The sequence below is a fragment of the Dermacentor silvarum genome, chromosome 1 (genome assembly GCF_013339745.2).
Source record: "Dermacentor silvarum isolate Dsil-2018 chromosome 1, BIME_Dsil_1.4, whole genome shotgun sequence".
Taxonomy (NCBI): domain Eukaryota; kingdom Metazoa; phylum Arthropoda; class Arachnida; order Ixodida; family Ixodidae; genus Dermacentor; species Dermacentor silvarum.
Genome location: NC_051154.1, coordinates 60,461,763 through 60,605,941, shown reverse-complemented (window position 1 = coordinate 60,605,941; position 144,179 = coordinate 60,461,763). Strand labels below are relative to the sequence as shown.

The window sequence follows — 144,179 nt, the reverse complement described above, 5'->3', positions numbered from 1 at the left end:
CAACATTGGTTTTTTTTTCTCGTTTCTTATGACCACGATAGGCACGTACTGGTTCGTGAGAACTTCAGATCGGTGTGATCGACATCTGTCAGCTAACTTCTTTAGCAGCTTCTTTGTCTTGTCATTTGCGTTGATGCAACTCTACGCTAATCACATCTGAAGCCACTCATTACTGCTTAGCTTTCAAAATGATATCGAGATGTGCCTTTGCACTTTAACGGCGTGTAAATGCTGAACACTGTGTAGCCAGCGAGGATGACTCCATGCGGTGGCAAGACTCGGTGGAAAAAAAATCTAAGCTGCAATCTAAGCGCTGTCGATCGGTAAATTTCTTTAATTGCTGAGAAGCTCGCTATAGAAAAACGGTTCGTGACCAACACTTTTTGTCGAAGCAGCAATTTGCTTATTTTCGAAAGCACCGAGCAGGCTATCATTCATGCGAATCCGAATGTCGACGCATCTCCACTGAGGCACAGCCCGCGTGGAGACGCGGGCGATAAGTGCCCCAGTGAGCCTGTTAAGGGAGACGACGCCTAGTCAAGTCCATGCGAATCTGCCTGAAGATAAGCTATAGGCATGGGTGATGTAAAAAGATGTACACAGCGAAGGCGATGGGAATCCTAAACGTAAAGCTTTCGTGATGCACCCGTCGCACACGGGCAAGTGTGATTACAAAGAGGTCATTTCATGCTAAACGTCCCAGATATTGCGCTCTACCATCTTAGTTTCTTTCTAAAACATCGTAGACAGTCACTTTACTACATTGTTTGACGTAGTAAATTGATTTTGCTGGGGGGGGGGGGGGGGGGGGGGGTTCGTTTTTTTTTTTCTGTTCTTTTTTTTCTGTCACTTCGATTTGGCTATTGCGGTGGTGGCTAAAGCGCGTTGCGGAGAAGTATAATAAAAAACAGTTTCTTCCCGAGCTGAGATGATGACAGGAAGGTAGTCGGAGTGCTCTCGCAATGAAATCGAATCTTTTTAGCATATTGAAGCAAGGTGTCAGACCGGGCTATTTGGTAATCCATGATGATGTGCACAACGCAACAGGGAGGAAAGGACGGAATGAAACATATTTGGAGCGAAATTTTGATCACTGGCGGGAGATCAGTGATAAAAAACGCGTGAGAGGACAGAACTAGGGACGTGTATCACTGCAGGAGACAAAGACGAAAATGTGTTTTGGCCAGGTCTGGGACCGCTGCTTCCCCACAGCAGTGTCTGTGGGGAAGCCGCGGTGCCGGTTTATATATATATATATATATATATATATATATATATATATATATATATATATATATATATATATATATAGTAAGTGGATTTTTTAATGGGCCAAACGTATTTAGGAAGATGAGAAGGCCCAACTTCGCGGACCTTAGATAAAGGTCGGTCCGCCGACCGGACAACTGGTGGAAACCTAACATAACCACGAGTTGTGCTTCTCATCTTTATATATATATATATATATATTATATAATATTATATATATAAAAGGTCGGTCCACCGACCGAAACTGTTGGGAAATATTAAACCCTAATATAACCGCGAAGTTGTGCTTCTGACTTTCTAAATACGCTTGGCCCATTGAAAAATCCAGTTACTATATATATATATATATATATATATATATATATTATATATATATCTATATATATATACAAGAAGAAGGGACCCGAGGGGCCGATTTTAGTAAACATATCATAAGCTTACCCCGCACCTCCACCACTTGCGAGATAGCTGTTCAACCTCGACGGTTTATTATGCAGACGCGCGCAGACCGAGAATGACGCTGGCCATGATGATGAGTATATACAGATGAAGAAGATGAAGGGGTAATAGAATGCTCCACCTCGTATGAGGTTATGGGATCGTGTTTCGGGTTTTTCTAATGGCGATTTCCCCCGGCCTGGGGCTCAGTCGCTTGTGGGGGTTCTCATCTCGAAATTATATCGTGCAGAGATTTCTCGCAGTGATCTCTGGTGCCAATTTTTAAGTCACAGGCGGCCTTGTGGTAGAGGATCCGCCACAGCTGTGGGACGCAGACCAGAGCTGCCTCCCGGAACAACATTTGGTAAGGGGGGTGTCAGCGTTTGTCAGACGTTGTAGGGACGTCACATGAAAAAAATGCCGTGATTGTCTCGAATAACGGTCTGCATTTTTCACATTTGTGTGTCGAATTCAGCTTTATATTATGCACTCATTTCTACGCACTATGATCTTGCTTAGAACAAACACACTACACAGTTTTGCTCACAGGAGACAAGTACAAAGGGCTCAGAAAACGGAACATTGCGGCAGGCGTGGAGGGCTTTCGGCGTATTTTAGGCCTCTCACAGACACCACGTTACAGCTCTATGTACTTGCGGCAGCTTCCCTGGTATTCGTTTTTCGGTTCTAGAAAAAAGAAAAAAAAGCTCGATTTATTTTTTTCTGTTATTTTACGCATCCATCTTCGTTATTCTGAGGCGAACTTGGGGATTTCGGTTCTCTTGCTGTAAAAATATACTTTCTTTTTCTCATTCACCAGTTTTAATCCCGCTTTCTTAAGCCAGTCCATCTTTCAAGCACGCAAACAGACGCATAAGCGTGCGCGCACACACACACACACACACACACACCAACACACGACGAAGAATAAATAAATGAATAAACAGCACACCGAGCAGCGAAAAGCCATCGCTGTAGTGCGGCCGCGGCGCGGGAGGCTTCCAAACAGGCGAGGATTGAAGATCTACGCGACGGGCAACGGAGTCGTACCTCTCGTCTCGTCCCCTCACTGAGTAAGGGGCTTATACGAGCCGCGGCGGCGATCCCTCCGGGCTTGACATTCCCGTACAAGAGCCTTGTCGTCTCCGGAAGCTCAAGCCTGCCTACCGCCCCTCCATTCCACCACCACTCTCTCCCGCGTGGAGCTTTACTCCCGTTTCCGCCAAATGTGCCACAGCGTCCACTCGAGGGGCCGGTGCGAGCACGCGGCTGCGAACCCGGCTGCGAGCGGAAGGTCAGGCACCGGCGGTTGCCAGAAACCCTAGACGCCGCTGAAAAACGGCGACCCGAGGAAGGGAGGGGCGGCCGCGCGACGTGTCCGGGCTGTCTCTCGTGCACGGGCCCATTCTTTCTCGCCTCTCTGCCCCCGCGTGTGCGCGCCTGTTTGTCGTCCACGCCTTGTTGCCCCCCGCTTGCCTCCCGCCGCGAAGGTGTCAGCCCGGGTGCGCGGCCTGCGGTACGTCCCCCGTCACGAGGGTGCAGCTTTGGCTCGCCGCTGCCGCCGCTGCATGGGCCACCGAGTTGACCAGCAGGTGCACGTGCGCCGCCGGCAGCCGCGCTCCGGGTGAAGACAGCCGGAGAGGAAACAAATGAGAAATTAACTTTCTCCCGTGGGCCGTTTCAAAGCCCGTGCCGATTGAGGTAAAAAGTAAAGCACAAAACTACTCCGTTGGAAATGGCCTGGCTATCGCAACACGTGACAGTCACGTCGGACGCACGGGGTAAACACCCTAGTCCTCTTGATACGAGGCTCCTAGATATGTAGTTGCCCTCGTGAGAGGTCGTATTAGTACTCCGCGCGTGTACTAATTTGTCAACGGTCAAATGTATAGCCTGCTGAAGTATGTAAAAGAATGAATTTGCCTCGTTCCAGCTCCTCACATGGCTACTCTGACTAGATATCGGATAGTGTCTAAAATACATCGCGCACGCAATGGAACAATAAATTATTGCAAGCCTGAAAATTAAGGTTCGCACGTTCAGTAATAGCGCACACAAAACAGTTGTAAACAAACACAGGCGCACACAGGGGCATTGTGTGCTTGTCAGTGTTTATGTCACTCTTCTGTGTCACTCTTCTGTATAGAGGACGAATATGAGACTTGGGCGATCTTGCGGCCACCGAGCACACATGTTTAAGGTGAAGGTGCTCACACTATGACAGTTAGGATGTGATTAGCCTTGCATCAAATTAGGTTAAATTCCCTGGGTACCTACAGTCATCAAGCGATTCTGGTATAATCACCTTGTTTGACTCTCTTGGTAGCATCATGGACGCGGGACCTGCTCACGCTGCCTTTAACGTAGTAGCATGTTTAGGCCGCACTTTAAAAGGAGACGCTCAGGCGCAGCAACTGCCGGCATGTGTTTGCAAGGCTAAATCCGCCTGTAGCTAACATCACCCTCCTCCTCTTCAACAGAAGTGGGTTACCTTGTATACCAGTACTGATTGAGAAAGTGTGTCTCTGTTGACAGCTGCCTCCCAACTGTTCTCACCATACGGCACACGAAAGAAAAAGAAGAAAAGCCCGCCGAAGAACGATGCCGATGACCGGGCTCCGTTATATCTACTTGCGACGACGCGCGCCTTCCAGACGCGAGCGCCTGGAAGAGAATGCCGCTGGAACGGCAGCAGCAGCCTCCGAGACGAGGCGCGGCCGGCGCGCGCACGCGCTCCTCGGGCGGCCCAGCTGCAGCGCTCTTCCCCACCTCCACCCGAGCCCAGTGCCGGCCCCGCCGCGCGAATGCTTTCCGTTTTGAGCGCCGTCAAACCGTCCTTCGCAGTGTGAAGCGCGCCTCGTTAGGAGCCGTCCGACAATGCGTCGAACAAGCGGCAGCTTTGTCCTCACGTCTGCGCAGATACGTCATCATTGGGCCGCGGGCGAAGGCGCGCTGCCGGCCGTCAGGCGGCCCTTCCGCGGCTGTAAAGCGACACCCCTGGCGGAATGGCCGGCTCCCCGCTCACCCATGATGGGTTTATTGGGACACTCGCCCGGGCCGCAGTACTACCAGGCCGGCCAAGGTTGTCGGCCTCTCTCTTGACGGGCGACCGCCCCTCGTCTCTGTCGGCGCTTCGAGCGCGTGGCTGCCTCCCGTTTAATGCCGCCCCTTGTGCCTGCTCGCACGCGCAGGCATCTGTGTTAGCGCCTCCGATATCAAAATTTCTTTGCGAGAAAAAGAAATTTATGACTGGCGTGGCGTACGTAAATCTTCCGGGCGCCTGCGTCCTTGTCGTGGAAGTTCTCCCTTTTTCTTAAAAACACTGTATTTGTTTGGAGTTTTCTTTGAGTGTCTGACTTAGAAACATGCGTTCCTTATTAGCTGTTTCAGTTTAAGGGCCTGACTCGGAAACATTCGCTCGAACTCCCCTGCCCAGAAAAGCAACACGCGTCAGAAGTAATGCCAGAGCGTGCTCTCTACTGGCGCTGTGCAGTCTTGGAAGCCTGACTGACGTTCCTTTTGCGAGCCAGGCGTTGAACTCTCATGCACGCGTGTACGCAATAATTTGTGCAGTTCCGCGTGCTTGGCAGAAACTGACTGCATTGGTTAACGAACATGTATCTCAATTGCAGCTCATAAGATAATGAAATTCTGTAATCCAGGTTAAAGACATTCTGTAAGAGAGCTGCTTTGCGTGAATACTTTCTTTGTTGCTTGCGTAAAGCACCCGCGGGGTCCTCGTCTGCACGCAAAGTCACGGCCACGCTTATGAGAGAGAGAGAATAAACTTTAATCCAAAGAGCACGCGAGCGTGCTCTTTGGCCACGCTTATGACGCATTACTCATTATTCATGCTTGGTAGAAATTGATAAGGTGTGCACTTGCCACCTGATTTTCTTAATGCAATAGCATTGTAGGCAGAGTGCACCCACTTGTATGGATCCGTCTGACAAAAATATGGGCCAATTCCAAAGGCAGTGCACTCTAACATAGCGTATCAAAGTGGTAGCTTTCAATAGGGAAGAATGCGACAAACTGACGAGTGACGCATATGCCACACGTTTCAGAGAGCGACTTTGGCAAAGGAGAAGTATGCGTGGGGTCGTCACATAACAAACAAAACAAAACAAAACAAAAACGGGATCGCGGCATACAGGTTGAGCATTGGACTGCTGTGCTGGAATACAGAGGCTTGGTCCCACTATCGGCCATGCAATTCTTCATAGCATTATAAGCGTACTTTTCCCACTTCGCAGGTATATTAAAGAAAACTAGAGGTGCGTTGAGCGTACGCGAATGCGCCGCAGTGTGCACGAAATCGTAAGTTTGTAAGGGATGCGAGGTGTAGAAACGCCATTTTGATAAAAGAGAGTGTGCAAGCTCGCCCGTGACGCAAGCGCGCGCAGCTGTCGAGACATCTATCTAAGTGTACTGTTGTATACTACGTAGCGCATATGCTTACAGACTTAGCGGTGCTAAGTTCTGGCCTAACTGTTAATGTGATTAGCATTGTTAGGGCACTTCACGCACTTTCTGTGGGCTTACTGTCTGTCTATCAACCTATCCATCTATGCGTCTAATCGTTTTCCCGCAAACCTGGCTCTCTGGGTAGTCCATGGTCTGAATGGGTGAAGCGTGGGGCTGTTGTGCTGAGGGAACAGGGTTCGAAATCGACCGTCGGACAAACTCGGGTCACCAAGTATGATGCACTGTGTGCATATATGCGCCGCACCTCCGCGTATGCCTCTTTGACGCTGACACGGGTCACTGGGGTTTCGAGACTGTGTATGTGGCACTGAGTATGTATACCACTCTTCAATAAATGTCTGACGCTGACTTGGTGCATTATGTATGCACCACTCGGTCTCTTTGATACCAACTGGGGTGACTAAGTGATTTTCACTGGGAATGTGCCGCTCTATCGAATGACAAAAAAGATCCTTTTAATTTCTCCCGTGCTCTGCTGAACCGAATCCACGCCGCACGGTGACTTACGGTGGCGGTCCCACTCCGGCGGCACAAGCCCCCCGTTTTCCGTATTTTTTGAGCAGCCACGGTTGCTCTTCTACTTAGGATATGAAGTTGTCGTATAAACCATAAAAAACTTAATTCTTGTAGATTCCAACTATAAATAATATAAAGAAATCGATTGGTGTGATTTAGAAATAAATGTTCAAGAACAAGCATGAGATACATGGTTTTTGCGAAGTGCATCTCAGTTGTGACCATATTTAGAAGAAACTACCGCACTTACTGCATTGCGGCTTGCTCTGTAGCTTTAGAACATATTTATCTAGTTCCTAGACGTAGCAAAATAATTTTGAATTTTTACTTTTTGGATAATTTGCTTTTGAAAATTGCCAAATATCGCGATCTTCTGTTGTAAACAGCCCGGCAACTACATGCTCAAGGAAGCTAAATTTTGTATAAAGTAGAGTTCAAGGAATTTCCATTTAGGACACAAAATTTCATTCATGTAACTTAATTATTTCTCCTAATATTGCGGCCGAAATTAAGCAAGATTTAGAATTCTGGTTTTATTTTTGCTCATTTTTGCGGGAAGGTACTAAAGCTACGAAGCTGCGGTTTAAAACTAATAAAGGTACATGAATGAAATTTTGCGTCCTAAATGGAAATTCTTTGAACTCTATTTTTTCCAAAATTTAGCTTCCTTGAGCATGTAGTTGCCGGGCTGTTCACAAGAGAAGATCGCGATATTTGGCAATATTCAAAAGCAAATTATCTAAAAAGTAAAAATTCAAAATGATTTTGCTACGTCTAGGAACTAGATAAAATATGTCCTAAAGCTACAGAGCAAGCCGCAATGCAGTAAGTGCGGTAGTTTCTTCTAAATATGGTCACAACTGAGACACAGTTCGCAAAAACCATGTATCTCATGCTTGTTCTTGAACATTTATTTTTAAATCACATTAATCAATTTCCTTATATTATATATAGTTGGAAATCTACACGAATTACGCTTTTTTATGGTATATACCACAACTTTATATCCTAAGTAGAAGAGCCGCCACGGTTACTCCAAAAGTACTGAAAACGGGGGGGCTCGTGCCGCCGGAGTGGGACCACCACCTTGATGGCGTAGCGAGAGCAGTCGGATGCGCCGGAGAGGAGCCCGGCTATCGCATGATGCTTTTCTCAGCGTTCGCACGCACCGGCGCAACACGCATTTTGGAGGCCACACGCAGGTTTCACGGCGACGGCGCTAGAGGATGCAGATTGTTTCATAAGAAAGTGCGAGAGAGGAGTCCCGCTGTAATACAAGCCCCATACATAAGGCATTTCGATGGTTTTAGAAATCGTTTCTGATAGCGCTATTCCGTCATTTCAGGTGGATTTCTGCGAAAGGTGGAAATCACTTGCATGAGAAATCGCAATGCTCAGGTAGGTAATTAATAAAAAAATTACTAATTGACTTTTAGTTATTCGCTTTAGTTTTTCACGTTGCCATTGCGAAAGTGAAGCCGAGCAGTAGTGAATTCACATCTGCTATAGATGAAATCCTGACTTGTACAACTTTCAAGACATATTCTCATAAATTTTGCTACCAAATACATTGACGTTCCAGTCAACAGTTTCGCAGAAGCCTCCCTTTAGCCGTTTGGGATGATCTTAATTGGAACACTAGAGCACTTTTTACTAGATTTGGGGGACGTACTTCCGAAAGTTGGGCCTTAGTCTTAAGATTTCTCCTAAGCAGACATGACTCAACTACTTCTCGCTTCAATAAAGCACTTGCAGCATGTGCCCTAAAGCGGAATAATTAAACAAATGTTATTTCCTGAATTTTGTTTTATTAGTATTCTGGGACATTGTTATTTGTTGTGCAAGTAATACCTGCCTCTTCAGGTGTACCACCTGAGGGCCGCATTGCGCTATATCCTAAAGCCTGTGAGGTAATATAAATGATAAATGAATAATTATGTCTTCTCCCATCTTCAAAAAAATGTTTAAACAAGAACAAAAAAAAAAGACACCAGGTAGAGATTTACATAGCGTGTATGTTTTCTGTCAGAGGTTCTGTGCAAGATAACTTTTTTTTTCGTGACCCATGAAAAAGTGTCACTTTAAAATGGAGGCGCTTTATATTGAGCGTGAATTTCAATAAAGCAAATGTTCATACTTCGCTGGTTCATGCAGCGAGAGTTATGTGGTTATTATGATGGTGGCACAAATATCAAGGGCCGTATTTTATAATAATGTAATTAATTTGTTACTCTTTCTGGTCTTAGTCATCGGCTTGGATGAAGCCCCGCCGCCGTTATCGCCAGGATCGGCAACATTGGCAGGTGGATGATAACAAAATAAAGTAAAACAGCCGCCTTTTCTACTTTGTCTCAGTAGTTCTGTGCAGCAGGTCCAAGGCTGAGAGGCCTGCCAACGCAGATGCTTGCACAGGCAACTAATCACGAGGCGATAGCAGCGCGGAACGAGAAAAAATAAATAATAGAACACGGGATGACAAAGCTTGGATGGTCTTTGTTTTGCGCTCATGATTGATCGAGGCGCGAATAGCATCTACAGTGCTGCACGGAACTACAGAGTAGAGGTTCTGGGCCGCTCCATTATTCCGGTTTTCCTATCGTAGTTACGCAGAACCATTGTTTCGCTCTGCAAAATGTACTCAGAAACGCAGACTCTGCGATAGGCGATATACGGCCATTGGATATGTTCAAGCCCATTTTGCGCCAGTGTACAAACACTGGCTCTACCTTACCTCGAAGCGTCACTGAGACAAAGACGCTTCGAGGTAAGCTAGAGAGGTGAACCTGACCTTAGGCCTGACATTATTCCAGATAAAAATATGCGCGCGCGAATGGGCTTTGAGCATGTTTGCATGTCTTCCTCTGTCTCTTTGTTTAATCTGTCTCTTCGTTTACATTTGTCTCTTTGTTTACAAATTCAGCCTGAGCAGGTCGGGCAGAGGGAACGTCCAAGACGGGTTGGGTAAACCCGCCTGCAGGTGGGTTCGTTTACTCGCTCGAAGCACTTGCCAAAATGCATCTAAACGCGACCCACACTCGTCGAGCTCGTATAAACAAAAGTAGTTGTGAGTGCGCGTTCATCCAATACGTTTCATTGCGGAGAAGCACATCTGAGCTAATTCCCATTTGCTGCTAGCTGATTTTCGACACCGTCACCAGGAAGCGTTGCGCCTGCTTCAGTTCACCTTATTTGCTTGTTAAGTGGCCGAATGTATAAAGCTTTTTGTTCATAATGACCTTTTCTGACTGGTCGGTCACCTTCGCTAATAAAATGTTAGCTGTCACTGTTGACTGGTTTTTGTTCTTGCAAACTTAACCTTATAGGGCAAGAATTTACGGACCTGTGTGCTTGTAAAGATTAGCTGGTGCAACCCAAAAGCAGCAGCTACACCTCCACTTGGACAATACAGCCTTCGGCCCTGTTATAACAATGTCCCGTCGAAGAAGAGCAGTTCATTCAACGAGTGCAGACGCCGCAAGAGAATTCATTTACTTGCGCCCACAACAACATAAGTTCCTGGGATATCTTCCCTGCCTCCACCAATTCCACCAGCTCTACCGGAGCAGTGGTTGTTCCATCGGACGCCGTCTCTTTGCAATTTAAATGCTCTCACAACACCACATTAACGGCAGCAGAACTTGCGGCTCTTCAAGGTACAATCCATTACGTGCTCCAGCAACCACCAAATCGTTGGGGCATTTTCTGCGATTCGAAAGCAGCCCTACAAATTCTGCAGTTTGCCCTACGTCACGGGTTACACGAACAGCTAGTGTACGAAATAAGGCAAGCTCATCACCACGCGATCGAGAAAGGACACGACATTGTATTTCAGTGGTTGCCGAGCCACTGCGGAATTGTTGGCAACAACAGCGCCGACGAAGCTGCTCGCTCGGCTCATCAAAAACATCAGCAAGTGCCTATACCACTCTCAAGAACGGACGCTGCGCGGCAACTTCAATCATTTGCTCGCCACATCACACTTCTAAGATGGAATTCACCAGGTTTCAGCAACTCACGCTTGCATTCTCTCGACCCTAAATTGCGACTTCGCCTGCCACCTGGACTCTCCCGTAGCGAAGCAACTTTACTGTGTCGCATGTGGTTGGGCGTCGCATTTACAAATTCCTATTCATTCCTAATAGGAATGGCTAACAGTGCGGCATGCAATTCATGCGGGTGCGATGAGACGCTAGAGCACCTTCTGTGTCATTGCCCAGCTTTTGACGCTCAACGACGGATTCTTCAAGCTCAACTCAGCATATTAGATAGCAGAGTGCTGTCAGTGGAAAAGATTCTGGGACCATGGCCTACGCATTCTTGCATGCGGAAGGCCACAAAAGCTCTTCTTCACTTCTTGAAGGACACTGGACTGTATGAACGCTTGTGACAGTATGTATGAACGCCTGCGACTGAATGTGTGAATGACTGACTCTTTATGATTTTTTTTTTGTATTCTCGCTCCTTATCTATTCTTCCCCTTTCCCTCTCCCCAAGCGTGGGGTAGCCAACCGGGGCACGTCCTTGGTTAACCTCCCTACTTTTCCCTTCTCGTTTCTCTCTCTCTCTCTTCCCTGCCTCGAATTACGGGCAGTGACGCCGCCATTGACCCTTTGCTGTATCCAAACGTGTCAGCTAACGTCTAGATCAATACGACGTCGAGCGCTTCTCTCCCCAGACCGCGTTAAACCGGCTAACTACCAGAAAATTGTCTGAGCCGAAGATCGTGAGGCCGTGGTCACATCCTTCGCTGGCAAAAAAAAAAAAAAAAAAAAAAGGAATTCACGCGCCACAACAGTTCTTGAAGTGGACCGGTTAGTCACCGTCAATAGCCGTGCTCTGCACCCTCTTGTGTGCGCGCATGTTCACGCTCTGCCTCTTTCTCTCCTTCTATCCAATTTTTCAAAAGAGGCCCCGTGAAGCGCGTAAGCCATGGATTGACGCAGAATGCTTGAAGATGAGAGACAAACAGAATTTCCTTTATCATAGTTATTGTAGTACCAAGTGCCTAAACGACATTTAAAAGCTGTCAAAATAAACTAAAGTCATTCATGCGTCAGAAGAATAATAAACATATGGAGAGTATATTTAATCACAATACTATGAAGCGTAGCAATCTCGTTTGAAAAAAAACATTAATCAAATTTAAAATCGGAAACCAAGCGTAAGAGAGGAAATTGAAATCATAATTAATCACAAGAAAACTTCAGGAAAAGCGTTAGCAATCTGCTTTGATAACCACATTGTTTAGTTAGTCCACAGTGTATGCATTATCCCATGTCTACTATAGGTATATCTCATACCGCGTTCTCCCGAAAGTTCATTTCTTCTGCCCACAGATGCTTCAGAAATTTGCAGCAGTTTCTTGGCGCATCGAAATAACAAATCTAGGGACATAAATGGCTTCAAAATTTACCCGATAAATTACGTCATTAACGAATTCAGCTCTATACTATAGAGCTGGTTGTTAATTTATGGATCGGTGAAAGGGGTATTCTCCAAGCATATGCGAATTCCAAAGGTGACTGTTCTTTGAGGGAGGCGACAGAAACAGCTCGTCCATTTATCGTCCAATCTCACTTTTACCTATCTTTGCTTATGAGTGTTTTGAAAAAAGTTATTTACAAGCATATTTTGCGACAAGCATAGAATAATCACACCGAGTCAACAATGATTTAAGACGCGCCGTTTCAACCGAGACAGCTCACTTATATCAAAAGGCACTAATACTTAGCGCCTCTAAACGCAATGAACTTACTTGTAAATTGTAAATTTTTCATAAACCACCAGGCATGCATTACTATCTAAACATGTATTTTATGGATTCCGTGGTGTGTTTCTTTTAGAAAATTATGGCATATCTACTCTCGCCATCAACAGATGGTAGTAATTAAAAATTCCGGTGGGAGCCATCTCACAAAGAATGTCTATGTTAATGCGATTAGCATTGAAGCAATCTATCCACTCACCGCATTGCCACCACAGAGACGGTTATGTATCAGGCGTGTATGCAGCTGAACTCTCTCGCGATCCCCGCTGAACACACTGCGTCACTCAGCGGCGACGCCGCGAAGTCGACGCGCGTGGCTCTTGGTTGAATAAACATTCAGACAAGTTTGAATATATATGACGCGCGTTCGAATCCGCCCGAGCAGCGCAGAAATTTTTAATTAATTTTTTGCCGTTGAAGAGCCACACGTACTAAGTGGCAAATAGTTAGCCTAGCTGGCGTTAAAAAGGTTAATTGAAGACTGGCACACACCCAGTGGTACATGCCCAATGACCCAAGTATGCGCCAAAGACGTTCAGCAAAGAGCGGCACACAAATACTGCACATACCAAGTGGTCCGAGTTGGCACCAAAAAGGTCCATTGAAAAGCGACGCAGACCCAAGGGCATGTACCGAAATAATGCTCAAAGTCGGCGTCAATGAGATTCATATACATACCCAATGCCTCATACCCAATTCCGTACGTATCCCCAGAGACCCATGCCGGCGTGAAAGAGGTTCGTTGAAGAGTGGCACACAGATACACATTCCACATACCGACTGACCCAAGTTCGAAAATGTGTTCGAAATTCCTTGAAAGTGGGGAAGGTGCGACAATCAAGCGATTTCCTCGGTGTTGCTGAGGCATACATATTAAAGTTACTCGAGGTAGTAGTTGACCGAAATTATAGAGAAACGCCACTTCTTGTGCGACGCGAAAGAGCCCCACAGCATCTTGTCCAACATGTTTATATTTGACGCTGTTGCCCAACTGTTGCTCGTCAAGTCGCCGGCGCTTGTTGAGAATACCTTTGCCACGATATGTAGGTCGTGTAGTGTGACAGGGCCGCAGAAATCTAGGTTCTCGAGTGGTTTCGGACAGTGCCGGCTAACCTGGTCCGAGTGTGAGTAGGCCCTTAGGTTTGCTCAATGGCTGTGACAAGCAGTATTGCCCAAGTAGAATCTCAGAAGCTGCTGGGGCCAGCCAAACTGTACAAATTCCTAACAGGAAGTTTTGATGTGAGCTGTGCCGGTAGCACTTGCGGCATGCAGGTGGCGACGGAAGTGGCATTACTACGCAAATACAGCGGATGGGAAAGGCACAACTTTATGGAAGCTGCGCGGGTACAAACGTCGAGATCAATCAAAAGCTGTCGTTCATGAACACCTGCGCCGGAAATAAACGGTCAATGTCAAACACAATAAGCGGGTGCAGTGATCTCAGTACATTTTGCAACCACCGTCTGGGAAACAGGGAGAACAAAACAGAGCACAAATCGCAAGAGGAGGGACAGTTGAGTATTCCGGCGCACCTTGTGAGACATGCGACACGGGCCCTTAGGCCAAAATTCATAAGCAGTCTCTCCCTACCTGCAGCCTCCAAAGCACAATCACTCGATTCATTGAGGGACTGGTGCAACTAAGAAGAGATTGGCATGAAACACTGACAATCTCAGCCACGATTGGCGTGATGGAAAGTGCGCCGCAGCTGCACTCGCCGCAGCTCAACTGCGTACAAAATTCGTATGCTATTTGTCAGTGGCTTCAGGCATTCCTTGTCATTCTCATATGCGCTGGTAGCGATTGGATCACAAAAATTACCCGGGGTAGCATTTTGTAACGATCCATTTCATTTTCTATTCTTTTCGCTCTGCATCCCGGCTCGAACGCCGCCGCGCCGCCGATATTGCCGTGATCAGCCACAAGGCAAGAGTGGGAAATGAAGGAATCATTACAAAGTGCGACGCCTGGTTTGTTTCAGCGTTCGTTCTATGCGCTGTGTTGACTCTGGAGGACCAGCATCAACATGCTCGCAGGAAAGGCAGCAAACATGAAAACCTTACGACGTTGTGGAGGTTTTCGCAAAATGCCTTCCTTTCCCCTTAAGCAGTTTTGCGGGGGTTGTGCCAATTGCGGGCGGATTTATGGATCAATCCTAAGTTTAGGGGGGGGGGGGGGGGGGCATTGTTTTTTTTCGTTTGTTCACTATCATTGCCTTACCTCTGGGATTTTGGTTCTAAGATTAAGAGAATCAGTTTCTGTTTTGTGTGATACATATAAAATTTACGCGTCCTATCGTAAATGCACAGATTCTTGAGTATACCGGTAGCCAATTTATGATACCGGTAACCCATTCATGAAATGGTGTGATTATTCGCGTTATGCAAACTTGAAACTTTTTTCCACAACTTTTAGAAACATTAAAGCCAAGGATATCCTCCAACAAATTGTATATCACTCGCTTCATGCGTTCCTTACAACACGATTTGCCAGGTGCGAAAATATGCAGCAATATATATATATATATATATATATATATATATATATATATATATACACGAAACTGGCGATTGCTCATACGACAAAGGACGGCTACGATGAACGCGGTTTGACAAAATCCATACATGTAAGTGACTGAAGACAACGAACGGTTCATGCTCGAAAAGCCACCACAAATAATACTGAGGAAAGCGCTGTTAATTGTCGCACATAACAGATTAGTGCCGTGCCTAAGTGGATAGCCCGTTAGCAAGAACCCTCCCTTTATGTTCGCCATGATTGCAAGCGCCATCAATGTTTTCGCTCACAATTCTAGCGGTGGTGCGTACCGTGCGCAAGATGCACAATCACTCTTGGAGGCTGCGCGAAAATCTGCGGCCAACGCATTCTTCTGGCAGAACGAAGGATATTGTCCCGCTGACCGCCGAAAGATTTTCTCCGCAGCCACGCATGCGGCAGTAAAGTTAGTGCGCAGAGAGTTAAATAAAATAAATTAGACGAAAGGTTGAGGGGTCAACCAGAAAATTGTCCGGTTTGCTACCTTACACGCGAGGTAAGGGAAACGGGGTAGAAGGATGAACAGATGGACATAGGGTGTGAAAGCATGCACAGGAGCACTATAAAGGGTCACTAAAACCATGCAGTGTACATTAAAAAATTTTTAAAAATGCAGTAGAGCACGCATAGCTCTCTGCGCTAGGGCAACGGATGGAGCCACAGTCCGGAAAACGTTCGTCTCAGAAACTGTTCTGGTGCCCGTACGACCGGGAATGCCGGTAAAAAAACGTAATACCAACTTTGAAGAAAATGAAGCAATTACAAAGAATAGTTGCGCTCTCTCTCTCCTTTTTGTGTGTTTTTTGTCGAAAGGAATATGTACAAAAAAAAAGCTTCGCTTTGTACATATCGGAATATGTACAAAAAAAGTAGAACGCGATAGCGTTATCGGGACCCGTTCGTATCCTACGCGTGGCTGTAGGTCTGGTAGAAATTCTGGAAAAGGGGTATGTGCTCGAGTTTTCTCGTAGCAGAATTAGATTTTCTCGTACATTCAAATTACAATCCGAAGCCGATTGGTAAACAGTCCGACGGCCAATCCAACGCCGAATGGTAAAGTCGTACTTTACCATTTCCCTGACGGATTTCACTGTAAGAAATTCAATCTTTGTTCACCAAGACATTGCACCACGTGGAGGGCCTGCGCGGTCGAGGTGGTTGGGGATTTTCTCCGGCACCCGGATCGCACGCCGGTTGCCGGATTTTCTGCGACACGGGGCCCTTAACGCTATCGCGTTAAAATAAAGTAGAAAAGTAAGGAAGCTCCCAATGAGCGAATGTCCTAAGAAAGTTGTCTTACGCCGTAGTAGCCCGTAGCTGGTGCACGCTATAGTTCAATTATTAAGTGTACAGCGCTTTCATTATCTGAAATTGACGCTATTAACTACTTCTTCTTTCTGGGGTTTTACGTTCCAAAAACAGTTCTGATTATGAGGCACGTCGTAGTGGAGGGTTCTGGGTTCATTTTGACCACCTGGGGTGCTTAACGTGCACTAAAATGCAAGCACACGGGCGTTTTTGCATTTCGCCTCCATCGAAATGCGGCCGCCGCGGCCGGGATTCGATGCCACGATCTCGTTCTCAGCAGCGCAATGCCTTAGCTGACTGAGCCACGGCGCTGGGTAACGCTATTAACTGTACGTAAGACCTAGTGAAATGGTGTATTTAGGGACCACCATTGTTCTCGCTAAGACTACGACTTCGATAAAGTCGTTTTTGTGCGTAAAAGTATATTGCATCTTTTAATAATGTTATTTTGTGGGAAAGCGGAAGAATCTGTATGATTTATTATGGGTTGAACATAAATGCTTGGAAAAAGAAAAGAAAAAAAGAACTAAGCTATACGGATCCGCCAGCTTTAATTTTTGTGGACTTCAACACTTTTTTTTTCTTCCAGCAAATTATTCTTGTTTGCACTGGCCGGATATCTAATGTCTCACGCGAACAATACAATATGAATGCAACCAGTTAAGTGAAGAGACCCATTATCTCGTTTTTAAAGCTCTTCTGAGACCTTTGAAAGACTCAATCTCGTTCCTTCACCTCGACGAGCACTTTATACTCCCCTACATTTTTTTTTTTCTTTCTTGGGCAAAAAATGTTCTTCGAGCTTCGATTGACTTAGGCTGTGGTTTCTACTTCATGTCATTAAACACCATCTGCGATAACTTAAACCAGTTTCGTCATGCATCCACTACTGCCCGCCCACCTTCATTAGCAGATAACGCGACAACTGCACAGTCTGCTGCGGACAGATAAAGGCAAGCCATATGCGGTTGACGCCCGCGCGCTGAGAAGACAAAGCAAGCAAAAAAAAGTATAGTTACAGATAAGCGGGCTCGTGCAAATTACGAAATTCCCATTTTAAAATGCCGAGAGAAAAAAATCCACTTCTTAATCCAAACTCTAACCTTGGCATATCCGCATCCAGACATGGTGTAAAGTAAACAAAACCAAAAACAGTGGCGTCAAAGAATACGTCCAACATTAATTTTTTTAAAAAGAAGAAGAAGGCAAAACTGAATGACTCCGCGAGGGATTTCAATTAAGCCCGTCAGAAGTTATTGCTTCACAAAAGCGAAAGTAATTACTCTTGGCCCCACCTTTTTAATCCGCTTATACCCCCCCCCCCTCCCCCCCCCCCAAAAAAAAAATAGAGCGGATGAGCTGCTTTTGAGACGACGGCCGTGCACTTTTTTTTAAGATCTCATTTTTTAACGCCAGCACCAGTGAATGCTCAATTATTTCTCTCTGAAATGCAATCTTTCAAGAAGTTCAAGCTTCTGACACTGGCAAAACATTGTGTTAGTTCCCATCTATGCGCGATCTTTAGCGTCTTAGTATTTGCAGGCATTTCTTATGTGACCTGGAAATGTAACTGAAAAAGCACTGTCCACCCGCTAGTCACGTAGAATGCCCAGCTCTCGTTTCGAAAGTTGAAAATTTTAAGGAGTAACGCGCTGCTTTCCCAGTTGAGACACCTGATGCCGCAATCAACAGTATACTACACGGATGTCGGCAGTTATCTCAAGCTTAATTCTTGCTTCTATACTGTATATATCTGATCGACTGGTGGTATTGAAACGTCCAAAGCGACAAAGGAGTCATGACCGAGGCTGCAGCGGAGTGCTTTGGATTAATACTCACCACCCGATGTTCTTTTACGTCCACCTAAGTATACATACACAAGCGTTTTAATGCTTTAGCATTCTCAGGCTACTTCACGCACGTTCCGGGGTCTATGTATCTATGCATCTATGTATGTTTGTATCTAACCGTTTTCCCACCCACTTGGCCACCGGGTAGTCCCTGGTCGAATGGGTAGCGCAGCGGGCTGCTGCGCTGAGGTAGCAGGGCTCGAAGCCAACACATCGGACCAACTTGGGTCACTGAGTATGCTGCAATGTGTGCACATGCGTGCCGCTCTTCAACGAACCTCTTTCACGCCGACATGGGTCCCTGTAGATGCGGCACTGGGTACAGTACCACTGTTCGACGAAACTCTCTGACGCCGACTTGGAGTACTATGTATGTGCCACTCGGTCTGTGCCGCTTTTCCAATGAACAACTTTGATGCCAACTTGGGTCACTCAGTATGTGCCACTGGGTGTGCGGAAAGTGAGAGAACAATTCTCAGCGTTCGGCCCCACGCTTCTCGTCTCGGAGGCCACGCGCGGACTTCTCGGCAGTGCTACAAGATGGCGCAGCGAGTCCAGAAAGAAGCGCGAGAGAGAGGAGGCCATGCGCAAGCTTCGCGGCGCGCCGAGCGTTCTTGGGGAAGCGCGAAAGAGGCGTCCCGCTGCAGTACACACACCATACTTAACTCGTTTCGACGGTGGCAATACGTTGTGTCGCTGTACTGATGTCAGGCTAACGCATTAACAGCCATCGTGAGATGGGTCCTGCCGCATTTATTTTACAGAGATGGCTATTATGCATGGACTCACTCCGCTAGTCGTTTTGATGTCCGCCGCTGGTAGTGCCGCTGTCCATCGCAGAAATCTCAAAGTGCTTTGCTAGTTTACAGAGATATGAAGAAATAAATGCGCAGTGCACCGAGTGGAGTCGAATCAAAGTCCCGCATAGTGGCAGTCAGAGGCAGTCAGAGCCACTCTGCCAATGCCAGAAAAGAGAAAAATACTGCGCCTGTAAATACTGCGCCGCTATAGCTGATATATGACGAACTGACGCCACGTTGGGCAGCATACCTATAAACCAGCACCAATGTGTAAGTACCTAAAGTGAAGCCAGCGATAAAATTCGAAAAGCAGGATAGAAAATAGAACAGAAAAGAGGAAGCACAAAAAGCCGTGTCTCTATTTCACCACAGACAAACGTGTGTGTGTGTGTGTGAGTGTCATAATTATGACCCAGCACCTGGAGTAGCGTGTCAGGCAATTAGCCAGGGTAACATCTCTGGCGTATTATTAAAGCTTATATATCTCCTTCCCCAATTAATGATTTTAGAGCGCAGCTCTTAGGCGCCCATTCCTGTGGCGAGCATCGGCGTCGTCCCTCGGCGACCCTTGTAGCCGAATTAACGAGCACAATGAAAGAGCGAACGCGGAGCGTGGATGAAAGAAGGCGATAGCGAAGAGATTGCGAGGCGGAAAGCGGAGGAGGAGGGTATAGCAAAAGCGTGAGAAGAAAAGGGCAGTGCCGCGCAAGATGGGCTCTGCGGCGACCAAGGCTACGAGAGGGCGCCAGAGTAGCGCGCGTCGTCTGTTCATCGTGGCGCCACCGATACCATATATCGAAACAAAGCGCTGCATGAGCGGAGGTCTGTCTGTGGCGGCTGCTGTGAATCACGCCCAGGCGTCACCCTCGCGCTGCCTCTCGCGATCTCCTGATTAGCGAGGCAGTCGCACCACACTTGGCTCCGTTTGCAACGTGCCACACGAGACGGATTGTCCGCGCAAGCCAATATATCGCGAAATAAAAATAGCTACACAGCTGCGCTCCAATTTCGCATTAGGGAATTTTTTCTTATTCTCGATAAGCGACAGCTCTGCGTACACCTGCGAATGTTTATTCAAGCCGATACAACCTGGATTTTTGGCTTTTGGTGTCAGCCAATGAATGGCTGACACCACGCTCTGAAGCTGATCTATAAGCCAGCACCGAATTGAAAGAATTCAAATGAAGGCATAGATAAGAGGCGGAAGGCAGGATAGGAAAGAGAAGGAAGAAACCGTGCCTCTCCACCGGGGAGCGCCACCCCGCATAAGGAAAGACGACGGGAACTAGTGGTGACATTGAAAAAGTTTTATTCTTCTCAAAAGCAGGTTGCACACTCACGTCTTTGAATGTTTACTTAAACCAGTACCAGACGAAACAGTGCAAGACTTACTGCAGATAGTATTGCGGGACTGCTTCACGTAGTGAGCTAAACTGTATTTTTAATGCGGTTAGCATTCTTTGGGAACTAACCGCGATTTCTTGTAACTATCTAACCGTTTTCGCGGGCTAGTCCCGAAGATAGTGCAGTCTAACACAGCGGTAAAAATCGCACGGTGGTACCGGTGGTGCCGCACGGCGGCACGGTGGCATGGGGAGCGTTCTCGCATTCTTCCCTCGTGAAAGCTAGCGTACTGAGGCGCTGTCGCTGAGACGCTGGGCCTTTGCTGGGTCAAAGACGCAGACGCTATCGTCTGAGACGCTGCGACTCTTGTGACAGTGGTCGCAGACGCTGCACAGGGTTCCGAACCATTCCTTGAAGGAGTGGCGCTCGAAGTAATGGTTGGCTTCCGCTTACGGGTAAGGCACGGTGGTAAGGGGAGCGCCACCCATAACCATAGTGCCTGCCAACATAGGGCCACAAATAGCGACCTCCCAAAGCATGCTAAACGCATCCTTTGATAGCAACCGGAGTTGGTTCTTCATCAGTTTAATTCACCCCCATCAGAACGCTGCCACTGCAGTTGAGAATCCAAGCCACAACTTCGTGTGCAGCAGTACAAAGCCATATCCATTGAGCCACCGCAATATTTATAGCACGTATAACTGCTGAAAATCGATGCCTCACCGATGCAGTGGAAATACACTTGCTATGGATTTTTGAAGGGTCAGAATATACTCAGACAATCAGAAAGGCTGGCAAGGCTCGACAGAAGATCTGGTCATTTGCTCTCATCAGCTGCCGGCAGTGCTCTGACTATTGTTTCACACCCACCGTCGTCGTCTTCTCTTGTAACCATGGCTGGCGAGGACGTCGCCAGATTAATCTTATAGGAAGGCGCATAAACTGCGAGTACAGCCAGTAGCTCTACTCTTTTTCGTGAAAGCCATGCAGCGTTGAACAAGACCGTATGTTATTCGGGAGTTAGGTTCACGGGGTTGCTTCATGATTGACTGGTGGCCCTGCGTTGACCGATTAGAATGGATAGAAATAGGAGAGTCAAGGTACATGATAATTAAGAATTGTTCTTACGGATAATCAAATTTGTGAATTTGGCATTTGGGTATCTGACCCCAGATGCAGCTTTCACAACTTTGCATAGTCTTAAAATGTTGCTGTGCGGAATTTTTTTAAAGTGTATGATAGACCCAATAATAAAGTAAAACAACCAGTGGTGGAAAAGTGGGAGTGAGAGAAGCCTGTCGAAGAGAAAAACGAACGTCATAGTTACGCGCAAAGTGCTGGTTGATACAAAGTGGATCTGGTGCTGCTGATGGGGCGCACTCCATCACTATACGCCTGTGTGTTTCGTGTTGTTAGATCAGTGTCACAGGTACTACAGGTCCACCTGACCATGTTTCAAGGATGTCACTAACAGACGCGACGATGCCGCTGGTAGCCGCACCATACATTGTGATTCAAGTCACGATAAACTGAACGCTGTACTGTGCGGTTGGTTTAGTTTGTCGAGCAGAAAGCCTGCAAGCAAAAGACACATGTCCTTTGCTTGCAGTTAATATCTCTGGAACTCAATCAGTGATATCGACAGGGCCATCTTTATTTTTTTTTTTACGTCAAAGCTGTTAGTGCGGCCATAGATGCAGTCAAAGGTGTCCCGAAAAACGTGACACGAAAAGTCTGACTGCTAAGCACCAGCATCGACTGTTGGAGAACAAAATGGTTGACTAAAATTTAATGTGGTTGAAAGTGTAAGGGTGTGAGGCTGCGGGGAATATGGAGCCCGTTGTGGATGACATGCTGGTAAAGGTACAATACGTGGGTGAATTACTTGAGTTGTGGAAAATTATCAGATTTTTTTTTAATTGCTTGGAGCCATTTGTAATTAAGTTTCAAAAAAGTGACGCGAAAGAACTGCAAAGCGGATCAAATTGAGATTTTGCAAGCATAGAGTATATACGAAGCTTGAAAAATGCGCTGATAAACTTAAAAGTCGTACAATATGAGTAACAACAAATTATCAAATTCGCGTTAAAGTGTGACGCAGAGGTTTGCGGGAGTCTAAAACCGTTTCTTGAAGAACAGTGCCCATAATTTTGTACAGTGGAAAACATGCTGGGGCAGTTTCACATTTGTTGTGAAATTAGTGGCGTTATAAAAATCAATGCCACGGGTGTATACCTAAAGTCATTCTCGGATATCAACATACATTTTGAAATTGTCACTGAAAACCTGCGGGGTATCTGAAGGCCGGCGTCACTGAGAATGACATAGACTGTTGTGCATCGTGTGCCATCCAGAGATAAGAGTAGGCCGTACGTGGTCGTAAAGTTTCGTTTGAGAGCTGCCCGGGACGCGTAGAACGCTTTCAGCAGCAAGGAAACGAAAACTGAATGCAAGGGATTTAGGTTATGACACAGATGGTTCGATCTATGTAAATGAGCATCTCTGTCGCGAAAACAAAATTTTGCTAGCAAAGGTGAGACAAGCAAGGAGAGAGAATAAATGGAAGTTTATCTGGGTATCTCAAGGCAAAGTTCTCATGCGGAAATTGGAAAAGAAACCAGTTTTGCGCATAACGTGCGAAGAGCTAGGACTTGGCGCAAGTTGTTTAACAGGTCGTCACGGTGGAAAAATGGTTTTCTTAGCTGTGATCCTGCATGTCATTTATTTTTTTAGCGCTTTGTTAGACAGGAAAACATAACCCTGTCCTTCTGTAGAGTGTTATATGTGTCTAAACCTATTTTTTCATATTACACAGCACTTTGTGTAACCAATGCCCCTACTCTTCATCAATATTATCCAACTGAACTTTTGTACAATGCTTTCAATATTTCTGTGTGCTGGATTAGTGCCATATATCACTTCTCTGTTGTCTATGCTAGTTATTTTAACGTTGTACAACGAACGTATGACTTCCTAATGATTCAGCCTCATTTTTTTGTGAATAAGTTTACCCTATTCAAGGGCTGCTGCTTTGTTATACTTGCTATAATTAATTTCTGTATACATATGATATCACCACTGTCTACTAATGGACTCTTATACGATAGGTTCTAGTCCATCGGAACTAAATTCACGCATTGTAGGCCAACGCATATCACCCCTTGCTGTGCTTCACATTAATATGCAGTCTAAAGAGGACAACCTCTTTGTTCTTCTTGATGAGTTTAAATTTGATTTTTCCATAATTATGCTAACAGAAACATGGTACCGTGATGACTCAGACGTTATTAATATCGCAAGTTATAACTCAGTTTATTTAAATAGGAAAACAAGGACAGGAGGTGGCGTATGTATGTATGTTAAACATGAGATAAGATATGAATTTCTTAACGAATGCTATCAATGCACGGGTGATATTGAAATTGTATGTCTTAAAGTAGGAAACTGTGTGTTTGTTGCAGTATACAGACCACCCGATGGCAGCATAAACAATTTTATACAGTTGTTAGATAACATATTTTCCTTTGTTAATGACAATGGATATAGACTCGTTTTGGGAGGTGACCTGAATATTGATAAGTTAGGTAGCACAAATAAGCAAAAGGATCTTTCGGCACTTCTTGATTCCCACTTTTTATCGAATGTTATTGTCACTCCTATACGCGTATTACTGACTCGAGTGCAACATTAATAGACCTGTTCATAACAAACTTTCTTTCCGATTCCGTACTTTCTGCCACTATTTGTACTGCTATCAGTGATCACCTACCTATTTATTTTATTTTACACCAATCCCGCTGCACAACCAGACAGGCTGCTTCTGCTATATATTATAGAGCTGTAAATTTAACCTCTCTTTCACGCTTTCGTGATGAAATTGAGCAAACGCAGTGGGATGACTTATTTTCTATCTCCTGTGCTGACTTAGCTTACGACTATTTTATCCGAACGATCAGTTCAGTTTATAATAAACATTTCCCACTTCAGGTTTATAAAAACCCAAAGCGTGCCCGCAAACCTTGGATGACTACAGAGATTCTAAAAATGATGAAGGAGAAGGATAGGCTATATCACGCATTCTTAGTTAACCGAAATCCAGATGCTTTGAGAATGTTTTACAAATGTAGAAATTTGATCATTAAGTTACAACGGCAAGCAAAACGAAATTATTTATTATACCATGTTTGAGGGTGTCACAGATATCAAACAAATGTGGAATAAATTACACTCCATCATATCTCCAGGTAGAGTAAGAAATAGTTTAGAAGAACTTGTAGTTGACAATGAAGTTATCAAAGGCAAGGAGTTAGCCGATAAATTCAATGAATACTTTACCTCTGTAACTGAGAGCTCACATCAAGATAGCGCTTTTGATTACTTACCCGTGCCGCTCAAGGAATCAATATTTCTTTGCCCAACTGATGAAAACGAAGTATTAAGAGTATTTAAAAACTTTAAGATGAGTAAGAGCGAGGATATAAACGGTCTAAAAGTGGAGCCGATTAAATATATTATTGATCTTATTAGCCCGTGTGTGACACATATTTACAATATTTCCCTACGAACGGGCATTTACCCACAGAATATGAAGAATGCTAAGGTGACGGTAATATAGAAAAGTTGAGATAAAAACATTCTCGGTAATTATAGACATATTTCAATCCTTCCCCTATTCTCCAAGGGACTTGAAAAATTATTCATTTTAGACTGTCAAACTTTCTTGACAAACATTCCGTCATAACAAAATTGCAATATGGATTTAGATCAGGCTTTTCAACAGAAAGTGCTCTACTGTTTCAAAAAGAATTGATTCTTAAAAATATTGAAGCTAAAAAATTCACACTCGGCATATTTTTAGATATGTCCAAGGCCTTTGATAAAATTATTCATGAAACATTAATAGGAAAGCTGCAGTGTTATGGAGTTCGTGGTGTTGCCCTCAATCTAATTCAAAACTACTTAGCTAACAGACATCAATGTGTATCGATAAGCAGAATTCTGTCTTCTATGCAACCTGTTAAATACGGAGTTCCCCAAGGCAGCATATTGGGGCCGCTTTTGTTTGATATATTTATTAATGATATTGTAAATGTTGACCCTTCAGCCCAATACATAATCTATGCTGATGATACTAGTCTTTTCTTTTCAGTAACAAATATTCATGATCTCGTGAATCTAGCTAACTTGACATTAGATAAAATATGTGGCTGGACACTTAACAATTCTTTACAAATTAACTGCTCAAAAACTAAAGCTGTTCTTTTTCGCTCTAAATCCCCGCTTTATGAGCCCACTCATTCTTATAATCTCATGTTGAATAATAATAAAATTGAATTTTCTTCTACAGCAAAATCTCTAGGTGTCATGTTTCACGAACATATGAAATGGCATCCCCATACGGAACTTTTACAAAACAAGCTTTGCAAGGTCTTGGGCGTACTGAGAAAATGTCAGCCTATATTGCCAGTTCCTAAAGAGCGTTCGATATTTAAGGCACTCTTCTCATCACATCTACGTTATTGTAACTTAATTTGGGGTAACTGAGCACAGCAATTCATAAATAATCTTGTTATCCGACAAAAAAAAGGCCCTACGTTCTGTTGCAAGCCTACCATATAATGCACACACTTCAGAACTATTCGTTAAATATAATGTAATTAAATTGAACGTGCTATATGAATACACTTTATTACTTTCCTTTAGATCTGATATTGTGAAAAATGGCGATTATATACACAGTGTAGCTAACTTGCAACTAAATCCTTCTTCGCGCCAAAACAGACACTCGGAACAATGGTATGTGCCACGGCCGCGCACAAACTATGGCTTTCAAACATTAGGTTATTGCTTGCCGAAGACATTAAATAAATTCAAGATTTCTTATGAAAATGTTCGCACACTCTCTAACACTTCTGTTTTAAGCATGCTGTGTTAAATATGTTGATAGTTAAATTTCACTTTGTGTAAATGTTTTCTGTGGATATCATGTGTTTTCTCATTTGACACCGATGTTGAAATGTACTTTTCTTTTACTGCCATGCTGCCATAGTGAACCGGGGACTGTGGGGCTAGTCAAGCTGTTTTTAATGCAGCTTTTTTTCCCTCGTCCCAACCACTTATGTGAAATTCCATGTATGTGGTAAATAAATGAACTTGATTGAACTTGAAAGGACCGTATTGGAGATGTTGGGCTGAAACTATGAACACGTGTAGGTGTTGATACCTGCTATAAAACTGTCTCTTAGAGTTCATCAATATTAATTTGAACGCCTTAACTAGAGGCACATGCGCTCATCTTAACCGCCAGCGTCGGGAAGTCGGCAGCGCCGTGCTGATGAGACTTCACATAATCCGCCTGCAACCGACGGTATAACAAGGGTGACGGAAGGGGCCACATGAGCGATTGAACGTGATGTGTAAAAAAAGAAAAAGAAAAAGCAACAGAGCAACAGTGACAGAGGGACTGACGTCAGCGGGGGAGGAATACGACAGCTGTAGGAGAATTGTGGAGAAGAAACAAGTATACGCACTGGAAACTTGGCTATGATTCTGCAAGTTTTGACAAGACCGGGTTTTTTTTTTTCTTCTTTATTTTTGAAAGAGACTACAGGGTCATTGTCTTCAGATGTGGTGATCTCTGACGTCCACTCAAGAATTGTGTGATTCGCCGATGTCACAAAATACATTTCCGTTTCAGATCTTGTGCTGAGCACGGTGAGAAGAAATTGAGCACGGTGAGAAGAAATAAGCGCTCGTCCTTGTGTCTCCTTTTCTTCGTCCCTGTTCGTTTGCGCACAAAAATTTAAGAAAATGAATTTGTTCCAACTAAGCCGACTCGCAGTTATGCTTCAAGAAATTGATGAACGTTTTCTGGACGGGGGCATTGCAGTTTCCAAGACGTTGATGCGCCTCTATCCCAGTTGGAGCCGGAGAGGGAGGCTCTAGCCTCGTGAGACTCGTTACCTTCTACCCACTTTGTACACGTCTTTAAATATGATCAAACCACGTACCCTATTAACAGATGGTTCAAAATCAGTACATGGTGCACGAGTGGGTCAATCACTACCGTGACCCACGAGGAAATGATCTTCTGTCCAATCGGGCAGCTTTGTGAATACGGGCCCTCATGTTACGTATTCATGCGTGCACGCATGTTCACGCTGCGTGTCACGTCTGGTGTGCTTCTTTTCCTGCAGTCACGGACACGGCGGTCCTGCAGTCACGGACGCGGACACATTACCTGAGACACACTGAGGGTTCTCCTGCCAATAACTTGTGGAGTTCGTACATTGCACGCGTTCATTCGCGGTGCAAATAGCTGCCCAATAGCAGAAGTAAAATATTCAAGCGCGTCGGGTGGAAGGCGTGCACGCGTGCGCGCCTTTCTGTCGCGCTGTTAACTCTGAAAGGACACAGAAAAGAAGGCAGTACGTACAGCCTCGTGAAACACCACCTCGTTCGAGGCACGTAGACCTCCGAGCTCTTTTTTGGGGGGCTCTCGGAGTTGTCGCCGACTGGATGTTTTGCTAGAGCGCGGTATACAGTGACAAGTATAAAAGAGCCGTAATGGCAATGTCGCATGCGGCCGCGCTCTGGCGTCGACGTCTCGTGGTCCCGCAAACACGGTGTGCATCCCCAGGGGACGGGCCATCCGTTGCGGCGAGCGCTATTTGGGGTCCTCGGGCTAGCATTCCAGAGGAACGGCCTCCTAGAGCAAGCGCCGTGGACGCGCGCAACCATAAATCAACGAATCCAAATATTGATAGCGGGGATTTGTAGCTCCCTTTGCATCGCCAATAAAAACACCCTGTTGCAACGACACCCCCGCGGCTGTTTAACTTGCCGGCATCCGGAGGACGGCCTTTCAGCGTGGTCACATGTCAGCTTACAGCAGCGACAGACTACCTTTTTTTATATATATACATAAAAAAATATAACAAAAGGGAAAAAAAAGGAAGGAAGAGTAGGAAAAGAAAAAAAAATAATCTCGACGAAAACCTAAAGGCGTAAAAGTATATTTCTGACCGTAACTCTCCTTTATCTTATATCATTGGACGAAAAACGCTGCATTTACTAAAATAGAACCATTTTGTCAGATTTATCTGCCAACCCCGCGAATAACGAAACGGCTGAAAGGCACGCCAACGCTTACGTCTATATAAAGAAAAAAAAAAATACTGCATCGAAACGGCTGCGTAGACGCTATATGGACTCGTTCAGTCATATGAGATTATGGGATGCACTTTTCTCACTTGCATCACTCTCTGAAAAAACACGGAATCATTTTCATTGATAAAAATGAAGTATGTATAAGTATGTGAAATGAAGTATAATGAAGTATGTGAAATGAAGTATAAAAGTATGTGAAACAGAGTAGAAAAGACGATATGAACATTCCTGCTCTGACTGTGCAGAGTAATACTCTATGCTCCGATGAAGAAAAAGCTGAAGCTTTCAATAAATATTTCCAGTCAGTTTTTACTCAAAGTACACCTGGTGATGTGATGGCGTTTCCAGTCACGCAGCCTTACATGGAAGATGTAGAGATTAACATTAATGGTGTTGATTGCATCTTACAGCAGATAGATACATCGAAAGCAGTTGGGCCGGACGGCCTATCGCCATTTATTCTTAAAAATTGTCACAGCATCATCGCACAGTACTTATGCGTTATATATGAAACTACACTTAATACTAGAGTTGTTCCCCATGACTGGAAAATTGCTAACGTAGTCCCGGTTCATAAATCAGGTGACAAAACCCTCGTCGAAAATTACAGGCCCATCTCGCTAACAGCTATTTGTTGGAAGTTATTTGAACACATAATATACAGTGAAACAGTTAAATACTTGGTGTCAATCAACTTCTTCACGCCGTCTCAGCATGGTTTCAGAAATGGGCGCTCATGTATAACCCAGCTAGTCGAATTTCAACATTACATCGCACAATCCTTAGACAGTAACGCTCAAGTAGATGCAGTGTTCCTTGATTTCCGTAAAGCTTTCGACACCGTCCCACACAACCTGTTAGAATTTGCAATGCTTTCTGCAAACATAAACCCTAAAGTTATTATTTGGATAAACGGCTACTTAAACAGGTCGTCAGCAAAGCGTAGTAATTAACGGCTCAAAATCATCTGCAGTAAACGTTACGTCCGGTGTACCACAAGGGAGCGTACTAGGACCTTTGCTGTTCCTGATTTACATTAATAGCATAGTTGATGGTGTTACCTCTCCCATTAAGTTATTCGCAGATGATTGTGTAGTGTTTAGGGAAATTAAATCGTGTAAGGATGCCGAAATTTTGCAAAATGATTTGTGCAGAATATCAACGTGGTGTCAAAATTAGAAAATGAGTCTAAACGTCCGGAAATGTTGCTGCGTATCGTTCACCAACAGGATTCGTAAAGTATATATAACGTACGAAATCAATAAATCAATTATTAGCAATGAATCTCATTATAAATATTTGGGCGTCTATTTTTCCGACAATTTTAAGTGGATTAAACACATAGATATGACCGTGACAAAGGCAGGTAGAATGCTATACTTTATACGCAGAAATTTTAGGCAAGCCTCACAGACCGTGAAACAAACCCTCTATCTCATGTATGTAAGATCTATTCTTGATTATGCCTGTGTAATCTGGGACCCCGATCAGCAATACTTAATCGACAGACTGGAAAAAATTCAAAATCAAGCAGCCAGATTTGTTAGCAACAACTATAATTCTTTTGCAAGTATTACAGAAATAAAACAAACCCTGGGATGGGAGCCACTAATGGTGAGGAGGCAGAAACTGCGGCTTAAATTTCTTCATAGCATTTATTACAATAGAAATGCCATTAACCCTCTTGATTATCTCTTCGCACCAACGTACGTCTCAAATCGACGAGATAATTCACAGAAAATATTAGAATACTCCTACAAAACCCACTCTTCTGGCAGTACCTTCTTTGTAAAAACAATACAGGAATGGAACCGACTCCCGGATGATATCGTTAATGAAACTGATAATGAAATCTTTTTTTCTTCCCTGTAACAACGCCCACAATACCACTGCCAAAGGGAGTGGTTTGTTGTCCCGAAGCGTTTGGGTGTTTAATGTATGGTTGTGTCACTGTTTATAAATTGTGTAATTCACTGTTATTCGAGTGTTTTTTTTAATATCTTGTGTATCGTTGTATTTGTCGTAATTATCATATCGATTGCTATTTGCGTTATGTCACTATCCATATGTACCTCCCCTACGCAATGCCGTATGGCGATGTAGGTGAAGTGTAAATAAAAAAATAAATAAAAGTGACTTCCTAACGATTTTTTTTCCTCTTTAAGTTTCGTTAAAGTATGTTGCCGATGTCTGGTGGCCGTTTCAGAGTGCATTCTCCCTAGCTCGTTGTGACTGCGTGATCCATATATACGCAGTAAAAAGAGTGAAATATGCTCCGCACGCCACGTCCAGAGCTCAATCCCTGCTAAGTGCATATTTATTTATGCACTCAAATTATTTATTACTTCAAATTTATTTTATGGGTTGATATAAAAAAATTACAGTCACTTAAGTATGGTTACGTGATTTGAATGCGAAAACATTATGACTTCTCTAATTAATTGGTAATGCCCATGATACGTGACACCATACATTGTCACGTGTCCTTCACAACTGTACCTTAATGTACCTTGCTCTAATTTGTACCAATTTTAATCCACCTTAATCCACCTTGCTATAATTTGTACCAACCTGAATCCATCTTAATCCACTTTAATTCAGCTGTATTAACTTTATTTCGCCTTAATTCACTGTACTCCACGTTAAGTCACCTTAAGCTAAATTGTTCTAACTTGTCAACACTCATGACGTGGCGCCACCTCCTCCCCATTGACTGCGACGTCATGTGGCCAATGACGCACGCTCTAGAGCACACCTTTAGTGAGCCAGATGGTTGCGCCGTGACGTGTGCAATGACGCACGCACTAGGCACACCTTTAGTCAGCCAGAACCATGGAGCCGCTATGTCGGCAGCCTTATCTACCCCACTGACCACAATGACCAATGAGGAAAGCCGCTTGCAATATCTTTATTTTTATTTATTGATAGTGTAATATGTCTTCTCTACTAACATTTTTGAAAGATCATTGTGCGATATGGACGAATGGAATCGAGACTTTTGCGGAACCGAGTGCGTTTTGCGGAAGTCTGCAAGGTGAAGGAAGGTTCATAGAATAGAAGGTTGGAATCCACCTGAAAGGTGGGTTGCAAATTTATTGTCGCTGGAATGGTGTGTCATGTAGCCTTAAAAGGACCTCTAGCGGCATAAGGCTCTGCGGAACAGCCTGGTTAGGTGTAGGGGTGTTCGGCCAGTGAAACTTACAAAATGAATCGAACACTAATCTTCAAAAAGAAAAAAAAGCTGGCCTTCGAATGTCCAATCAAGTAGAAAATATGTCGTATTATTATTATTATTATTATTATTATTATTATTATTATTATTATTATTATTATTATTATTATTATTATTATTATTATTATTATTATTATTATTATTATTAGCTGCCTAATGAGTACAGAGAAGAATTCCGCTTTTTTCGGGCTCTCTGTAAACGTCTCTATAAGCGGGATCAAGATTCCTATATGGCATTCTTGGAAAAAAGCGCCTCCGACCGGCCGGCAGAATTTTGGAAGTATATCCGTAAGCGCTCCAATAAACATGGAGAGGTTTTTCGCTTACTTGACTCTAGAGGAGCAGAAGTCCAAGCAGTCGCGGATTGTTTTGCAGCCCATTTATCTTCCTTATATAAAGATGCAGGTTTCAACGCTGGTGTCAGTCAGCAGCACACGACGGTTCCTACATCTAGTGCGATGTTGTTTGATGAAGAGCTTGTCCACGAATGCCTTAAGCGCTTGAAGCCTTCCCTATCCTGCGGCCCTGACGGCATCCCCTCCGCAATTCTAAAAGCTTACGGCAGTATATTTGCTCCAGTATTGACATCTATATTTAATAACTCTTTGACTACTTCCACTTTCCCTCACATGTGGAAAACTGCTCGTGTTTTTCCTGTATTTAAGTCTGGTTGTAAATCAGATGCCTCGAATTATCGCCCAATTTCTCTTCTCTGTGCTACGTCCAAGATTTTTGAGTTGCTCTTCACAACATATTGTCTTTTACTGTGAAGAACTCGCTCATTCCGAATCAGCATGGATTTCTCACCGGCCGCTCCACTATCACAAATCTCGCAAGTTTCATGACACAGATCTCCACGCCGGTACTGCAAAGGGGGCAAGTTGACACCATTTACAGATGACATTGTCCTATTGAGCAACAAGGGAGAGGAATTACAACAAATGATTGAGGACCTTCATCGAGAAAGTGCAAGAATTGGGTTGAAGATGAATATGCAGAAGACAAAGATAATGTTCAATAGCCTGGCAAGGGAACAAGAATTCAGGATCGCCAGTCAGCCTCTAGAATCTGTAAAGGAATATGTTTATCTAGGTCAATTACTCACAGGGGACCCTGATCATGAGAAAGAAATTTACAGAAGAATAAAATTAGGTTGGAGTGCATACGGCAGGCATTGCCAAATCCTGACTGGGAGCTTACCACTGTCGTTGAAAAGAAAAGTGTACAATCATTGCATTCTACCGGTGCTAACATATGGGGCAGAAACTTGGAGGTTAACAAAGAAGCTCGAGAACAAGTTAAGGACCGCACAAAGAGCAATGGAACGAAAAATCTTAGGAGTAACGTTAAGAGACAGGAAGAGAGCGGTGTGGATCAGAGAACAAACGGGGGTAGATGATATTCTAGTTGACATTAAGCGGAAGAAATGGAGCTGGGCAGGCCATCTAATGCGTAGGATGGATAATCGGTGGACCATTAGGGTTACAGAATGGATACCAAGAGAAGGGAAGCGCAGTCGAAGACGGCAGAAAGTCAGGTGGGATGATGAGGTTAGGAAATTCGCAGGCGCAAGTTGGAATACGCTAGCGCAAGACAGGGGTAATTGGAGATCGCAGGGAGAGGCCTTCGTCCTGCAGTGGACATAAATATAGGCTGATGATGATGATGATGACTGTGATCTCAGCAAGGCTTTTGATGTAGTCAGCCACTCGCTGCTTCTGATCAAGCTTACGCATTTTGATGTTGACTCGTCAGTTGTGAATCTCTTGCCCAGTTATCTTCTTGGTAGATCCTGTTATGTTAACGTCAATGGTCAAACGTCTTCTTCTTACATGGCAACTAGCGGCGTCCCTCAAGGGTCAGTATTAGGACCACTCCTTTTTTTAATTTTTATTAATCATTTGGAAAGGAATTACAACAAATGATTGAGGACCTTCATCGAGAAAGTGCAAGAATTGGGTTGAAGATGAATATGCAGAAGACAAAGATAATGTTCAATAGCCTGGAAAGGGAACAAGAATTCAGGATCGCCAGTCAGCCTCTAGAATCTGTAAAGGAATATGTTTATCTAGGTCAATTACTCACAGGGGACCCTGATCATGAGAAAGAAATTTACAGAAGAATAAAATTAGGTTGGAGTGCATACGGCAGGCATTGCCAAATTTTGACTGGGAGCTTACCACTGTCGTTGAAAAGAAAAGTGTACAATCATTGCATTCTACCGGTGCTAACATACGGGGCAGAAACTTGGAGGTTAACAAAGAAGCTCGAGAACAAGTTAAGGACCGCACAAAGAGCAATGGAACGAAAAATCTTAGGAGTAACGTTAAGAGACAGGAAGAGAGCGGTGTGGATCAGAGAACAAACGGGGGTAGACGATATTCTAGTTGACATTAAGCGGAAGAAATGGAGCTGGGCAGGCCATGTAATGCGTAGGATGGATAACCGGTGGACCATTAGGGTTACAGAATGAATACCAAGAGAAGGGAAGCGCAGTCGAGGACGGCAGAAAGTCAGGTGGGATGATGAGGTTAGGAAATTCGCAGGCGCAAGATGGAATACGCTAGCGCAAGACAGGGGTAATTGGAGATCGCAGGGAGAGGCCTTCGTCCTGCAGTGGACATAAATATAGGCTGATGATGAATGACGTTCTTTGTGTTATTCGGAACTCTTCTTTCCTTCTATATGCCGATGACATCAAGATTTTTAAGAAAATTCACACTGTTGATGACTGTCGCGCCCTGCAGTCGGACTTGTTTTCCTTTTCTAAATGGTGCAAGGATAATAACCTTACCTTGAATGCTGCTAAGACCAAAGTCATTGACTTTCACACGCAAAACAGCAAGTATTTCGTTTTCTTATTCTATAGATTCTGTGCCTTTGTGTAAGGTCTGCGAGATCAATGATCTTGGTGTACTTTTTGATGCAACCTTACACTTTTCGGCTCATACTAAACGTGTTGCAATGCGGGGTATGCGCTCTCTTGGTTCTGTATGCAGACTATCGAGGGAATTCAAGTCTCCTACACCGTTTCGCAAATTATACACAACCATCTGTCTTCCTCAACTCGAATATGCGTCGGTCGTCTGGAATGGCTCTTCTAGATCCAACAGTGACATTATAGATCGTGTCCAGAAAAAGTTTCTAAGCATATATAATCACCGCTTTGCAAACCTGGACATTGCACCCTGTACTAGCACTGTTGGATTGTTGTCATTGCCTTCACTTCGCGACCGACGTAATCGCGCTGACCTTCTGTTTCTCTTCGAACTCCTTCACGGTAACCTCACGTGTCCCGAACTTCTCGGCTGTGTCATGTTTCGTATCCCACGCAAGATCCCCAGAGAACATAGACCTTTCCATGTCCCTGCCTGTCATCACGAACACTCAACTGTCCACAGGATATAGAGTCTTTATAACGCTTACTTTCGTGATCTTGATATCTTTCATAACTCCTTGTCATCGTTCTTTTCCGAGCTTTGCCTTGTGTTATAATTTCATGCATTGTTCAAGTGCCCTTCTCCTCCTTTTTCTTTTGTATTTACTTTGCGCTTTGTTGTCCATACTCTCTTCTTTTCACAATTTCTATTTTTATTCATTTATTTTTTTAAGGGTTCTCCCCTGCAGTGTTTTGTTTTTTGGTTTGTAATGTATGCGTGCGCCAGCAATCAGACCTTAGTGTTGTTCCTGGGCACGTTAAATAAACATGATGATTGATTGATTGATTGATTGATTGATTGATTGATACTAGCTGTTTTATTTTGGGGGGAGGGGGAGGTGGGGAGGGCAGATACCTTTAGTGCAAGCATAGTGAAGGTAACTAAGGAAACAAAGGAACATTTAGCATAAAATGATGTATTTCCGATAGAGATGCATGAACAACAGACATTTAAGGCAACTTTGCAGGGTTATATCTACCTTGAGGCACTAATAACCATTCTTATCCCGTACTATTTGGACATCGGCAAATATTCGAACATTCGAATATAAAATTCTCGAACAAAAAAGAATGGAATAACATGTTGTTGGACTCATATTTGAAATGCCTGTTATTTTGGCAACGTCCTTGACCTTTATCATGTAATCATTTCAACTAAACCAGCCCACTATCAACTTCCCTTTAACTCTATAGTATTCCTGGTGTCATGTTCAGGTGTGTGGTATGTTCTCAGTTTGGAATCAATATGTAGTCATACTTTCATGCCACCTAGCCAGGAAGCAACGACAAACAATGAAGCGGAAAGCCTTAACACCTTCAAAACTTCACCAGCGTTGATTCCTAAGCGTGTTTCTGGCTGGGAATGTGGTGCGGCACTTAAAGGGCTATGGATATTACAAGGTTAAAACCATGGTACATTCGACACTTGAAACGCACATACGAGCATTATTCTTCATTATGTTAATGTGAAAGTAAAATACATTCAATAAATAGCACCTTTTGCAGTGTTCGAACCTAATTGTCGCTATAGGAAAATGAACCACGTGCTCGATCGGTCACTTTCTGCGGTACTTTCGCGTGACGTAGTATATGTTCACCGCTCGAAATGGAATTTCATCACGTCACGACAGTGCACTCAGCAGCTTTGCGACGTGAAAAAAAACGCTGGCGAGAACTTACCACATGTTCCAAATGTCCCTGGATGCCTCGATGCCAGCGCACAGTGAAGCATGGTGGCAACCTTTCACCCTGCCTGCGCTGCCTTGCAGCCCTGTTGAGTCACAGAACTACTCAGATCGCGTCATCTGGCTCAAAATGAGGGATAAAATGCCAACGTGCGTATGTGTGTATAAGGTCCACAACACAAAAGAGGAAATGTTGAATCATCAACGTCTGTCATTTGTGGTAGTGCTGGTTTCTCGCAGCTGAGGCGCCACATGTATTCCCTCCCCTTTTGGGTCTCATTGGCAGTAAAGTGACCTGCTTCTTTATTATAACAAATTTGGAAGGAGCGCTTGCCATTGATTTGTTCTCGCTCAACTTTTGCAACGAGACTAGTTTTTTCTTCTTTTTTGTCCGCGTCCGACAAAGAATTTGTTTGCTTGCTTTGTCCGGAAAAAAAAGAAGGAAACGCATCATCGTATGCGCACCACGCCATCAGAGAACCAAGCTGCTACAGAGACGGGGACCGGTTTTGCCGCCTGTCAGCAACAAAATGTCAAGCCGAAACAGGCAAGCGAAGATGCAGTGTTTCCTTGAACAATGCAGACTAAAAGACGCAATGCTGTTACGAAATTGGTGCGTTCAATCTCCTCACCATCTGTCCTTTATAATGACTACGTCGCAGATTTACGTCGCAGGTCTCAAGGCGTCACAGTGCTCTGTACGTGGACGCTTTGGAAAACTCTGAAGTCCGCTTCTATGCACAAAAAAGAATTCTATAGGTTCGGGTATAGTACAGAGGCAAATGTTAAGTGCTGGTGTGGTTCCTTTTAGCGTGATGCCGTGTGTGCCGTGTGAGCCTCTATGCCGCTGCCGCAGCAATCCCCACCGTACTGCGATACTTCCTTTCTCTCGTCATCGTCACTTGAATGCTGACGGAACAGCGTGATCTGCCATGGTATATAGCCATCTTTATGTAGGACACCAGAAGACCCACGCTGAACCTAATTTCTACGTTGTGGACAGGCCGCGCCGCCATGCATAACTTAGCTCTGTTGGATAGGGAAAGGGAGGAATGTCGGCGGCAGACTGCAAGGTGGTGGAAGATCATTCTTGTTGGGGGGGACATATACGTATAACTCGATCTCCTTGTAAAATTGCGTCGCAACATTTCCTTTTCCTGCATGTCCTTATTACTCAGCCGTTTCAGAAAATTTTATTAGAGTATGCTCCTGTATGACGTACGGAGCCTTCTACTAGTTTAGAACAACCTGCCGCGAGGCCGTATGACTGTGGCATTGTACTTCTGAGCACGAAGTCAGAGGTTTGGCCTTTGGATGCGATTACCGCATTTCCGTGGAGTTATATTAAAAACTTCGTATGATTAAAATGTGGAGCCTGCCACAACGGTACGTGTCTCTGATAAAGCTCCCTTAATGAGTTTATCAGCAATATAGGGTGTCTCAGCTAATGTTAGCCAAGCTGTTAAAAAAATACATTAAAAAAACACGGCGCAAGACACGATTTTTTTTTTCTTTTTAAACAAGCTTTGCTAACGTTAGCTGGGACACACGGTATATGATTCGAACAGAGCACGGTGAAGATGAAAGTCCTAACTTAGCGATACTGCGCGGAACAGTAACAAAATATTACATTAAGAGAATTTAGCGCAGTGTGGTGCGTGAACCGCAACCGCCATGCGCGTATGGCTCTGCGAGACAGCACATGGCACAGCTCGCTGGATCCACAGCGCTGCTGTAAAACTAGCAGACGTTTTCAAAACCTTGCTTTTCTAATACGGCGTGTGCAACGAACGATGGCAACCTCGTCGTAAAAAATCTTGTTACATTGGAAGGCATATGCATTTACGCGTTACAACAATTCACAGCATTGGTATGCGATACCGCAATATTGGCGGTTTTATACGCTGGCGCCATCTATCGGAAGCACCGCGTAGCATTGCTATGAAGGATACACGGTGCGCCGGCGCTAGATTGACGCATCGCGCAGGCGCCCTCCCGGTTCGTGCTTTGAAAGGGAGGGAAAGTTGTTCGCTACCTAATTAATGGTCCTGGACAAACTGAAAGCACGGAGTGCTTTCGCTTCAGAAAATACATTAAAGGGTCACTTTGTGCGTATATGTCACAATGTGGTCCGCTGAACCGGCTTCTTGTTCAAGAGAAACAATTGTTGAGAGGATAAGATGTGAAATAAGCTTGTGCTGTATGCTGTCTGTACAACGGAAGCCAATGATGACTCAATACAGTGATCGCACGGACTCGCAACGAGCAACTGCGCGTGTGTGTTTGTATAACGCAGTGCGCGATGTTCTTATTTCGCTGTTGTCGGCACTGGCTATATTGGTTTGCTTCTTTCTTTTTTCTTTCTTTTTGTTGTTTTGAAAATTTTTTTAAGGTCACGCGTGAAATATAACGCAATTATGACTACAATTTATATATTGTAAATATTATAAATTTTTAAACCGAGTACAGTTGCAGTCATATGTGGTTAGCAGAAAGCCTGAGGCTAGCATCATTTTTGAGGCAATAGTTCCCGAAATGTGTTAAAATATACATTTGCGCTGCAGTAATATTTCAGACTTCTAGAGGGAGGTGCTTAGGAAACTCCAGTGTATTTCACACCAAAATTTGGAGATAGATATGACATAAGTCTGCTAGTATTGAGATCTGCTAAGCAGGCATGACTTCACTGCTACGCGGAATATAATTTGAATAATTAAAAGTTAATTAGCCAATATTTTAATCAGCTGCCTATACACTGCCATTTATCGTGGAAGTAATGTCCGCATCGTTAGATAATCAATCTGAAGAGGTTGAATGGCGCTTTCACAGGCAATACCAAAAAGAAAAAAAAATTCTCTAAAAGAAAGTACATAAGACACGTTATATTTCTAAAGAGCTTCAATTTGATGTCGCTGGCACAACTTCTTACCGGAAAGTTAGTGACAAAAAGCGGCAAAATAAAGAGCTGGCAGAACAAAGCGCAATTGTTTCCGCTCGTGTTCCTTATTTTGAGCAGTTTTTTTTTTTTTTTTCGTAATGAACGCGCGGTAATATGCGCATTTACACCACGCTGCGTGCTTTAGGTGACAGCATATAAGCATTTGACATCACATATGGGCAACTATCGTTTAGCAAAAGCGTCCGGGAGCTGTTCGAAAATACTTTCGTTATGCAGCCATATGATCGAACTTCGTCGCGCACGGGGACATGTGATTTATTCGGCTTTCGCAACGACCCAATACTTGTGTGAATCCTTCAATGTCTCATTACTTAGCATAGGTGCGCTGCAAACCACATCACGGCTAAGGTTCACGCATGGCGTGGGTAGGAAACCTTCCCATTCTCAGTTCCCCTCCTTCACTCGATCGCGACGCCGCCTATATACGGCTAGCGCTACAGCTATGCCCACGTGATTCGTTTTACAACATCACGCCGACGGGTATATGAATGGTCACATGATGGTATATCTACCTGAATAGACAAGCAGCTCAAGAGGAAAGAAGTGAAGTCGGCTACAGAAGCAGCCGAGTGTGGAGAAATCATTGAGAGAGAGAGAAAAAAAAAGTTTATTATTGATTAAATAATAAAGGGCCACCCCTGTGGTACTTCCGGTGAGGTGCCTGCATTAAGCGGATAATTGAAGTGAACAAGCTGGGGCCTGAGCTTGCACTGAGCGAGGAGCGTTGAGCTATACACACAAATGAAGAAGTCGGGTATACAGTGAAGTGCGTATATAAGTGCATTCCACTTGCGCCATTGAAGTGCTGAGTGCAAGCATTTTTCCGTCGTTAGCGTTTGTTTTGCGTAACATTTACACTTATTATTTGCACCAGCATCAAATAAATTTTCGCTTAACACCTATTCGCACATAGGCGCGACATCCATGCAATTGGCGACGAATCATAAGCAATGGAAATCTCAGAATTACCACTACAGATCGCAGATAAAGATGTCTTCAGCAATCGGCGTGTCGCTGCATTGCTAGAATGCTAACCGCATTGACGTCGACAGTCATCGTGAGATGGGTTCTGCGAAATTTTTCGGTATTTTATTTTTTTTTAAGTTAGAGAAGTATAAATAACAGTGAGGTATCGTTACAATTCGAGTTTAGTTTCTATAGGTAAGGAGTATATTGCGCAGATATGTGCGTATAATTAACGTCGTTACGTTAATGAACGTTTTAATAAGTGATTATAAGTGGCTACAGCAAATGAGCAGTTGAGCGATTAAATTTTCAATCAAGAAGTTCTGAGACCAACACAAACAAGTATTTCAAGCTGGAAGGTTCGCTGAAAGCGAAACTGAGTCGGAAAAAGAGCGCCTGTGATGTCGACCTCACCCCCCCCCCCCCTCCTTCCTAATGCTATTTAGAGGCTGACAAACTTGCATGGCAAATCACAATGTTCAAGTAGATATAATTAAAAATATTGACTAATTAATTAAATGTTTCAGTGTTTACTTGTGTTACTTGCTAAATTGTGAAATTGAGCAGTTATGACGTCATGCCTGGTTAGCGGAAATGCTATGACTAGCAGCAATTTTGACACCTGCTTCTTCAAAATGTGGTACGAAATATATTGGCGTTCCTGTTTACAGTTTCACAAGAGCCTCCCTCTTAGAGTTCGGAACGAGAACTGCAATGACAATGCAGTACTTTAATTAGCACGTTTTGGGGGCGAACATACGAAAGTGATCCTATAGGCCCAGGATTTCAGCCAGGCAGATATGACTTCACTACTTCTCGGTTTCAATCTCGCTGTCATGAAAAATTCGTTCCAATTGAAGAAATTGGAGGACACTTAAGCTTCGCCTTTAAGAGTGGAACGCGATAGCGTTACCGGGCCCCGTTCGCATCACATTTTTCTTTGAGTAGGCTTCACTGCAACATAGAGCGCGGGAAAGCCAGCTTACAAAGATCAAGCTTACACCGATCCCCTAAAGTCGGCTTCACTTTTAAACAGAAATACATTGCTGGGAAGACGTTTTTCCAGTATAAGTCACCTTATATCAATATGTGAAGGCCCTAGCACCCTTTTTTATTCTTTTATTAATTGTTTGCTATTGCCCCGACGCGCGTGCGTGTCCAAAACGCATTAGGCAGGCGAAGTCCCAATTTGACCTGCCGAGGATGCGAGCGCCATCTGGATATGAATTTCGCAACTAACCTATCCGAGCGCGCCGCTATCGGTATGGTAGAAATGCTGGAAAAGGGATTTGTGTTTGAGTTTCCTCGCAACAGAATTATGTTTTCTCGTTTATTCAAATTACAATCCGACGCCACCATGTCTGTAGGTTGTGGTTAAGTTGTACTTTACCATTTTTCTGACGGATTTCACTGTGAGAAATTCAATTTTTATTCACTAACACCTTGCGCCTCGCGGAGGGCCTGCGTGGTCGGGGTGGTTCGGGAGGATTTTCTTCATCACTAACACCTTGCGCCACGCGAAAGCCATGCGCGGTCGGGGGTCGGGTCAGGGTGGGTGGGAATTATTTTTTTCGCCCCGGACGGCGACATCCACGCCGACGCCGGATTTTCTGCGACACGGGGCCCTTAACGCTATCGCGTTAAAAAGAAACAAAACGCACAGGCGGGGCCACTCGCAGCGAGATGGAAATATCAGGCGTTAACATACATGCGCACGTAGAACCATGCCCGCATTGAGAATCTGCGATCGCTACATTGAGACGACTTTGGCTGCCGTTTTACAGCCAATGTTTTACAACGAGAATATATTTGAAGACTTCTTTCACGCAACCAACCGGCTGCGCGGACTGCAATGCGACGACCGCACATAGTGACCATCCATTGCCTTTTGTGAAGATACGGCGTGTATAAAGCGTTTTGTGTCCGCATTCAGCTCCGGACCAGTCACATGGCAGTTACCAACTTGGCTTGTTTTGAAGGCACTTACAGAGATGTTCAGGAGGGCGTCCGCACGGTGCTTCATTTGAGTGTCGGCAGCCCAACTAAATAATGATGAGCGCGCCGTGTTATCCCTCATACCACGTCAGCGGCGCGCTCCAGGAAGATGGCAGTATTATATGCCCTGTATGCTTGAATTGTAAGAGACGATGAATTTTGTAAGCGGGCAAGTTGCCAGCATGCTTCGGAAAATCTTAGGGGATAGTTACGTTCATAGGGCATATGAAACCTCTTGTAGCGTAATCAGCACCTTTATGTGCTCCCCCAATGGAGTGCGCAGAAACCGATTCTCCATAGATTTCCTCTGCACATTTTGTTGTGCGCACGTCCGCCGGTTCAAATCTGGCGCCACTTTGATGGCATGCTGCGACTTGCAGCACGAAAAGGGGACACGCAATTTAAAATTTTAAGTTTAATTGTTTAAAAATTTAAATGTTTAAAATATGTAAGCATGAGAAAATATTACTATGGGTAGCATTATTCAAGCGCAGCGCCGGTAGGGCAGGTGGCGCCACTTCCAACGATGCCTCCTAGAGAGAGACATCAAAGTTGGTTCTTTATTCTATGGAGACATGAGGACAATAATGGGTGCCTGAGGCTCTACGTGCGTTCCTTTTGCCGATTTTGAAACTTATAGACAGCTGTGGCGGCGGTTTGTTCGTGCTGTTCGCCTGCTTAAAGGTATATGAGATTTCGAGTGGAGAACTTCGGATCGTGTTTGCAAAAACGGCAGCAACACCCGCCTCATTTCGGGTCGCTAGGTGATTTTATTTTAAACAGCGATGTTCCGTGCAGGGAATTTTCTGCCACAATTCTGGACGAAAGGGAAAAGGGGAATCTTCGCACCTTCGAAGTTCTTCACAAATTCTGTGTCAGGAGAAGTACGGTCTCAATATCAAGCTTTCAAGTGTTTGTATATTTGCCTATTTCGCGGCTACTATTCTGGATTAAGACAGTACGAAGTATTTCAACCCCTACCGCGTCGTGCACCATCTCCTTCATATTGTCTGCATCTGCTATATGTAATATTTTAGGATTGTTCCTGATTGATTACGTTTTAGCGGAAACGACATCAAAAGGAGAAAAGGATAGAAATGTAGAAGAGAAAGGTTTGCAACCACGGGCATCATAACTGCCTCACTGCTTTGCGGGCACCTGAACTCAGGCGCGGATCCAGGGGGGATGTCCGGATGTCCTGACCCCCCCCCCCCCCCCCCCTCAGATTTCTGCATCAGCCCCTCGCTGACAGGGGGATGGCCCTGTCGCAAAAAATATGGCCCCCAGCATTCTTCAAAAGTATTTTGCGCGAGTACCAGTGATATCAGCCATGTAGAAGTAAAGCTAGCTCGCTCACAAGCTTAGTTATATTCCGTAGGGGTGTGGTGTCGCGAAGCTGCCGTGGTTATTTTTTCTCATGAACACCTTGGACCTCCTGGCGCCGGCCGTGCCTTACTCGTCTCGTCGGTGGCGTCGAATGAACGAGGGGACGTCCCTTTTGCCAAGCACGCCGATGTCCGCGCGAGCGCCTTCGCGCCTGATCAACTTAGTTCCCCCTTGGGGTGTCATCGGTTGCCTCATTGGCTGTCATCGGTTCTGCCACCAACCTGCTTAATGAAAGAGATCTCTTGGTGAAGTGTTCATATATAAATAATAACAACTAACAGCTAAACTAGAAACTACGCATAGGCAACTATTTTTTAACTGTAGCACTCATTTTGATCACAGTTACACGTTGACAATATCCGGTACGAGCACAGTACCGTTCGTACGCTACAAGTTTTTCATTGTAACTTCGCAGTTTTATTGTCGTACATTAAGCATAGGAGGCTCAAAGCCGCCGGATCCGTATATCTGAGTGGGCGTTCTCGCGGAGCGGGGCGAAGCCTCGAGCAGCGGCTGCGAAGTGGGGGAGCGTGACGTCAGCGGCCAACGCCAACGCGCGGGCCTAGGATGGCGTCGTGTGGTTAGAGAAACGGGAGCAGATGCGCGCCTTGAGTAAAAGGATGACGTCGCGTGGGAAACAAAACATGAAGACGCTGACTCGCGCTCTCGGCTACTACGTCACATCGTTCTTCTTGTAGGTGGCGTCGTGAGTCTTCATACGTGGTGATTCGCATATCGTAAACAACCAGCGTAGTGGTTGCCGCGTTGGAGCTCCAAAGCAAACGAATGTGTCTCAGCCGAACACAAAGAGGCACTGGGAGGCACGTGAAGACCACCTGCGCTAATAAGCTATGTGGCCAGGAGGACAGAAAGTGAGATTATAATTATCGCTGTCAGCAGCCGAATTAACTAAAATTGAATAGTTAACTGTTTATTGACTGCAGTAAGTGTGTATACTTGTATTCAAAAGTTCGAGGCAGTCGTGTTTCTACACAGTTTCACTTGGAAGAATTCTTCTAGCATGTCAACGCTCCAAGATATCGAACTCCAAATTTTAATTGTCGTTCGCATGATTACGCATGCAAGAAGAGAGTGAGGATCGGCGCAAAGCTCCTCCCTGATGTGACGCGGCTGTTGCGTGCGGCGTTTAGTCTGACAAAGGGGTGGATGCATTGGCAAAGATAATAACTGTCCCCCTTCGTATCACGGCTGGAGAAAAAAAAAACATCGAAGAACCCGTTACCGCTGTCGGAACACGCGACCGCGAAGCCTGTAAAGATGGCGGCAGCTTGCATGCTGAGATAATGGGGCGAGTGGAGAAGCCGGAGGGCAGTGCGCGTGCGTAATGGTGACTAGACGACCGGACATGGTCCTTGCCTGAGCTCCGCAAATAAAGTGACTGCTGATTTCTAAGTATTGTAAGTTTTATTGAAATCAAGACCAACAACTGCACCATCAACAGCAGAAACCTTTTTAGCTATGCTAACGAATATTTCATACTGCCGCTTTAAGTTTGGTGTTGTCATGCACAAATCGCATGACAAGACTTCCCCCATCAAAATTTCAATGCCCTAAAAATGTTCAAAATGCCTCCCTTCCGCAGCAACGCAAAGCATAAACCGCTCTCGCGTCGACTCGATAACTCTGCGCAGTACGACAATTGAAATTTGGAGTCGGATATCTCGGAGCACGAACACGCTAGAATAATTCTTCCGACTGATACTGTTTATAAACATGACTGCCTCTAAGTTTTCAATACAAACATACCCACTTACTGCAGTCGACAAAAAAATAATTGTTCAATTTTAGTTAATTGGGCTGCTCACAGCGATAATTATCATCTCACTTTGTGCCCCCCTGGCCACATAACTTATTTGCACAGGTGGTCTTCGCGTGCCTCCCAGTGCCTAATTTTAAGAAAAGCATAAAGCTTAGTTTTGAATATCCTGTATTATCAGGCACAGCCGCCAAGCGCATGGTTGTATTGGGTAACGTCCTTTTCCTATAAGCTCGGAGAAACCGATACCTGGCTTCGCTACAGGTCTTCTTCCTCTTTCTGGGGTTTTACGTGTCATAACCAGTTCTGATTAGGAGACACGTCCTAGTGGAAGGCTCCGGATTACTTTTGACCACCTGGGGTTCTATAACGTGCACTACAACGCAAGCAAGCACACGGGCGTTTTTGCATTTCGCCTCCGTCGAAATGCGGCCGCCGGGGCCGGTATTCGATCCCGCGATCTCGTGCTCAGCAGCGCAACGCCTGAGCTGTCTGAGCCACCACGGTGGGCTACAGGTGTTGCTCCAGCCGTATAAAACGCGGGTTTGTCATGAGCAGAAACGGTGAATTTCGGTAAATAAGAAAGGCTACTATCATCATCATCGCCATCATCATCATTGACAGAAGCTGACGCCCCCCCCCCCCCCCCTCAGAAAAAACCTGGATCCGCCCCTGCAGGCTGAACTATCGTACTGGGTCAAAAATAGGCAAAGAGAGTATTGTGTGAATTAGGGGAGAGGAATGGGTGGGGAGGGTATTGGATATGAAAGAAAAGAGCAAGGAGGTATCATACGAACCAGAGAGAATCTTCTAAGGGGCTGGTGGCTGACCGCTGTCTGCTACTAACAGTATGTATTATGAGTGCGAGAGGAGAAGAAAAGAAGCGGATAAGGCGGTTAAGTAAAAGAGCGTGTTATGGGTGGGAAATGGCAAAGGCTATCCTTACGCTATCATCTCGAACGGAATTGTATGTTGTGCGTAGACATTAAACAATCCGTATGAAGACATCCGCAAGTGTGCTCAACAATAACGGGATTGTCATAAATACTAAGTAATAAGGTACAAAAAATTTCTCCACTAGGTGGAGAACAGAGATCAACCGACAACATACAATGAAATTACGCAGCACTTTTATCTCGGCAGGAGAGACTTTCCCCTTCCTCACAAGAAGTTAACTAGAGCGCAGGCATTGACCCTCAGATTATTGAAAATAGGCTCGTATCCCAGCCCGGCTTTATTACACAAGCTTATGCCACTTATGCCAGTAGTTCTTGCAGGCACTGCAATGACTTCGCTAGCTTAGACCATATACCCTGGCGTTGCCCCTCGTTACGAGGCACGGAACAAATAAATGAGGACAAGTGACTCTCCGCTATCAAGAGCCCCGATGCCGGGGCGCAACTATGGGCTGTCCAGAGGGCCCACGATGCGGCGGTCGGGCATGGCCTGACTGAGTCGCGTACATCAGGACGTTCATTAAAGTTTTACATCCATCCATCCATATATACTCCTACTCAAGTGTTCCCGACGGCTTTCGGCACAACAGTGAGATGATTCTTTACGGTGCGTTAAGGTGCATTTCTGAAACTTTTGATCGTAAAGACAGCTCACGGCCTGCTTATGACGCATAGCAGGCTTAGTTTCTTTCCTTTTGTTAGCTCTTGAGGATCTATAGCTGTACTCGCAGTAAAGTTGTCGGGTCATGGCCGCAAGCCACAAGCTTGCATTGGTTCCCGTGACATTATTTTACACCCAGCATCAGTAACAGTAATCCTCTATGCAAACGCTGAGATAGTAAAAAAAAAAAAAATTCTAATTTCAGTACAGCATACATAAAGCTGCAATCATTCTCGCCTCTAAGACTACGACCAGTAGCACCGGCGAAGGTTCTAACCCAGTATAGCACCTGGACCTTCGCCTAAATTTTGGCTGCGAAATTCCGGCGAAGCTTAGCCGAATCACATCCGTGCGTGAACGCGGGAGTGAGTGAGTGAGAAAGAGAGAGCTGGGGACTGTTTGCATGGCTGCACGCTTGTGTGCCAGCTCCTGGGCCAAATATCGAATGTTTATTCAATTTTGGAACTCAAATTGAACCGAGATGCAGATCCGGGGGGCTTGAAATGACATAGGCTTTCCGTAAATGTGTCTACCAGAACCCATCAAAGCGAACAATAAGAAAAAAGAACACAGGTTCACCACGCTGGCAAAAGAGCGCAGACTATCCTCTGCTCGCGCGACGGCTAGTGCTCAAGTTTTTCGCGCCGGAAATTGCCTCTGCCGTCTGTGCGAGTGACCCCCATTTTCTGTTCTTTTTTTTTTTTTTTTTTCCTTTTGTCCCGTCACTCCACTTTCTTTTGCTGTCTGTTGGAATGACCCTACCTGTCACAAAAGAGCGCCTTGTCGATTTGAGGCAAAGTTTCCGGGAGCGGTCGGCTTTGCGGCGGCGCTGACATGCGTGTCCTTTTTGCGCTACTCCTTTGAAGCGTAAAGACGTGGATTCGAGCATAGAAGATGGCAGTAAGGAGAATGACAGTTGGGATAGAAGACGAATGAGCCGAGAACTGTGCACTAGGAACATTATACCCCGCGGCACTTGCCCTGCCATCGAATACGTTTACATTTGCTCAAGCTGAAAATCCAAGTGTCTTCAGTGCGTAAAAAGTGCATGCGCAGCATTCGGCCAGAAGTTAGGTGTATGCAAAAGAATTCCTGGTTCAGTAGCCAGTCTTGGGTATTCGAAGGTAGTGAGCTTGCGCACGTAAGTCTGTAGCGGGTCGCTACAGGCACAAGAAAAAGCTTTTTGACGCTTGAGCTTTTTGTCATTGCCGGCTCTTCAAGGAACTATCGCGATGCATCGACGCAGTGAAAACACTAAGTACAAAATTTTTACCGAGACATGGGACGGGCACGAAACGGGGAATAGAAATACTTGGCTGAAAGTGGCGGCGGACGACCCCGGTTAAAATTCTGCTTAAATTCCCTCCTCGTGGAATTTAAAAGCACACAGAAGCAAAAATCGCGTCTTTGTAATCTAGAGTAAGGCGATACGTCACGTTTGTTTGTTTGCCCACTGTTATTGGCTCATACCCATTAAGAAGGATTGACCAATATTTGGATGGAATTATAAGGTGATTGGTAATGCCATCAAAACAAATGAAATATATTTAAGAAGATTAAAAGCAATAGAAAATAAGAAATAATTAGACATTTAACTAAAAAGCCTTCTTCTTCTTCTTCTTCTTTCTGGGGTTTTACGTGCCAAAACCAGTTCTAATTATGAGCCACGCCGTAGTGGAGGGCTCCGGATGAATTTTGACCACATGGGGTTCTTTAACGTGCACTAAATGCAAGCACGCGGGCGTTTTAAAGCGAAGCTTTGTACCTCTACCAGCCAAGGGTTCTGTCGTGTCCGTCGTTGTAAGCAAAAAACGATCCCGACGAACCGCTAACAATTGCAGGTATAGCAGTATAGCTTACTTGAATTCAGGCATTCAGCGTACAACTAAGCACTCGTTTTCGCAAGAAAAACCACAAAAACAAGCTTCAAAGTGATGAGCCAACATGATGGATGATAAGGGTTTGCGGGCAAACAACGGAAACGGGCTCGGCGCGGTCCGTAAGATTAGATTGCAGCTGTTGCAAAGCTTATGCAGCTGCTTGAAAGAGGGTTGACGTCATTCGAAACCCTTCCAGCCTAGTAACTGCTTCGGTTCATTTTCTAGACTACCCCACTATGGGTAGACCACGGAAAGTAAAGACGGCAGAACGTGCATTCGCGGAACGTGCATTGATTTAACCTTGGCAAAGAATGTAACTACAGTGAAAACTGAAAATTTGAGTGTATATCACACCGATCATAAAGCAGTAGTGAACATTGTTGTGAAGTAAATAATAATAAAGGCCGTGGTTAAAGTTACGTTGTAGTGTGTGAAATATCAAGTGCGCCGCAGTCACCGTGAGGGTGGCGTAAAAAGCTTCGCTTTCCAACCACCTTCACAGGGTGGATTGGCGGGTAATTTTTGCATTTGGCCTCCATCGAAATGCGGCCGCCGCGGCCAGGATTCGATCTTTAAAACAATTATAAGCTCTTCAACAGCTGAGCAAGCATCATTGTAAAATTTCCTAAGAGAGCAGGCTCCGAGAGAAATAATTTTATGTATTGAAAAATTCACTCCAATTGCCTAAATGTTGTTGCTAAAATGTCCTTCCTTGCATTTGTGAATCGCCGACATATTAAGAAAAAAAAAAAAAAAAAAAAAGATCAGTTGTTTCATCTGCTCCGCGGAATGGACACAGTGGGAAAGGAGCCACACCAGCCCTGTGTTGATAAAAGTTTAACGAAGGTATTCGACACCGTAATTGAGCGACTCTTTACTTCAATTTTACGAGCTTTAAAGAAATGTCTGCGCCAAACGAAAAGTAGGTGTCGATATTCTGCATAATTAGTTAAATATGTTTGTTTTGAACTTCATGGTCGTCATCCTCCTCCTGTGCATATGGTGAACCCATCCGCGACAAATCGCATGTAATAATTCAATATGGTGACTTTAGGAATGTTCAACTAAGTGTTGAAGATAGCTGGCGTACTAGGGCGCGCTGAGTTGTTTCGCACGGAAATCCGTTGCGTGCCTATATCCACAAGCGTTCAGTGCTTTGCGTTTTCTTTGAAGCTTGAACAGATAATTAACGATCACCTTTGGCAAACAGCATTGTTGTCCGCCTTTTCAGGTGTATGAAACAGCTGGAGGTTCCTTGCGCGACGAAACCGTAATTCCTCGGTAGCTAATTCTAATTTTTTAATTCAATTTTTTAATTAGCTAATTTTTTAATTCACTTTAGGGCGAATCTTGGAATTGCGGAATAGAAGCCGAGCAGTCGTGAAGTCATGTTTGCGTAGCAGAAATCGTTACACTAGCACCATTTTAGAGATATATGGCCTTAAAGTGCGGTACGAAATACCCTAGCTTTTCAAGTAACAGTTTCCCAAAAGCGACCGTGGATGAGTTCGGAATGATTTTAACATTTGTAGCAGATATTCAATTTCAGATTATTCAGGTTAGTCAGTGGTGTGCACTCATAATGGAACGTGCAAAAGGAGGTCCCAGAGCCTAGAGCTGTATGGGGACCTCCTGTACACAAAAGAAAGATGCAGTACATATAAGAAGCAGCAAGGTGTTTATTACAATAAAAATCTTACCCAAAAAACTGCAAAAACACATAAAATAATGGATACACTCATTAGAATGAATATGGTTAAAAACAATTAGAATATAATGCATCATATATAACAATTGAGGTGCCTTAACATCATCCAAACACAGTGCTCTGACACCCGCTACGCTGGATTGTACACCTTGTCACCAAAACAGAGAACACTTATACAACGCCTCTGTGGGTTTCGGCAGGGTCTCAGAAACGCAGCGCTTCATAAAGAAGGCGCGTGCTGCGCCTTCACGAACGAGGCTTGAAGATCCCACTGTTGTGTTCAAGCAAGTGAATGGTGCCAACCATCCATAATGACAATGTCCTTTTATTGTAGTCATTTTTTGCCACTTCTCTTGCCTGGTTGGATTGCGGTTTAACTGCGCGTCGAAGCACACCTTGTCACCAAAACAGAACACTTATACAACGCCTCTGTGGGTTTCAGCAAGGTCTTCATAAAGAAGCAGAGTGCTGCGCCTTCACGAACGAGGCTTGAAGATCCCACTGTTGTGTTCAAGCAAGTGAATGGTGCCAACCATCCATAATGACAATGTCCTTTTATCGTAGTCATTTTCTGCCACTTCTCTTGCCTGGTTGGATTACGGTTTAACTGCGCGTCGAAGCACACCTTGTCACCAAAACAGAGAACACTTATACAACGCCTCTGTGGGTTTCAGCAAGGTCTTCATGAAGAAGGCGAGTTCTGCGCCTTCAAGAACGACGTTGAAGATCCCACTGTTGTGTTCAAGCAAGTGAATGGTGCCAACCATCCATAATGACAATGTCCTTTTATCGTAGTCATTTTCTGCCACTTCTCTTGCCTGGTTGGATTACGGTTTAACTGCACGTCAAAGCACACCTTATCACCAAAAAAGAGAACACTCATACAACGCCTCTGTGGGTTTCGGCAAGGTCTTCATAAAGAAGGTGAGTTCTGCGCCTTCAAGAACGACGTTGAAGATCCCACTGTTGTGTTCAAGCAAGTGAATGGTGCCAACCATACATAATGACAATGTCCTTTTATCGTAGTCATTTTCTGCCACTTCTCTTGCCTGGTTGGATTGCAGTTTAACTGTGCGTCGAAGCACACCTTGTCACCAAAACAGATAACACTTATACAATGCCTCTGTGGGTTTCGGCAAGGTCTTCATAAAGAAGGAGAGTTCTGCGCCTTCAAGAACAACGTTGAAGATCCCACTGTTGTGTTCAAGCAAGTGAATGGTGCCAACCATCCATAATGACAATGTCCTTTTATCGTAGTCATTTTCTGCCACTTCTCTTGCCTGGTTGGATTGCGGTATAGCTGCGCATCGAAGCACACCTTGTCACCAAGACAAAGAACACTTATACAACGCCTCTGTGGGTTTCGGCAAGGTCTTCATAAAGAAGGCTTGTTCTGTGCCTTCACGAACAAGGCTTGAAGATCCCACTGTTGTGTTCAAGCAAGTGAATGGTGCCAATAATTCATAATGACAATCTCCTTTTATGGTAGTCATTTTCTGCCACTTCTCTTGCCTGGTTGGATTGCGGTTTAACTGCGCGTCGAAGCACACCTTGTCACCAAAACAGAGAACACTTTATACAACGCCTCTGTGGGTTTCGGCAAGGTCTTCATAAAGAAGGAGAGTTCTGCACCTTCACGAACGAGGCTTGAAGATCCCACTGTTGTGTTCAAGCAAGTGAATGGTGCCAACCATCCATAATGACAATGTCCTTTTATCGTAGTCATTTTCTGCCACTTCTCTTGCCTGGTTGGATTACGGTTTAACTGCGCGTCGAAGCACACCTTGTCACCAAAACAGAGAACACTTATACAACGCCTCTGTGGGTTTCAGCAAGGTCTTCATAAAGAAGGGGAGTTCTGCGCCTTCACGAACGAGGCTTGAAGATCCCACTGTTGTGTTCAAGCGAGTGAATGGTGCCAACCATCCATAATGACTATGTCCTTTTATCGTAGTCATTTTCTGCCACTTCTCTTGCCTGGTTGGATTGCGGTATAACTGCTCGTCGAAGCACACCTTGTCACCAAAAAAGAGAACACTTATACAACGCCTCTGTGGGTTTCGGCAAGGTCTTCATAAAGAAGGCAAGTTCTGCACCTTCACGAACGAGGCTTGAAGATCCCACTGTTGTGTTCAAGCAAGTGAATGGTGCCAACCATCCATAATGACAATGTCCTTTTATCGTAGTCATTTTCTGCCACTTCTCTTGCCTGGTTGGATTGCGGTTTAACTGCGCGTCGAAGCACACCTTGTCACCAAAACAGAGAACACTTATACAACGCCTCTGTGGGTTTCAGCAAGGTCTTCATAAAGAAGGCGAGTTCTGCACCTTCACGAACGAGTTTGACGATCCCACTGTTGTGTTCAAGCGAGTGAATGGTGCCAACCATCCATAATGACTATGTCCTTTTATCGTAGTCAATTTTCTGCCACTTCTCTTGCCTGGTTGGATTACGGCTTAACTGCGCGTTGAAGCACACCTTGTCACCAAAACAGAGAACACTTATACAACGCCTCTGTGGGTTTCGGCAAGGTCTTCACGAACGAGGTTGAAGATCCCACTGTTGTGATCAAGCAAGTGAATGGTGCTAACCATCCATAATGACTATGTCCTTTTATCATAGTCATTTTCTGCCACTTCTCTTGCCTGGTTGGATTACGGTTTAACTGCGCGTCGAAGCACACCTTGTCACCAAAACAGAGAACACTTATACAACGCCTCTGTGGGTTTCGGCAAGGTCTTCATAAAGAAGGCGAGTTCTGCGCCTTCACGAACGAGGCTTGAAGATCCCACTGTTGTGTTCAAGCAAGTGAATGGTCCCAACCATCCATAATGACAATGTCCTTTTATCGTAGTCTGTTTGGGTCATTTTGTATGCCATGCTCAACGACTGTCCTGTGCACAAAAACGGTTGCTTTCACAGGATATTCCATCACAGCGAAGCCATATCCATTCATCACATTAGAGACGTAGCCCCCTGATGTTGCAGAAATGTGTCACAGCATTGGCCTTGTCTTTAGCAGTCAACTTGGGCTTCTCCGACATTCCTGTAGACCTGCAGTGTAAAAGGGAAGGGGGTTTAATTTGTGTACTTGATGTACTGAATGTGCAAAACGACGAGCTTAGTTAACCATACACCTATAATTAAGCAGACATCTATAACCATGTCCAACGCAGTTATTGGAATCCATTATTTTCATTTAAAGAGGACAGCTTTGAAGGATGTGTAGCACCTGCTTCTTGAGCTTGACCATGGCATGACCACAACTTGACCATGCAATCAAAGTTACTTCCCAGCAATGCAGGTATATCTACACTTGAACATTTTCAAACTACGAGAGAATGGCAAGCTGTGGTGTTGTTGGTATACTAAAGTCGGTGCATCTTCCAATGTGATGTGCCTGCTCTTCGTCGCATCCACGCTTCAAGAAATAGTTTCCTTCTTCCCTCCTCTTCATGCTACCAGCAGACACGAAGAGGACGTGCACCTCAAGTGTTAGCAGCACAATAAGCCAGCCGAGCACAGCCAAAATCGTCAGGTGTGGGGAAGAAGACAGCATTGTAGCACAATTAAATACCTAGATTGAAAAAATGGTTTCGAAGAGAGTGACTGTGGATATGGAAGAGGCACTATTTTCTGCAGTTTAAGAGGGAGCTTTTATCTGTCCTGCCGTGGTTGCTTAGAGGCTATAGTGTTGGCCTGCTAAGCAGGAGGCCGCAGAATTGAATCCCGACCATGGCGGCCGCATTTACATGGGGGCGAAATGCGAAAACGCCCGTGTACTTACATTTAGGTGCACCTGAAAGAACCCCAGGGGGTCAAAATTATTCCGGAGACCCCCACTACGGTGCGCCTCATAATCAGATCGTGGTTTTGGCACGTAAAACCCCATTATTTTTTTAAGCTTTTAGTTTGGGCTCAACTATTAGGCCCCCTATTCAAATACATGTAAAATGCAGAAACGCTTTCCCGAGATAACCACTGGGCCAATTTTAAAGATAGTTGTTGCAATTGAGAGAGAAAATTGGATTCTGGAGACGGTTGGAAATGGAATTTCGATTTAGCGCTGCAATTTTTTAAATTTTCAAGAATGTTTACGCTTGAAAAAAAATAGACATGAAGTTAACAAATTCGCAGCTCTGCACGAAGAACAGATTTCGCCATTTTGTAAACTGCACCTGTTGGAGCATTCAAAGCACACAAATTTGTTAAATCAATTTATATCTTATGTGAATTTGTTACATTGCTTACAAGGGTTTTGCAGAAGTCCTACTGACGTATTAGTGCTCTACTTGAGAGCCATGCCCAGCACGTCAATGTTGTCCGCTTTGGATGTACTGTTAGGTGCAATTTCTTGAAGCGTGGATGCGACGAAGGGCGGGCACATCACATTGAGCGATGCAGTGACTTCAGTATACCAACAACACCACAGCTTGCCATTCTCTCGTAGTTTGAAAGTGTTCAAGTGTATCAGATATACCTGCATAGCTGGGAAGTAATTTTGATTGCATGATATCACCTTTCATTCCTGAGTTAAGTGAGTTCTAAACTTCATAGTTTTGTCTTCTAAAAATCTCCTATAGTCAACAATTTTTATGACAGAATTGATCGCTTAAGATCAAAATTTCGCTACCACCGGTCACTAGACTGACTTTTAGATTTAAATGCAACAAACCTCATCCAATGTGGTTCAGTGGTTGCCGAGAGAAACGATTTCTCTTCTCCAATGTATTTAGTAGGAGGATCCCCCGAACTAAAGCTCCCTCTTATACCGGTGTCACACAGCCGCTCTTGATCGCGAGCGGGCGCGGTCAGGATCTAAATTATTGACTGCGATTGGTTCCCTCGTGCAGCTTGCGCGAAGGAGCCAATGATGACCGAGAAATTCGATCCAGTTTGGGCTTGATCACGGTCAAGGGTGCGCCATGTGACACCCGTATTAAGGTTCCTCCTATGGGTTTTCCTGGTAGTATGTAGTGCACCCAGCTGTACCCATCTTGACTAGCTTTCTAGGAACACATTTCAGTTTCGTTTATTGTTTTCGTTTAATAAGATGCATGTATCATGACATCATGACACAAAAGGTGGTCACGTGACTGGAAGGTATTGCGACGTTATGACTTACGCTGATTACGCTCCGGCTCGCTCAGTGGTCTGTTTTAATTGGGCTGCTGAGTGAGTAGGGCTATTTTTACCTACACTGGCTACACAAGTGTAGGTAGTGTAGGAAAAATGTCTTTTAACTGTTGTAGAAAAAAGTGTACACTTTTTTCTACAACGTAGAAAAAGTGGTGGGCGGAGCTACGTAGCTCCACCCCACCTACACGAAGCCATGTTTATAGCATTAGTGTAGCATGACTACTACACTTTCTACACTGCAGTTTCGATGAGTGTAGGTAGCAGACAACTAACAAGCTGGCTTTGCAAACGCGTGGTGCCCTTTCATCTGCGAGTGTCAGCGCTGATATGGTCGCGATAGTGAAGGGACGGGCAGCGAAGTTGAAAGTGTACTAGCGAAGTTTTGGTGTGACCATGTGTCACTGACAGTCACGAAGGAAGGTCTTGCCGTCACGAGTTATTCGCCACCTGGAAAACGAAAGCAATACTGCGGGGTTCGTACGAAAGTGTTCGCTCCCAGGCATACCTATAGTTTGTCTAGGGTTTCGGGGTCCAGTGCTGGCAGGGCCGCTATCTTGTTCGAAAAGCCGACGTCCGGTTGTGTTTCACGCGATTGCCTGGGCCGCGCATATGTTGCGGCCAGGCCAGTGCCGCTGTCGAAAAGCCCACGTTCGGTTTCGTCTCACGCGATTGTGCAAGACGCGCCCATGCCGCGGCCTAGGCCAATCGTGTGAGACGAAACTGAACGTGGGCTTTTCGATCGCGTACAAGACAGCGGTCCAGGTCCTTCACTTTACTAAAAATAAATGAAATGCATAATGTCATGTTTGTAGTCTAATGCAAACTCGTAGCGTCATTCCATCTCCCGGTTGTTAACGCGCCTGCGGATTCACGGAGCGAGGATAGACAGGGCGGCGAGTAGACCTTGGCCGCTTTTGTTTACGCGTTAGAAAGGTCGACGTTCGGTCTCGCCTCACGCGATTGGCCTGGATTGGCCTAGGCCGCGATATCGGCGTGGCCTGGACCCGCAGCGCGTTGTGCGCTGGGGCAGGAATTGGCTGGTGCTGCCAAGGGCCGCTATCTTGCACGGGTTCGTGGGGTCGACGTTCGGTTTTGTCTCATGCGATTGGCCTAGATTGGCCTATAGGCCGCGATATCAGCGCAGCCTGGACAATCGCGTGAGACGAGGCTGAGCATTGGCTTTGCGAACGCGTGCGGGATGGCTGCCCTTGGCTACCTTGGCTGGTTCCTGCCTTGGCACACAACGTGCTGTGGATGAATACATCTGAGGAAAGCTTCCTGCAGCCTCCACAACGCTGCAATGATCTTCATCCAATAAGATCGCGAGACTGCCGATAGCACGGGCACTGCATGAAGCAAGAGCTGCACGTCCTCGTGCGGCAGCGAAATTATACGGTGCCGCTTGCCATCCTCATTGAGGTCATCAAGTGCGCTTGATTAAAATTAAATTACATCTGTTTAAAAAATGGCCGGGTAGCAGCATGCGATCTGCATCGGCCGAAGGGTTACTGGATGCCCGTTCTGCACAGCATAATGCATCGTTTACCCGGTTCGAGCACTTATACATGCTTTGTGCGAGGATATCTTACTTATAGTATCGGCTGATTGTCAAGATAGTCGACCGAGTGAGCTAGGCAATCGAGCTGGCGGTGCGAAAGCTCCTTGGCTCGGGATGTGCTCTGCGCGGCGGGCATGAGATATCGTTCCTTTCGCGTGCGGGCTCGATCGCGAGACAAGCATTGCACCTCGGCATATCACGTGCTCCAGTGCCGATCGTTAACCCCACTGCCGTAAAACTACCACTGTGCTGCGCCCTCGAGCAATCTCGCAACCAGGCATCTGCGTGGCTATCGAAAACTGAGAGATCAAAGTACCCGTAGAATATTAATGTCACAAATATTATATATATATATATATATATATATATATATAGTCACTCTTGATTCATCACTCTTGATGAAGGCCGGACCCCAGCCGAAAAGTCAGTAAAGTCTTGTTATGTTTTTCCTACGTGCTTCTATTTTGTGAACTACTACTGTGCCGGCTCCTGTTACTCCTTACTTCGTTGATTTTATATATATATATATATATATATATATATATATATATATATCCTTGCTCAGGCGCTGAAGAGTTTTATAATTGTTTGAAATATATTTTAGTCACATTTCTAATTCATTGTTATTGTTCGTTTCTTGAAGAAAAAAAATGTGGGCAGCTTACACCAGTGGTGCAAGGCTGGAGTATAAACAGCGGAGCTGGTGATCGACCTAGCTTCTTCCAGGTTTTACTAGGCTTCGCTAAGTTTTGCTAGGAAATGTTAAGTGCTGCTAGGCATGGTATTCCGAATCAGCTCCCCGCCGACGCGCAGATTCTCGCTTGGCAGCGCGACACGCGTCAAGATGAGCGGTTTCTTCTTCGGGTGTCCAGATTTTGTTTGGTCGTCCCATGTGAAGGCTACATGTACTCGCCACAGAGTCAACGAGAGTTCTGCCGCCGTCGTGGCGGCTCCGAGCTTAAACTCCCCGGTGACGTCACGGCCAAGCTGCCCCTCCACACTTGCCGGGGCGTGGCTGGTCGAAACCTGCCGAGCCGCCGCCAGAGGCGCCTGCTGCAGTCACGGACACCGCGCGCGTTCGGTGCGAACGCGGGAAAACGCGGACGGTGTCGGTAGCAGCTCTGCCTGTTGCCTCATTGGTGCTGAAACAATTTCTATCTCGCTCTCATTTTCTCTTTCTCTCTCCAGAGAGATAGCGCGCGCAGCGCGCATGCTCTGCTTTCTCCTTAACGTCCCATGTCAAGGCAACATGTGTACGACATGCAGAATAGACAAAGCACACGCCGCTCCGCGAGGTATTTGCTAGGCAACACGCGGTGACGTCATCGCCAGGAGCAGTTTTTGTTCGCACTACGCGGCGCAACCACGAGCTTAAACAGCTGCGCTGAATGAGCGCAGCTCGCACTAGTGGTGCAAGCAGCGGAGCTTGTGATCGACCAAGCTACAGCCAGGGTCGCTGTCCCGACGTTACTGGATACATAGTTTCGGTACGGTATTCCTGATTGGCTCGCTGCCGACGCGCAGATTCTCGCTCGGCCACACGAGGCGCTTCAAGACGCGGCCTGGCGAAGCGTCCACATGTCTAGGCGAAGTGAGGCACATGTGGGGGCTAGGCGACGCGAAGTGACGTCATGGCTAGACGGAGCACGTGCGCGGTCGTAGCAGCTCGGCGCAGCGGCGAAGCGAGCCGCAGCTGTGCCAAGTGGTTGCTAGGCAGCGTGCGTGACGTCATCGCCAGGCGCAGTTTATGGTCTACGCTATACGGGACAACCTCCGGCTTAAACAGCTCCGCTGTTCAAAACAGCGCTAAAGAGACGGGGACGGGGGGAAGACAGGTACAACAGACGGGCGCTCGTCCGTCCGTTGTACTTGTCATAGTATGCCAATTTTGGTACATGCCAAGTTAACGAAACGACCATGAGAGCACAAAGACATAGGCGGCTAGATAGATAGATAGACAGATACTGTGAAGGTAGCAAATGTTCGCTAAGAAATGCTACGCATTTAAAACGAAAGGCTACCCATAAAACAAGCACTAAACGAAATATCACAGCAAGAAAGTTAAGAACGTCACAACAGTACGCGATTCCAGCCTGATCACGAGTGTGAGGGCGCGTAATAGTTTGCAGAGGATGGGAGGCGGTGAAACGACAAAAATACGTGGCGTTCGTCTCACCACAATGGCGATGGGATCGGCGGCAGAGTGCGGCAGCTCTGGCTTGAAGAGGGACTGCAGGCGGCTTGGCGGCACGGGCAGACGGCGGCAGCGTTATGGCAAGGCAGCTGGGCGTAGAAATCGGGCCCGTAGCCCGACTGCTTTCGCTCTGCCTACGGGCGCAGAAGCTCGCTGGCCTCGGGCAGCAGTTCACGATCGGGTAGAGTGGCGACCCCCAGGAACGGGTTTGCAGGAGCCCCCGGTCGGGTGAAGTCCTGGTGGCTCTGCTCCGGAACCCGTCTTCAACTCCCGGTCCGTTGGCCGACCTTCTCCTGGCGTCGCTTCCTGGAACTGTCCTCTTCTGCCAGCGCACCTCGCTTTTCTGCATCTGGCTGATTCGTCTTTTGCTCATTGGCCGCTCGAAGCTTCGTGGTTCCTTCCGATTGGATGCCATTTACATTTATTTTTTCTTCTTGCGCGGCGTGTTCACGTGCTGGACGCTCTTCGACGTCGTCGTCTTCCATCCAGCATGGAATTCGCCTCCGCGCGTGCACGCTTGTCGTCTGCTTTTTGTTTGTCTTTGTCTCCATCCACCGCACCGTGTCGCGCACTCCACATGGCATGCCCTCCACTACGGCGTGCCTCATAATCAGAACTGGTTTTGGCACGTAAAACCCCAGAAAAGAAGAAGACATGACAAGAACAGGGGAAACGCTGCTGGAGAAGATCGAGATGGAGGAGATATCATGCTCGAAAAGATTGCCGCCCGTTATACGCAATGCCGCACGACTTCAAGTGTACCAGAGAGCTGGAAGAACGCCAGCATTATACTAATCTATAAGAAGGGAGACGTTAAAGAATTGAAGATTTATAGACCTATTTAGCTTGCTTTCAGTATTGTATTAAATGTTCACCAAGATAATTTCCAATAGCATCAGGGCAAAACTTGACTTCAGCCAACCAAGAGAACAGGCTGGCTTCAGGAAGGGATATTCTATGATGGATCATATCCATGTCATCAATCAGGTAATCGAGAAATGTGCGGAATACAATCAACCTTTCCATATGGCTTTCATAGATTATGAAAATGCACTTGATTCAGTAGAGATACCAGCAGTCATTAAGGCATTGCATAATCAAGGAGTACATGAGGCATACGTGATTATTTTAGCAGATACTATCTACAAAGATTCCACAGTTACCTTGTTCTCCACAAGAAAAGTAGAAAGTTACTTATCAAGAAAGTGGTAAGGCAAGGAGACACAATCTCTCCAATGCTATTCACTCCATGCTCAGAAGACGCATTCAAGCTCTTAGACTGGGAAGGCTTAGGAGTGAGTATCAACTGCGAATATTTCAGCAACTTTCGGTTTGCAGATGACGTTGTCCTATTCAGCAACAATGGCGACGAATTACAACAACTGATTGAGGACCTTAATCGAGAAAGTGTAAGAGTGGGGTTGAAGATGAATATGCAGAAGACAATGTTCAATAGCCTGGAAATTCAGGATCGCCAGTCGGCCTCTTGAGTCTGTAAAGGAGTACGTTTATCTAGATCAATTACTCACAGGGGACCCTGATCATGAGAAAGAAATTTACATTAGAATAAAACTGGGTTCGGGTGCATACGGCAGACACTACCAAATCCTGACATGGAGTTAACCACTGTCGTTGAAAAGAAACATCTACAATAATTTCATTCCACCGGTGCTAACATATGCATAGGGCAGAAACTTGGAGGTTTATAAAGAAGCTCGAGAATAAGTGAAGGACCTCACAAAGAGCGATGGAACGAAACATGTTAGGTCTAACGTTAAGAGACAGGAAGAGAGCGGTGTGGATCAGAGAGCAAACGGGGATAGCCGATATGACATTAAGAGGAAAAAAATAGAGCTGGGCAGGCCATGTAATGTGTAGGATGGATAACCGGTGGACCATGAGAGTTACAGAATGGATACCAAGAGAAGGGAAGCGCAATAGAGGACGGCAGAAAACTAGGTGGGGTGATGAAGTAAGGAAATTTGCAGGCACAAGTTGGAATCATTTAGCGCAAGACAGGGGTAATTGTTGATCGCAGGGAGAAGCCTTCGTCCTGCAGTGGACATAAATATAAGCTGATGAAAACGATGATGATGACAAGTTAGCTAACAGAAATAAAAATAATACTAATTAATAATAGACAGTTTTAGTTTAGCGTTAGCGTAATAGCGGGGTTACGGGAAATAGCGTTACCGTTCCGCAAACGAACTTTGCAGAAAGAGAGTTTTAGTATAGCGTGATAGCGTAGTTTACGTGCGGGACGCTATTCCATTACGCTTTGAATTTCGCATACACAGGGCACCTAATTCTATGTGTGTGTGCGTCCGGAAAGTGCGATAGGCAGCGCAATGGAAGCCAGGAGCGCGTTGTATTTTTACTTCACATGTCCGTCAATCTGCAACGAAACAGACAAGCAGTACAAGCTGTCTACCATAGCCTCCGAAATTCTCCCATCTCAGAGGCCATATGCCGTCGTCGCGCCTATCTCCCGACTTTAGCGACAGATGGCGCTCGCATCTCAGAAAAAATTTCTCTTGTTAGGCTTAGGCGCGTTCGAAACGAGAAGCGATCTCGAAAATTCCTCAAGATTAGCCATAACACTCTCTCGGCGAAGCGGCATGAGACTAAGCAAAAGCCGTTTACGCAGTCATTTGCTACGAACGAAGTGAATTCTACAAAAACAACGCCAAATTCAGTTCGAAGCGGGCGACCGGGACCGCCGCCATGTTTTACGTACACTACGTACACCACGCTAACACGGTAACGTTAACTCTGAGAAATAGCGTGCGCACGGTAAACGGTATGGGTCAGTTAGCGTTCTGCGCATGCGCACTTCGATCCCGCTATTCCGGTACGCCCGCTATTCCGGTAACCACGCTAAACTAAAACTGTCTAATAAAAGCACGTAACGATGGAGACAACTTAATATCTAACGGGAGATTATTCCAAATTAAGACCACATCTCGAAAATGGTGCTTGTCATATGACTTCTGCTTTCAATTTCAATTTCGCAATTCATATACTTAAATTTACAATTCATACGTACTTCAATTTTACAATTGAAGTATCCGGCAGCTCGCGGCAGGTGGCGATTTGTCGCGCAAGTTACTTCCGCACCTTTAGGTTGAGTATGCTATAGGTGAGGTTTTTAAAATTTTCCTCGAACAAAAAGCAAAAATGGGAGGACACCTAAGCACTTCTTACGAGTTGTGAATGAGAAAGCATTAATGTCCAATTGAGCGCCTCTAAGCGGTCCTTCGAGTTTTGCGCTGCGAATAATGTACCATAGCGGTACGTGCTGCCCGAGCCAGCAAGCAGCAGTAGCCTGCGGTGCCAACGCTGCATGCCGCCGACGTCCTGCGCGACGAGAGACCGAGGAAGCAGCAGCAGCCACCAAGGCTGGCAGGAGCGCGCAGGAGCTCAGCCCAGTGGGTGAGAGAGAGAGAGTGAAAGAGAGAGATACGCGCCGGCTTCCAAAAGCGAGAGCGAGGGTGACGTGGAGTCGCGGCGGTGACCTCTCCCTTCACGCAATACCTAGCGCGCTAGCGGGGCGGCAGGTGTTCATTTTCGCCAGCTCTGCTCCGTCGAAGCGCGCTCGTGAGGTGAGTCGCAGCCAATGTGACTTTATAAACTTTTTAAAGCGCAAACAAGAGACAAGGCACAAAAGGAAGGTCAGACACAGGATAGGCGCTACTTTCAACTGTTTATTCCACAACTTCGTCATGAAATATATATGAAAAAGCCCAGTAGTGCACCCAGGATCTCTGCCAGGGGGGGGGGGGGGGGGGGGGGGGGTTGACAGTTTGCCAATACCATCCAAACAGCAATAATTTCGATTTCTTCACGGGAAATTGTCAAAAAAATGCGCTTTTTGCGAGTGTGCAGACGATTGCGCGTCTTTCATCTTAGTTGCAGTACTCAAATGCGTAAGGAAAGAAAAGGGGTTAAACAAAATGGGGGGGGGGGGGGTTAAGTCGGCCTCAGGGGGGGGGGGGGTTACAACCCCCGAATCCCCCCCCCCCCCCGTCGGTGCGCCACAGTAAAAGGCACATGCGCAGAAAGGTTACTGAAAAAAAAAAACCACCATAAGCCACCACAAGGAAAATGAAAAAAAAACAAAAAGATATAAACATGATAAGGACAATGAATAAGAAATGCCTGACTAATTCAGATGCGCGTCGAGGTATCCAAACTCTTTTGCGTAGAGACTTAAAGAAGGTTCACTGATAAACCCTCCCCCCTCTTTTTTATGTGATACGCTTCCAGTATCAAGCGAGCCTGCTCATTGTGGCTCCTACCAAGAATCATCGCGTCAAAAAATAATGCCTCACATCTGCAAGAGCTCACCTGATCCGCCAAATGCGTTCGCTCCTTCTTTTTAATATTCAAGGCGTGTTCTCTAAATCGGTCATTAACACACCTTCCTGTTAGACCGATATAGCTTTTGCCACAGAGCAAAGGAATTTCATAAACAACTCCGCAGGTGCAGCTGAGATAGGGCGAAAGGTGGTTCTTACGGCTACCTCGCCTTGTTTCGCCTGCTGTGGCTATGCGAGGGCAAAGACGGTCGAGTTTGTTGGGGGCAGAAAAAAACCACTCCAACTTAATGCCTACTGGCGACCTTCTTGAGGTTATACGAAACTTTGTGGATGTACGGAACTACCTCATGCGCACGTTCTTTTTCCCCCGAAATCTTTATTTTCCTTCTTTCCTTTCTTAAACTTCTGCAACAGACCCTCAGCAACCGCAGAGATGACTGTAGGAGGGAAACCTGCCACCAGCAATATTTCCACCTGCGCTTGGAAACTGTCTTGCATCGTGTGGTGGCACGATTTCCTAAGCGAGGACTCGAGGTAAAGAGATGCTATGGCTCTTTTCACTATCTGTGAGAAGAGTCAAAAGGTAGGATCCCCTTCCTAGCCCGAAGTCTATAAGACCAGCACACATGTTCGCTGGAAAAACTAAAATTAATGTCTAAAAACTGTAGGCAGTTCTGCGCGTGGGAAGTTCATGGGTGAAGGTTAATCTCTTCCCATGCCGATTAAACAGGTCTTGTAAGCGGGCAAGTTGCCAGCATGCTTCGGAAAATCTTAGGGGATAGTTGCGTTCATAGGGCATATGAAACCTCTTGTAGCGTAATCAGCACCTTTATGTGCTCCCCCAATGGAGCGCGCGGAAACCGATTCTTCATAGGTTTCCTACGCACATTTTGTGGCGCGCACGTCCGCCGGTTCAAATCTGGCGCCACTTTGATGGCATGCTGCGACTTGCAGCACGCAAAGAGGACACGCAATTTAAAATTTGAAGTTTAAATGTTTAAAAATTTAAATGTTTAAAATATGTAAGCATGAGAAAATATTACTATAGGTAGCATTATTCAAGCGCAGCGCCGGTAGGGCAGGTGGCGCCACTTGCAACGGTGCCTCCAAGAGAGAGACATCAAAGTTGGTTCTTCATTCTATGGAGACATGCATGAGGACAATAATGGGTTCCTGGTGCCTCTGCTTGATGTAATAGTTCAGCGGAAATCCGCTAGGTGGAGATAAGTAATTAAAGGGAAACTGAGACTTCCACCCAAATGTAGCAATTCGCTACTATGGAAACCCAACCGGGTTCCTCGAAAGAAAGCCTCGCAGTTGAAGAAAAATTCGTCCTGGTCCGGGACTCGAACCCGGGACCACCGCCTTTCCGGGGCAGCCGCTCTACCATCTGAGCTAACCAGGCGGCTAACAGATGGCAGGGCGAAGTCGAATTTGTCGACAACTCGAAGCAAAGGCAAGTGTTTGATGTAATAGTTCAGCGGAAATCCGCTAGGTGGAGATAAGTAATTAAAGGGAAACTGAGACTTCCACCCAAATGTAGCAATTCGCTACTATGGAAACCCAACCGGGTTCCTCGAAAGAAAGCCTCGCAGTTGAAGAAAAATTCGTCCTGGTCCGGGACTCGAACCCGGGACCACCGCCTTTCCGGGGCAGCCGCTCTACCATCTGAGCTAACCAGGCGGCTAACAGATGGCAGGGCGAAGTCGAATTTGTCGACAACTCGAAGCAAAGGCAAGTGTTTGATGTAATAGTTCAGCGGAAATCCGCTAGGTGGAGATAAGTAATTAAAGGGAAACTGAGACTTCCACCCAAATGTAGCAATTCGCTACTATGGAAACCCAACCGGGTTCCTCGAAAGAAAGCCTCGCAGTTGAAGAAAAATTCGTCCTGGTCCGGGACTCGAACCCGGGACCACCGCCTTTCCGGGGCAGCCGCTCTACCATCTGAGCTAACCAGGCGGCTAACAGATGGCAGGGCGAAGTCGAATTTGTCGACAACTCGAAGCAAAGGCAAGTGTTTGATGTAATAGTTCAGCGGAAATCCGCTAGGTGGAGATAAGTAATTAAAGGGAAACTGAGACTTCCACCCAAATGTAGCAATTCGCTACTATGGAAACCCAACCGGGTTCCTCGAAAGAAAGCCTCGCAGTTGAAGAAAAATTCGTCCTGGTCCGGGACTCGAACCCGGGACCACCGCCTTTCCGGGGCAGCCGCTCTACCATCTGAGCTAACCAGGCGGCTAACAGATGGCAGGGCGAAGTCGAATTTGTCGACAACTCGAAGCAAAGGCAAGTGTTTGATGTAATAGTTCAGCGGAAATCCGCTAGGTGGAGATAAGTAATTAAAGGGAAACTGAGACTTCCACCCAAATGTAGCAATTCGCTACTATGGAAACCCTTTGCTACTATGGAAAGCCTTTGCTTCGAGTTGTCGACAAATTCGACTTCGCCCTGCCATCTGTTAGCCGCCTGGTTAGCTCAGATGGTAGAGCGGCTGCCCCGGAAAGGCGGTGGTCCCGGGTTCGAGTCCCGGACCAGGACGAATTTTTCTTCAACTGCGAGGCTTTCTTTCGAGGAACCCGGTTGGGTTTCCATAGTAGCGAATTGCTACATTTGGGTGGAAGTCTCAGTTTCCCTTTAATTACTTATCTCCACCTAGCGGATTTCCGCTGAACTATTACATCAAACACTTGCCTTTGCTTCGAGTTGTCGACAAATTCGACTTCGCCCTGCCATCTGTTAGCCGCCTGGTTAGCTCAGATGGTAGAGCGGCTGCCCCGGAAAGGCGGTGGTCCCGGGTTCGAGTCCCGGACCAGGACGAATTTTTCTTCAACTGCGAGGCTTTCTTTCGAGGAACCCGGTTGGGTTTCCATAGTAGCGAATTGCTACATTTGGGTGGAAGTCTCAGTTTCCCTTTAATTACTTATCTCCACCTAGCGGATTTCCGCTGAACTATTACATCAAACACTTGCCTTTGCTTCGAGTTGTCGACAAATTCGACTTCGCCCTGCCATCTGTTAGCCGCCTGGTTAGCTCAGATGGTAGAGCGGCTGCCCCGGAAAGGCGGTGGTCCCGGGTTCGAGTCCCGGACCAGGACGAATTTTTCTTCAACTGCGAGGCTTTCTTTCGAGGAACCCGGTTGGGTTTCCATAGTAGCGAATTGCTACATTTGGGTGGAAGTCTCAGTTTCCCTTTAATTACTTATCTCCACCTAGCGGATTTCCGCTGAACTATTACATCAAACACTTGCCTTTGCTTCGAGTTGTCGACAAATTCGACTTCGCCCTGCCATCTGTTAGCCGCCTGGTTAGCTCAGATGGTAGAGCGGCTGCCCCGGAAAGGCGGTGGTCCCGGGTTCGAGTCCCGGACCAGGACGAATTTTTCTTCAACTGCGAGGCTTTCTTTCGAGGAACCCGGTTGGGTTTCCATAGTAGCGAATTGCTACATTTGGGTGGAAGTCTCAGTTTCCCTTTAATTTAACTGGTGCCTCTGCGTGCGTTCCTTTTGCCGATTTTGAAACTTTATAGACAGCTGTGGCGGCGGTTTGTTCGTGCTGTTCGCCTGCACGTGCTGTTCGCCTGTGCTGTTCGCCTGCAGGTATATGAGATTTCGAGTGGAGAACTTCGGATCGTGTTTGCAAAAACGGCAGCAACACCCGCCTCATTTCGGGTCGGTAAGTGATCTTATTTTAAACATCGAAGTTCCGTGCAGGGAATTTTCCCTTTTACAGGGAATTTTCTGCCTCAATTCTGGACGAAAGGGAAAATGGGAATCTTTGCGATATTGCAGGGAATTAGTTTGAAGTAAATATTAGAATTATGCCTTTGAGCAAACTATCGCTTTGACAACGCACAGCACATCCTTTTTAGTGCACGAGGCTAACTTGTAGCCGCTCAGCTTCAAGTTTTAACAGTATTTGTTGTTGAAAAGCGAGTGTGCTGTTGGGTACAAAAACGTGAACTGCAGTTTGTTGCGTCACTACTCGATAAGGTTACCAACTCAGAATCGCTAAAAAGCTGGGAACGTATGCTAGAGCTCTGTCTACGCAGAAGATATGTCGGGAACCGACATCAGAATTACGATATTAGAAATTGAGTTCCCACTATAGTGCTGTCCGTCCACGACGTTGAATAAACTGTGTAATGTTTTCAACGTGACTGCACAGACAGTGACAGTGGCCACCCAGTAAAAAACTATTGACTCCAATTGGGAAATTTCCAATTGGGACCAACTTGAAAATTTCCAATCGTAAATTAGTACATAACTGGACCAATTGAACCAACTGGAAAGTGACCAATTGGTTTTTGTTGGAGTGACATATATTGTACCCAATGGGTTCCAATTGGTTGGAATGGCCAATTGCACCAGTGGGCAATACCAATACACATATATACCCCACAAAGCAAACCTAAATAGGATTCCAGCCGTCAGAAACAGGTTTGCTATTGCCTTAGTACTGCATGCATATATAGCTATAACTCATTCCAGTCTGCTTGAATGGGTTTGCAAACTGAAAGTATGAGTTCCCAGTTGGTTACGTTCTAGTTAGTTTATTCCTATTGCTAGTCCAATCCGCCGTTTGCATTACAGCGGCGCTGGCATCGAGGCACCCTATTTTGCATTGCGCTGTGGCGCCACCTTAGCGGGCTCTGCGAGAAACAATATGTACGGCGTCGGGGCCCCGCGGGACGCAGAGGCACGCTGCAAGAAGCGAGCTGAAATGGGTTTGTGCATTTGTCAGTCGTTGTAATTTTCGTTTTGTGTGAGTGGCCGCTTGTTGGACAGGATGCCTAGGCCGGCAATGACTCTGGTGCGACTTCAACCGGAAGTCGTCGAAATATGATGACGGGATTTCGTGCAGCTACGCCGAGAAAACCAGTCACCGTGCGATGTGCCTCTGAACGAATACATCTCACCGTAACGCGATTGACATAGCGCTTACGCTTGTAATCCTGTTATTCATATTTATTCGTGCCGAATATGAGTCCAAACCTGCTCCAGAATTTGAAATGCACGAACGTGAGCACTCGCCAGCCATCAAGTTTAAGCTGGAGTCGATTCCGCTCAGCGGAGGTTAGCCGTATCGTATATAGCAGCCGAGTTCATGCATTTGCCACTGTTAGACCTGCACTGAACATACGTTAATAGGATGATAAAAACTGCTTTTATAGACAGTTTTAGTTTAGCGTTAGCTTAATAGCGGGGTTACGGATAATAGCGTTGCCGTTCCGCAAACGAACTTTGTAGTTGCGCTCCGTCAGTTACGCTCGAAAACCAGTCACCAGCTGCCTAAATGGCTCTACAAATAATCAACTGTTGCGGGAGCGTTTGGGCAGCCTTATTTACAAATATTCAGCTGTAGCAGTAGCGTTCGGACGTAGTAAGGCATAGGCGCGAACTTGTTAGCTTGTGTTTTCGTGCCGTTCATGTAAGCTACAACTACCACATCGTAAAAGCGTAATCTTTATGCTTTCGTGAACAATGTCAACGATTAGCATTCTGCTAACCGATGTTGCTCCAGAAGAAGTCTTCGGCGACGAAGTGTGCGCTACAAACTTTCATTGGCGGAGTCGCAGGCTTGCCGATCCGCAGCTTCACCGCCGACTTCGTTTTAAGATGCGCGTCCAGCGGAAACAAATCAAGGCTTATCTCATCCACCGCTCGGTTGGTGCACTGAGGTATCGCAACACTTTTTTTTTTTCTTCCATATAGCGTGTGCAGAAGCTGTTAAGAAAACAGAACGCGCCCGCGCATAGAGAGCCACACGGCAAGACTGCCATTGACTGTGCGGATACTCTTTGAAATATTTAAGTAAGTAAGTAAGTAAGTAAGTAAATTTGTTCCTAGTCCCTTTTGACGCAGGGCAGGCGCTTTAGGCGCCACAGGAAAAATATATAGTCTATGTTGTCTTACACAGTTCACTTAAGTTTTCGGTTCGTGTACCGTCAAGTTTCACCACAATTTCGCGAAAGAGCACCCCGTTCACCAGTTTTGCAAAAAACACCACGCCAAGACGAGCCAAGCCAAAGTTTGCCGTCGCCGACGAAGCATCAGCTGGGTCGCATCTCGTAGCTCCTTGGTCACTGGCACAGGGGTAGATCTGAATGTGCCCCACGCAAGTCCTGAGAAAGGATCGGCGAGGGCTCCACTCTGCTTTCCGCGCGGCCGTCGTCTTCGCATCGATGTCCAAGCGGTGGCGTGCTGGTGTGCGCAGTTGGTGGAGGAGGTGTGTTGGGTGTTATCCCGGTCGGGCTGCTTTCGGTTTGTCTGCAGAGCCGTTCCCACCGCAGCAATAGGCTCTTCGTTGACTGGATCCGATCGATTTGTGCTTCATCCATTTGACCGGACAGGCCCAAGAGTTCGGTCAAACTTGGCGATGGGCAGACCTGTAAGACGTGAGCAATGGTTTCTTCGGGGGCACCGCACAAACGGCATGAAGGGTCCGAGTCGAACAGTTCATGTCGTCGTTGTTGAGTGGCCAAAGATCCTGTGCGAGCTTGGAAGAGTAGTGCGCTCGGTCTGTCGCCCCTGTAGTACGGTTCACTGCCAGGTTCCAGTTTATGTTTCGCATAGCACGACAGACTGTTTTTCTTTGCGGTCGCTGTGCGCCATATGTGTGTGCCTGTCTGTGTTATATATTTGTTCACTTCTTTACGCCATTCACTTTCATTTTTGGTTTCCTGTAGCTTTGGGTTTGGGCCGAATTTTGTTTCGATGGAGGCGAGTCGTTGCATCCAGAGGGTCTTTATGCCCTTATATCGCAGGTGTAGGTATATTCGGCGGCTGTAATTGGCTTCGGACATAAATTTCAGTCTGCCCATGTATTGCAATTTTGATCTTGCTTCTCGAATTTCAAACGTTGACCAACCCATTTCACCTGTTATTGCGGCATTGGCTGTGAAAATGTTTCCTCCCAGTAGCCATCGCCCAAGTTCGTTCTGGTGCCGGTTTAGGCATTTTATTGTCTGGGTCGGGTATGTTAATGTGTCCGTTGAGTATGTTGTTGCTGGGACTGCGAGTGTTTTCCATAGTGTGCGACCTACTGAATAAGGGTTGTACGAATGTCGGGATAGGTGCCATACTCGGCCTTTTAGACGGTTCGATTTCTTGATTATCGAATTAACTTGTTTTTGGAGGTAGTCTTTCTTGTCTGATATTTCAATTCCAAGATATTTATAGGTTGTTGTCTTTGTTATTGAATTTCCTTGTAGTGTGAATGTCATTCCTTCAGTATTTGTGTTTAGACTCATCCATTGCGTTTTTTCTGTGTTGAACTTGAGGTAGTCCTCAGCCGCTACTCGAGAACAGATATCCAGAAGGTCCTGTAGGTCTGCTGCCGACTCAGCTAGAAGCACAATATCGTCAGCGAAAGCCAAACACGAGATTTTTGTGTACACCTCTTGGTGGTCTGTTGTTATTGTGGACAGTCTCACTCCGGGTCCCTCATCGTTTAGTGCTCTCAGTAGGTTGTTTATATAGATGTTAAATAGGGTCGGTGATAGAGGACATCCCTGTTTTAATCCAGCTTTTTGTTTCACTTTCTGAGATTTAAATCCATGTACCTACTTCATAAACTGCTGTGCATTCATAATAAAGTGCTTTCAGTATTTCAATAAATTCCTGGTCCAATTTCATGTTTTCAAGCTTTTCCCATAGTTTGGGATGCGGTACAGAGTCGTAGGCTTTTTCTAGATCTAGGAAGGCCAGATAGAGTTGCGATTTTTCCTTGTGCTTCATTTCGATTGTTTGGGTGAGAGTGAAAATGTGATCACTTGTACGTCTTTGTGGGCGGAAGCCATTTTGTGATTCACTGTACAGTTTGTTCTTTTCACAATAGTTTTGTAGTCTACGGTTTAGAGTTGCACTGAAGAGCTTTAAAATGTTGCTGAGCACAGCTATTGGACGGTAGGCATTGATGTCATTTTCTGCTTTCCCTTTGCCTTTGTGAATAAGTTGTATTCGTGCTTCTTTCCAAGCTTTTGGTATCTCTCGTGTCGCAAGGGTGTCGTTGAAACAGTGGAGTAGCGTTTCTCTTGCTTTTGTTTGGAGAGCTTTGAGAAATTCATTCGGAATATCATCAAGGCCTGATGCTTTCTGGTTCTTTAAGTCCCCGATGCGTCGTTTTAATTCTGCCATTGTGATCTCACCGGATAGAGTCTCACTGTGTGGTGGTGCATTGCAGCATTTCATTGTGTTGTTTGGGGGTTGGTGCAGTGGTGTTGCATAGTTTGCTTGCATGGTTTCAAAGTGGTGTGTTATGTATTGTTCTATTTCTTCTTTTATGTGAAGAGTACATCCCTCACCTGTTAGGAACGCGACAGCCTTGTGCAGGTCGTCCCTTGATTCCAGGGTCTGTATATAGGCCCAGAACTTCTGGCTGTAGTGTTGTCGCTCTTTTGTTACTTGTTCTTCTTGCTGCTTGAAGGCTTTGTCTATCTTTTTTGCAACCATAGTTTTGACTCGTTCTTTTTGTGTCATGTATTGTTCCCAGATGACATCTTTTAAGGTTGTGTTCTCTTCAGGTGTATGGCGGTGCTGTCTGGAGAGTGTCTTTCGTTTTTGTATCTCCGTTTTCAGCTCCTTGTCGAACCATGGCGACCGTCTTCGATCGTTTTTTTCCAGTTGTTTTTCCAATGGTTTCATGAGCTATTGATAGACATTTTTCTGTGAATTCTTTATAGGTCAGTGGTTCTTCTACTGCTAGCTCCAAATCTCTGGCAAATGCTTCAAGGCGCTGGTCTTCCTTCACTTTCCAGTGTGCTTTGGTGGGCTTTGTCGCAGTGTCCTTTCGAGGTTGATTCCGCTTTAAGCTTATTGTAATTCTATTGTGGTCACTTCCGCAGTTGTTATATTTCTCTTCATCTATGTGTATGGATGATATATGTATGTGTTGCCTTGTTGTCTCGTCATTGTACAGGACATAGTCAATAGCGGTCTTGCTTAAATTACGTGACCATGCGTATGTTCCGTTGCAAGTAGGGTCCAGGTTGGCTATGTGCAGGTTGCACTGTTTGACTAGCTTGCGGAGACCAGCTGAATTTTTTTGTAGCCATCTAGCCATCTAGCTCTGTTATGTGGCAGTTGAAATCTCCTATAAGGAGGACTGGCTTGTTCTTGTAGGTTTGTTCTATATCTTTTTTGATACAGTCATAGATATTGTCATTCCACGTTTGTTGTTCTGAGCTGGTAGCCATGTATGTGACACATATGTTGAGGGGGTATTTATCAATTTTCACTGTGGTCCACATATGTTCTTGGCAGTCACTCTTTGGTGTCGGTGGGTTTTGGCCTTTAGTGATGAGGCCAACTCCACCTCCTCGTTTATGGCCTCTTCTCCTGTTTTGTCCAAGCCAATTGAGTCCTGAATGTAAGAGTGGTTGTTCATCGTCTCGGAGGTGGGTCTCCGTTAGTGCATATACATCAATGTCTTCATCTTCTATCTGATTTTGGAGTTCGGCCCACTTGAGATTGTTGCCGCCTTGCATGTTTAAGAGGCATATTTTAAATTCTCTCTTTTCTTTGCTTCGAGTTTTCCGCTTTCTGTGCCTCCTCCTGTATTGTTTTGGTGTTTGTGTGTGTTGGATATTCTTGGGTTCTTTCCTTTTCGTGGCGGCTACATTATTTCTGGCGTTCACCTGCGGCGATTTGGTTGGCTTAGCTGGGCTAGTGCTGTTGACATAGCTTTCAGCAGAGACCTCATATTCTTCTGATCGTGTCCTGTTGATTGTCGTCGGTTGCCTGGGGGTCTGGCATGCCGACCTTGGTTGGCCCCTAAAAAATGTGTGATTTTTTGAGCCAGAAGGTGTCCAATTCGGTTTCCTGTTGATTCTGTGTAGTGTATGTCGCTGAGGCTGTCATTCTCTAGCTGGTGTGTTATGGGGACGAATTCTACTTGAGGGCCAAGCATGGTGCATATTGCGCTGGCTTTCTTGTTCCATTCTTGGCAGGCAATCACACATTTCTCTCACTGGCCACTAAGCGGCGCGACCGCCTGTGTGCATTGCGAATACTAAAACTCTCTTTCTGCAAAGTTCGTTTGCGGAACGGTAACGCTATTTCCCGTAACCCCGCTATTACGCTAACTAAACTAAAACTGTCTACTGTCTAATTAGCCGTATCGTATATAGCAGCCGAGTTCATGCATTTGCCACTGTTAGACCTGCACTGAACGTAGTACGTTAATAGGATGATAAAAACTGCTTTTATAGCTGAGTCTTGACCACAGTGGCCATAGCTCTGTGAAGGGGCGACACTGCGCCCAGAGCACGGTGTAAGATATAAAGAGTACACCGTGGCCCAGAGTATTTATGCAACGCAAGAACGGCGCATTTGTTTACATCGGCACGTACGCGTACGGCCACCGCTCGCTTCGAGTACAGTAGAAACCGTGCACCGCTCACACGAAATAATGAGGAAATGTTCAAAGCATATATGAACACTTACATGCACATATCAGAAGCGATCACCCTGAGACGAGAAGGCATGAACGTCCCGGGCACATCGAAAACGGCGACAACGACCACCTAGCCGCACGCGAAAATGCCGACGCCTGCCGTACTCGCGTGGCAACGAGCGGTGTTGTTGCTTACGATGCAGTGTCGAAAGGGCCATCACTTGGTGCCTGTTTAGCAAACTGTGTTTTCGGTAACTACTAAATCTGGCAACATAAAAATACACTCTCCGTAGTTTCACTTCGTTCATGGAAGCGCCGGCGACTGCGACCGACAGCCTTCGTTCAAGAACGGTGCCTGTACCGCGGTATTAGCACCTGCGCCGTGTCGCCGCTTTCCACTTTCTGTGTGTGCATCGTACTATGCTAAGAGTGGTAAACTGCAAGTCGGTAAGGTCAGTACCGAACTATATAAGCAGTTTCCTTCGTCGTACTTGCTTATGTCCGCCGGTAGCGGACGAACTCGTAGGCTGTGTAGGCCTAATGAAGCTGCCTGGACGAGATCGACACCGCCTCAAACTTCATGTGGAGGGATGTAAAACTCAATTTGAGCGTCAATAAATACATACACGAGCGCATTTGCGGCGATATTCACGTTGTCGATGCGATGTTCACTTGGCGGCCGCTCGCACGGCGATCAGCACACTTTGTCGGCGTCGTCGGCACGAAAGCTTATCACACTACTATCACTCGCTGTCGTAGGTCGCTTCTTCGTCATACTTGTATCACAATATATAGGTCTCCCACTGGCACAGTATGACAACTACAGCCGGCCGAGCGTTGGCGCCAGCGTGCAGTCGACTTCTGACCGACATCGGTGTCGTGTCGGCATATATTGTAATGTACCGGACGTTCACCGAATATCGCTGTGAACAGTTGAAGTTTCTACCGAAACACAACGCAAATACCGCGTCGTCGACCGGCACAGCGCCGACAACAGAGTTCACGTCCTCGACAACTATACCATGACTATGCTGCATACGCGTGCGTCGTCAGCTGCACGAACCACCGACGCCGTACAAAACGTTTTCGGCACTCGCCGCTAGGGTACCGCGCATGCGCACTCGGGACATGCAAAAGGCGTATTAGACCAATTTGACTCAGTTGGGAATGTGAGGTGGGCCGTCTTTATTCTATGGTGGGCCCAGCTGGTTGAAACTGGTAAGTCCAATTGGGGCTCAATTGGTTCCATCCCTGACTCAATCGTAACCAATTGGAGGTAAGGATTTCCCAATGGGCCCAGTTGATTCCAATTGGCAAGTCCAATCGGACTTAATTGGTTTCACTTTGACTCAATCATTACCAGTTGGAACTAGGGATTTCTATTCGGTTCAAATTGGGTCCAGTTCATTTCAATGGCAACTCCAATTGGTTTCTCCTCTGATCCAATCGTAACCGGTTGGAAGTAAGCATTTTTACTATTGGTCCCAGTTGATTCCTATTGTAAAAGCTATTTTTATTTTTTTTTTCACTGGCGATCGGCAGCAGCATTGCGCGTGCTAGAATTCTCGTGCAACCGTTCAGCAGCATTGCGCGTGCTGCATCTAATTAAGCCTGAATCGGCAATTTACGATTGAAATTTCACCAGACTTCTTACCTGTATCACAGCACCATGGTTTCGAGAAAGCTGGGTAACCAGCACATTCAAGTTTTTGTACGGTGCCGGTAAGCTTATGACAATTTATTTTGTGCGTTGTGCGTCATGGTTCATTCCGTTGTGTTGCTAAAGTGTGAGCGAGTGTTAAGTGTTTTCCCTGTGGCTTCGTGCATTCTTAACGTGTAGCCCACACGTCTGTGCAGGCCCCCAGACTCGTTGGAGAAACGGGAGTGACTTCATTAAAGCTGTTGAAGTCGTACCTGATAAGAAGGAGATACGCGTTCATGACAGAGTTGTTCCGGGGCAGATCGCCAGCAAATTGTTCGTCTTTGACAAAGTATTTGGTCCTGATGAAAAGCAGGTAAGAGTGTTCTCCTTTCTAGTCCCTTAATTACTGCTGTCACTGACTCCAATTGCTTGAAGCTTAATTTAATGTTTATTTAATTTCTGTCATGCAGATCGATGTGTACCGGGCAGTCATGGAGCCTACCATAGCCGAGGTCATGATGGGCTACAACTGCACAGTATTTGCGTGAGTGTTATTGCTGTGGTTGTTCTTTCCCGCGTCTCCAGCGCGGCGCTTTAATCAACTTCGTTGGCAGCTAGGCCTAAAGAATAGTACTAGTACATGAATCGCACCCCCATTTGCTTGCGAGTATAATTTAGGCTGGGCTGGACAAAATTTCATGAGACCCTTGACTTTTGGAGTACAAGGCCTGTCTGAAAAACTTAAGGGTGTGCAGGTTTACCGAATTGTCCGATGTGAGAGGAGCTTAATTGTGGTCCACTCTTAGACCTGGGTGCAGCAGACTTGCTTGCAATGCTGAAGGCGTATGCACACGCTCAAGCTGTCATCCAGTGAGGAAGAAAGACCTCGGACCCCAAGTATCGAGAGGCCTGCGACAGGGATGTCCTGTGTCATCTTTGCTCTTCATGCTCAGTCTCGAGCATGGAGGGGCATGCGCTGACAGGAAGGGGGCTGGGCTTCAACCTATTCTGTAACGAGGAAAGCATTACCAGCACGAAATGCATATACTAGCACTGTTTTATGCCGATGATGTCATCTTCATGGCAAACAACCCTGACAAGCTGCAAGACCTGCTAGACATATGCTGCGAGGAAAGCACAAAGCTTGGGCTGTGTTCAATGTCAGAAAATATGGGGCAATTACCTTTTCTCCCGTGGCTCTCCAGGAGACCTCGTAGCTCTCCATACAAGGTAACTCCATCGCTTGGGCCAATGACCATTAAGGCAGCCCCATACTACATACAGAGCTATAAGGAAAAGCAATGAACAAAGGCAATGGCCTGTTACTCCTTTCTTGGCTCCAAGGCCCGGGATGGTCCTTCATCTGTTTGAAGGCCTGCATGGGTTATGAAAAAGAGTAGCTGTGCCTGGCTTCACTTTCGAGAATGTGGTATTATGCCCGTCATACCCCCACACGACAGGCCCTACAAATCTAGCTGCACTGCTCTGGGTGCACACAAGAGGCATACCCAATGAGGCAGTACAGGGAGATGTTGGTTGGCCATCCTTCAAAGTGTGTGAGGCTATGGCAAAAGCTTGAGACCGCGTGTAATGTCTGATGACCGATGAGCTTCATAGGTCTACAACTATGTCCATTTGCGATAAATAAATATTAGGTGGGTGACAAAAAAAAAAATTGTGTAGATCCCATGCATGCACTGTGGGAATAGATGTAAGCGAAGCTTTCTGCGCTATTTGTGTTGATTGTCGATAAGTGATGTTTATGGTAGTTTATCAGTGCTTAATTAGTCCAATACTAGAGTGGCGAGTTCATGGTAAATGTTCTTTTCGTGCACCACTTGTTTGTCTACGTAGTACACAGGACACACCGCGAGATGTGTTTGCTTGAGGGGCTGTTGTGCGTCATTATTCGTAGCCTGGGAGAAGGTTAATTAGCACTGTCATTGCCTCACACAGAGCAACGCATCGTGGCAGAATTGCCTGCTTAACAAATTTGCACGAGGTTTATTTTTCAGGACTAGTAGAAACGTATCGTAGCGTACCTTAAATTTTAATTTATCCACTTTGTCCGCAACTGCTGCAACGAAAAACTTTGCCTGAATTCTTACGTAGCCTTTGCCCTCTCCCACCCTCCGCCATGTATATGTGAGCTGCGAGTGAAGCCTGGCAAGGATGTTATTCGCTCGTTTCGTGACTGTGTTGGTTCTGCCCATTCTGCTGCCGCCCCTACTGTATCTTGGGCTGAGCCGAGAGTCGGCAATCCTTGGCGGATGCCAGCCTGACCATTGTCCCATTTGTTATGCCTGCTGCACTCCAGGACATATGTCGCTTGCTATTACCGCCGTTGCCTTCACACTTCCAGAGACACTACCCGGCCTTTCCAATATGGCAGTCAGCCCATGCCCCTATCCGCTCTTGGTCCCTCACAGCTGTACGGTTGTCCTGACCCCTTGCCCATCTCCACATTTTCTCGTCGACGATTGCTATCTCCAATGCATTGTTGACCTGCACCAATCGACCAGGAAAACTGAGTGCCGCAGTTCAAGAGGGAAGAACTGTGCCATCTTCGAACTACTCAAGCCCTCGCCCCTCTTCTGCTAACATGGTCGCAATATCGGTGGAAGGTGTTTCTACTTTTGTGCTGGTGGACACTGGTGCCGCCATTTCTATTATAGCCGCCAAATTCTGCCGTTCACTGCGCAAAGTGATCACGCCACTCTGGACTTTCGCTTCACGCGGCAAGCGCACGTTACACCTCTTGCACTTGAAGTGCCCGTGTGCTTATACAAGACATTATGTACATTGTCAAGTTTATTGGTCGATCGCGTCGACATTGACCTTTATGACCCGCATCCAATGACACCAAATGACAATCGGTGGATCATATTTGCTATGGACCATTGGACACGCTAGGTCGAAACTGCTGCGTTACCTAATGCTACAGTGCCTGATATGAAGGGAAAAGCTGCAGCAATCACCATCAGGGTTCGTGCTGTGTTTTAGCCTGCAGGTGGCGAGTTCGTCACTTGCAACCGCTGTTGTGCAGGAGCAGCTGTGTTTTTGCATAACTCTCAAAGAATTGCACTTTCGTATCATAATTATGGAGCCGACAGCTAACCCAAATTCGAGAAAAGCTGAACACACATATTTGAGTCAGTAGTTCGTTAACCTTTTCAGGCGCCACTTGTAATTATGGATAAACAAAAATTTTGTTTCGTGTAAATGTACTTTTCCGGACCTAAGAAAGCCAAAACCACCAAAATTTTGAAAATTATATGAAACTTTATTGGGGGGGGGGGGGTTTACAACATTGTACACAATTGTGTACAGAGCACCTTGGTGGTCGCAAAGATTACTTGTGTAAGGCGAGGAAGCAATTGCGCTCTTTTGTCAGGCAGAGTGGTACAGCACATTTCATACAGAATATTCGCGACCTTCCTGTGCACTTCTCGAGCTTGCACCTCGATGGTTCTTTCTGGTCACGAGCTTCAGGCCAATGGTCAAAGCAGTCATAGCGCGTGTCGGCACAAGGTAGCGACATTCTTGCTTTTTTTTTTTGTCCTTTTGTGGGTTGCGGTGCTTGGATCTCTGCAGGAGATGGCCTTCCACGCTTTTTTTTGGGCACTGCAGCTTTAATTAGTGCTTCGGCAACTTGCATGCGAAAATTCATCAAATCTAGGAGCTTCGCTCTGGGCAGCATTTGATGGTCGCGGAGGTATTCGAGCCAAGAATTGCAGATAGCCACGTCCACAAAGTGAAAAAGCACTCTTAGTGTCCACTTCTTCGAACGAATTTTCATGCGGTACAAACTAAGTAGAAAATCAAGCTTGTCGACACCACCCATTGACTCGTAATTTCGTGTGATTTCTGGCTGGTGCACAAAGCAGACCTGCCAAGGTTTACGATTTTATCGTAAAGTGCCCGATTTTCAGTACATTTTTACGAGTACCGTAATGACAACTTTTTTTTTACGATTTTTCACGTTTCGTGCCGAAAATTTTGAAAAATGAACGTCAGCCCGCACAATAAAATCTACTGGCTGCATCTCGCCATGTCACGAGGCCATGCTGGCAACACTGTATCGGCTTGTATCCGGCTTGAGCCAAAGCCGAAGACCGTTGACTTCGCGCAAATGTGCTTGCTTTTCTTTGTTGTCCCGTGGGCTTCGTGTGGTGCGTTGTGTACGTTTTTTTTTTGCCGGATCTGTAACGCATGATCCAGTGCAAGCTGCTCACAAGATGTCTGAGAAGAAATACTTCCAAGTGTTTATCGCCAGTTATTCGACTGACTTTCCATTTATGAAGAGGTCGCGTAAAGGTGAACGCTACGCATTTTGTAGTTTGTGCTGCTGTGACGTGAACATAGCGCACGCTGGTCGCCGGGACATCGTGCTTCATCTTAATACGAAGAAACACAAAGACTCGGCGAAACTAGTGGACTCCAACGTGAAACTTGGAGGGTACTTCAGCAGAGCGGATCTCGATGCTACAACTCGAGCGGAGTGCCTTTTTACTGCGTTCCTGATCGAACACAACGTGCCGTTCACAGCTGCTGATCATGCTGGAGACCTCTTTAGGAAAATGTTCCCCGATTCGAAGGAAGCCAAAAACTACGCCTGTGCTCGTACAAAGACCACTGTAATTTTGAAGGAATGGCCGACAATGCGATCGACGAGGTGATAAGCCACCTAAAGCACACACCGTTCTCGGTCGCCACTGACGGGAGCAATGACGCAATGATGTAGAGGCCAAAAAGATCTTGAAGCATGTCAGCACTAGGTGGCTGTCCCTCGGCAGGAGCCTGAAACGGTTTGTGGAGCAGTGGCAGCCACTGCTTAGCTTCTTCCACGGTGAAGTAAAGCCATCTGGACCGGTCTTGAAGCTACCCATGAAACCATGTGACCTCAGGACTGACCCTCAGAAAAAGAAAACAGAGCAGTCATCAGAGCAAAAGACCACGACTGGACACCAGTGCTCCTGTGTTGGATACAGCTTCTTCCAAGCGAGTCCAAAACCGCCCACATGGCAAGATCTTGAACAGAGAAGAAAGACTATTCATGTTCCTTTCGTCAGAGGTCAACAGGGCATATTGTGACTTCTTGCTGTCGGTAATTCCCGAGTTTGAAAAGGCGAACGTATTCCTGCAGTCTGGAGCCACTCAAGTACATCTGCTCCGAGAAGTGCATAACAACCTGCTAAGAGAGCTGATGTTGCGGTTTGTCAAACCTTCAGTTATCAAAAGAACTGATGTGCTGACCAACGTTGACTACATGTCTTCCGCCAACCAAAGAGATGATGAAGACCTAGTAATTGGCAGTCAGGCCACGGAGAGCTTGCAAAGCCTGAAGAAAGAAGCGAAGGAAGAGTTTTTTACTCGTATCAGAAGGTTCTTCGTGACAGCAACAGAGTACATGATCTTCAAATTTCAATTGAAGTGTGAACTGTTGAAGAGTGCAGAAGTGGCGAGGCTTGCTTCTATTGAACACGCCAGGTTTGCTGATATCAAGTACCTAATCAACCGCTTCCCAGTGCTTGTACCAGTTCAAGAGGGGCAAGGTATGAATTCTGCTTTGGACGACATTCAGGCCGAGTTTGGCCGTCTTCAGTTGGAAGAACTACCCGCTGAAGTAACTAAGCAGGAGCGGATTGACGAGCAGTGGCGTGTGGTCTCTGATCTTCGAGAAGTGGATGGTACTGTGAAGTATGCTAAACTTTCTAAAGTTATGTTGGGGGTCTTGACACTCCCGCATAGTAATGCAGAGTGTGAAAGAGTTTTCAGCAAGGTAAAAAAGGCGCACACACAGTTCCGTGCCTCTATGTCAAAAAAGACAGTGGAGCAGTTGCTTGTTGCAAGATGTGCCCAGTCGGGGAAGTGCCATGAGCAGGTCTTTGATAAAGACTTTCTGAGGAAGGCCAAGGCTGCAACGGCCTCTGTACTAGCCCAGCCCTCCACTTCCAAGATGTAAGAACCTTGTGTGCCTCTTGTGTGATATATTTGTTATGTATTTTATTCAGCTAAGCGAGTTTCTGAGAAATAAAACGACATTTTAGTATTTTTCTATGCAATTGTAGTATTTTTTGGCATCTTCTGTAGTACTTGTTGCAGTGTGGGGTTGGCAGGTCTGACAAAGACATGCTCTTTTTTTTGTTTGTCCCATCGTTTCACTTCCGATTGTTCTCCCACTCCGACAAAGTTCGATGCCAGTGTCACAGTGTTATTGTCGTTCGAAATTGCAGCAACAATGTCATCATCTGTGACACACTCCTCTGAGTACCCCCTTGGCTTCTTTTTCATAAGCTTGGCTGACGGCAGTGGGCACTTCGAGAGTCTATTCGCACGAACAGTTCCTGCTGCAAGTATGCTGTCATTCCGGAGTTGATGCAGCAGAGGAATAGAGGTGAAGTAGTTGTCAAAATACAACTGATGATTGCACCCCACAGGAATTCTCTTCGCGAGGTGCAGTACGACACCAGAGCAAAGCCCATATACTTGCTTTAGTTCCTCCGGAATTGTGTTGTGGCCTTGATATACTACGAAGTCGTACAGCAAGCCACTCCTTCCACACAGGGCAAATACCTTTACTCCCCAGGGTGATGGCTTCCCTCGCACATACTGTTTAATTGAGAGCTTTGCTTTAAAAGGTATCATTTGCTCGTCCACTGTAGTTTGTTGTTCGACCTGCAGTTCTAGGCACCGAGCGCAGATACTCTCTAGAAATGGTCTGACTTTCCAAAGTCTGTCCTTGCAGCTCTCCTCTTCCTCTACAGCAGCGTGGAGGTTATTGCGTAGCTTGAAAATTCTCTTCGCTGTCATTGTCTCCGATATGAGGGCAACCCTCGTAGTGTTCTGCCAGTACATTCGTACCCTTGGATGACGGATTACCCCCATTAGAACATGCATGCTGAAAAGCTTCCGGATCTCGTCAGGATTTGTGTTCACTGAGACCTGGCATTGCTGTACACTGTACAAGTTAGTAAAGTCTGTCAAACGCTTAAACACTGACTGCTGAACGTACCTTGAGAAATAGCTAAAGGGGTTTAGAGCGTCCCCTTTCTCTTGGGTGAAGGTCTCTTCTCCAGAGAACGCAATGTTCAGTGGCGGTGCGAAATTCTTTTTTTGCCAGCACACGGTCTTTGACACGGCACTATCCTCCATCTCTCCTGAAGTTTGCGCTTCTTCTACAACAGCATCTTCATCCTCCACGAGGTCGGTAAGCTCAGCTGCAACGCAGGATTCGGTCCGTTCACAAGTGGCATCTTCATCACTTTCCCTGATATCGGAAACATTTCCATCAGCTCCAGAAGCTTTTTAGCTGACTCTTGCGTTCTCTCATGCCTTTTTTGCACTGTAAAACGATGAGCAAGGAATAGCCAAAAGACCTGCAAAGAAGATCAAAGCAGATGTCAGCGTGTTTCATTTCTGCAGCCCCCACGGCGCTTTGTACACAATTGTGTACATGTGCACGCGTAAGCGTCAGCGTTCCGTCATCACCTCAAAAAGGATAAAGTTACCTTAGCTGAAAAATGGCTCACCGCTCTTCGCTGCACCGGCGTCCGCCATTCCTTGTTTTGATTTGAATATCTTCGCCAAAATGCTACAGATGGCGCCCAAAACGCCCATGGTTATCAGCCGAAAGCTGACAAATGCGCCAAAAACAGCGAACTAAATAATTCCACACCTTAAACGCAAGAAAAATGACCAAATGCGTAATGTACACAATTGTGTACAAGGCAAGGCACCTTAAAGGGTTAATGGGCAACTCTAAATTTTTTTTTTGACCATGTCAGGGTAATGGCATTTTTAGGTTCCACAGTTCCCGTCACGTGTCTGGTAGAATTGTTCCGTAAATTCGAAAATAATTTTATATAAGTGATAAAGCGCAACGAAACCGAAACTTGACCGAGCAGCCGAGCGAACATTTTCGTGTTAGGATAAGAGGGGGACGACTGGCACACCAGTGGGAAAGGCGTTCGAAGCATGCTAGTTCCTTCAGCGCGAAGAATAAAAGTGGTGAAGAACAGATGCTTGGCTGATTCGTGACCACGCCGAACCATTGGCACAATGTCCTTGGGTGAAATGTCAGTAGTTAGAGCTGTCAAACAGTGACTCTCACGATTCTGACAAATTTAATAGCCATGAATTGCCGTTTGCATTCGACCCGCCACCACGAGAGCCAGCACTCGGAGCAACACAGCGCTTCAGCACGAAGATCAAAGGTAGCTTTAACCACTGATTTGATACGTGCTGCTTGCAATTGTAGGTGTTTTACCCCTTCTCAGGGCAGCGTTTCGCATACTCCCTATTAGATGGTGTGGAGCGCACTGGAGAATGCCGCTGAGTGTCCAAAGCACTGACCGGTGCATGGGCCGAATTCTGAAACGTAAACGAACACGCCTGTGTCGTACTGCGGCCGATACATTCGAAAACAACACACCCGAGCCGCTCTGCACTCGCACGATGCGCCCTCTAGTGTGTTTTGCGAAGGGTTCGAGTGCGCGTGTTGGTAGTGCATGCTGACGTCACGGGTAAGCAGTCGGTTGACTTATTGAACGCGACTTTCGCCTAGGGCCCTAGGCGAAATATCGCCCAAGTGGAACGTTTCAGAATACGGCCAATACGGCCCCATTTGTTTACGTTGGCATGGTACAGTGTCTGCTTCAAATATAATGCAAGCTGCACATCAATGACATCGAATAATGTCAGAGCATAGCAAAACAGGTGGATTGTGTGCCTGAAAGCACTGTCGCATCAATCTGAGTCGTGCTGTTATTAGCGACTGAACACCTATTGAAAACATGCACCGAGCGGGATATGCGCTATACTGCCTACTTATTATTCTTCGTGCTCTTTCATGCACACAATATGTTTTATAAAGCAGACCTAAATTAGAGTGTACTAGACAATTGTCGAGTGGGCTGTACGGCGCTGTGCCGCTGAGGTGCCGCGTGTGGAAAAATAGTGCGAGGGCGCTGCGAGCGAACTGGATTGGGGTGGATACGAGCTCCGCGGCATATTCAACGTACTTTCGCTGCGGGCGCCGAGGCCGATTGCACATTGCTCTTAAAATAGTGCTTTATTTCTACTGCAAATTTATGTTTACACCATTTTGCCAAACATATATATTTGAGGCATGAATTATACAACGCAACGTCTTCAATTTTGCTGTCGTTGTCAAGCGTGTCGTCTGATAGCGAGCGCGCGTTCACTACGTGGACGCTGGCGGACGCCCAGTTTTTGTCGCAGAACCTCTGTGCAATACATTTTTGTAATGGTTTAGTTGCTTTGGTGCGCCCATGACTCTTGACGGCCGGTACCAAATGTAGTTTTAGCCAGGTGAACTGCTGTTTTTAACACTGTCCTCTTAAAGTAACTGGCATCTCTGCACCATGAAGGTTACATAAGAAAACGTTATTGATATCGTGTCATTTTACGCATGCTTCTTGTTGGTGGATATTGATCAGGGACAGTGATCGAAGAAAACAATATTAGAGTGAAATAAACCAGGTTTATTAACTGCGTGGCATGAAGAATGGCGAATGTATTTCTAGACAATTAAATCAAAGGGTACACAGACCTGTGTGTGTGTGTGTGTTGATATACAGTATAGACCACTTATAACGTAACCTCTTATGGTGCAGGACCGGATCTAGTGCGGTCTTTTCAGACTCCCGTTAATTTTGCCATAGAACTCCATGTATACACGTATTGCTTTTAGTGCAGTTACGGGAAACGAAATACCGGTTACAGTGCGGCTGCCTGGGAGTACGGAAGTCAGCGGAGACGGCGAACGCTCCCCTCTAACGGGCGCCCCAAGGAGTGCTCGAGGAAGAAAGAGAGACGAAGTGGGGGAGAAGGGCACATGATGCGAACGAACAGCCAGTGAGGCTGAAACCAGAATCTTGAGTGCGAGTCGGGAAATATCAAGGCGCGCATAGCGAGTGAGGGCCACGAAACTGCCAATGCCGGCCAACGTTCGCTTCACGATAACGGCAGTAGACGAAACTTCGGGGAGCGGGCAGCGCCGGCACGGCACGGCGAAGGGCGCACGCGGAGACCGCGGAATGTGAGGGAGGAGGGCGGCAGGAAAGCGGAACAGCGATGCTTCGGTGGCTCCCCTTGCCCTCCCTCATAGCTCCCTCACTTTCAACTTTCACCGTGCGCGCCCGATGCCGTGCAGGCGCCGCCGCTCCAGCCGGCCTGGCGCCAGCTCCCCGAAGTTTCGTTTTCTGCCGTTATCGGGAAGCGGGCATTTGCCGGCGTGGGGACAGTGCTGCTGCTTCCCTCTGCGCCGTAACCGCAGCGTTCAAGGTCAACACGTGACTAGAAAGTAGAGGAAGCATAAATGAGAAAGAAGGGTTCACTGCCATTTTCTACGTGTGGCTACGGTAGCGTGGCTGAGACGTCGGCACGTACATGCATGTTCCAGCGTAACGCAGAAACGGCGACCTTGCCATTTTAGAGAGGGTGAAATTACTGCCGCGTTTTTTTTTTCTTTCTTTTTTTTTGTTTTGTTCGCGCGTGACATTGAGGGGCCTCTTCTAAGTGCCGGAGCAATGCCGGTCGGAGGCGCCGCCGCGTTATTGGTTCGAATTAACGAGATTCGACTGTAAATTGAATGCAAACGTTCTAGCCGCATTCCTCGACTGTCGCATACGTGTGGCGGCTCGGTGCACATGTTTTGCATATGTGCGGGCCTTGACAATTTTTGCTTTGGTTATAGTGCGGATATTGCTGCAGCGACTTACGTTATAGGTGGTCTACACTGTGCTATACAACGCCGAATAGTCGTTTCCGTTTGAATGTAACGCATAACAGCACTATTATAGTCTCAAATGGGAGTGACTGCATGCAAGTAAGGACTGTTATTCCGAATGATTGTGCTGCCAGATAGGCTGTTGCGCAGAGGCGCAGTTCCTGATAGAATTAACGGATGGGCTTTAATAAGTCTTGCTTAACAAGTTCCTAGCTCTCATTCAATATAAACACCCCGTTTTGGGCTAGCCTGTAAATCTGCTAACTTGATTCAGACAAGGATTTTTGAGTCTCACCATGTTTGCAACCCATTAAAACTGGGTGCCCCATGTGGTACCACACTTATCTTCTTCAACGAACGCAACATATCTGCACATATCTTTACGTGTGTAAGACATGCCTTTCCTTTAATTGTTTCGTCATGGTCGTTATGATAGTGCACCGGATAACTGAAAGCAGCCGTTTATAATAAACAAGCGGCTGAGTTGAGCAGCCATACATTTGGGAACGGCATTACATTTATGTATGAAATATAGGATAAGCGTTAGATGTTTTGATTGGAAATCAGACTCGAGAATAATTTATGTTGTTTACACGCCCAGAAATAAGCCGAAGAACGCAGCCATCTGCTTTTTTTTTTTTTTATTTAAGCAAATTCTTCGGTTTTACGTGGCAAAACCACGATATGATTATGAGGCACCCGATTTAGTTTTCATCACCTGGGGTTCTTTAATGTGCACCTAAATAGAAGTACACGAGTCTTTTTCCATTTCGTTCCCATCGAATTCCGCGACCTGGATTGAACCCGCGAGCTCCAGTTTAGCAGCGCAACGCTGTATCTACTATGTAGCCACTAATTAGGCTACCGCGCAGGCTTTCCCTTTTTTTTTTGTTGTATCGACTGGAAAAAAACTTCCACGTATGGCTAACGGCCAAAGATTAGCATATAAAATTACTAACTAAAACTAAATAACGAGACTGCAATAAATGACCCCATACCAATTACTCCGCATTCTGTTACGCGAGAAATGCGGAAACTTGAATGGAATGTTGCGCTGCAGTTTACTCTCTTGTTTTTTTATCTATAACAATGCTTCCCGTAAATCTGAGTACAAGGCGCCGGATGAGGCAGATATGCTGTACTTGTTTGAAGCGGCAAGCAGGAAGGTCACAAATGTTTCTTCGTCTGCGTTTCGCAAGACGTACTCATGGAAAACTATATGCGAAACAATACACACGAGAGATACATGCTGCTTGAAGAACGAGAAAAATATTTGTTCTCCAAGGGAACCGTACAATAACATAGTAGAATGAAAGCCGACACTGCGGCCGCAATGCACGCGCAATCACCGAGCGGCATTAAAAAATAAAATAAAATAAAGAAGAGAAAGAAAGGAATTTATTCTTAAGGCATAAGTACATGTCATATGCAATTATGAACCCCATTTCAGCGGTCTGAACGCAAATACCAGCGCGAGAAGTAGTACGAATGACCCTGCCGAGTAGTATCGCCAGCAGTTTCTAACGGCGCGACCTTGATGCGGCGCAATCCACTTCGAGTGCAGCGCCGCCACAGTATTTTTCCACGTCGGGCGCCTCACTGCAAAGCATGCGCTGCCCCAGCCGCTCGTCCCACTCAACCGTATTCTAGTACACTCTACCTAAATTAAGACTTTGCACATTATCGTTCATTTAGAGAATGCATAGTTTTATAGTGGAGACACTGATGCCAGTACTGACGCCATTGGCAGTCAGTCCGCATAACAATACATAATAATACACCCGTGAGCCTAGTTCCAATTGATTTGGGGAAGTGCCTCTCAAACAGTAACTCTCAAACCTGCTTTTTGAGGACATGATGGAAGGGTGCAGAGCAACGTACCCAGCAAATTCCATTGACAACCGTTGACGTAGAGAAATTGAGACAACCGTTGACGCAGTTGGCCTTTAAGCCTCTTCTTTCCAGCAAAGCCTAAGCACTCCATTCTTGTGCTCTTTTCAAATGTCAACTGCGCATGCTGCCCATTGTCACCTCAGTGTTGCTTTGCTTTCTGTGCACAAATTCACCCATAAGTTTATTTTTTTTTTCATTTACATTTCCTACCTGTGTTTCTGCCTCAAGGTATAGCAATCTGCTTTTGACCACTCGCTTTTATGATTTCAGATACGGCCAAACGGGGGGTACTGGCAAGACCTACACTATGGAAGGTAAAAGATCAAACGCAAATTTGAGCTGGGCAGACGACCGCTGTGGTGGTATCATCCCATCTACCGTGCAGGAGTTGCTTGAAGAGCTTCAGTCCCAGGACCATCAATTTACCTTCAAGGTGTCCTTCCTTGAGTTGTACAATGAGGAGCTCTTTGACCTCCTCGGAGGCCACGATTACAAAAAGCTGAAAATCCTCGATGACCCTTCAAATAAGGTGCATGCGGCTTCTTGATTAGTGTTTCTAATTTTGGCATGTGTTAATATGAATGCTGGCACAAAGTGCACATTGTCCTAAAATGGCTGCATTATTAATTGCCTAGTTCAAGCACTCCTCGAAGCTTGGGCAACTATGGAGGAACATCCAGTGTTGTGCCTCAAGATTCAGGTGTGCTTTTTAAGTGTGTGTAAAGCTTTCTCTCTATGCTGCTGTATCTTTCTGTGTGCAAATTCACCCATAAGTTATTTTTTTCATTTACATTTTCTACCTGTGTTTGTAATTTGAGGGGATGTTCTAGGTTATTTTTTATATTCTTGAATATACTTCTAGTCGCACATGCTGTTGAATTGTTTACAGTTATTACTTGCATGTACACTTGAATGGTTTTATATATGCAATTGCGGCTCTAGGTGGTTTGTCATGGTGAGCAATATTTGACAGATATTCGAGTACTCGGGTACAGTGCAAAAATGCTATACTTGGTAAACCCGAGTTTCACAGCCCTAAGCTACAAATTTAAATACTTTATATGTCCCATGTGTAATAAATAATGATCTCTTGCATATTTGCCACATGGAGAGGAAACTCTTTGCGAAGTACACGGCCAGTTGAGGATAATCTTCTGTAACAACTTGTTTGATTTTGTTGCTTGTACTCGATTTTAACTGATCCTGTGTTAGAAACTAGTACTTTCCTAAAGCTTCCCTTATTCTGTAGCTCCATGGTGCTGCAGTCTGTGGCAGCCTACTACTGTACCGCTTCCATTATTTAGAAGTTGCCTAGCTTCCCAGCAGTGTAGCTAGAATTCTAAGCCTTTGTGCGTTGTCCTTTGACAAGATGAGAATTAATGCACATATAGCTTTTCTTCACTCTTTCCTTCTTGCTTTTTCTCAAATGAACATCAGCTTAAAAATGATTTGAAAGGCAACTAACAAGGCACAGAAGCTAGAAAAGTATATTTAAATGCCCATGTACCGTGTGTCCGGTGCCTTCATCTAGGAGAAACTAAACAATAATGAAGTTGTTTCTCTTGCATTTTTATTCCAAGTTATCATTGGCTGAAGCTTAAGCACTTTCGTATTTTATATGCATTGAACAATTTCCCTTGTTTTCATTTACGTGCAGCTGATTACCTGCAAACACTGTTATTCACATTTAAATGTTCACTTCCAGCAAGAATGGGTTAGTAGAACACTGATGCGTTAAATTGTACTTGATTTCATGTGCAGGAATATCTTGCCAGATCTCACAGCTCCTTCTGTACATTTTCAGGGTTCTGTCATAATCCAGGGCCTAGAGGAGATCACGGTGCACAACTGTGAAGAAGTGTTCTTCATACTGCAGAAGGCGGCTGCAAAACGTCAAACTGCAGCTACACTTCTCAACGCGACATCTTCACGTAGCCATACCGTCTTCTCGGTTACTGTTCACATCCGCGAGACGACAGAGGATGGCGAGGAGCTGGTGAAAACCGGCAAGCTCAACCTCGTGAGTAACAGTGTGACCAAATTTAGAGGCATCAAGCTTCACGCGGTTCACTTGCTTCATTTATCGTTAACAAGGCGTTATCACTAGCAATTTGTACTGGTGCCTCAAAACTGTATTTAATCAGTTTAGTCTACCATGATGAGTTGGTTCACGTCATCGGTGCAGCTGTTGCCTTTTCCGTCGATCATAAGTGTCGCATAATAGTTATGATGTGCTAATCATGTGCCAGGTGTTTTGTTTCCATCTCGCTCACCAACTGCTGTTTACTCTTGTGTGTCTGCACACTGCATTAATAATTGTCTTTGTGATCCTATTCTGCCCCAAGGTTGACCTTGCGGGGAGCGAGAACATTGGCCGCTCTGGGGCCATTGACAGGAGAGCACGTGAAGCAGGTAAGTTGTTTTGCAAACATCTAGGGAGAGTTTGCTAAGCTCTGGTCATCAGAGCAGCATGATTCAGTATGTGTTTACTGACTTATTCAATTTTTGTAAAGTTCATAGAACAGTAATACTATAATGAAGGCTGCAAATAGCATCTTATTTTGATGAGCAATGCTAGCTGGATTGTTGTATGCACTTATAATTATGGTGCCATGACTGTCATCCTATAAAATGAAATTTTATATTGCACCATATTTTGTTTTTCTGAGCAGCTGCTCTTCATTGTGGCAGTTATTTAAGCCTCAACATTTGTGTGCATTCCTACTAGAGAAGCATGTTCATCATTTGGATTTACAGCTTGTATTAATTGGTGTTTGCATTACTTTCACAGGCAGTTGCTTCTTACGTTGGGTCTTGTCATAACTGCATTGGTGGACAAGGGACCACACATTCCGTGCAGGTATGTCTGGCCACGTTTCTTAACATCGCTTTTTTATCTATACTGGTTGTGCTGGTTCGGTACAGAGGGGATTATTCTTGGGGAAAATTTTTATCTTGACGGCATCATGTAGAAATGTAAGAAGGTGCAATGATTGTTTATTCAGATTTCGTCTTTGCCATTGGTGTTCAAAATACAGTAAAACCTCGTTATTTGTACCCACTTAATAAGTAAATAAGTAATTTTGGTTTAAATATAGTCGCAATGAATTCCCTGCACTGTCACAATCTAACGTACAGTGGAATCTTGATACGATCACGGCTAATACGAATTTCCGGATGATACGAATTTTTCTGTGGTCCCGGCCGAGCCCCATTACTTTGCAACGTGCTAGCGAACGGTTGTTACGAATCAATTTACGACCCACGTCGGTTGATACGAATAAACGCTGCCCCACCGACGGTCGCGAAAGACAACAGCGCGCAGTCACGCGCTTTCTCCTTTTCTCTTTTGGTGCGGAGGCCGCGACTGGGTGCGAAGAGTTTCAAGCGGTGGCGCTTTTATTGCTTTTGTGCTTTTCCCCATGGGCAACCGCGGCCACCGCAGCGAGCGAAGGTTCGGGCGGTCTACCTCTTCCACAGAAACTAAGTGGCGTAAGCACAGCGCATACAAAGGTCAGAGCCGTGTGGAGATCGCTTTCAAGATACGGTGCGCGCGACAACACCTATAGCCGGCACAGGCGCAAAGTACAAGAACGCATTTGTTGGCAGAGTAGAAGCCGCCCCCTCCCTCTCTCTTTCCCGCACTGCCTTCGCGCTTTGCTCCTTTCACGTGGGAGATTTCGTCACCAGTTACCCTTGCGCCCGGTTGCAAGATACACATTTGGTGCCGCAGCACAGCGTCGCCCCCCCTCCCTCCCTCCCATACCCCCACGGCCTTTCGCACGACGGAAGACGTGTTTGCTCTGCACTGTGCGTTCACTCACATTCGGCGCGCGCCGACGATTTTATCGCCCTTGGACTCATGCTCCACGTATCATGCTCCTCCTCCACATTGCCCTCGTTGATCTCCTCTCCCATCGGTGGGCGCACCTCGTTGAGAAGTGTGCTCGCTATCGCCCTTGTCGGCGAGATTTTTCCGTTTCCATTATAACCGGCATTTCGTTTCACGCGGTTGCACTGTAAGCGGTATGCATATGCAGTGGAATCTCGATGATACGATCACGGCTAATACGGATTTCCGGATGATACGAATTTTTCTCTGGTCCCGGGCGAGTCCCATTACTTTGCAACATGCTAGAGAACGGTTGTTACGAATTGATTTTCAACCCACGTCGGTTGATACGAATAAACGCCGCCCCACCGACGGCCACAAAATAGAACACTGCGCAGTCACGCGCTTTCTCCCTTTCTCTTTTTGGTGCGGAGGCGCGGACGCTCGCGCTGAGCCGTGCTCCCTCAAGGGCTGCAGAAGATAGTGCCAACCATTCCCTTTCCATATGAACCACTTACTACGCCGGACAGCGCGGAGGCCGCGACTGGGCGCGAAGAGATTGAAGCGGTGGCGCTTTTGTTGCTTTTGTGCTTTTCCTCCTTTCCCATGTGTCATTGGGTGGAGTGGCTGCTGTGCTTTGGGCCGCGTTTTTTGTGTTTGCGCCATTTTGCCTAGTCGCAGCGAGCAATGTCTACCGAGATACGATCTCGGCTGATTCGCGCGGCCGTACGCCGAGGCGCGGGAGCCTCCGTTGGCGTGTCTTTCGTCGACCGCGTTATTGGTGCCGATGGCACAGGGCGATTGTCGGTTTCGCTGCTGGAATCGCGCGGTGCAAGATAACACGACACGTAATCCACGGTGCAAGGTAGCGTGGCACGTTCAGTCGGGTGCTCCTCCGCTAATCGCCGTGTTTTTCGTGCCGTGGGAGGCTTGCGCTTCCGTATTCCGAAAGCGTGCTTCGTCCAAAATTTCTTCTCCAACGAGCGACGATCCATCATTAACCTGCGAGCTCTCAGTAATCCGAATTCTGCGTGGCAAGTGAAGACGCTGGCGTGGTTTACGAAGCAGACAACTGTGGTTGCCATCTTGCAACCTGCCACAGCAGCAACCAATGGAAAGACGCCTTTCAGCACGGCAGCCAATCGGAGGCTCGCTTTCATCGGAGGGCCCGTGTGTACCTATCGCAGACCCGCTCTTCTTTTGTGCTTGTGCGTTTATTACCAGATGGCGACGACGGACGAATTGAGAAGCGGAACTGCGAAACTTTGAGCTTTCGAACAATACCAAGATGGCGGCGCTCGTGGCGGGAAATACGAGATATGTGTCCATGAACTGCGGTGTTTTTGCGTGATGTAAAGCTGTTTTCTCGCCCTGCGCACTGATTAATTAATCTTTTTCGGCCTTTTTTAGTGTGTTTTCAGCGAAACCAATTTGATATAGCGTAGATTAGGCGTTGAAGATACCGAAACGCGTGGTTTTCAAAAATAGATTTTTCTCGCGATTTTCACGATCTGATCCCCGCGTCCCCCCTTAATTTAGGTAGTTTTAATTGTGTTTCGATGATACGAATTTTGGCTAATACGAATATTTTTCGTGACCCCGTGAGATTCGTATCATCGAGATTCCACTTTTTATGGAGTTCTAGGGGAGGGTAAATGGGAGTCAGAAAAGGCCGCGTTGTAGCCAGTTCTGCAATATAAACGGTGACGTTGTAAGTGGTCTATACTGTAAATGCTTTTTACGTGCGTGTGCCTGAGTGAGTTCACCTCTGACTCTTTAATTTGGCTAGTTTTAATTGCGTTTTGATGATACGAATTTTCGGCTAATACAAACATTTTTCTTGACCCCGTGAGATTCGTATCATCGAGATTCCTCTGTATTGGCTGGCCGCTGAAGCCGTAGTCTCTTAACGGATGCCAAATGGTTAGTGCGTAGTATTTACTTAATTTTTGGCGCATAAAAGCAAATGGGATAGATGAAATGTCCTGCACGCTGACCATAGATAGTGAAATTATGGAGCACGGACATTTCCTGGGCTGCAGTTGCCACCCATAGTGCCGTCAAAACATGGTAGCCATGACGTGTATCCAGCTCCCATAGCTTCTAGTGCTTCCATATCGTCTTAGACGACGATGTGGAAGATTGCCCTTCCGTGTTCGACGCAGCCGGTGTGTCGACTGTCATGAGGGCTTTCACAGAGCATTTGGGCCTTATGGGGAAACTGGCTTGTGGCCTTGCTGAGTTTTGACGACGCTGTTGAGGACGTTGAGGCCGCCATGGCGGCAAGTGAAAAACGGATTTTTTGCTGCTTTCTCGCAAATAAAACTTGGCTGCGTGTGTGTTTGATTGCGAATTAACATGTTTTTTGGCAGCTGTAATAAGTCTACCCTGTCAGAAAAAACAATTGACTCCAATTGGGAAATTTCTAATTGGTATCATTTGCATGCATATATAGCTAAAACTCATTCCAGTTTCTTTGAATGGGTTCATAAACTGGAAGTATGATTTCCCAGTTGGTTACATTCTAGTTTATTCCTATGGGTAGTCCAGTTAGACTCAGTTGGGAATGTAAGTTGGGAATGTAACAAGCGGGGCCTAGCTCGTTCAAACTGGCAAGTCCAATAGGACTCAGTTGGCTGCATCCCTAACTTAATCGTAACCAATTGGAGGTAACGTTTTCCCAATTGGTCCCAAATGGGCCTAGTTGATTCCCGTTGGCAAGTCCAATTGACTCAGTTGGTTTCACTTTGACTCAGTCGTAACCAGTTGGGACTAGGGATTTTCGAATTGGTTCCAATTGGGTCCAGTTCATTCCAAATGGCAACTCCAATTGGTTTCTCCTCTGACCCAATTGTAACCAGTTTGAAGTAAAGATTTTTCAATTGGTTCCTATTGGTTTCAGTTGATTCCTATTGGAAAAGCCAATTGGAGTCGGTTGTTTTTTTTTGACGGCAGGACACCTTATATATATATAAAAGCCTATCCTATGTGGGTGTATGTGTAGGGAAACTTACGGGATTTTTTTAGAATAATGTAGGGAAAATTGTCGCAATCGATATGGAATTTTCGTACATAGGAATGGGATTTCTTCTGGAAGGTGTGAAACGACTATTTTGGAGGGTTCCTACTTTGCTGTGGAAATTGCTGTGGACTTTGCTGTTTCAGATTGCAAGTTTTTTTTTTTTTTTTGGTTTGTTAGCATTTTTTTTCTTTTGCCACTTTGCGAACATGAGTATGGTACTGGTTTTGAGGCTACGACGGGAGCTGTGCAATTCCGTTAGCGACTCTCAACAGTAAGCACCCTGCTGGTTCCAGCACGGTGCTTACTGGTTTTCTGTTGGTCTTGGCAGGCTGCTGGTTCCAGGAGAGTGATTACTAGTTTTCTGTACTGGTTGCAGCTGGATACTGGTTTCCTCTTGGCACATGATGCCAACAAACAGGCAGTGAGGTTGAAACCAGAATCTTGAGTGCGAGTCGTGAAATATCACGGTGCACATAGCGAGCGAGGGCCATGAAACTGCCAACGCCGGCCAACGCTCGCTTCACGATAACGGCAGTAGACGAAACTTCGGGGAGCGGGGCAGCGCCGGCACGGCACGGCGACCGTGGAATCAGACCGTGGAATCTGAGGGAGGAGGGCGGCAGGGAAGCGGAACTCCGTCGCTTCGGTGGCTCCCCTCGTCCTCCGTCGTAGCTCCCTGACTTCCGACTGTCACCGTGCGCGCTCGATGCCGTGCAGGCACCGCCATTTCAGCCGGCCTGGCGCCAGCTCCCCGAAGTTTCGTTTTCTGCCGTTATCGGGAAGCGGGCGTTTGCCGGCGTGGGAGGGGGGGGGGGGGCAGTTTTGTTGGCCGGCCTGGGACAGCGCCGCTGCTTCCCTCTGCGCCATAACCGCAGCGTGCAAGGTGAACACGTGACTAGAAAGTAGAGGAAGCATGAAGGAGACAGAAGGGTTCACTGCCATTTTCTACGTGGGGCTACGGTAGCTTGGGTGAGACGTCGGCACGTACACGCATGTTCCGGCGCAACGCAGAATCAGCGACCTTGCCATTTGAGAGAGGGTGAAATTTCTGCCCCCTTTTTTTTTCTTCTTTGTTTTGTTCGCGCGCGACATTGAGGGGCCTCTCCTAAGTGCCGGAGCAATGCCGGTCGGAGGCGCCGCCACGCGATTTGGTTCGAATTAACGAGATTCGACTGTAAATTGAATGCAAACGTTCCAGCCGCATTCCTCGACTGTCGCATACGCGTGGCGGCTCGGTGCTCATGTTTTGCATATGTGCGGGCCTTGAAAATTGTTGCTTTGGTTATAGTGCGGTACCGCTTATAGTGCGGATATTCGCGACTCCGGCGACTTACGTTATAAGCGGTCTACACTGTACTAGAAACCATTGAGCATGTGCTGTAAGCCGCTGCATCTTTCCCTGATGTGGCACGACCCCGCAAGGGCACCTTGAGTATCAAGGTGATGGTGCTTGGCGCCACCACGGACCCCTAGCCCCCATACCGAAGCTGTCATCCGCACCGTGGCGAAAGGTTTTGAGGTGAAGGGTAGAAACCATGAACGGTGGCGGTCGGGGCCATGGTCAAGCTCCGGCCGATGGGCTCTTCGTCTGTGTACCAGGCGGCGAGCCCCGGGACCTTCCTGTGAATAAGACGGTGAAACACAGGTGACATTCTAGGAACCGTCGGCATATCCATATCGCATGAGTACTTTTTCTTCCAAAAAACCCGATCGGTCCCTGAAAAGGGGCCGCACCGAAGACATGTTAGACAAAACTCAAACTCAATGTGATTACTTCACACGCTTTCTGATTATACACTCTCTTGTAGACAATGACTCCGTTGCTGCAATGTCCGTTTTTGTTATCGCTAGGACCCTTGAGAAGCTGATAGGCAAAAACTATGAAGCAAAGAAACTGTCATCCGGTGATCTTCTTGTTGAAGTGTCAAAGAAAGATCATTCCGACATCCTCCTCAAGCAAAAGCAGTTCGCCCACTTACAGGTGTCCGTTACCCCCCATCGCAGTCTAAACAAAGTTCAAGGCGTCATATCAGAACGTGATCTGATCCGCGAAGCAGACTCTGACCTCCTCGATGGCTTCAGAGATCAAGGTGTCATCGCCCTACGCCGCATCACCATAAGGCGAAACGGTGAAGATGTAGTGACACCCCATATCGTCTTGACGTTTAATCGTTCCCGTCTACCAGACGCTGTGAAAGCAGAGTTCATTCACTGCAAAGTCCGCCCCTATGTCCCAAACCCGAGAAGATGCTTCAAGTGCCAAAAGTACGGACACAGATCCAACACATGTCGCGGAAAACTCACCTGTGCAAAGTGTGGTGCTCACGAGCATCCAACCGAAAGTTGCAGTGCCACTCAAACAGAATGTCCCAACTGTCATGGGCCGCACGCTGCGTACTCGCGAACCTGTGAAATGTTCCAAAATGAGAAAAAAATAATTCAAATCAAGGTAACCGAAAACATAACATTCCCTGAAGCCCAAAAGAAGCTCTCGCTTCTCTCCGCAAGATCCTACGTTGACGCAGCGCGCCGGGGGGCCGGGCGGCGTCTAGTTACGGTGGGCACGCAGTACAGCTTTGCTGATGCGCGCCTTTCTCGGCCCCCCAGCAAGCAGCCATCGGCTGCACCAACCTTCCAAGTTCCAGAGGTCAACTTCTCACACTCCTCTGGAACAACACAGACAACTGAGAGGGAGTCTACCCTTCTTGACAAACCCTCATCCGCTTCCGAGTCTCCGCCGGAAGCAATGGAAGTGACCCCGGGATCCTCGGTGTCTCCGACGCTGAGAGAGTCCCCCAAAGAGAGGCGGAGTTTTCTAGACCGCCTCAAACAGAAAAAACATCCGCCAGTCAAGCCGCCTAACAAAGGCGGTGACACTTGAATAACCCGTCCCCTTATCACTCGCAAAAATCGCTGCTGAGAGCATTATACACTGGAACTGCCGAGGGCTACTCAGGAATCTGGATGACATATATGAAATACTTGCACAATACCAACCAAACATACTTTGCCTACAGGAAACACACTTAAACCCAACACGCACAAACTTTCTCAAAGAATATGCAGTATACCGGAAAGACAGGCAAGGCACTGCCCACTCATCGGGTGGCGTCGCTATTGTTGTGCAGAACACAATTCCCTGTCAGAGTATCACACTAGTGACCGATTTAGAGGCAGTGGCAATACGGGCTCTAACTTTTGGTAGAATAATAACTGTATGCTCCCTATATATTCCTCCGGACCATCACCTATCCGTCCAAGAATTTGAAAAACTTATTTGACCAGCTCCCGGATCCATTCATGTTGGTTGGAGATTTCAATGCACACCTCCCACTATGGGGATGTTCAAGAGTTGATTCCCGAGGTGCACTAATCGAAAAATTTCTATTGTCCTCCGGTTCCTGTATATTTAATAAAAAAGACCCAACATATTTTAATTTAGCACACAACTCATACACAGCAATAGACCTTGCTATTGGCTCTCCGGTGCTCTTGGCAACCACTGAGTGGGCTGTTATCAACAATCTGTACGGAAGCAACCATTTTCCTGTTTGCTTAAAACACACAGGAAACATGAATATGGTTGTAAATAATCGTAGGAAATTTAAAGAACAGGCTGCTGATTGGAAGAAGTTCCGAGAACTCTCAAAACTGCCCAGTTCTCCAATCGTAGACCTAGGGATAGACGAATTACAATCCATGATCACTCTGCATATTATAGAAGCCGCACAGAAGTCAATCCCACAGACATCAAATAAGACACAAAACAAACGTAGGCCATGGTGGAATGCGGAGTGCAAGAATGCCCGTGAGAACCAAAACAAAGCATGGTCGAAATTCCGCAGGTATCCTACAGTTAACAATTTAATAGACTTCAAGCGTGCTAAAGCAAATGGCAGGCGTATCTGACGTGCATCCAAACGGGAAAGCTGGCAGTCATTCCTCTCATCTGTAAACTCCTACACAGATACACATAAAGTGTACAACAGACTTAGAGCACTTCAACGGCGCAGTGCTCACCCAGTTCCTCTGGTCAGCACTGCTGGTGATACACTGGAACACCAAGCAGATGCAATAGGTCAACATTTTGAATATATTTTCAGCTCAGCACATTATACAGACTCCTTCATGCGACACAAGCTAGCGGAGGAGCGGAAACCTATCCGTGATAAAAGGCCATCCACAGGAGGGTACAATAGCCCTTTCACTATGGAGGAATTGAAGGCGGCTCTGGGAACATGTGGCAACTCAGCAGCAGGCCCAGACAGGATTACTTATGGCATGCTCAAGCACATACATGAACATACCCTTATAAGCATCCTCTTTCTGTTTAATGAGATATGGTCCTTTGGGCGCCTACCCAAAGCCTGGAAAGAGGCTGTTATCATACCAATCCTCAAACAAGGAAAGGAAGCCACGCTTGCAGCAAGTTACAGGCCCATTGCCTCGACTAGTTGCTTGTGCAAGGTGTTTGAAAAAATGATAAACCGCCGCCTCGTTTATTTCCTTGAATATAACGGCCTTCTTGACCAACGTCAAGCTGGATTCAGGTCTGGTCGGTCGACAACTGACCAGCTTGTAGCATTTGAATCTTATGTCAGGGATGCCTTTATCCACAAACAACATTGTCTTTCTGTATTCTTTGACCTGGAAAAAGCTTATGACATGACCTGGCGTTATGGCATTCTCCGTGATCTGCATTCTCTTGGAGTCTCGGGAAACATGCTCAATACTATAGAAAGCTACCTCTCCGAACGCACCTTCGTGGTTCGTCTTGGAAATGCTCTATCGAAGTGGTTCATACAGGAGAATGGCGTTCTCCAAGGTGGCGTTCTCAGCTGCATGCTTTTCATAGTTAAAATGAACTCTCTAAGCAGTGTGTTGCCCAAAACTATCTCTTACTCTGTTTACGTTGACGATGTCCAGATCAGTTTCAAATCCTGCAACTTGGCCATCTGTGAACGGCAAATTCAGTTGGGGGTAAATAAACTCTCAAGCTGGGCAGATAAAAATGGGTTTAAATTCAACTGTGGCAAAACCGTCTGTTTACCTTTTTCTCAGCAGCGTGGCATTAGGCCAGACCCCAACATCACACTGAACGGGCAGACCATAGCCGCTAAACAAGATCACAAATTCCTAGGCAGTTGTGGTTGATAAAAAGCTCACCTTTTTTCCACATATCACGCAGTTGCGATTGAAATGCTTGAAAGCATTGAACTTGCTAAAGATCCTTTCCCATCAGTCATGGGGTACAGACCGTGACTGTCTACTGATCCTTCTGAATAGCGTTGTCCTATCACGTATTGACTATGGCTCGGTAGTGTACGAATCAGCATCAAAGTCTGCGCTAAAGATGCTTGACCCCGTATACCACCTTGGGCTCCGTCTGGCCACTGGTGCTTTCAGAACTAGCCCAATAGCCAGCCTGTATGTTAAGGCGAACAGATGGTCACTGGAACGACGAAGGCAGTGCACAAGCATAGTGTATGCCACTAAGGTGCTCTCTCATGCAGAGCATCCATCTGGTGAACTCTTGCGGGACACAAGCAACACCCAGTTGTTCTTGAGACGACCATCAGCAACGCCACCATATCCCGTTAGAGTCGCGTCACACATTGAAAGCCTGCAGATACCGGCCTCCAACCTCCAGGTGGTGTCCCACAAAGACGCCATTGCGCCCTGGGAAATACACGCTGTTCACTGTGATATGTCATTTCTTGAGGTGGGCAAACATGGGCATCCGCTCGAAATAAATCAGCACTTTATGTACTTGCAGGCAAAATACAGGTGTGCAGAGTATTACACTGACGCCTCTAAGTTTTCAGCTGTCGCATGTGCCGCACATGGCCCTCAATTCTCCGAATCGAAAACAATGAACGAACATACAAGCATATTTACTGCAGAATGCTGTGGCATCCTCCTAGCCGTAAAGCACATCCTACAGAATAAACAACCAGCCTCCATCATATATACAGACTCCCTCAGTGCAGTGACTGCGTTGTCATCCGGTAAAAAGCATAAAAATCCAATAACTAATTTCCTTCTAAAATGTCTCATGTCGGCTCACAAATCTAAACTTAAAATCACACTGTGCTGGGTACCGGGGCACTGCAGCATAGCTGGAAATGAGGTAGGTGACAGACTTTCGCAGTCAGCTGCTCTCCGTAATTCTATTGACATAGATAATATACCCTACGAGGACCTCAGGCCACAGATTAGAAACAGAATCCGTAGGCAATGGCAAGAAGAATGGGATGGAGCAATTGAAAACAAACTGCACACAATAAAGCCATTAATAGGAAGATATGCTACCGAGAAACGCGACAGACATAAAGAGGTTGCACTATGCAGGCTTAGAATAGGACACACACATGCAACACATTCACATCTGCTAAACAGTTCTCCAGCACCGCACTGTCCACAATGTGGTGATCGACTGTCCGTCATTCATGTTCTAATCATGTGCAAGAGGCTAGAACCAGATAGGAGACGTCACTTCCCAGAACTGTACAGAAACCAAATACCTCCGCACCCGTCCTCCTTTCTCGGCGACTACCAAATGTTTTCATTAAAAAGAGTTTTTAAGTTTTTAGCGAGTGTAGGCTTCCTACGTGCGATTTCATATTTCCATTGAACTCAGCCTTGTCTCATTCCTGAGGAAATGGCTGAGATTTTTTATCTCACATGTCAGGCGCTCCGCACTCCTTGTCCTGACAAGGACTGTTGCTGAGGCTGCGTGACCTTGTAAATGTCATACGCTTTGCCCATAATCATTAAATGTAACCATTACTCAATTATTTTAGGCCCTATACACCAATGTTTCTTATCCTTCTCTTTTACTGCCCACTAACCTGAGTCGACCATCAACCTTGTGTTTGGCGCTCTTTGGCCACAGTTGCCCTTGCGCCATAAAAATCTATCACTAACTAACTAACTGATGTGGCACGAAGAAGGAAATTCTGTACCCGTGATCTTATTGACCAACTCTCTGCATAGGAGTCCCGGTTGTCAGTAGAAGAATGCAACAAAGTATTCCAGGATGAAAGTCGAGCCTTTTTGGTTAGCAGAAATGGTGGGCCTCCTAATCAAAAGATGGCTCCAGGGCCCACAAGGAGCTCTTCGTGGTAAGCCAGCCACAGTTCAGTTGTAATTCCAATAGGTAACTTTTGAAAGCACCACAAATCACTTTTGTGTGTGTGTGTTGTGACAGTGGTATAGTTCTTGCAGCCATAATTTAGGCAAAATAAGTCTTTTGTGGTTACTGGAAAGATATATGCAAGAGAGCATTGTGAATGTGCCTTTGCTGCCTTTTAAGCTTACAATTCCGCGCAAGTCCTAGCCTGTTCTTTTTCTGCGCTGTTTGCTTTATTTAAAAATTAAGTGTACTACATTTAGTGATGCTCTCAAAAAAAAAAAAAAAAAGCTAATTGGTCCCTGTAGATGTTTTGTAAACATTTTAATACCATTTTAACTAAGATGATCTTTTTTTTAGCATTGCTAATTCTAAGTTCTTTGTAAAGAAGTTGCATTTACTAAAGACCCACTGTATTAGTCATATTCATGACAACCATACTGAATCACATTTATATTTCTCAAATAAACTCCATCTATTACTGCTCTCTTAGGCATCTATCAGCCATTATGGAAAGTTGTGTCTGTGTAGAGACAGAAAGCAGCCTTTCTGCATGCTGTAGACATGCTTATTAAGTGCACTGATACAGCCGGCATGCGTGGTACAGTATGCTTATACCTATCCACTGGTGTCACAAAACAATGGTCCTTTTCTGGCTCTGAAAATGTAGATAAATTTACAGGCCTGGTGCTCGAGCATTGAGAATGGCGGAACGAAATGAGTGGACTGCAATGTACTATGTGCACTCAGTGTGTGCGTAGGCTGAACTGCAACACTTGTTTAAGCTGTATCTTGAATTCTTAAAAATAAAGGGGCATAATAAAAAGTTGATTTTTCTGCTACACATGCATAGCGGCAGAGGTAAGACTTTGTATGAAAACCTCCAATGTTTCTTTACCAACTTTGGTACACATTAAAGTTGGTGAGTGTAGACGCCATTTGATCGCTAGAAATGCTTATACTTGCACGAGCTTAGGCAAAAACTTGTCTTGCAGTTCAAAAGGAAGGTGTAGGAGAACAATACATAGAGCACAAATACATTTCTTTGTGAATGTTTGGATAACTACGAGGGCGGTCCGATAAGTACTTAGCCTCACCGCAAGAGCGTGACGCTATCGCATGAGACATATACTGACGTTGAGTACTCTCTTTTAGAGGGACAGATGCAAGGGTCCAGTCGAATCGGGCTCGCGGTTTTGTTTTTAGCCACTTGAGGAAGAGGAAGCAGGTGATTTTTCGTGCGTCCGTTAAAAAAATGAAAAAAGAGCAATATCGGTTGGTGGTTCGATTCTTGTTTTTGGAAGGGAAATCGCGCAGCGAAGTCAAAAAGCGACTGGATGCCGTCTACGGTGAGTCTTCTCCTTCGATGGCAACCGTCAAAAATTGTTTTAACGAGTTTAAACGTGGTCGCATGTCGGTTTTTGATGAGCCTCGTCCAGGGGCCCCGCAAACGGCTACCACGGCCGATAACGTGGCAAAAATCCACGACCTCGTATTGGCAGACCGCCGACTGAAGGTGCGCGAGATAGCTGAGACAGTAGGCATCTCAAAAGACCACGTGGGTCATATCCTGCACGAAATTTTGGGCATGAGAAAGCTGTCGGCGCGATGGGTGCCGCGTTTGCTCACTCCGGACAACAAGCGCGTCCGTGAGACCACTTCAGAGCAGTGTTTGAAGCTGTTTAAGCGCAATCCGAAGGAGTTCCTGCGTCGTTTTGTGACCGTCGACGAAACATGGATCCACTGGTACACACCAGAGACCAAAGAACAGTCGAAACAGTGGACTGCACCCGGAGAACCTGCTCCGAAGAAGGCGAAGACTGTCGCATTGGCCTTAAAGGTGATGGCCACCATTTTCTGGGATTCTCAAGTTGTGATCTTCGTCGACTACCTTGAGAAGGGCAAAACGGTGACAGGACCCTACTACGCCGAATTACTGGGCCGATTTGGCCCAGTAACTGGGCCGAATGTTTTCTATTCTATCTGTTTTCTATTCCAATGAAGGATGAGAGCGTTTGATCTCAGAAGTGAAAGAAGAGCGTATATTTGCATAAAGAAAGCAGAAACATAACACACAAAAACAAAGGATAAAAAAAATAAAGAGCACTCTACACAGCTTTTAACAAAGACGGTTCTCACAAATTAAAGTCACCGCAGTTCTAATGCTATGGTTGTTAGGTGTGTCACACTACACAAGCACAGTAGAATGAGAGTGGGGTGCGGCTCACCAACAGTTTGGGCACATGGTCGCGTCAGTGAGGAACGCCGAGCCGTCGTCGAAGGAAGGCACTGGTCGTTCCTTGAGCGAACTCCAGGTTGTCACGGGAAGGGACCTTCTGCTGGCTCAGGAGGTTGGGTAGTCCTGCGCCGTTCAAATTGACCAATCGTGTGCGGCTCGATGGAACGCAACGCCTCCATTCCATTTTGGAATGCGTACAAGATCGCGCCCCTAGTTCTGCCTGTAGAATCTGGAAGCTCGAGCCCGTGGCCCGACAGCTCATTGCAGTCTTGCGGTGGGACCGTGTCCTAGCTCCGGAGGTTAGGCAGACAAGGTTCTGCCAGTAGGAGTCTGGAAGCTTGGGCTCTCGGCCCCACGGCTTACTCCCGCTCCCGGCGGACGCTAACTTCGGCGGTCGCTTGCGTCCGAACGCCACCACGCTGTTCTAGGGTCTCTCCCACATCTCTTCTTCATGCTCCCTTTTCTCCTACGTCACCCATCGTGTACGGCCCTTAATGGTCGCTTGATATTTATTATTTTATTTTGACGGTGCATCAGATTTCACGTGCGTTGCTTCTTCGTCGTTGGCTTCTTGCTCTCGATGTTGTCTTCGCCGCACCGCTCTCTATCTACTACACTAGCTTTGCGCACTGTCACAACAAAGCGCCCTCTTTTGAAAAAGTTTGTTTTTCAGAGAAAAATTAACTGCAGTTCAGTGCGCGACGAGACACTACTTTGTTAACAAAAGCACAGGAGAAAAAAAAAACAAAAAAACTCCGCAGTCGAGTGGTCACGAGGCAACTTTTACAAGATGACATTTTCATAGCCGACTCATATAATCCGCACCAACATTTTCAGAGCCTTTAATGTGCTCTACCCTAAACGAATATTCTTGTAATGCAAGGCTCCACCGCAACACTCTGCTGTTCAAGTGCTTCGCTTTTAAGAGATACTGTAAGGGCTGGTGATCAGTTTGTACCACGAATGAGGTTCCATAAAGGAAGACGTGAAATTTCTCGATCGCCCAAACTAATGCCAAACATTCCCGCTTGATTGCGGAGTATCTCTTTTCGCGAAGCTGAAGTTGACGGCTGGCATACGACACAGGGTAGAGGAAACGTTTCCATCATGGTCTTGCATAAGAATAGCGCCTATACAGGAGTCTGAGGCGTCTGAGCTGAGCAAATTTTTTTCAAGGTCAGATGCTTTTACTATTGGGCCGGAAGATAGTGCCTTCTTGAGCAATTCAAACGCTTCTTCTCTTTCCCTGTTCCATGTCGTTTTATTCTTCTCCATCTTCTTCGTCATCTCGGTCAGGGGCTGTGCCTTTTCAGCTTAACGGGGTATTAGGTCGCGGTAGTAACCGGCCAACCCAAGGAATGAGCGAAGTTGCTTCTTTGTCTCTGGCTTAGAAGCGTCAGCACTTTTCTTTATTGTGAGCTTCTTTCAATGAATTACTCGCTACTGAGGCACAGCCTCAGCGCATGAAATGACGAAGCCGTTCGTTACCACAACAAGTCAATCATTAGCTCTTCTAAGTGACTCTTTCCCACATCAACCAAACTGGAGATCTATCTTCTTTGTTAGAGTACACTGACCAATCCTTGATCATATCGCTGCAGGAAGTCATGTCTCTATATCTGCATAAAATTAGACCTCTAGTGTTGACTGTTGTAAGCTTGACCCAGACGTCTTTGCATAAAGCTAGAGTCGTGACTCTGCATGACATCGAACAAGTCATTGTCTGCGTACTAGAGCTCCGAACATTGTCATTTGTGGTTGAAGGGTCGTATTCGTCAATGGTCGAAAGACACACGAGAACACAAGGGAACTTCTGCGTCCTTAAAGCGTGATTTGATTTGGTAGATAGACATAAGCCCTCCCAAGTGTGTACAGTGTTACGAGCAGTTGTTTTTGTCGATTTAGAGGAATGCAATAAAGATACTGCAGTACTTATTATGGAAATGAAACGCAGTTCCCCAGAAGCCTTGAAATCGTCATGTCTAGTTTCACAAGGGTACAAACCCTCAAGCGTACTATGTTTAACTGCGAGGAGATAATCAGTTCTCAAAGTCTTATTTTTAGTTTCCTAAACGAGGCTGATGCACGGCAGCTCGGACATATGTACGAGCCAGTCATTGTCTGCGCTGGGCTCGTGCAACACTGGTGGACATGCGGATGCAATATTCTCCTTGCTGCTTAAGCAAAATTCTTCTTTGGACAAAGCAGAATCTCTGCCTACGATGTCATCATTACAAGTTGTCTTTACATGAGACACTTTCCGATTGCAAAGGTTTGACGCTATGCTAGATAAAGCTTTTTGGTCGTCATCGTACTCTGGTACTGCATGCCCACAAATGAAGCTCTTACCTTCGGAGAAAATATCAGCAAGTGCCTGATCTATGCATTTGATGCTAAGGCATACCGTGCGAAGTTGTTCTTCTAGACGGGCTTTTTCAATTGCTTGTTCTGCCAATCGCTTCTCGCGCTCCTTTTCCCGCTTTCTCGCATATTATAGACCATCGGTCTTGAACCCACTTGTCCAAGTCTGCCCCATGCAACCCTAACCGCTGTGCCACGGTGATTAAGTCCGTCAAACTCATTTTCGGCTGTTTTCAAATTAAGAGGTAACGTACGACTTCGTCCTGTCGCGTACGCCAATTGTGATGAGGTTCTTTCAATGAATTACTCGCTACTGAGGCACAGCCTCAGCGCATGAAATGACGAAGCCGTTCGTTACCACAACAAGCCATTCATTAAAGAAAATACAGCGAAAAGATAAAACAAAACTCGGCAAACTAATCACAAAAACAAAAGAGGAATAAGTCTAAAAAGAAAGCATAAAAGTCAGAAGGGGCCTACAGTTTCATGGTTCGCACTGGAGCTGTGGAATGGGCTAGAAGCGGCGACAGAGGCAGAGCTCGAAGTGGAGTAGCGGTGACGAAACTAGAAGCCGTCGAAGAAAATCCTGGTTGCCTCCACGCAAACACCAGGGATCCAATAATGCAGGAGGAAGTTCCGCAAGTTCCACTGTGACGTTCGGAACATTGATAGATAGCCTTGGTACGGTAGGGGTCTTGTCACCGGACACCAAGTCCAAGGGCTTCACCTCTGCGACCGGTACAATGGCTTCATTTCTCCCACATCGGTCGGCACCTTATCATCAGGTAGCCATGATCGACGCTGCTGTGAAGACAAGCATAGTGGAGACTGGCAACAGCAGGACGCCCTTGTGGTGTTCACCAGCCGAAGCTCGGGCACGGCGCTGGAGATGCTGGGCCACCTGGGTTGGACGCCCTTCCGACGTTCGCCAACCGCAGGCTGCAGGAAGAAGCTGGTTGTCGTGTCGATTCCAGGTGGGAGCCTGGAGCGGCCTTGGACCAGGAACTCGAGTGGCCGCTACTCCCGCACCCTGGTCATTTTCTTCCCCTTCTTCCACGTCCCCCATGATGGCTGTCGCTTGCTTGCTTGCTGCTCACTTCTGGCACTTGCCCTCTACAATCACGGCACTCGTGCACTTCACATATCACAACCGTATAGATTCATGTAAGGGCTGCGCTTTTTTGCCACAATTTTGACGAGGTGCATCCCTTAACCGAACCTTTTCGTCAAAATGGTATCGGTGCAGCCGGCAACTTGTGCACACCCTGGATCCCGGATGTACCATTGCCTCAGAGGTCACCGCGCAGCTTTTGCCATCTACTAGCGGCAAGCGGAAGTAGTGGAAGTAGCGGCAAGCGGCCCTCGCACGAGTGCGGCGCTTACATAAGTCTATACCAGGGGTTCTCGAGCATGTTGGTTCCAGGGAACCCTTCTAAGCTCCAGGAAGTGCCAAGGAACCCCTCGTACGTTTTCATGCGTGTATTTTCCGTTCGTTTCATGTTACATTTAAGTTCAATAAATCCAACACCATGGGCATTTAAAAAATTTATTCACTAACATGACACATTTGTGGCAATATGCAACTAAACTCACTTTGCTTGTACCAACAATTCGATGCGAGGCTTGGTCACACTCAGGGCCAGCCGCATGTCAGCTGCCGAATTTAGCCGATTCCTATGCTTATTTTTTAGACAGGCTCGTGTTGAGAATGCCTGTTCACAGGCATATGTTGTTGCAAATGGCAGCAGCATGTCCACTGCCTTATCGAAAAGATGTGGGAATGAAGCAGCAGCCTCCATCCAAAAGGCAACAACACTTTGGCAGCCAAATTTCTCCTTAAGGGCAGTGTTAGCCTGGAGGTCTAGAAACTCATTTTCCATTTCAACAGTTTCACTGCTCAGCGAGCTTGCATTAACATAGAAAGGAGACACAATCTATTCTACACTTTGAATGTCGGGAAAGTAGCTGGCTAGGTGAGCTCCAATAGTGCTTAGGTGAGTCATTATAATAGACCTGTCAGAACTTGATGGGGCATTCTGGGCTTCAATGGAGCACAACCTTTTGAAAGGACTGTAGTCCTTCTTGCTTACGCGACTCATCCAGCTCAGCAGCTTTCTACGGAATGCCCGTATTTTATCTGCAGCCATTATCAGAGTGGTATGTTTACCCTGTAGGCTCTCATTGAGCAAGTTTAATTGTTCAAACATGTCGGCCAAGTAGGCTAACTGCACAACAAATGAGCTTTGCAAAAATGGCTCAACTAAAGGTTCGTTGTCGGCGAGAAAAGCTACCAACTCTTCCCTGAGTTCAAACGCTCTACTCAAGGCATTTCCCCTTGAGAGCCACCGCACTTCTGTGTGCAGCAGCAAATGCTCATGGGCAGCACCCATGTCCCTGCATAGCACCTTGAAAAGGCGAATAGCTTTGGCTTTTGATTTTATAGAATTTATGGTTCTCACTACATGATTCATCACAACTGTGAGCTCTGCACTAAGCTCCTTTGAAGCCAGAGCCTCCCTGTGAATCATGCAGTGAGCGAACATAATGCTACTGTTGACTTGCCTGATCAGCGCAATGAACCCTTTAACTTTTCCTGTCATTGCCCTGGCACCGTCAGTGCAAACAGCGATGCATTTGCTCCAGGAAAGTCCTTTGGAAAGAAAAAACTCATTCACTGCATCAAAAATGTCCTTTCCAGTAGTCATAGTCTCCAGCTCGATGCAGCTCAGAAACTCTTCCATAATTACACAGCCAGATATCTTGCAAAAGTCACCAGCTGCGGGTAGCCAGCAACATCGCAGCTTTCGTCCACGGCAGATTGCTGGATGGTTTCGACGACTTGTGCTTCCACATCCGACGCCATTTCACGGATACGTCGGCTGACAGTGTCATTAGAAATTGGCACTTGCTTCACTTTCTTTATGTGTTCTTCCCCAATCAATGTCTTCACGACGTCTTGAATACAAGGCATGATGAGGTCCTCACATATTGTATGCGGTTTCAGTTGCTTGGCTATCCTGTAACTGAGCAGGTACAATACTTTCATCTTGTTCATGAACGTTGCAGAATTATGGAACAAAAATATTACGAATTCTAAATACTCGCCACAGCCCAAAGCATCTACTCTCAGTACTTGAAAATCAAAAAAAGAAAAAAAAAAAACTTGCCTCTTTGAGTGAATCCATTTTTTGAGCTTCCAGCTGTTGCTTCTTTTTTGCAAAGTAGTCGACCTTCCTATCCTTGAATGATGGGTGCTTCGTGGCGAGGTGGCGAAAGAGCTTTGCTGGGGAAGGCTAGCGTAGAAGAGATGCTAGGCGTAGCGCGCGACACGTTTGAAGACAACGGTGGTGGTGGACGAACTAGCGTAGAACAACAGAGGCTTGGCATAGCACGCAACACGTTTGGGGCCAACGGCGGTGGCCAGGCTATTTTGACAGCGGCAACCCACATGGTGCAAACTGGGTGCAATCGTCATGAGCCAAGACAAGACAGCATCGCAACCAAGGAATGCCGAGAAAGAATGAAAGTTTTCAGTGCATATCGCACGGGGACACCTATATTATGTCATCACAAGAGGTCTTAGAATTAGTGCCGACTGTATTTTGAGTATTCTTTTTATTCTTGAAGCGCTGCTATCGAGGCTGCACACTTCATCTCAGCGAAGAAGAAGAACAACTTTATTGAAACAAAAATCTTACTGGTGTCTATGGGTGGAGCGAAACGAGTTTGGCGAACGCACTTCATGGCAAACATCACGAAACCTTTCCGTTTGCCACTAACAGCAAGGTACACTCGCTCGAAGTGTAACAAAATTGCCGTAACCGCCTGTCGCGGCGCCAACACATGCTAACGTTTCATCGAACAAACTGTTTTGCGTGGCTCCGTCTATTTTCTTTTCTTTTTTTAGTCGATTGTACGTGGGCGTGCATGCTAGCGGCACCTATCTACAAATGGGAGAAATGTGCATGGGAGTAATTTAAGGCCTCCGAGATGATTCAAGTGCAATAGCTTAACCACGCGGCCTGTTTTCGGAGGCTGGCTTGCTAGAAGCTGCTGGCGGGATTTATTGCGCAGCTCGCGCGTTTCTTTTATGCACTGTGATGCGCTTTTTGATACTCGGGCGTTAGTAATCAAGGTTCCTTGGATCGAGCGCACCTCGGGTTCGCCATCCAAGTGACTTGGCGAGCGCGGAACCAGGGAAAATTTATCAGCGGCTCGCGAAACCCCGAGAAGGGGCCTTCGGAACCCACTTTGAGAAACCATGGTCTATACAGTATCAATTTGGTATCTGTGCAATATTACAGTGGCATGAAATCAAGGGCTTGACAACAGCTCAACTGGTTGGGAATTAACTTGGCACAAGAAAGACATTGAACACAGTCTAAATGAAAATTTTACTGTGATTGTTGCCTTTTTTGTGGTTTTGTAGCGACATGTAAAATAAGAATTCAACCTTTCAGAATCGTAAGCATGGTAAGTAGAGCTAACTATAGCACCTGCAAAACTGAAACAAGTCTGAACATTGAATGTCTACACCACAGCTACAGCAGTGCTTCCCAAGGTGGCTACTAGCCGTAAGTGGAGGGAGTATTAGTTGAGCCACCAGCTGACTTGTTGAGGTCTCGGTCTAGAGTGCAGCTTACAAAGGATGTCTTCTAGCGGTGGCCTTAGCTAGGTCAAGCTGGAAGGTAGTCATCTACTAGCTAGCTGCGTGATTCCTGGGACCCTAGTTCAACTCCCACTTCCGATCGGACATGGAATTTTTGATTTAGTGGAAGCCTGAGTGAGGAACTCACTGCGTTTTGTCGACGGATGACCAGCCCCTGCAAAGTTGGGGGAAAGAGGGAGATGGCTTTTAATAGCATTTTTCTTTATTTCATATGCAGATAAAAATTGTAATGTCAGAGGAACTTGAATACCGCTCGCCTTCAAACAAGTGCATGTCGACTTCACTGCAGTTCATTAGCCCCGTTTTTTTATGTCGGACGAGCTCGACTACCGCTCGCCTTACAAGCGCATGTCGACTTACTGCAGTTCATTAGCCCCGCCATGCCGGACAGCCGCCGCAGTCTTGCATGCTCTACCATCTTGCACACTACCATCTGCCTATAGTTTTTATTGCATACACATAATAAACACACACGTCATCATCGTCTTGATGCACAGAATAAATACGCAGCATAAATTGCGTTTCATAAATACATACTTCGCGAGTGCTTCGCTCATAGTCTGGAGGAACGCGGGAGGTGCACACTGCAGGGGCTCGGGCTTACTCGAAAGCCAGGGTCCCTGCCCTGGCCGAGTAAGCAATTGTTGAGAATTAGTGATGTAAACCCCCCCCCCCCCCCACACACACACACACGCCTGGCAATCACCAACACACATACACACACGTATGTATATTAGCGGCGCTCTTCGGTCAGTGGAAACGTATGGCACCCCTACAGGCTCATGTTTTTTCGTCTTCGCGACGCTGGAAATCTCGGGTCAACATTTCTAGGTTATGAAGACCTCGGATTCCTAGAGGTGATCGTGCTCAGGTGAGAGGCAGATGGCCCAACTTTCGAATAAAGGTGGTGCGATGAGTTTGCGAGCAGTGCCGCCTGTCAAAGAGGGGAAGCGCGTTAGTGAAGGTGGGAGTGGCAGCGAAGGACTAATTTCAAGAGTGGCAAGACGTCACAGAGTCGGAACAAAATGACGAGTTAGATACTTGTGTTGCAATGGCGTTGAAGAGATTGTAAACTATTCTAACGGTGGATGACTAGCTGCAAAAAAGTTGCCTAAACTGTCTTCAGTTACCCAAAGTATCCTTCGTATAGCAGCCACAAGAGGAATCAATGAAATAAATTTCAGTATAACTGGTTAAAATCTTTTTTTTTTTGCTGCACAAAAATAGGTACATGTTTGGCGAAGTCATTGATGTGCTGTTTGGCCTTGCCTTGTATGGGATCATTTTAATGCAAAAGAAAAATGACACAAATTTTAAATGTGTTCTAAAGTAATGAAATAAAATAACAGCAAATAAATTCAGGCATATTGAAAATTAAGTTATGTGTTAGGGAATACTGCAACTCACTACTGGTTTCCGTTTCATTAATTTATTATTTGTTTAAGCTAGTTAAATAACCTTCCGTAGTTTATCACGTAATTAGTCCAACTTATTAAATTTAGACTTTCAAGTGTCCATTGTTCTTTGATAAATAATTTCAGCTGACGCGGATGCTGCAAAATATTGCAACATTGGTGAGAGGGATGTGGAAAATAAAGCAGAGCACAGAAAAATTTAATCCCTCAGTGAATTAGAAAAAAAATAATTTTCACACGTTAAGTGGCATAACCCTTGTGTTCAATGCCTTATACAGTGGAATCTCGATGATACGATCACGGCTGATACGAATTTCCGGATGATACGAATTTTTCTGTGGTCCCAGCCGAGCCCCATTACTTTGCAACGTGCTAGAGAACGGTTGTTACGAATCGATTTTCGACCCGCGTCGGTTGATACGAATAAACACCGCCCCACCGACGGCCGCGAAAGAGAACAGCGCACAGTCGCGCGCTTTCTCCCTTTCTCTTTTGTTGCGGAGGCACGGACGCGGCGCGGATAGCGCGGAGGCCGCGACTGGGCGCGAAGAGTTTGAAGCGGTGGCGCTTTTGTTGCTTTTGTGCTTTTCCTCTTTTTCCGCATGCCATCGGCCGGACGGAGCGGCTGCTGTGCTTCGGGCCGCGTTCTTTGTGTTTGCGCCATTTTGCCTAGTCGCAGCGAGCTATGTCTACCGAGATACGATCTCGGCTGATTCGCGCGGCCGTACGCCGAGGTGCGGGAGCCTCCGTTGGCGCGTCTTCCGTCGACTGCCTTATCAGTCCCGATGGCACAGGGCAATTGTCTGTTTCGCTGCCGGAGTCACATGGTGCAAGATAGCGCGGCACGTAATCCACGGTGCAAGGTAGTGCGGCACGTTCAGTCGGGTGCTCCTCCGCTTCTCCCGCTAATCGCCATATTTTTCTTGCCGTAGGAGGCTTGCGCTTCCGTATTCCGAAGGCGTGCTTCGTCCAAAATTTCTTCTCCAACGAGCGACGATCCATTACTAACATGGGAGCTCTCAGTAATCCGAATTCTGCGTGTCAAGTGAAGACGCCGGCGTGGTTTACGAAGCAGACAACTGTGGTCAGGGGCGGATCCAGGTTTTTTCTTAGGGGGGGGGTCAGCTTCTGTCAATGATGATGATGATGATAGTAGCCTTTCTTATTTACCGAAATTTACCGTTTTTGCTCACAATAAACCCGCGGTTTATACGGCTAGAGCAACACCTGTAGCCCTCCGTGGTGGCTCAGTCAACTCAGGCGTTGAGCACGCGATCGCGGGATCAAATCCCGACCGCGGCGGCCGCATTTCGATGGAGGCGAAATGCAAAAACGCCCGTGTTCTTGCGTTGTAGTGCAGGTTAAAGAACCCCAGGTGGTCAAAATTAATCCGGAGCCTTCCACTACGGCGTGCCACATAATCAGAATTGGTTTTGGCACGTAAAACCCCAGAAAGAGGAAGAAGACCTGTAGCGAAGCCAGGTATCAGTTTCTCCGAGCTTATAGGAAAAGGACGTTACCCAATACAACCATGTGCTTGGCGGCTGCGCCTGATAATACAAGGTGTTCAAAACTAAGCTTTATGGTTTTCTTAAAATTAGGCACTGGGAGGCACGCGAAGACCACCTGTGCAAATAAGTTATGTGGCTAAGGGGGCACAAAGTGAGATGATAATTATTGCTGTGAGCAGCCCAATTAACTAAAATTGAACAATTATGTTTGGTTGACGGCAGTAAGTGCGTATGCTTGTATTGAAAACTTAGAGATAGTCGTGTTTCTAAACAGTATCAGTCGGAAGAATTATTCTAGCGTGTCCGTGCTCCGAGATATCTGACTCCAAATTTCAATTGTCGTACTGCGCAGAATAATCGAGTCGACGCGAGAGCGGTTTATGCTTTGCGATGCTGTGGAATTAAGGGAGACATTTTGGACATTTTTAGGGCATTGACATCTTGATGGGTGGAATGTTGTCATGAGATTTGTGCATGACAACACCAAACTTAAAGCGGCAGTATGAAATATTCGTTAGCATAGCTAAAAAGGTTTCTGCTGTTGATGGTGCAGTTGTTGCTCTTGATTTCAATAAAACTTACAATACTTGGAAATCAGCAGTCTCTTTATTTGCGTAGCCCAGACAAGGACCATGCCCGGTCGTCTAGTCACCATTACGCACGCGTACTGCCCTCCGGCTTCTTCGCTCGCGCCATTATCTCTGCATGGCAGCTGCCGCCATCTTTACCGGCTGTGCGGTCGCGTGTTACGACAGCGGTTACGGGTTCTTAGATTTTTTTTTTTTCATTTCGATAGCCGTGAGGGGAAGGTGGACAGTTATTATCTTTGCCAATGCCTCCGCCCCGTTGTCAGACTAAACGCCGCACGCAACAGCCGCGTCACATCAGGGAGGAGCTTTGCGTCGATCCTCACTCTCTTGCATGCGTAATCATGCGAACGACAATTAAAATTTGGAGTTGTATATCTGGGAGCAAAGACACGCTAGAAGAATTCTTCCAAGTGAAACTGTGTAGAAACACGACTGCGTCTAACTTTTGAATACAAACATACACACTTACTGCAGTCAATAAAAAGTTAATTATTCCATTTTGGTTAATTGGGCTGCTGACAGCGATAATTATCATCTCACTTTGTGTCCGCCTGGCCACATAACTGATTTGCGCAGGTAGTCTGCATGTGCCTCCCAGTGCATAATTTTAAGAAAGCCATAAAGCCTAATTTTGAACACCCGGTATATCTAGCCTGTATTGTTTCTTAAAATAAAATTTGGGGTGATCTTTTGCAGGTTCGTTACAAATGCGTAAGCACGGGTCCGTCTTTGGAGTTCTGTTGGGACACCTTGATTTCCTTAAGGAGATTCTTTGTGTTCGGCTGAGACACCTTCGTTTGCTTTGGAGGACTAACTCCCATATTCTCAAACAGCCCTCGACTCGGAAGCTCTTACTCCACTCTACCTTGTTGAGCACAGCGCCGCTTCTCGACTGATAAAGACGCGACAATTAAGAATTCCCGTGAATGATCATGAAGCTCAGTGACCACTTCTGTGGAGGGATGGCAGTGCCATCTTCTCTCTTGAGTCGTGGTGGTGTGTTGACTAGAGGAACGTTCTTGAATACGGGCGTAACGCTCCGCTCCAACGCAGCAACCACTATGCTGGTTGTTTACGATATGCGAATCACCGCGTATGAAGAGTCACGACGCCACCTACAAGAATAACGATGTGGCGTAGTAGCCGAGAGCGCGAGCCAGCGTCTTCATGTTTTGTTTCCCACGCGACGTCATCCTTTTACACAAGGCGCGCATCTGCTCCCGTTTCTCTAACCACGCGACACCATCCTAGGCCCGCGCACTGGCGTTTGCCACTGACGTCACGCTCCCCCACTTCGCAGCCGCGGCTCTAGGCTTCGCCCACTCAGATAAACGGATCCGGCGGGCTTGAGCCTCCTATGCTTAATGTAGGACAATACAACTGCAAAGTTACAATGAAAAACTTGTAGTGTACGAACGGCACTGTGCTCGTACTGGATATTGTCAACGTGTAACTGTGATCACAATGAGTGCTACAGTTAAAGAAAAGTTGCATATGCGTAGTTCTTAGTTTAGCTGTTAGTTGTTATTATTTATATATAAACACTTCAGCGAGAGATCTCTCGCATTAAGCGGGTTGGTCGCGGAACCGATGACAGCCAATGAGGCAACCGTTGACACCCCAAGGGGAAACTAAGTTAATCAGGCGCGAAGGCGCTCGAGCGGACCTTGGCGTGCTTGGCAAAAGGGACGTCCCCTTGTTCATTCGACGCCACCGACGGGACGAGTAAGGCACGGCAGGCGCCAGGAGGTCCAAGGTGTTCATGAGAAAAAATAACTACGGCAACTTCCCGACACCGCACTCCTACGGAATACAACTAAGCTTGTGAGCGAGCTAGCTTTACTTCTACATGGCTGATACCACTGGTACTCGCGAAAAATACTTTTGAAGAATGCTGGTGGCCATTTTTTTTTTTTGCGACAGGGCCATCCCTCTGTCAGTGAGGGGGCGATGCAGAAATCTGAGGGGGGGGTCAGGACATCCGGACATCCCCCCTGGATCCGCGCCTGACTGTGGTTGCCATCTTGCCCCTGTCACAGCAGCAACCAATGGAGAGACGCCTTTCAGCACAGCAGCCAATCGGAGACCCGCTTTCATCGGAGGGCCGTGTGACTACCTATTGCAGACCCGCGCTTATTTTGTGTTTGTGCGTTTGTTACAAGATGGCGACTACGGACGAACTGAGAAGCGGAACTGCGAAACTTTGAGCTTTCGAACGATACCAAGATGGCGGCGCTCGGTGGCGGGAAATACGAGATATGTCTCCGTGAACTGCGGTGATTTTGTGCGATTTATAGCTGTTTTCTCACCCTGCGCACTGACGAATTAATCATTTTAGGGCACTTTTAGTGCATTTTCAGCCAAAACATCTTGATACAGCGTAGATTAGGCATTGCAGGTACCGAAACGCGTGGTTTTCAAAAATAGATTTTTCTCGCGATTTTCGCAATCTGATCCGCGCGTCCCCCCTTAATTTGGCTAGTTTTAATTGCGTTTCGATGATGCGAATTTCGGCTAATACGAATATTTTTCGTGACCCCGTGAGATCCGTATCATCAAGATTCCACTGTATTTGTTTTGCTAACATGACGGGGGTTCCTGGAAATTAATGTGAACAAACAAGCATCATATCCCAACTTCATAAAAAAAGAAAGACTGCGTCGTCTACGCGATACATGCAACCCTACATGTTGAAACAAAACTAGAGTGTCCATATGTACTAATGTTACGAACCACCGATGCCTAACTTGTTGACTGAAAAAATGAAGCCGAATAAAGCAATAAATAATGCACATTCTATGTGACACAGGTATGATTGCACACAAGCGCTGGCCTTGCGTGTCACTGATGTCTATTTAATGGATCTAAAATATCTAGCAGCAGTGTATTATATTATGAAAGGGAATCGGCCAACGTATTTAAATTGACATTCCCGCCAAGTTTATTGGCTCGAGTTTAATCATTGTACATTGCAATGGTTATTTGATATTTAAAAGTGAGATGAAATGGCTAGTGGTGTGTACGGGAGTGTTCACCTATGCCTTTGCTATATATTTCCGCACAACTATTTGGAAAATGTAGTACGGGTGTTCATATCACACCTTAATGCACAAGCATGGTGAACAGAGGACGTAACTTAAAAAATAAATTATAATATTATTATTATTAATCAGCAACTTCAGTGGAAAAAATGACGCAGTGAAATCTGACTATTGCAAGTAATCTCTGTGTGGCTAATATCCTCACAATAACCGAGAACTAGACCATGCATCGTTTAGGCTCGAGCTGGGCCGGGCCCAAATCTTTTAGACCCGTGCTGGCTACGGGCAAAGTTTGAAATCACCGGGCCAGAAAAAACGCCCCATGCAGGGCTCTATATGTACACGAGCAAGTGTTCCCTAAATGAGCAGTTTCATACACTGATATCAAACTAAAATTGTGGCGCTTCAGGATTTCTTTCTTACTCAATATATGGAGGGGGGAGGAGTTTATACTCAAGGAGGTTTTAAAAAAAATTTGTCGTAGTTTGTAAACTCCCACAGCTTCTTACCAGCAGCGGTGAAGCCAGTGCTTGCCCCTACTTTACCTCTGAAATAGAGCCTTGTCAGCTTGTGTCCGCTTACAGATCAAGCTAGAGGTTTCGCTCTGTTTATGTGAAAAAATAAGAGCTGGTTGTTCCTCATGAAAGCATTATCGTTGGCTGAGCATTGATGGCATGAACTCCAATAAAGTTTGCCAAGGTGTTCAGGCTTCATCCTAAAACCAGTAACAAAAAAAGATGCATGTCAACCAGTATCTGTACAGCAAGATTAGCCATCTGAAACTAGTGGGGAGTGTGAGGAAAGCACTTTTTGTCCTTCACTATGTGATATATTTTATTATGCCCCTTCTAAGATGGCAGTGGTCTAGTTTCACTGCCGGTACATCATTTCCACTCCAGCAAAAATATTTTTAAGGCCTCCTGGGTACACTGCATTTGCTCCTTTCGCACATTGACCTTGGTTTGACTCCTACAGGACTGATACCTGCGACACACGTGCCAGTCGCAAAGTGTTTGGATTATGTGTTGCATGCTATAGTGGAGATGATGTGCCAAAAGTGAAGCCGGACCACCGCCATGTACCACACACACGAAAAAATGTTAGTGGAGAATGTACGAAGTGCTTCTTCCCACTCTGTTCAGGTTTAAGACGGTTAAACTTGCCACCCATATATTGTTCGATGTCGCTTTCCATCACTGGTTTGAGAAGGAAGCCTTGTCAACTTTTAGGGCACATCATGATATCAGTATGCGGTGAAGGGCAATATTTTAGCCAAAAACCACGAGCTCTTACCATATATAGACGCATGTAAGCGCCGCACCCATGTAAGGGCTGCACTCATGTAAGGGCCGCACACCCAACTTAACAGCCCGAAATATGGAGAAAAATATGTCCAGCGGAGAGGGGGGGGGGAGCAGTCGTGTTCGGTGCTTCGATGCGGCATGCTTGCATCGGTGAAATTTCACACACTGCTTACTTCCGCGTGCCACTACTAGATGGCATTTTCGATCATTTTCATCATGACAGATCATTTTCGCACCCTTAGAAGCAAGCATCTAGATAGATGCTTGCTTTCTAAGGGTGCGAAAATGATCCCAGTCGACCACCTTGAATTTACGGGGTGGGTGACTGGATACGGCTAGGGTGATGCTACAGATGTAATAGCACTACGTAGGTTAACCTGTGTGTTAATCCACGTAGAGTTGCGGATGTTTTGAACTAGTGCTAAGTCTGGGGTAGTATCTCTTGTTACCAAGTTACCCGTGTGTGTAGGGAACACGGGGTCTGTGAGTAGTGTGAGACAGCGGTGTGCTATCTGTGTGGCAAGCGCTTTGCCATTCGAGTGGAGGTATCCGTAACCCCAATCGGGGTGCGCAGCGTTAAAATCGCCTGCAATCAATAGCGCATTGTCACCTGCTATCTTGCATGCTTTCTGAAAGAGGGCTATGAAAGTTTCTCTGCTGTGGGCAGGTGAGCTGTATACGTTAAGAAGAAAGACCGACTGAGGGGTGCGTTCGGAATGAGTTCTATCAAGATTTGTTCGACCTTGAGGTCAGGGCGAACTTCATGCTTGGTGTACGAAAAAGATTTGGCAATACAAGTGTCAATCGCCCATTTACCCTTCCGAAAGACTGACTCTATGCGGTATCCTCGCAATGCGGGGCTATCGGTGAGCGTCTCCTGAAGGAGGACAGAAGGGTTCTCAGCATTTGAGCGCAGTAATTGTTGTAAGGCGTCCTTCCGTTTTGGGAAGCTAAGGCAATTCCATTGCCAAATGGTGAGATTGTTTGAGGTAGCCATGTTTAATGATGAAGTATTGGCCGGCCCTGCATCTGTTGATGTCGGTCGGCTTCGAGGATTTGTACTCGTGCTGTTATTTCAGTCATTTGAAGTTTCAGTGGGTTGATTTCGGACAATATGTCAGCATGGAACTGTTCTAGCAGCGCCGTCAGGTGTGCTATTATGCTCGACATCGTTAGAGGTTCTTCGGCCTCTAGCGCGGGGCCTGCGCGCTTTTTCGCGCCGCATGCTGGGTTTGAGGCAGCGGGAGGTTCACTCGCGTTGCTCTTGCGTTTCTCTAGACATAGTAGCCTTTTAAGGAGCGCTGGGTTTGAGGCAGCGTTCACTTGCGTTGCTCTCATGTTTCTCTAGACGCTGGGGCGTTTTAAGGAGCGCCTTGATCTCGGAAAGCTCTTTGCGAAGGAAAGTATTCTCGCGTTCGAGAGTTTGAATTTTGTCTGCTACGTGCTGTGGCAATGATCCCTAGTGCGCGGGTCTCACCTTTACCGGTGACCTTGTCGACCTAAGTGGGCTTGGAGGTGTTCGGGGCCCGTGAGCTGCCTGGTGTGGCCTGGTCTTGGGGTTGAACGACCCTTGTAGGTCTATACTGGGTGTATGCTGCAGGCAGGAGGCTTGCAGCAGCGGTGACGAACGGCTCTTGTTGCCACGTCGATGACGTTGGCGCCGGCGCCGCACGAGGTACAGTACTTGATAGCGGCTCCGGTAGGTCCGGTCGCCCGTTACATGCGCGCCTCCATACAGCGCACACTTGGGTTCAGAGCATACGTGGTCCAGTCCGGGAGGTCCGTGGCTGCACTGATCACACACCTTGTCGGTGGGGTGCGGGCAGACGTCCTGGCGGTGACCCACTCGGCCGCAGTTGCGGCAAGTGTCTATTTGGCGTTTGTAGAGAGTGCAGCGATACATGATCGGTCTGCAGTAAACATAATTTGGTACCTTGAGTCCATCGAACAGGATGACGACCGTGGTAGTGTTCTTGATTCGGCGTGTGCCGAGCACTGTTGGGTTGCGTGGCGTTCGTAGCATGCGTTGCAAGTCTGCGTCAGTGAAGTCGACGTCGACGCCTCGTATCGCCCCGCGGCAGGAGTGACCCGGCGGGGTAAGATAGGTAGCAAGTGGGTGTCGCTGTTTGGTGAGAATAATTTCTTGAACGGTGCAATAAGCAAGAGCATTCGTTTCTTGCGGTGTGCTCACCACGGAAGATGTTCTGCATCGAGTTCGAGCAGACGATGTCTTCTTCAGTAGCCGACGGCATCAGGCGTGCGGCCATCATGAGTGCATTGAATACCTTGTGTTGACTGCAGAGACGTACGTCGAGACCGCCGCCCAGGCGAACGACGACTCTGAAGTGATCGTTGGGTAGATTTGGCAGCTTGCTGGCAGTAGCGAGCCTTTTAAGTGGACCAGGCGGTTTGGCGCCAACTGCGGCGCCATGTTGCCCTAAATGTTGTGGCACCTTTGCGGTGGCCTGTGCTTTGTTTGCGTGACGACGACGATAGGCAGGGAGCCAGCCACATCCTGCGCCAGCTTCAGGAGAGATTTCTTGGCCTTGGACCATTGCTTCTAGCGGCATGCTTGCAGCTGCGGTGGCGAGTGCCGGGCGGCGCGGCGCCTAGGGAAGGCTTGAGGTGTGAGTTCGGAACTGAGCTTCAAAAAGGGGTAAAGATGGGGCCTACCGGGGTAAATTTGGTATCCAAATACTCCCAGTGACTTGCCGGCGATGATCCGGTAGTGCAGAGAGGACGAAACGGGCATCGACCGCTTAAAATGCATCGATGTCGGGAGCCGTGGGGTACACGTCCGCACTACTCGCCGCCACCTAGCGGTCCCTCCATGCAGAGAAGGATGGAAAACTACGCGCGGCGGCGTGCAACAGCTCGAATTTCTTTTATTGCAATAGCAATTATATGGACACTCCAAAGCAGATTTCTGCCGTCACCGTGAGGTTCCGTATGACGTCAACGGCGTCGTCGCCGCGCTTCGGACGCTGTATGTGCGAGTGAAAGGGCGCGAGGGACGCGCGCTTTCACGGGGAGCGAACGCACGTCGGAGAGCAAACGCGCGTTCCGCGCCGTGCTCCCTGAAGGGCTGCAGAATTAAGCGTCTCTTTCCTCCTTTCCATATATAGAGAGCAAATGCAACTTTTTCCGTCACGCGAAAGGCTGTGGGGGGACGGGGGGGAGGGGGGGGACGGGAGAGAGGGCGGGCGGGCGACATTTAGCTGCGGCACCAAATACGTATTTATATAAAAACGCGCGTGGGCAAAACGCCGACGGAGTCGGCAACAGTTCTGCGCGTTGCTGGTGCTGCTGCATGTCCAAGTTTATACAGCTGATAAAACTACTATCCTTACTCCGTATAGCTCTCTACTAATTTGCTATCGCAATTGGTGCTTCGCCTTTCGGGTGAAACTGCGACAAATTTTTTTTTTTTTTTTTTCATTTCAAGGAGTACGCATTCCATTCCCTTTCTGCATGGACACGCAGTAGCCAGACTTCATCTTTATAACCGATAATGCGGCATGGGGGCATTATAGTAAGCGGGTTATTTCACCATAGAAAACATACAAAAGTTGACGGTGCAGCAGCTTCTCATTGTTATAACCGATATATTGTTAAAACTGGTATCATTATAAGTGGGTTCGACTGTATTCAATCACAAAACGGGAGTGCCTCGCTCTTGTGTGGGCAGTTGGGAAGTTTCGTCCATACTTGTACGGACGCCCATTCTGTATCATCACTGATCACCACGCTCTCTGCTGGCTATCCTCACTCAAGGACCCCACGGGGCGACTCGCTCGCTGGGCTTTACACCTGCAAGAATATACCTTCTCCGGGGTATATAAGACAGGACGCTTGTACCAGGATGCAGATTGTTTGTCCCACTACGCAGTGGAAGAACCGGCAGATGCAGGTACTATCGCTTCTGTTTTCTCTGTGTCCCAGTTGCTTGAAATCGGCAGCGAGCAATACCGCAATCCTTTGTTACGAGCCCTCATCGACCGGTTGGAGTCAGCGCCTGGTGACACCTCTCTCCGGATGTTTCGCCTCAAGGAGGGGACATTATTCCATAATTACTTGATTAGCGCAAAAACAACGGACACGTGAAAGACGACAGGACAAGGCGCTTTCGTCTTTCATGTGTCCGTTGTTTTTGCGCTAATCAAGTAATTATGGAATCGCACCAACTCGCCCGCCAACGCATTGTGCTGAGGGGGACATTATACCACCACAATTTTGATCCCCACGGCCCTGACCTTCTGCTCGTCATTCCATCACACCTGCGTTCGACTGTCCTCTGCCAACTTCACGATGCCAACTTCTCGCTCACATACGACCGTGTACGTCGTCGTTTCTTTTGGCCGGGACTCGCTAGCTCCGTATGGCGTTACGTTGCCACTTGTGGGCCCTGTCAGCGCCAGAAGACACCCTCTGCACTTCCAGCTGGATGTCTCCTGCCAATCGACATCCCGCCCGAACCATTTTTCCGCCTTGGTCTAGAGCTTCTTGGGCCATTTCCTCTCTCGGGCTCTGGAAATAAATGAGTCGCCGTCGCTACTGATTACGCTACGCGGTATGCAATCACAAGAGCCCTCCCGACAAGTTGCGCTACTGACGTCACTTACTTTACTTTACTGTACGACATCATTTTAGCGCACAGTGCTCCGCGCCAATTACTCACTGACCGTGGCTGTAGCTTTCTCTTGGCAGTCGTTGAGAGCATCCTCCGCTCCTGCTCGACAAAGCACAAATTAAGCACGTCCTATCACCCACAGACCAACGGCCTCACGGAGCATCTCAACCGGACCATCACCGACATGCTTTCGAAGTACGTTGCGGCCGACCACCATGACTGGGATAATCATTTGCCATATGTGATGTTCATGTATAATTCATCGCACCACGACACTGCCTGCTATTCACCATTCTATCTTTTATACGGCCGAGAACCCGCGTTGCCATTGGACACCTTGCTGCCCTCTCCCGCAAGTTCAGCCACTGAATACGCCCGCGACGTGATCTCACACGCCGACCACTCGCGGCTGCTCGCCCGGACCAGTCTCGAGGCCTCACAGGAGCACCAGAGACACCTCTATGATTGCCACCATCGCGACGTGCACTTTTCTCCGGGTTCTCTGGTGCTTCTCTGGTCACCCATCTGCTGTAAGGGCCTTTCCGAAAAGCTGCTGTCTCGTTACACTGGTCCATATCGTGTGGTGCGACAAGTGACCGATGTCACATATGAAATCATCCCCACTGACCCCTCAGTGTCGTCTTCATCTGCAAGTGACTTCGTTCACGTAGCAAGTCTTAAGCCATATCACACACCTTTCACTGCAGATGTGTAGCTTCAGCACCGGGACGGGGCTTCTACTGCCGGGGGTGATGATATGGAACAGCCGCCACAGTGTGGCTGCACTGAAGAGCAGGAAGACGACGTGTTCCCGCTTGATATAGCGTCACCATCTTGACCTCCGTTGGCTTATGTGTAAATAAATTGTAAAATAGCCTTGGGCATCAGCTACACGTAACAATATAACAAGGTTCGACTGTATTGATTTTGTAAACACACCTGTCTCTGAACATTTTGATAATTGTTTGCATTTGTGGAGCTGATGCGTGATTCACCAACAATGGCTTACACGAGACATACAACTCTTCTCTAGTTTACACATTATCTTCAATATTGCTGCACATGATAAATTGATATGCTATGTATGTTTATTTTATATTACGTTGAGTATGTCCGAAGTACAGACTGTATTTTTTTTTTCTTGTTAACAAAGAAGTAGTGTTTTATGACAGATTTGTTTGCCCTGTTGTCTTTGTACATGCAGGCGTTAAGGGCCCGTCAAGCTCTTTGTAGCTTTCACCCTCGACCCCCTCATCCCCGCGATGAAAATAAACCTGTTTTGTCTTTGTGTTTGTTGTGGTTGTACTGTAACTGCATGCAATGGTAACGCAAAGCCACTGTAAAAAGCAGCATTATGCTTCGCTGCACCATGCTGCATGCAGTGCCATGCTGTTACCTAGCAAGCAACCTAGCAAACTAAGTTACAGGTGCTGTGGTATCACTTTATGTAAGGAATACACCTAGCTACCATCGATATGTTGTTGTAGACTTGCAATATCAAAAACACAACTCCACTGCCCTTGTTTGATTGACCAATATTTATTTAGCAACAGCTTTCCTAAAATGGTGAGCAAATTGTTCTCAGTTTGCATTTAACCAGCAGTGCGCATTGGTTATTGGCACCTTGTGTCTGAAGAGGCCATTAAATGTCATAACAAGTTTTATTGCTTTTGATGTAAACAAAACCTTCTAATACTACTGTCACTCTGACTTGGCACTATTGACCTTGGTGATGGCTTTGTTCACATTGAGGTTGATGTACATGTGAGAAACCTGTTGGCATTGCTTTTATTTCAGTGGTTCTAACAGTGGCATGTCAAAGGGTTCAGATGTCCCTTTTTCACTTTGCAGTAGCCATCAAATATTGCTTCAAATGTTATAGAAGTGACACTTTCTTTCTATTCTTGCTTCTAGAATCGAGACCCTTTGTGTTTCTACTTTGTACATTTAATGAATGAGAAATAGCCTTAACATTTCCTAATCTTGCTTATAATGTCTGGTGACCTAAAGGCTAATGCAGGTTGCAACAAATTGAAGGAAGTGTTACTAGAATCACTTTCTGGCCAAGCACAAAATATTACGTAAAGAGCTGCTGCCCTCACATTCAAGGTGGGCTCTTTTGAGCACATCCTAGCTAAGCTTGAATGCCTTGCTGCTGCTTCCATTTATGTATCTGATCATGTACATAAACTAGAGTAGACAGTCGATTCACTTCAGAATGGCTGTTTGCAACATTGTCTACAAAAATGTATATTTAGAAAATCGTTCTTGACACTGCTGTCCAATAATACTGCATTTTTGCGCATATGACCCGCACCAAGAATTTAAAATATTTAGCAGTAAAGTCTGGGTTTAGGTGATACGCGAATTTTGCCTTAACGAGTGGCTTCACGGCGGCGTGGCATGCGCTTCCATGAAGCTACACTTCAAGGCAATGTTCTTCACCATTCAAAGTTTTGGTATCTCCTAGGGAACCCCGCCTTTTCCCTACCCCTGCGTGTTGAAACTCCCTTCTGCCCTGGTGCTGCGCTGCCGCGTGACGACGGCTGGCATGCAAGATGGCGGACATATTGGACGGGAGGGGGAGGAGTCGAAGGTTGGGAGCCGGCGTGGATATAGGAGAGGCCACAGGTGGACGTGGTGGAGGTGGAGGAGCGAGGTGGGAGGGATCGGGAGGGATAGCGGGCAGCGTTGTGCTCTGTGCTCTAAACATAGCGGAGTGAGACTTCTATGACTGCACTAATTATGTATCTTCTGCAACATTGCCTACTATGTATGAAATGGAGTATATAGGCTCAGCAAGCACAAAGTTAAGATAGTGTTTTCCATGAGTTTGTATTGGCATATATGGGCCAATCTTGAAGGTAGTGCAAAAGTACAAGTTTTTAATGGGAATAGCATTCTTGGTTTTAACAAGCCAGTTTTCTTCTGGCTATCTAACCAAAAATATAGGCTAATCCCAAAGATAGTGCAGTATAAAAATGTGGGCCGATCCTGAACGCAGTACAGTTACAAAACTGATGGGACCTAATCTCTCACACAGCGCCCATCAGTAAAAAAAATGCTTTAAATTTCCTTCGGTGATGGGTGGAATCGAACCCACATTACTGTCTTGGTTCTGCGCTGTGGCCATGTTGCTCTGCCATGCAAAGTGCCTTGCTCGAAGAATGTGCGCACCACCGAAGAGGAGCAGGAACATAAGCGTCAACTGAGGCCCGCTCTGCCCACCTACAGCAAATGCAGAATACTCAGCGGGAACGTCAAGCAACCAACACAGACGCCGAAAGGGCTGCCCATTTGGAGAAATCTAAAGATGTCACCATCAACACTACACTGCCAAAACGGTTGAGCGCCGGCCAGGCCGTTCAAGCTGCTATTCGCATAATTGGTAGTCCTCGTGGATGAGTTCTGCCCTAATTGTTTTCATTGTGTTTTTGGGTCATCGGTAAGACTCATATACCAAAGGAAATCCTCTGTGTAATTTTGTGCGAAATGAATTCTAGCGTTGTTTATAAAAGATGGCGCTCAAGGCTATTTGCTGTTTTTGAGAGCTGACAGTTAAAACTTCATGTTCTTATGCTTTAATTTCCAGATACTGCAAAATACATTGTAACTGGAGGAAGATGACGGGGCTTACACTCTGAAAAAGAACGAGAGGTTTGGAGCTAGAGCAATACCTGCTGTACCTGCGAGGCAATGCTCTGCAAGACAAGGCTCTGCAAGACAAGGCTCTGCAATGACCGTAACACATGGACCTGCAACATTATGGTAGTTATGCCCTAATGGCATGTTATGGTGTGTGTTATGGTGTGCTTCGCACATGCTATATGTATAGCATACAAATTTGTGTGCAAGGGGATCAGTAATGTGATTTTTGTTTGTTTTTTATCTGCTGCCATCTGTAGTCTCGTGAAATATTACAGCTCCCAAGCCATACGATGAGGCATCTGTAGTGGTGGAGTGACGTGACCAGCACACCGGCTGCATGTTGCATACTGACATTTTTAATAGAGATTCCACCAATATATATCTCCACATTCGCTTAAGAGGGGACGTGGCTTTCGAAATCAGCTTCCTTATTTCTTCATGGATTTTGATGAAAACTTCAAAGTTATATCTCAACAACTATTTTATACAAATATTTTATCCTTTGTGCTTGTCCCAAGCTTGAATGACTTACAAAATATGGTGAAGACTAGTTCAAAGCACTGTGCGTTCCAAAATGAATACCTAGTTGAAAGCATGACATCCTTAGATTTTTTTATTTACAACATAACTTGTTTTATTTTTTGTTTTGTATGAGGCGACTACAACAGGCATCTAGACTGAACATCTAGTTGAATCATTAATCAATAAAAAGTCACTCTGAAAAAGCAAGAATGTCATGCCTTGAACTGCACTTCAAGGAACATTGTAAAAAAAAAACTGAATTGAAATAGACATAGCAGTCGCAAAGAAATCAACGGGACTGATATGACTGACACCTTACGCGTGCATGACGAGCAAATGCCGGTTTATTCAGTGCATCCATAAAGATATATACAGTAGAACCCCGCTCTTACGTTCCTGGGTGCTGCGTTTTCCCGGCTGTTACGTCGTTTTCGGCCTGTCCCAGCACAGCCCCCTTAGAACCCAATGCATTGGTAACCTCGCTGTTACATCGCAACTCTGGGACCGTTCCCGCATCATACGTCGCGAACTGCCACACCACGCCGGCCCAAGCGGCCATTTTGACTTTTCATGTCGCTTGGCTTGGTTGCTTGACGATGGCATTGGCCGCTCAAAGTGCCGGGGGCGACACTTATTACGTATTTTCGGTTTCCGCCAGCAAAAGTATGGCCCTTGAGATCCGCATTTGCTATCTAAAGGTGGTGTCTATGACGCAATTGCGGCCCTAAAATTGGTTTTGGCTTATCGATGTTCCATATAAAGTCCCAGGGTGATAATGCCGTCGCCGTGCGCCGTATGCTGTATGTGCGAGTGGAGCCGACGACTGTGTCTCGCGCGTGAAAGAAAGAAAAGCAGGGAGGAAGCGCGCTTTTTTCTGTTGCGCTCGAGGCACCAGCGAGGTGGGAGGGATCGGGAGGGATAGCGGGCAGCGTTGTGCTTTGGCATCATACTGCGCGGCGATGCGCGGTCGCGCAGGCGGTATCTTGAAAGCGATCTGCGTGGGGGCAGAGTCTACGCAGTGTAGGTGCGTCGGCGGCTCGTAGCTTTGTGCGTGCTCTGTTTTCTCGGCGCTTAGTTTGCGTTGAAGCGATAGACAACAGCACGAAGGTCACTTCGCTCGCTTCTGCAGCGGCGCTTAAGTTCCTCACGCCAGCGTTCGACAGCGCGTGTCCGCGCTCATCGAGTGTGATGTGTTCATGTTTGACTGTGGGGGCTGACACCATGCTTGTTAATTGGTTAATAAGCAAATGTTTACAAGTTTATACGGACGATAAAACTACTATTCTTACTTTGTATAGCTTATCGCAATCGATACTTCGGCTGTCGGGCGAAACTACTTTTTTTCACACGTAAGAATTAAATAATATTCTGTGCAGTTAACACTACTCCCATTTCTCAATTTTTCCTGTTTCCCGGCTCTTGCATTTCCCGGCTCTTAAGTTTTTTTTTTTTACGGTCCCATGAAAAACGTAACAGCGGGGTTCTACTGTATAAGGTCGAGGAGTGATGTCTTATAACAGCACATGATCAGGATTCTTTTCAGACTGAAGTAACGTCACAGTACAGCGATGCGCTATCACATTTCTTCTCCCTTACTTTAAGACAGTGTTCACTTAATTTTGTGCTTGAATCAGTTTGGTTGCTTGCGCAGATGAGTGCTTCTGCGAAGTAGGGCTTTTTCCGCTTTACTAGTAGAAGAGGTCATCAACGATGCTGGTAGCGGCACTGGGTTAGGTTGCAGTACTGTGTCTGCAGTGCCAGATGTAGCGCTTACACTGTCCACCAGGGGTGGTTGAGGAGTGGCCAGGTTTGGGTTTTCCGTTGATGAAGGCACGTTCGCTGTGTGCACCTCTTCACTTGGAGGCAGTTCACTCAATGGTGACCCATCATGCAGTACGCTCGTTGCGACTGGTCGCTCTAACTCTGTGGTGGAGCCAGCATGGTGTGGCTGGAGGTGGTCAACAGAAAACACACGCTCAGTACCACACATCACATCACGCTTTTTTTTTATGTCAGCTTGCTTTTGCTGCTTGACGCCACCAAAGCTGGGTTTGGGCAAAGAAAGCTTTGTGCAAAGAAAGCTTCGTGCATGGTTGGCACTTTAAAAACAACTGCGCTGGGGATTGGCCCGTTACGCTGCTAGGTGTATTTCTGTACGCAAGGATATCAATACACTCTTGCAACAAACACTGCAGTGTGTGACATCCGGTTCAAGTACCTGCTTTATCAACGCTCTTTTGACAGTCTGAACAGTACGCTCAGCGGCGCCGTTAAATGCGGCATGGTACGGTGGTGTGCGAATATGCTTCACACCATTGTTCGCCAAGAAGTTAGAGAACTTCTTGGCGAACAAGTAAAAAAGTTAGAGAGGGGACGTGAACTGTGGGCCATTATCGCTTACTAATGTTTCAGGCAGTCCACAAGCCACAGTGGCACTCCATAGTTTGTTGATCGTTCATGTTGATGACATTGGCCAGACTTCTATCTATTTAGAAAATGAATCAGCCAAAGCAAGGAACACATTAGAATCTTTGAACGCAAAATAAACAAGCATCTCGAAGGGTAGCTCCACGGCTGGAGTGATACAAGTTGCACTGCTGGCTGCACATGGCACATGGCCCAACGCTGCATTCGTGCTATGGCTAGAGTAGCTGTTGGTTTATCCTAGACAAGGATTCCGAGCAGTGGCTGGTGGACAGTGTGTGTGAATTCCCTGTCATTCAAGTAATGATGAAATTTCTCAAGCCCGAAAACCAAAGTTAAAGCTTCGCGCTTACTTTGCGGATACTTCTTTTCTGCTGCTGTTAGTGTGCGGGAGGCAAATGCTATGGGGCATCTGCTGCCATCTGTAGTCTCGTGAAATATTACAACTCCCAAGCCATACGATGAGGCATCTGTAGTGGTGGAGTGACGTGACCAGCACACCGGCTGCTTGTTGCATACTGAGATTTTTAATAGATTCCACCAATATATATCAGCACAGGGACACAGTGTTGCCCACCTAGTAAACACTGAAACCGAAACCAGGTAAAATATATGTACAGGATACAACATATTTCCCTCCTTGTTTTTTTTTTTCTTTTAGTAAATGTGTTAGTATGTTAGTAGGCTAATCGCACTTCGTTTATACATGACAACAACAAAAAAGAGCATCAAGAAGTGCACACCGAAATATATTTACACATCAAGGAACACAACATCAGAGAATGCAAAAAGTATACAGAATCAGTATACATCAGTATATGCATCATTATACTACATCAAAACAACAACATCAAATAACAACAGATCTGTACACATTCACAGCTCGTCTCTATATCTGGTCGGTGGCCGTCTGTTCGGTGTGGCTGAATACGACGGCCGGGGGGGCACGACACAAGTGGTTCCCATTCTGTAGTGTTCACGGGAGGGCGTGGTACAGTTTCTGATGCAGGAAACCGTTCTGCGGCTGACCTCATTGGCGAAGCGGGGTCGGGTCGCATCCTGCCCTTCGCACAGGTTGTGCTGCGGGAATACTTGCCTTGGCAGGCACTGGCTGCCAGGTTGCAGGCTTTCTTCCATTTTTTTCTGCGTCGACAGCTGCCAGCTCTACTAGCACTTTCAGCTCGCTTTGTTGTTTCGTTACAGTCTCGGTAATCCTAGCCCTGGTGACTGCTGTTGCCAAAGTAAGCTTCGGGTCTATTTGAAGAGCCTCTGAAAAACCTTATCTCGGAAGCCAACTACAAACCTGTCACGAACAATGCGCTCTTTCATGTCGTTGAATTTGCAACTGCTTACAAGCTTGTGAAGAGTGGTGACAAGCTCAACTGTTTTGCCTGTCTCGTGTTTGCGCCAGTTGAAGCGTGCACTCTAATAAACCACGTTCTTTGTATGACCAAAGTACACTTGAAACTTCTGTTTTAAAGCATCAAAACTTTCAACCTCTTGTTGCGTAATGTTTAGGGACTGTAGAGGGGTGTGGGGAGTGTAGTAGTCGGTACGTGTTAAGGATGTTCAAGTCATAGGTTTGGTGAAATTGGCATTTGAGTAGGGCACTTTCTCCCCGCGTGGGAGTTGAGGTGATTGAGTGATTCTTGAATTGCCGGGTGTTGGTCTGCTACTAGGGTAGTGGTGAGGGTGGGGTAGGTTATTTGGTTGGAGCCAGGTCTTCATTTTTGTGATATGCTGACAGACGGGAAGGAAGTGTAATTACATAGGGGAAAGGACGCAAGGGGTTCCTTTACCACAATTACATCGGGTTTACAGTGTGTGTGTTGTAGGTGAAGTTATACTTGGATATAACAAAGTTGGTAAAATTGGCACTTTGCTTCGTTATACATATCAAAATTTTGTTCTTGCTTTCATCAAAGTTAGGCAAGTGGTGCCACACGCCACTGCAGTCTGGTTGTCCCAGGGCACAGCACGTGGAGCCATGTGTCCCTAAATACCTGAATGACAAATAATGGGAGATTCCAAATATAAGAAATTTAAGAAGATCCAAGACGTCATTGAGTATCATGCACTATTCCATTAAGAAGTTTGTGTGCTTTAGAGATACTTAGGAGCCAACATTAGATGTGCAGGTTTAATGCTGTAATTTATTGTTTGGTTACACAGAAAAAGGTGCACTCACTGGCGCTATTTCTTCTGTGGTATATGAGCCGGAGCATGAGGCGAGATACTGACCGACGTAGCAGCAGCCGTCACTCCATACACCAGGGCTTAGGCAAAGAGAACTTCACAAAAAAAATTTCCACACATACGTAGAGTGCATCACATGACTCAAGCACTGCTGAAGCTAGTTATTTTATTTGTTTCACCATTATTTTTCATTTACACCTGTCCTTTAGTTGCATTACTGTTAAACAGAAATCACAACAGATTAACGTGGGGGACATGAAGCAGTCTCATGATCAATCTGTTGCAAACTAGAAGCTGCAAAGACCTAATGGCCAGTTCTAACTCTTTGAGGGTCAATTTTTTTCGTTGCAGATTTAAAATCTTCAGAATGACCTATATTTAAAAAAAATTTACCTGCAATTTTTTAGAGTGACTATAAAGTAACAAAAAAAATCTTTTGCGTAGGTAAACACGAGTCCCAGTCAAAAAAAGTCAATGGGGCCAACTGGTCATACCAATTGTTAACAATGGTATCCAACTGCAATGAACTGGAAGCCAGTTGGAATGTTACACTTCAATGGGAGAGTCCATTTGGACTTGACAGTTCCAAGTGGTCATGCCAGTTTGTGCACAATTTTCCATGTGGTCTACCAATTGGAATGCTTGTTATTCCAATTGTTTGTACACATTCCAATTGGGGACCAATTAGAACAGGGCCTTTACGATTTGAATGCTTGGTAGTTCCATCGGTTGCACAATTCCAATTTGGGTAATTCCTTTAGAACATTGCTCTTCCAATTTGAATGTTTTGACATCGTTATGGGTCCAGTTTATATGAAGCGTCCCCAATTGAACATTATGATGTGACTGGTTAGTTGGTATTAAGACAGTTCCATTTGGTCCTCTTATGTCCCTTTGGCCGATATATCTGTGGCGTCATGTTGATCAAACGATTTTCAAGGGTTTCCTGTTGGAATCTAGAATTCAAGGGTTTCCTGTTGGAATCTAGAATTAGGAACTGGAAGGATCCTAAATGCCATCTGGTCTTAATGGGACTATCCAGTTGGTTTCATAGGGACTTCATTCACATGCCAATCGGTTACACTTGGAAGCCAGACAAATAATCAATGCTGTGAAACAATAAAATAATTAACAAAAATAATTCCACAGTTAAACCACCAATCTTGAAATTAGTGATTTTGTACTTTGATAAATGGGGAGCAGCATTTATTTCTTTTTTGAGCTTTAGAATCTGCCATAAAAATTTACCTAATAGTTTTTTGAAAACTCTCACTGCCTGCTGGGCCAGAATTTACTGGCATATCTTGGGTGTGAAGTTGAATTTAGCGAAATGTATGGGGGCACATGCCTCTGTGAAACAATTTTCTGTAGTGCAGTTGCCACACAATCAAACCTGGTTTCTTTGGCTTTACAGAGGTCACCTAATTATAACAGTAATAATGTTCAATAGAATAAAACGAAGAAGAAAGCGACAAGTAAAAAATGTCAAGTCGGAACTGAAGCGTTCTTGCATGCATGCTCTTTGTGTACTGCATTCATGATGGCAGTGTTGGGCACTAGCAGCAGACAGCTGGTTCCACGTGGTCAATGCTAGGCAAAGTGTTCCTCAGTGTACTACAGCAGGTACTAGCTTGATGGTGGCTCGCTGTCCTCTGGTATGGTTTTTGTTTCTAAGTCTCGCCTCTTCAGCATTGGGTGGACGATTATGCAAAGTGTTCCTCAGTGTACCACAGCAGGTGCTAGCTTGATGGTTGCTCGCTGTCCTATGGTGTGGTTTTCGTTTCTAAGTCTCGCCTCTTGAGCATTGGGTGGACGATTATGCAAAGTGTTCCTCAGTGTACCACAGCAGGTGCTTAGTGGCTCGCTGTCCCCTGGTCTGGTTTTTGTTTCTAAGTCTTGCCTCTTCAGCATTGGGTGGACGATTATGCAAAGTGTTCCTGAAGTGTACCACAGCAGGTGCTAGCTTGATGGTTGCTCGCTGTCCTCTGGTGTGGTTTTCATTTCTAAGTCTCGCCTCTACAGCATTGGGTGGACGATTATGCAAAGTGTTCCTCAGTGTACCACAGCAGGTGCTAGCTTGATGTTTGCTCGCTGTCCTCTGGTGTGGTTTTCGTTTCCAAGTCTTGCCTCTTCAGCATTGGGTGGACGATTGTGCAAAGTGTTCCTCAATGTACCACAGCAGGTGCTAGATTGATGGTGGCTCGCTGTCCTTTGGTGTGGTTTTCGTCTCTAAGTCTCGCCTCTTCAGCATTGGGTGGACGATTATTTTCCCTTCCAGCTCGTCTCTTTGGAATCACCATTCAACGCTTGTATTCGTACCTTGGCTCCTTAATGTCTTTGGACTTGCCTGTATACTCGTGGTAGTACAGACGACCATGCGAGTTTGGGTGCTCACTTTCACATTGACGGCATGACGGGGTCTAGGCTTTGCCAGAGTGCCCACTGTACGCACTCCGTACACTCTGTTGGACTTGCAGTGCCTTTCCTTATAATCTTCTGAAGTTGAGCTGCTTGCTGGCGTGCGGTCGTCAAATGAATGTTTGAACCGCAGTTTCCTGGTACGGACAGGAGGTTGGGGCCTCCGCTTTCCGGGAAGCCGATACGTTCAAGCCAGACGCGGCGAAGGGAACTGTCAAGTGGAGCTCGGTGCAGAAGCCTCGCGTTTCCGCTGCAACCGAGTACGGAAAAGGACGCTAACGGTTCATTCATTGCTCGTCGGGTCACAAGCGAAATCTGTCACTAACGTGCGAGGTAGACACCAGAAATGCAAATTACAGAAATTAATGTTAGTCTTGAAAATCCCCTCACAGAATACCTGCGCTCGTGTGTTTGAGCTGCCCGCATTTTTTGCTCCGATTTTCTGTTCTGCGTCGTTTCGAGTGATCGCCGCAACACATGCAACCTGTAACAGTTGTACTCGTTGCTGGTGCTGCTACAGGTTGCTGCTGCCAGCAGTGTGCTGTACGTCATATGCATACTGCTGTATGTGGAGAGCAAGACGTATACAAGCAGATGGCACTGATCTGGGGTTTCCCAGAATGCTAACTAGAGGCTTCTGATCTGAGTAGAAGCTGGCTTCACACAAGTAAGGCCGAAAGTGCTCCATGCCTCACACTGCTGCTAGCATCTCCCGTTCGATTGAGAGTAGTGGCTTTCAACTGGTGTCAGCGCTCTGCTTGCATATGCTATCACCACAATGATTGTGTCTTCTCTTTGGGTCATAATTGCACCAAGGCCATGTGGGCTTGCATTGACAACAAGTTTTATGGGTTTGGACAGGTCGAAGTAGGTCAGTGTAGAAGCATCAGACATGGCCAGTTTCAAACTGTCAAAGGTCTCTGGTGGCGGGCGTTCCATTCCCAAGTTGCATTCTTTAGTGTCAATTCGTGTAGAGGTTGCGTGATATGAGTGAAGTTTCGCAGGAAACGACTTGAGTAATTCACCATGCCGAGGAGAGATTTAACTTCTTGTGGCGACTCTCTTGTGTTGACTTGCAAGAAGGCTTCAATTTGCTGCAGGTCTGGGCATACACCTTCTTTTGAAAACACAAGTCCAAAAAACGTTATCTCTTTCTGGTGGAAGTGGCACTTTTCATTTAGCCTTAGACCTGCATCTCAGGTCTGTGAACAACAGCGTCCAATGCAGTGTTGTGCTCTTCTTCAGTTGCACCAAAGACCAAAATATTGTCACTGACGTTAAACACATTTGGGGTATTATTCAGCACTTGGCGGATGGTGTCCTGAAGGATTTCTGCTGCACTGCAAGTGTCGAAGTTGAGACTCTTCTAGTGGAACAGGACAGTATGCGTGGAAAATGTGGTCAGCTGTCTGGAGGCCTCATCAAACTCCTGTTGATGGTAGCCATTTTTCAGACCGAGGCTGGAGAAAACTGTTGCTCCATTCAAAACCTCAATGATTTCGTCTACAGTTGGGCAAAGGTGCCTTTCTCATTGAATGGCTGTGTTGACAATGCGCATGTTGATGCATATTATAATCTCATCAGGACAATGAGGCTTGGGGACAATAACTATATGGACACCCATGGTGTGGGAACAAATGCTGGCTCAATGATGTCATTGGAGCGAAGGCGCGCGAGTTCTGCCTCAACAAATGCACGCAATGCGAAGGGTATGTGCCTTCGAGGTTGGGTAACTGGAGGGACTGTGTTGTCTACAAAGAGATATATTTGACGATCCTTAAGCTTGCCGATTGGGAACATTTGGATGATTGAGAGTTCCTCTGGAAGCTCTGCAACTTGATATGACCTAGAAGTTCAAGGGCAGTTGCTGCAGCAAAACTTAGGAGTGGTGCACACTCTCTTGGGGCAACAAAGACATCTTCTTGGGGGTACTTGTCTTTGTATGTGAAGCTAAGATTTTTCTGAGCAGCTGCAGGAGAGATGTTGCTTTGTATGAAAAACTTTCACTGAAGTTTCTTCAAGGTGCTTGTTCAGGTTGTGTTTTTGGAGGTTCTTTTCACTGATGACTGACACCAGTGTGCCTGTGTCAATTAGAAATATGATGGAGTTGTTGTCAACTTTTACAGTTGCTTTGGGAGATGAGTCTGTTTGAGATGCCGAAGCTATAAAAGCATACTCATCTCTGCTTGAACTGGTGTCATGACCCACTGCTTGAAAACTGTCTTTCGTATCGAACGGCATAGCTTCGCAAAATGACCGATTTTGTTGCAAGTTTTACAAGCTTTGTCCCATGCTGGACAGTAGGACTTACCACCTGTATGTAGCCACTGACCTCCACAGTTGCGACAAAGGTTTGGCGTGTCACATTGTTCTGTGTCGTAAGTTTGCCGAAAAGGTGGCTTCACGTTTTGATGCCCCTTGTAGCTGCGATGTTGCCCCAATGTTTTGAGACGATTTGCCGCACCGTGCTGTTGCAGCAAAAATGTGGGCTGACTGCTGTGGGCGCTTTTTTTAATCTCGCAGACGTCCCGTTCCTCGTCTTCGAACAGCCGTCCTGGCTTGAGAATTTTGGGCAGCTCCAGGGAATGCAGCATGGCATATTTTCGCAGACGGGTTGACATTGTAATGAAAATGATCTGGCTCTTGATTTCAAGATCAGAGTTCGCGAAGCTGCGGTGTTAGGACAGCTGTTGGAGTCGGGCGTAAAATGCATACAAACTTTAATCGGCATTTTGCTTCGCTTATCCAAGACGATAGACAGCAAAAGTTGGGTTGACTTTTGGAGTGAAGTGAGCATCGAGGTTCGCTTTTGCCGCTTCGTACTCGGACAGTGTTTCTGATGTGCTGGTGGGCAGAGATTGGAAATGTCGTGCACCTCTTCACCGACGTAGTGAAGCAAAAGAGCTTTCTTGCAAGTGTCCGATCTCATGTTGCACGCGATGAGGAAGATATGGAACCGTTCTACCATATTGTCCATTCGAGTCTGATGTTGTTGGCGTTGGTGGCTCGAAGGTGAAAATTAGGAAATAGCGGGAGTGCATGGGCCATGTTGCGCTTGCCTGCGAGTTTCCTGCTGGCTCTGCTTATGATGCTGTAGATTCCTGTTGCTAGTTGTCTTCAGTCTTCTCGTTCGTACGAATAATCACTTCTGACACCAATGTAATGTTGGAATTAGCACCAATAGCCAATGCTCGGGTTTTGATAGAGGCAGACGGAATGTGGCTTGCTCATTAGGAATCCATGTTTTATTGGCTGTCGTAGTTTCCAAATGAGCATAAGCCTGGATATGTTTGGATACACCGAGAAAGTCTGCCAGCAGCTGCACAACAACAGAGCCTGTGCACACCAACTCTTTCAGGATGGTCACACCTGAAGTGGCTCTGGTATACACATTGAACTGAAAGATGTAGCCGGTGTTGACGTCACACGGGCACAAACATCTTGACAACAAACCGATGCCTCGTAGAAGGTAAATGCTGTCAGAAAGAAAGCTGTCCACTCCTAGACATCAGTAACTCATCTATGCAGATGTCTTGAAACGGCAAAAAGGGCAGCAAATCTTTCCTGAATCACTTCCATTATCGGTCTGATTGCCATTAGGTGTTCCCTTGCATCTGTGATTGAGATGAAATGCAGCACATGCATCAAAAGGCAAAAGCAGCTGGCAGAAAATACTGACAGGAAAAAAGAGTTTCCAGCATGCTATCCTTGGACCACTAGTCTCAGAATATTTTCCTCGATCAGACCCATCAAAAGCACCGTTACAACCCACGAAACACAGAAGCAGCTATTTCATGTCTAAAAGATGTCTTGAACGGCTAATTCAAAAGTCCAGTAGCGGTCTTGATCAAGACATTTTGTAGCCGTGGACGTCTAAAAGTACTTCAGTAAGCCCTGCTAACGTTACGCTTAAAGTTGGCTAACGGACATCTTGACTAGAACAACCGAGGACTTTTATTAGACATTCCCTCAAATTTTTGTGGCAGCGGCTACAGTAATACGAGGTTTGTCTGCAGTTACAATTTATTTTAAATGAGGCATGGACATCAGAAAAAAACAACTTATATTGTCGGATAGAGTGATGCACAGGTTGTTTTTTCCAGATGTGAACCATGGGAATAGTATAGCACAGCCCGATTGGTCGTCTAGTGCATTTTGCTTAAACCAATCAATTGAATGGCGCCAGTCACAATTATTTTGTATATAAAACAAGATCTGTATTGTATGCCGATGTCATGCCAATGTGCCCCCTTTGAATGAAACAAGGATGTCACCTCTGTAATGAAACACATCACTGTCGACAAAACTTTGCCCTGCTGGGTCTCCTGCAAACTGAAATAGTTTCTAGCAGGGAAACGTTTTTGTGAGTAATTTTTTATTTTTATTTTATTTATTTAGCAATACTGTAAGCCTTTGCAGGCTCATACAGGAGTGGGTCACAAGCAGAACAGAACAAAACCTTGTAGGCCAAAACAGGAGAAAGCAATGAAATGCGGTAATTTTTACAGCTGCAAATAAATAAGATACAAACAGAACGAACAGATCAAAGAAAACAGTGCAAGGCAGATAATGCAGGCAAGGAGTAAGAGCTGCGAAAAGTGCAAACGTAGTGATCAAACAATCAGAACATAGTTGCGCAGCACAATGTTGTAGCAGAGCACTAAACAATTGCAAGCAGACCTACTCATAGAAAAGTGCACGTATTTTGGTTTCAAATTGTTCGATAGAGTGAACACTGCGCAATTTCTTCTGGCAAATGGTTCCAGGCTTCAATTGCAGAGGGAAAAAATGAATATGTAAATGTATTGCGGCGCGCTCAAAAATGTCTTATGCACTTATCATGATTTGTTCTTTCCGAATGTTGAAAAGGAGGCTTGATGTACTTTGTTTTGTCTATGTTTATGCGCCCGTGATAAAGAAGGAAAAGAAACTTCATGGCAGCGATACGCCGTCCTGATATTAGAGTCGGGATGTTTGCTTGTTCACGTAAAGCAGTGACGCTGTCATACGGTGAGTATCTGCAATAAATAAAACGGAGTGCCATACGCTGTATTCTATCTAGTTTATCAATAAGATAAGACTAGTGTGGGAACCATACAATACTGGTGTACTCAAGTATCGGCTGAACAAGGGATTTTATACGGAGTTAATTTAACATTTGATGGGGCTGTAGCCAATTCCGACGGAAGAAATTGAGTTGCCTGAATGCCTTTGCACAAATGTTATCAATGTGAGTATCCCATTTGAGCGAGCTCGAGAATGTCACACCCAAATATTTTACAATATCTGATCTTAGTATTGCTGTACCCTTTATATCGTAAGTGAATATGTCAGGTACCTTTTTATATGTAAAAGTGATGCAAGCTGTTTTACTGATGTTGAACTTCATTCCCCATCTTTCGCATCAATTTGCAATGCTGTTTAGTGAGGTGTTTAGTTTAATTTGGTCGTCCAGGGACGGAACAGTTGTATAGACACAATCATCTGCGAAAAGACGTACTGTTACGTTACGTTAGGCTCAACACATGATGGGATGTCGTGGATGTACACAAGAGCAATGGCCCTAGCACGGACCCCTGCGGCACACCAGAAAAAACCTCAAGGCTCTCGAACTCAGCATTGTTTGCCATCCTCATTGAGGTCATCAAGTGCGCTTGATTAAAAAGCGCTAGTAAATTACATCTGTTTAAAAAATGGCCGGGTAGCAGCATGCGATCTGCATCGGCCGAAGGGTTACTGGATGCCCGTTCTGCGCAGCATAATGCATCAACGTTTACCCGGCTCGAGCATTTATACATGCTTTGCGCGAGGATATCTTACCTATAGTATCGGCTCATTGTCAAGATAGTCGACTGAGTGAGCTAGGCAATGGAGCTGGCGGTGCGAACGCTCCTTGGCTCGGGACGTGCTCTGCGAGGCGGGCACGAGATCTCGTTCCTTTCGCGTGCGGGCTCGATCGCGAGACAAGCATTGCACCTAGGCATATCACGTGCTCCAGTGCCGATCGTTAACCCCACTGCTGTAAAACTACCACTGTGCTGCGCTGCGCCATCGAGCAATCTCGCAACCAGGCATCTGCGTGGCTATCGAAAACTGAGAGATCGAAGTACCCATAGAATATTAATGCCACAAATATTATATATATATATATATATATATATATATATATATATATATAGTCACTCTTCATTCATCACTGTTGATGAAGGCCAGACCCCGGCCGAAAAGTCAGTAAAGCCTTATGTTTTTCCTACGTGCTTCTATTTTTGTCTCACAGTTTTGTCTCGCGCGATTGGCCTAGATTGGCCTATAGGCCGCGATATCAGCACGGCCTGGACAATTGCGTGAGACGAGGCTGAGCGTCGGTTTTGCGAACGCGTGCGGGATGGTGGCCCTTGGCTCCCTTGGCTGGTTCCTGCCTTGGCACACAACGTGCTGTGGATGAATACATCTGAGGAAAGCTTCCTGCAGCCTCCACAACGCTGCAATGATCTTCATCCGAGAAGATTGCGAGCCGGCCGATAGCACGGGCACTGCATGAAGCAAGAGCTGCGCGTCCTCGTGCGGCAGCGAAATTATACGGTGCCGCTTGCCATCCTCATTGAGGTCATCAAGTGCGCTTGATTAAAAAGCGCTAGTAAATTACATCTGTTTAAAAAATGGCCGGGTAGCAGCATGCGATCTGCATCGGCTGAAGGGTTACTGGATGCCCGTTCTGCGCAGCATAATGCATCAACGTTTACCCGGCTCGAGCACTTAACATGCTTTGTGCGAGGGTATCTTACCTATAGTATCGGCTGATTGTCAAGATAGTCGACTGAGTGAGCTAGGCAATGGAGCTGGCGGTGCGAACGCTCCTTGGCTCGGGACGTGCTCTGCGCGGCGGGCACGAGATCTCGTTCCTTTCGCGTGCGGGCTCGGATCGCGAGACAAGCATTGCACCTCAGCATATCACGTGCTCCAGTGCCGATCGTTAACCCCACTGCTGTAAAATTACCACTGTGCTGCGCCATCGAGCAATCTCGCAACCAGGCATCTGCGTGGCTATCGAAAACTGAGAGATCGAAGTACCCATAGAATATTAATGCCACAAATATTTATATATATATATATATATATATATATATATATATATATATATAGTCACTCTTGATTCATCACTCTTGATGAAGGCCAGACCCCGGCCGAAAAGTCAGTAAAGTCTTATGTTTTTCCTACGTGCTTCTATTTTTGTCTCACGGTTTTGTCTCACGCGATTGGCCTAGATTGGCCTATAGGCCGCGATATCAGCACAGCCTGGACAATTGTGTGAGACGAGGCTGAGCGTCGGTTTTTCGAACGCGTGCGGGATGGCGGCCCTTGGCTCCCTTGGCTGGTTCCTGCCTTGGCACACAACGTGCTGTGGATGAATACATCTGAGGAAAGCTTCCTGCAGCCTCCACAACACTGCAATGATCTTCATCCGAGAAGATTGCGAGCCGGCCGATAGCACGGGCACTGCATGAAGCAAGAGCTGCGCGTCCTCGTGCGGCAGCGAAATTATACGGTGCCGCTTGCCATCCTCATTGAAGTCATCAAGTGCGCTTGATTAAAAAGCGCTAGTAAATTACATCTGTTTAAAAAATGGCCGGGTAGCAGCATGCGATCTGCATCGGCCGAAGGGTTACTGGATGCCCGTTCTGCGCAGCATAATGCATCAACGTTTACCCGGCTCGAGCATTTATACATGCTTTGCGCGAGGATATCTTACCTATAGTATCGGCTCATTGTCAAGATAGTCGACTGAGTGAGCTAGGCAATGGAGCTGGCGGTGCGAACGCTCCTTGGCTCGGGACGTGCTCTGCGAGGCGGGCACGAGATCTCGTTCCCTTCGCGTGCGGGCTCGATCGCGAGACAAGCATTGCACCTCAGCATATCACGTGCTCCAGTGCCGATCGTTAACCCCACTGCTGTAAAATTACCACTGTGCTGCGCCATCGAGCAATCTCGCAACCAGGCATCTGCGTGGCTATCGAAAACTGAGAGATCGAAGTACCCATAGAATATTAATGCCACAAATATTATATATATATATATATATATATATATATATAGTCACTCTTGATTCATCACTCTTGATGAAGGCCAGACCCCGGCCGAAAAGTCAGTAAGGTCGTATGTTTTCCTACGTGCTTCTATTTTTGTCTCACTGTTTTGTCTCACGCGATTGGCCTAGATTGGCCTATAGGCCGCGATATCAGCACAGCCTGGACAATTGCGTGAGACGAGGCTGAGCGTCGGTTTTGCGAACGCGTGCGGGATGGCGGCCCTTGGCTCCCTTGGCTGGTTCCTGCCTTGGCACACAACGTGCTGTGGATGAATACATCTGAGGAAAGCTTCCTGCAGCCTCCACAACGCTGCAATGATCTTCATCCGATAAGATCGCGAGCCGGCCGATAGCACGGGCACTGCATGAAGCAAGAGCTGCGCGTCCTCGTGCGGCAGCGAAATTATACGGTGCCGCTTGCCATCCTCATTGAGGTCATCAAGTGCGCTTGATTAAAAAGCGCTAGTAAATTACATCTGTTTAAAAAATGGCCGGGTAGCAGCATGCGATCTGCATCGGCCGAAGGGTTACTGGATGCCCGTTCTGCGCAGCATAATGCATCAACGTTTACCCGGCTCGAGCACCTATACATGCTTTG

General features: G+C 46.2%; 1 protein-coding gene across 1 annotated transcript; it reads left to right on the top strand.

Moving 5' to 3' along the window:
- The first annotated feature begins 75,407 nt into the window (after nt 1-75,407).
- Nucleotides 75,408-132,535, top strand: LOC119464194 (kinesin-like protein KIF11). The gene is made up of 8 exons (XM_037725062.2): nt 75,408-75,471; nt 76,111-76,268; nt 76,366-76,439; nt 88,812-89,070; nt 90,346-90,561; nt 90,887-90,953; nt 91,333-91,401; nt 127,880-132,535. The coding sequence occupies exons 3-7, from the start codon at nt 76,387-76,389 to the stop codon at nt 91,362-91,364; spliced, it is 627 nt and encodes a 208-aa protein (XP_037580990.1). The 5' UTR covers nt 75,408-75,471; nt 76,111-76,268; nt 76,366-76,386; the 3' UTR covers nt 91,365-91,401; nt 127,880-132,535.
- The last annotated feature ends 11,644 nt before the right edge of the window (nt 132,536-144,179 follow it).

Excerpts from the sequence above, each read along its gene's own strand:
- LOC119464194 (XM_037725062.2), top strand. The coding sequence starts at position 76,387 with ATGGAGCCTACCATAGCCGAGGTCATGATGGGCTACAACTGCACAGTA. Across the intron at positions 90,562-90,886 it reads AAACCGGCAAGCTCAACCTC|GTTGACCTTGCGGGGAGCGA; the intron begins GTGAGTAACAGT and ends TTCTGCCCCAAG. Across the intron at positions 90,954-91,332 it reads CAGGAGAGCACGTGAAGCAG|GCAGTTGCTTCTTACGTTGG; the intron begins GTAAGTTGTTTT and ends TTACTTTCACAG.